Here is a 144,179-nt window from a genome sequence, read left to right on the forward strand (position 1 = left end):
ATCCAACACATCCACGCCAACATTCATGTGGTTGTAGTAGACCACAGGCTCTGGCTTTGCTTTTGGGCCGCTGATGTGTGGGCAGTACTAAGCACACACACATTTTTTTGTGCTTTTCACTGATAGACAGTGAGTGTCACACTGTTGTTTTTCAGCACCTTCGTGCTGAATATAGTGTTTTTTTTTTTCTTTAACATAGGGAGGAAGCTCTCTTCTCCTCTTGTTCATTGTGCCAACAAGACTTGTCTTCTTGGACTGCAGTTCTTCTGCAAGTTTCAGAGAGGTGAAAAAGTTGTCGGTGGTTACATTCCTTCCTTTCCGTGTAAAAGGCTCCACCAGATTCAGCAGCACACTGTCCCCCAGCCGCTGACCCGCTCTGCGCGTATCACCTTTGCCTAGATGAGGCGCACCGTTCAGCATGTACTTAGTGGTAACATCTGCTGCAAGCCACATTTTGATGCCGAACTTATCGGGCTTATTTGCCAAGTACTGCAGAAAGCTGCATCGGGCTTTGGCTGGCAGGAGTTGCTCCTCGACTGTAATGTCAGCTCCAGGTTTGTAGCAGGAGATGCTGTTTTTCACAAAACCCTCCCAGACCTCGTTTATCAGCGCGAAATTGGATATTTGGATACTCGTGCTTCTTGTCTCCTTTTTGTCAAACCGCAAGAATCGCATTATCATTTGGAAACGGTTCCTTGACATCGTTTCCTTGAAGAAGCTGAATCCCCACTCCGCGGACCAGAAGCTGGACAGTTCCATATTTTTCAGATACAAGAAGAAAAGCAAGACAAACACTAAGCGGGTCTAACGACAACATTCTGCAGCCACTTATTCCAGGGGGAGCTGGTGACACGTGAGACGACAACAATGAGCTTTAGTCAGTGATCAGGATAAAATAAAATTAACATACACCTTTAAATACCCTTTTGTTAGCCTCAGCTTTTTGTTTTGGTTTTGGCCTGGTGGGACCGGCTGTCCTGTTTTCGGTTCTTTTCTTTTGGGGTTTAGGTCCCCTTTTGATCTTAGTTTGGTGTCGGTAGCGGCTTCGACGGCCCTGTATAGGGTTGGCCCGCTGCCGCACCCGTTGTTTCTGTTTGGCCGGCTCACCAGGTCCACCTTTTTGTTTCTCCCTTTTCCTTAAATTTGGGCTAACTTTGGGCTTACTTTAGCAGGATCAAAGCTGGGGCTCGATCTTCTTTCCTCCCCCACACAGGAGAAAGTAATGCAAAATTCACAAAATGGAGCAAGTTTTCATGCATATCATATGGTTAAAGTTTTAAATTATTTATCAGATGCGACCCAAAGGTGGAGCCGATTCCACAACCCTGATTTCATCTGCGTCATTCCTCCGCCACTTAATATAGTCCCTCATTGGAGAGAAGATTATTTCATCCATGCCATTAAAGTTATGTCAGATTATTTCTTCATGGATTGTTTAACAGAGTTAAAGGTCATCTGCCTGGCCGCAGCTTAGGAGTCTGTTCTGCTCTGTTTGGTGGGAGGACAAACTCGTGTTGGAGCCCTGGTGTGGATGGAGTTTCCTCCAGCATTTCCCGCGGAGAAGTTAGCTGTAAACTGGCCACAGCCATGTGGTCCTCTGCAGCAAGGCCCTGCGTGAGGACATTTTACTCCTGGGTGCTCTCCCTTCAATTAAAACCTGTAATTAGAAAATGATCATCATTGTAATTAACTGCAATAGTTTTCTTTCAAATGTCCAAGTAGGAAAAAAAAAAAACATTGTGCTTACCACTATGTAAGATTCCTCTGATTCAGGACAGAAAGCTAAAGAGAGGAGTAGTGAGCACGACCCATGTACCCTTAGTTCTCGACGCGGCAAACCAGTGTTCAATTCTAGCCTGTGGTCCTTGCCTGCATGTCCCCCAAACCATCTTTCCTGTCAGCCTACTTGGTAAAAAATTAAAGCTACTAGTGCTACAATAACCCAGAAAAACAATATAAAAAAAAAAAAAGCTCCATCAGGGTGTGGCAGTCCAGCACCAGGTCGCGGATGTGGTGGTAGTCGGTGAGCACTTTGGTCCACCCAGGAAGCCGAACTCCATCCTTTTTAGTTGGAGACTTGTGCAGCGAACACAACTGGATGACCAATCAGACACCTCTTCACGCTCTCCACACCCGCTGTGACTCCTGTCTTCTTAGGAGCCTTAAAGCGACCGTGGCCCAGCTTGGCTTGGTGTCTGGGCTGATAATGGATTCATCTCTTGTCCCCTTCAGCAAGAGCAGTCCACAGGCGGATGATTTCTGTCACCTGCTGCTTGTCCAGGTAGAGCGCCTGACGCAGGGACACCAGGTACTCAGCCAAATCCTGCACCTTATCCCAGCCAGGATTTGCCCCCTGAAGCACTGGGGCAGAAAGTGGCGCTGCTGGCCGAAGCGGCTGTGGCCAAACTCTTTTGTTTTTTGCTGCCCACATTTGCTGCACTTGTTAAAAGCCACTTCTCTGACATACTTTCTTTTCTGGCTCCCGGTGGCCTCCTCTTCTGCCCTGCGTCGGCCTGTTCCTCTCAGTGAAGCGGGACACAGACAGCAGGGGCAGTGGGTGCAGGAGCCGCCTGTGTGGCAGGTGTTAAATGAGGAGCCAAAGGAGGAGCAGCCCTGTGATGACCTGCTGCCATCACTGTCGATCCCAGGGTTCAATAAAAGAAGCTGAGCTGGGACAGGAAGAGGAGCTGCTGGGGTGACGGGCTGCACGACTGTGGCACTAGCAGGTCGTCTGCCTGGCCGCAGCTTTAGGAGCCTGTCCTGCTCTGTTCGGCGGGAGGGCAAACTCATGCTGGAGTCCTGAGGGGGACGGCACTTCGTCCAGCTTCTCCCGCGGAGGAGGCAGCTGTGAGCTGTGGTCCTCTGCAGCAAGGCCCTGGGTGAAGACACTAATCTCCTGGCTGCTCTCCCTTCGATTAAACCTGCAGCCGGAAAATTGTCACCATAACAATTAACTGCAATACTTTTATTTCAAATGTCCAAGTAAAAAAAAACATTGTGCTTACCACTGTGTCAGAGTCCTCTGGTTGAGGACAGAAAGCTGAACAGAGGTGGCCTCCATCAGGGGGTGGCAGTCCAGCACCAGGTCGCGGATGTGGTGGTAGTCCGTGAGCACCTTGGTCCACCGAGGAAGCCGCACTCCATCCTTCTTAGTTGGGGACTTGTGCAGTGAACACAATTTAATGCACAGAGCCTCAACTAGACGACTGGTGCTGGGCCACTGAGCCGGTCCCCCTGGATGACCAATCAGGCACCTCTTCACGCTCTCCACACCCGGCGTGACGCCCGTATTCTTGGGGGCCTTAAAGCAGCCGTGTGCCAGCTTGGCTTGGTGTCTGGGCTGATAATGGATTCATCTCTTGTCCCCTTCAGGCAAAGCAGTCCACAGGCGGATGACTTCTGTGACCTGCTGTAGGGCTGGGCGATATGGATTAAAAAATAAATCTCCGATTTTATCATACCAAATCCGATTAATCGATTTTTTTTTTTTCCTCCGTTTTGTTTCATAAAAAGAAATTAGAGAAATTATTTTAAAACCTTGCTTTTTTGTCAAGCATTTCGTCAGGGAGTTGACCTGAATTCAAAGTGCAACTAAAAACAAGCTGTGAAACAAGATGGCAGCCGTGCCATTATAAACAATGAAAATATAACAAAACATTTGCTGCTAGTGGTATTACACATTGAGCTAAGAACAGGCTTCACTGCACTTGTGAACTTCAAACAAATTTAAGTAAATAAGTAAATGAAGTACCTCGTATTACGGTTAAAAAAAACTTTCTACTTAACATTTTGACAATACATTTGCCTAAACATATATTCAGCATCACATGCTGTTCTCTTCATGGAAACCCAATGAGTGTATTGGCAAAATAAAATCCAGATTTTTCAAAAATGAAATCTTAAAGAATTGTAAATTCGAATTAATCGATTTAAATCGATTTATCGCCCAGCCCTAACCTGCTGCTCGTCCAGGTAGAGCGCCTGACGCAGGAACACCAGGTACTCAGCCAAATCCTGCACCTTATCCCAGCCAGGTATGCCGTCAGGTCCGAGGCCTGCAGCCTGCAAGGAGGTATTCACATCCAGAATACCTTAAAGCATGTAAAATCTCAGCGTTAACGCAAATGCATGAGTTAATGTGGCACTGCAGCTAAAGTGTAGTCTATTCACAGGGGCCTGGTCTGCAACGATGGACCCAGTTGATGTTGCAGGACCAGAGGCTCCACTTGGCTGGACGGGGGGGCTGTAGAGGAGGAGGCAGAGGACTCTGGGTGAGGTGCTGATGTAGAGGCACTCCTGCTCCACCAGGAGCTGAATTATGATCCTCTTCCTCTGGGTCGTCCATGACAGTCAGAGGTTGACCAGACTGGCGGTACAGGTACCCCATACCAAGGAGCTCCCCTGTAAACGAACGCAGATAGAAAGCACAAAGCACGTTATTAATCAAAAATTTGAACTAAGTATTCACACAAGCGCTCCTTAATCAGCAACAGAGTATTAGTACAAGTAGAAAGTTACTTCAGAAAAATGATTCTTACTATATGACTAAATTTTCATACAAGTATCTGTACTTTCTACTCTACATTTTTTAATTCAACCAAGAGTAAACGTATTTTAAATAGTTGTTTCTGTGTTGTCCTCACTGCAGTGTAGCAACTGCCGCTATAAAACTAGCTAAACTATTTCTTATAAATGAAGACGTGAGTCGTAGTAAGCTCTAGTTGCTCTTTACTGTGGCTCTTTTCTTTTAAAGTACAAGGTAAGAGTGAAAACTGTAACAAGACAATACAAAAATTAGTGTTTAACTCTGTATAGGATGCTTTCCTTATGTAAATAAACATTTTTTTTATCCACAAATAAATCAAAGGCAATTTCATGTAAATAGTACAGATAAACTTAATAAATGTAATTATGAAATTATCAACTTACCACGTTGCCTATGACATTTAGTGATAAATTCAGGTAGTTGAACACAGAAATGTAGCAAAATGTGAATTCTGCTAATCTGAAAACTGCCCTTCAAAACAAGAGCTCCTTCAAAACAAAGGTCCATTCAGATTCATGCCTAAAAAGCAACAGTTTTATTGAAACATATTTTCATAGTGACCCGTTTATGACCAACAGTGAATCTGAGGTTGCAGTGAAACGTTTCAAATCAGAAATATCACAATAATTAGTTAAGCAGGTCAAACGGAGACTGAATGAGTCAGTGGCCTTTTCTTTTAGACTTTGTGACAATTATTCATCACCAATAAGGAAAAAAAATCTTCTGGTACTTTTACAACTAAATATTTTGCTGTACTTTTACTTTTACCGACAAACTTCAGCCTTATCAGTCCTCTTAACAGATTTTTGTGATCGTACTGAATTTTCATGCCAACTCCAACCCAAACATTGTTTAGCTGATATTCTTCTTAATAAACACACCGAGGGGACTGATAGGAGGGGCTAAGGTTCTGCTCTCACATGTTCGCCTCACTTACGTTCATCAAACTATTGCCAACTATTTAGCAACTCTTCAGACCGCTCTAGCAACTTTTTTTTATTCATAAGCAACAAGAAGTGGATCTAGGCAACAAGTAAAAGCACCGATCGTTCTGAGTTTCTCTTCAGCTAACCATCAGCCGTGAGCTCCTCCTGCTTCAAGAGCTCTGCCGTGCTGCTGCAGAGAGCGACTCGTCTGTTTCATATTGAAGTCACTAGGTTACTTATACCTGAAACTCCAATGTCTCCTCCATCATTGAAGGCTCAGTGATGGAGGAGTGACTGAAAGGCTCCCAGAGAGCAAAGTGTCCATGCTGCAGTTCTCCTCTTGCAGGTTTTTTGTAAAGCCGTGTGCCGCCGTTGCTCTGGATCCTCTCCTGCATCGATGTGACTACATGGTAGCCCTGCTGACAGTAAAATACGCCAGTGTCACATTTTATTATTATTTCAATGTCAGTAAAATCTCAGTTTACTTGTGCTTTGCTTGTCTGCATGTCCTCAGACCAGGCTGGATACTTCTATGTGCGTCCTTTGCACTCCAGATATCTGTATCACCAGAAGTTTGAGTTGTATCACCAGCTCTGGCTTCCCTGTTTTGCCGTTAACCCTGAACAAAGTCTTACGGATCCAGTCCTGCTGGAACGATGGGAGATGCTCCTTCCAGGGTCCAGGAAGCTCTGCAGGGAGCTGGAACACGGGGCCAGGAGTCCACAGCGCTGGAGGAGCAGGAGCGAGAAGACGCAATTAGATTAACTAAAGATGGTCTGAGGTTACAGCGTTTAGTGGGAAAGCATGATGTTTAGGAGAGAGGTAAAGTTATTCTGATTTTCAGCCAAGCACTGATGGATCAACTAGAAGAAGAAAGTGAGATCAGATCAGCAGCACAAATGCCAAGATTCCCTCAAACTACGTTCTGCAGACACCAAAGAGCTTTACTTGGGATTAGGATAAATATGAAATAAACAAAGCTCACGCTGGTTTATGGCCTGGTGGGACCGGCTGTCCTGTTTTCGGTTCTTTCTTTTGGGCTTTAGGTCCCCTTTTGATCTTAGTTTGGTGTCGGTAGCGGCTTTGACGGCCCTGTATAGGGTTGGCCCGCTGCCGCACCCGTTGTTTCTGTTTGGCCGGCTCACCAGGTCCATCTTTCTGTTCATACTTTGGGTTTTGTTAGGCACGGGGAGGGAAGTGTTCTTTGCTTTTGTTTTGTTTTACAAAGGAAGAAAAAGAAAAAATAAATTCAATGTTTTAACCCTACTCCTCTTTTAAATATGTTGTGACCCTTTTTGAGCCGTTACACTGTATGAAAATCTCTATAGTGCTTACAGGGTTCTGCTGGAGACAATATTTGTAAGACATTTGGTCATCATTGTCCTCTGAGCAGCAGGAGGTGGAGAAGCGGAGGTCTATGGCGCAGCGGAGGGAGGCAGACTGACCGTGGGCAGGTGTGCTGAAGACGAAGCCTTCCTCTTCAGCACGTGTGCCTTAAAAAGAGTCATGTTGGTGGTTGGTCTGGCCCTTGGTTTCAGACAGGTGATGCCAGCTTGAGCCTCCTTGCTTGGGTCCTCATGGACCTGTGCTTGAAGTCACCAAAGTCCACCATCAGACATCCAGAGTTACCGGTCCTCTGGGCCTCCTGGAGCATGGCCTGTTGTTCTGGTACACCTCCACAGCCATGTCCCTGATCTGGGAGGCGTACCTGAGCAACAGGTGCTTTCTGGCTGACAGCAGGTTGTGTTGCTCCTCTTCCCCCGTGATGCTGATGACCAGATACACAGCATGGCCGGGGGAAGTTCTCCAGCTGCCATCAGAACCTCTGGTCCTGGTGTTTCCCAAACTGGATCTTTCAGTGAGCCAGAAACTGGGCACCAGGATCCCCTCCGTTCTGCCTCAGAAAGATGGGAAATGTTGACCAATCCGTCTGTATGATTTGATTGAATTGACTTTGTAAAGTGTCTTGAGATAATATGTGAATTATTATTTTTATTAATTTTTTTGTTCCCCTCACAATAAAGTTATGCTTTACAAGATGCAACTAGAATGTGACCCAGGTTTAGCTGTTCAAAGTTTACTAGGTGCCCAGGAACGTGATTGGTCAAATGTAAGCCCACAAGGTGTGCATCGATTGGCTGGTTTGGGCTTACTTTTGCGCTTAACATGCAAGAGGTAGTAGGATCGATACCCGCGTCCTCCCATCTTAATCCTCCGTTCGTGTGACTCAAACTACTTTAGACATGAAGTTAGTCTATTTTTGATTACATGTCTGTCAGATTAAAACAAACACCAATGCTTGCCGGACCGAAGTAAATTCTGTTTTCGAGTCGAAAGGTCCGGAAAGCAATGGGATTCGTTTTAATGCGTTATAGACATGTAATTAAAAATTAAGTACGAGTCAAAAGGGAAAAACATAATTGGAGGATGCGGGCATCGATCCCGCTACCTCTCGCATGCTAAGCGAGCGCTCTACCATCTGAGCTAATCCCCCTGTTAGCATGTTTCCAAAGCCCCCATTTTTTTTTTTTTTTCCCCAAATTGTCCGAATACCGGTGAAGTTAGTTTTTGTTTGGATATGGCGTCTGCCTCCGTGTTTGACTGCGGTCAAGTGAGCCGACACTTTGCGGTCAAGCTAGCCAACGTTAGCCTTCTCGTAAAGATTAGCTGTACGCATACATCATGCATTACGGTAACAGAGGGTGGCCATGCAGGCGAAAAAGACAGGAGAAAGTGGAGGTGTATCGCTGTGACAAAACTATTCCTTTTACACACATACATACATGAACCTGAATAAATATTCCAAAATTTCACTGTATGTTTTTGAACAAAATAGTAAATGTTTTTGTGTTTTTTACATAAATGTCTACTTAACTCTAGTTGTCTTTTTATCTTGTTTTTCTCCCGACATTCATCAACAAACTTGTGGACATTAATTACCTTCATTTTGTAATGTAGGCATCTTTCTGTTCAATTTTAAATACTTTTTGGTAAAATATTCTTTAAAGCCCTTTGCTAATTTCTCAGCCTTGAGTTCATAACTACAATATGACACAAAGAGGATGGGGCCACACAAAGGCAACTTGAAAACAGTAAAATAAATAGATTGCTTTTACATTATGCTTCCCCCCAGGTTTTTTTTTTTTATTATTGAACAAGGATTTGGTCATATTTATGATTATTGTATTACTGCTTTTTGTCACCTTGTTATTTAGGAATTTATCAACAAATTTTGTCAATGGTGTTACTCTAGGTTGATTCGCTTTCCCCAGTGGAGCGGTGTATGAGAGAGGAGAGACGGTAAGTGTGCAGTATAGAATCATGCCTCTGTCCAAATTTCAAGATTCTATATGTTATAGATTGGGATGTTAATGAGTCGAAGCAGCCTTTTGGTTTCTGTCCTTTATAGAATACTGGGACTGGGAGGGAGGTTGGTAAAGGTTTAAGTTTATTAGAAAGGTACATGTACATCAGAACAGTGTGCAAGCACTGTCACAACAAAGTTTCTTTTCATTTTATAGGCTTTATTGTCCTCCCATCAATACCTGATGGCCCATTCTCTGCACAAAATGCCCTGGCCATTTTTTTGTCCAAGTCCTGCCCTGTTATCCGTCCGTCTGTTCATCTTACCCAGGGCGGAAAAGAGCCACAAAACTGTCCTGCCTTTTCTCTTCGTTTGTTTTGTTTTGTTTTTTTTTTCGCCTGCATGGTCACCCATACTGTTCTGTTTACCGTAATGCAGCATGTATGCACGAAGTGTTTTTTTCTCCCTTACAACAGAGCTAACGTCTATCGGCTCACTTAACCGCAGTGAAACATGCCTCATAAACGACTCAAAACTCACTTCACAGCGGTTTCGGACGAAAATTATCGGCAAATTTTCCACGTTTATCGGGGGATTAGCTCAGATGGTAGAGCGCTCGCTTAGCATGCGAGAGGTAGCGGGATCGATGCCCGCATCCTCCAATCATGTTTTTCCCTTTTATTATTACAATTGGAAGACACGGGTATTGATCCTGCTACCTCTTGCATGTTATGAGCAAAAGTAAGCCCAACCAGCCAATCGGTGCGCGCCTTGTGGGCTGCTTACTTTTGATCAACCACGGTCCACCTCCTGGATCCCTTATAAACTTGGAGTAAAGCATCGTTTCTGGACTAGTTTAGCAATCAGCGAGTTTAAACTTATCCTCCAGTCTTATTCATCCCTTTGCACGTTAACTTCTGGGCTCCTCTAGACAGGAAGGTACTCTACTTTGATTCATGTCTGCCAAGATTAACCAAATTGAGTAAATTCTATCTGTTTAAAATGTCTCGATGGGACTAATGTTTGTTGTAATCTGACAGAGACATTTAATCAGAAAACTGGATATCTACGTGCCGAAAAAAGGAAAAATGAGGCTGGAGGATGCGGGTATCGATCCCGCTACCTCTCGCTTGCGCTTGCGCCGAACTACGAGCAAAGTAAGCCCACTTCTAGCCAATCGCTGCGCGCCCTCAGGCGGCGCTCAGCCAATCACCTGCCCAGCTGGTGGGCTTACTTTTCGTCGCATAGCGACGCGTTCTAATGACGTCAGAGCCTCCGTCGAACCCGGACACCGAACGGAAACATGAAAAAAAAAAAAAAAAAACAGTTGTAAAAAAGGAGAATAAAACTTTCTAATGAGGTCGTAGAACGGTGTCCTATATTTCAACACAAAAAAATGTGGCATCTGCTGTTAACAGCATACAAAAGTAAATGAATAAAATATGACTTTTAGACATGTGTGCACTGTGCAGCTGTACAAATAAACTGTTTCCCATAACTGCTATTTGAAATTACTGAGAAACCAACTGTCTTGTCATATTTAATATGCAACACACAAAAACATGGCACTTCCTTCGAGCCGGAGTCGAACCAGCGACCTAAGGATTGCTATCAATACTTCCTACAGTCCTCCGCTCTACCAACTGAGCTATCGAAGGTGCCTAGTGGCCATTAATGTGACTGCATCGAAAAGGTAAATAGTGATATGTAGAAATATATTTCTAGTATAGTGTATCAACAAGTTTATTTTTTTTTATGACCTTTAAGTCTTCCTGGTCTCTTGTGATACTTGTACAAACACTACAGCAGTAACAACAAATGTAACATTTTCTATCAATCACATAACAGACCATCTTAAATGTGAATTAAAGCTTTAGAACACCATGAGGTGTTGGATTAATTATGAAGCACACACACATTCAATTTGAAGTCTTTATTATAAAGGATTTCCATCACAATTGAAGACACTGGTTGTTGCCAAATTCATCCGATCTGCTGTACAACGAACCGTCACTGAATGAACTGGACTGAAATGTTGACGAGCGTCTTCATGTTTCAGAGTAAAACTGGATGTTGGTACAGAACTGATCATGATCCCAACACAACGAGCCTGCTGAAGCCACACAGGCACAAATTAAGAATGTCAAGAGTGCATTTACACAGACTTCTCCTAAACAAGAGGTTGAGGGAGCGAGGCATTAAACAGGACAAAATAAAACATAAGGGAGAGAAAGAAAACACATATTCTGGATATAAATGTGGGCCTTTTTTGCTAGTTAATGATATTCACATAAAAAGTCCACTGGAGGAATAAATAAACCTGCAAAGGTAAGAAAAGTTCACATTTCTGTTGATGAGAGCAGAGAGAATCCATAAGATGAATGGTCCTAAATTTAACTGGATCTGCTGTGGCTCAGGTTCTTTTTTTTTTCTTGCCCCTTACCAGGTTTCCTTAGATCATATTTTTTTCTTAAATCTTTAAATAAAAATGGTGTATAAATCTACAAACCTGTATAAATTACATTTGATCTCATCAGGAGGTAAAGCAACTTGCAGTAGAAAAAGGAGAGAGAGAGAAAAAAAACTACAGCCTCCACATCCTGCAGTGACAAAAAAAAAAAAGATTGGTAGAAACATCCATTCAAACCCATTTATAAAACTTAGCAAGAAAACGAGACAGGAGTTGGTTTTCCGTCTGACGACCGTGGCTTCAGAGGAACCCTGTGCGCAGAGAGGCAGCCTCAGACGCTGTGTGAGTGTACAGCATCCGCCTGCACACACAGCGTGTTTGTATTGCATGGGTAAAATTAGTCCGGTTCTGTTATCCTGCCCGCGTCAGCAGCTCCTGAGCCCAAGTTTTGATGGCCGACGTCGTGTGTTGGAGCAGCTGCCACGTCGAGTTTGTGAAGTGCAGGGCGTGTCCCCGAAGACAGGACACCGACACCTCCCCGCTGTGAGCACAAAACGAGGGTTAATACAAATAAAAACAAAAAGGAATTGGGTGAAATCTTTAAAATAGAAATGAGACTTCCTTGTTTGATCAACTGGAGCCATTTGGACACTGCAAAAACGGAACTAAAAATAAGTAATATTTCCTTAAAATGAGTGTATCTGTCCTTGATTTGAGCAGGTAAATAAGATGATCTGCCAATGGAATAAGACTTTTGCACTTAATATAGGAACAATTCATCTCCATCATCTTATTTCAAGTGCTGTATATCTAATTCTCTTATTTTAGGGATCAAAATACTCATTCCATTGGCAGATAATATTATTTACCTGCTCAAATCTAGGACAAAAACACACATTTTAAGAACATTTTACTTATTTTAAGATCCATTTTTACAGTGGAGCAGTTGAAAAAAAACAACTCTGGCTTTTTCCTACAATAGCCATAAATTTCTTCCAAAGCTAACTTTGTTTTTAAGGATATCTTTCCATAACATTTCTGGTGTTTTGTATTATTATTATTTTGAGCTGTATGTGTGTCCCATGTCTCAACAATATACACTTTTTAAATAAAATATACATATACCATCATATACGGTTATTTGGTCTTTGTGTAACTGAAGGCATTTATTTAATGTGAAAGCTTTCAGCCAGGGAGAAAAACTTAATTTTACCCGTATAATTTCATTAATAAACCAAAAACAAGTTTCTTCTGGTGTACTTGTCTCTGTTTCTATTTGAGTCTTATAATAAACGAGTTAGATGGTTTTCCTGGTTTCCAACCTGTTCTGATTTAGTACATGTTTTGTTATCATTTACCTAATAACCATTTCACGTGCTGAAGAGCTGGATGAGCAGATCTCAGAGACGTATTTTAACACCAAATGTTAACATAATCTTTCAGCCCTGTTTTTAAAAAAAAAAAAAAATAACCACTGCAAAAAGGGAACTAAAAGTGAGAACAATTTTCTTGAAATGAGTGAGCTTGTACTTGACTTGAGCAGGTAAATCAGATACAAATAAAAACAAAAAGGAATTGGGTGAAATCTTTAAAATAGAAACAAGACTTCCTTGTCTGGTCAACTGAGCCGTTTGGAGTAACTGGAAAAAAAAACAACTCTGGCTATTTCCTACAATAGCCATAAATTTCTTCCAAAGCTAACTTTGTTTTTAAGGATATCTTTCCATAACATTTCTGATGTTTTTTTTTTTTATTTTGAGCTGTATGTGTCCCATGTCTTTTAAATAAAATATATATACCGTCATCTACGGTTATTTTGGTCTTTGTGTAACTGAAGGCATTTAATGTGAAAGCTTTCAGCCAAGGAGAAAAACATAATTTTACCCGTATAATTTCATTAATAAACCAAAAACAAGTTTCTTCTTCTTATAATAAACAAGTTAGATGGTTTTCCTGGTTTCCAACCTGTTCTAATTTAGTACATGTTTTGTTATCATTTACCTAATAACCATTTCACGTGCTGAAAAGCTGGATGAGCAGATCTCAGAGACATATTTTAACACCAAATGTTAACATAATCTTTTAGCCCTGTTTAAAAAAAATAAACACTGCAAAAAGGGAACTAAAAGTAAGTAGAAATGTCTTATAATTAGTGAGCTTGTACTTGACTTGAGCAGGTAAATCAGATGATCTGCCAATGGAAGAGTTTTGCACTTAAAATACAAACACTTCATCTTATTTCAAGTGCAGTATATCTAAAATACTCATTCCATTGGAAAATAATCTTATTTACCTGCTGAAACAAGGACAATAACTCATTTCAAGACATTTCTACTTACTTTTAGTTCCCTTTATGCAGTAAAAACCCTAGTAGCCTAAAGCAGCTGCTGCTTTGGGTACTGACTTGCAGGAATCCTGCAGGTTGGTCCACGCTCGTTGTAAAAGATCAGCCACGTATGCCAGAGCTGGCAGGACGTAGTTCTGCTGGACGTAGATGAGAAGCTCCTTTAGGTATGCCAACGCCTGGAAAACACTGTCCGGCGTGTTGGTGTTCACCTGGGAAACAAAGACAGGTCCGTCGCCGTGTCAGCTGCAGTCCCCGGTATAAAAGACTGACCCTTTAAAGTTCAATGGAGATGTTTTAAAAGTAGAAAAAAAACAAGCCGTTCACCGTCTCACCCATTCTATGACCAGCGGTGTTGTTTCTTTGACCCACAGGATAAACAGCAGGGTTTTTTCTGAGAGGACGACAGCCGCTGCTTTTAGTTTCTCTGCCCCTTGTTCAAAGACTGGACCCAACACCCGCGTACACTCTGAGTAGTAATGAGGAGCGTTTTTCTCCAGCCAGCTGCAACGAAAGCAACGCAGTTGTTATACGACTCGCAGGAGTAACCGTCTCTGGATCAGACGGGAGCCTGGAGGGGCCAAAGTTAATAACAAAGCAGCACGTGTTGGCCGTGCAGTCCCACCTGAAGCCCTGCTTGGTGTAGACGGTTATTTTGCTCCAGGCCTGCTGAGAGCCGGCGGTGACGCCCGAGCGGCGCAGATACATGGCCGTGGTGGAATCTGAAACACGGCATCGGTTAGAGCGGCACGCCTCAAGCAAAATGTGAAATAATTAAAAAGGTTTTAAAAAAAAAAGACACACCTGCGACTGAGCCGTGAGACCTGACGTCATGGGCGACGAAGCCGGCGGCAAACACGAGCAGAACCAGGAGCAGCTTGGACCAGGGGAACCCGTGGCCACGCATTTTCACCTGAAGGTTCTGGAAAAGGCAACAGCGTTTCACTTCTGGCCTTCAAGCAGGAAGGAGCAAACGATCAGCCGTGATGGCCGGACCGCTCACCTGGCACAGGCTGTTGCACTCCTGAAGGTCTTGAGATTCGTTTGTGTCCCTCATTTCGTCGTTGGTCACTCTAAAAGACTGGATTGTCTCTTCAAGGTTCTTCCGCAACTGTAGATTCAGAGGAAAATAATAAGTTCAGGAAGGTCAGCTAGCTTTATGTCCCACCGTGATACAAATCAGGAAGTCCTACCTTTGGTGGTAGAGTATTCCACGACTTCAGCAAGTGGTTCAACAGCAGACTTGAGATGAAAAGGAAAAAAAATGTATATAAATTTAAGACAACTTCTAACAGACGGACATACTCGGCTTTAGCTCGTCTCTTGAGTTTTTTTTATTCTCACCTGGACTGGGGTAAATGTTTGGTGTAGAGCTGTCTCCACACGCCAAGACTCTGCACATCCACACACAGACACTCTGTCATGCTGCTGAGGAGCTGCAAGAAAACAAGGAGAAACAGGAAGACGCGTTTCAGTCGATGAACTCAATATCTGGAGCGTTTTGCCCCTTTTTCCAGCTGAGTCCACCAAAACCGGTGAGGTTCTTATGAAAAGTGACTTAAGTTGAAAATAAAAGCATACATACATACATACATACAAGGCTCCTGCCCAGTTCCTTCAAATTCTAGATCTAGATTTACAATTTTCCCAATTCTTCTTTATATAATATTGGGTTGTGACCAGGGCTGATGAGCCGATACGATACGATTCTCGATATAGCTCAGCTTGATTTGACTCCAATATCGATATTTCTTACTTTGAAATTAATGCTCAAAGTCATTCTATCAACAAAACCAGCCAAATATAGTATTTATGTTCAATGTATTAAACACTGATATATTAACAGGAAAATAAAAGTGCATTTGGTTTAATGCATTTAACGTATCACAGAAACCAAAATGTGCCTAAACGTCTGATTTTAGGGACGAAGGCGCTTTTAAAATCCTGTCTCCCAGTCTGCATATTCGTCTTTTCCTCGCTGTGAACAGTAATGGCGCGCTGTAATATCGCCCCCTAGGGGTTGGGAGGTATATCGATATTGAAAGCCAGAATATCAATATTAAATCGTTTTTAAAAACACATCTTTGCATCGATTTTTATGCACAGCCCTAGTCGTGTCTGGATGAATTAAGATACGACTGATTGAATGACTTCAGGGACGGATGTAAAAACAAATAAACAGGGAAAAAAAAGCCTTTTCCTTACTTACCCAGACCTAGAAAAATACACAAAGTAATCAAAGTTGACATTAGCCAGAAGAATGTAACTTTTGAATAGTGTCTCCAAGAAATCTGGGAAAGATCTAACGCATCTACTTCTATACATTTCTTAATATTCCAATAAGCAGTTTATACGCCTCACCTCCCTCTTCATGTCGTCCGGGCAGTGCGGCGTGGCTCTGGACAGAAAAGATGGCAGGTACGTGTGCAACGTGCTCTCTGGCTTGGCTCCAAAGGCGAGGACTTTAAGCCGAGGATACAAACACCTCAGCTGCTCCTGCAAACTGTCGGAAAAATCAGTGTTTACTGCGATAGCGTTAACAGAAAACACTTTCACTATGTTAAATAAAACATTTAGCAACCCATCAAGTAAACGGAACAAAAGATAAACAATTATATCATGGGTTTGTTTGTTTTTTTAATAATAAATGTTGTTGCCAAATGAATGATGTGGTGGAAAATCCACTTGAGTGCCTTTAAAATTAATAAAATGAACCAGAAATTTAGCTTGTTTTAATCTGGGTCAGTATGTCATACAGACACTTATTTCTACACCATATTAAAGAAATTAGAATATTACTGAAACATTTAATTATTCCAATAACCCAACTGAGTGAAACATAATGTAGAATAATTACATGCAGACTGATGCTTTCAAGCCTTTATTCTTGATTTTCAGCTTACAGGTAATGGAAACACGTCATTTAAGGTTAGAATATTAACAGACCAACAAGAAATATTTTAACACAGAAACAAGGGCTTAATGAAAAGTAGCTTAAAGGTCGTAATTTAAAATGTACTTTTAATCTAAGAAACAATTGCATATTCTAATTTACTGAATGACTGTAGCCAACAAGTTAATCTAAAGTGGATTGAACTAATTGATCGACTAAGCATTAATTGAAAAGCAGACATTTTCTTAAATAAAACCCTAGTTTTCTTTTGTATTAAGAGGCTCTTTCTATAACATGAAGGTCTAATTATTAATATTTTTTTACAATATGCTGAATTTTAAAAGAGGCACATCATTATATTTTAAATTTATTTTGCGGCCTTGAACATATTTATGAAAAATAAGAAAACAGGAACCTAATAAATTGAATAGAATAAAATATCTAAAAACTAATAATCCCCACAAAATCTCTCATGATCAACTGAGCTTTTGGCATCACGTCTTTTTCTATCATGTTACTATTCTTGCATAATTCCCTCCACTTTTCTGTCATCAGTAGAAAATAATCCCACACCAGACTCTGTTTCGACCGCTTCACGCCGCCTCCCTATGAAATGAATGAGTTTTCCCCATGATTGTTTCTTCTCTTACAACTGTGGTCTGTGGCTACTTTAGATTGACCGGCAGCGCCCCCTGGAGGATGCCGGCCATACTACAACACTGACAGAAAGTACGTCTCTAAGCGGACGATATCAAGTTAATCGGATGGGACAAACTTTAGTCTAATTAACCATTAATTAACCATTAATCGTAAGTGGATGATTTGTTTGCGTCCCTATTTAGCATTAGCTTGTATTTACCTCGGTGACAGGGCGTTCTTAGGCATGAAGGCAAAATCAAGCAGGGGAAAGAACTCTTTGGGACCCATGATGCCAAATCCTTTTGTCAGGTTTGTGTGAAGCCTGGAAAGAGAAACAATAACAAGAAAGTCACAAAGTAGAGAGGCCACGACGCATTAGCTTACCATGTAATGGTATAGATATTTATTGATGTTTACTTTCAGTAAGAGAAACACAACAAGCGAAAGATGTGAAAAATCTACACCTCATCCACTGGACAATTAATTCATTTTTGGTTATCCTAAATAAAAACAAATAAAAAAAAGGATATTTATTTGGTAAACTTACAGGAGGAGTCTCTCTAGATAGGCGATGGCGTATGCAGACAAGGACTTTATCCCCAGCACAGGCAGCATGATTCCCAGCCACACTGCAACACACAACAAGACAACATGAGTCGGATGCTTCAGCCTTTTTGTTTCTAACTACACCAAAAAATGTATATAAATAAAAGAATATGGTGCAATTTTAAAAAACTTTTTAGAGTTAGAGTTTTGTAATGACAATATGCAGAAAACAGAAAATTAACAACACACGAGGGTTTTTGTAAACCGTCTCAGAGAAAGTCAGACGTTTCTTTCCTTGCCTTCAGAAAGGAAACATTTTCCAGATCAAGGTCATTATGCAACATTTCAAAAATGCTCATTCTTGTGTGGCAACAATCTGCAGACTCTCAGTCTCAATAATAATAAAAAAAAAATAAAAAAAAAACAGTAAAGTACTGGACCGTCACTAGATGTGTTGCTGCCTTTACTCCAGTGAACCTCAACCCAGATTTCTGAAATCACTTCTTAGGAAAGTGAGAGAAAAGCAACAGAGCTGACGACGCCTCCATTCCCCAACATGAGTCCACACAGGACACTGAAAAAGCTTACCTTTGTTCATATCGCTTGAAATTCTCTGTACTTTATCAGGTTAGCACTTTTAAATATTGAAATAGGAAAAAACTAGGATAGGACTGCAGAATTAAAAGGACATAATACATGTTTTCTCTCTCTTTTTTAACAAATAAAAATGTGGGGGGAATATATATTTAATCCCCTTGAGTGTTACAGCAGGAGTTAGTTTTAGGGACCATGTGACCCAAAGATCTAGGTCACATGGGTCAGATTGGTCACACCCGTACTCGTACTCAGTCTGGAAAAAACTGGTATTGTTACACCCATAAATAGAGCTCAAGTTAACCTAATATTTGGGTAAAAAAAAACAATAAATAACAGTGCCGCTTTAACAGACCTTCAGTAGAATGGACTCATAGAGAATCTATAAAGAGTGAGAAGGGGTGTGATTACATAAGTTTCACTTCTTCATGCCCCTTTTCAAGCTTAAATCACTTAATTATACAAACTACATATAAATAATGGTTGTATGTGTTACTTTCACTGGATTGTCTGAAATAAATTATTCATTCTACGTGATCCGTAGGTTCAGCGTCATTGTCCAGATTAAAGGGGACTTCTGCCTCGTCTCGTTTAAACACTATTCCAGTTTTTTGTTTTACTAAAGATAGTCCTGTATTTAGCTGCATCCATCATGGCCACAGTATATTGCATGCAGGTCAAAAAGCTTCATTTTGCTCTGATTTGGACCAGATCTCCTTCGTTCACTCGTCTCGCAGCATCCCCTAAACGCTGCAGACACGGCTTCCTAAGGGCTCCTTTAAACAATGTTTGATTTGTCGTACAATTAATAGTTGTCCTGTCAATTCTCCCACTTGAGCTGTGGTTCTTTGCAGCTCCTCCAGAGTTCCCATGGGCTTCTTGGTTGCCACTCCCAATTAATCTTCTCCTTGTCCATTCAGTCCGTCTAATAAATAAATAAATAAATGGTCGCCACCGTCATGGCAGCGTTGGAGCTGCGCCATCCTATATACTGAGATGTTAAAAGCTTTGTTTTAGGAGTATTTACAAATTAACTTTCTTCTTAAAGGAAATTGGTTACAAAATGATTTGCCCCAGGAAATTAGAAAATGACTTTTATTCCTTTCCATTTAACAGTTTTTCACTGCTTTATGCCGGTCTAGTGCATAGATTTCCAAATGAAAGACATGGAGGTTTGTGATTATAACATGACAAAATGGAAAAGAGGAGATCATGGGGTGTGAGTGTTTTTGCAGGGCATAAATCATGCATATTCAAACATGTTAATTTAAAAAGTTTGTGGTTTTTTTTTACCTCTTAAGCCTTGGCTGAGATCGTAGAAACCTGCTTGACCCAAAGCCCACATGATTGTCAAACACTTGACTGGACGATTCTGAACTGATCGCAATAACTCCAAATACTGGGGAGAAAGACGAGGAGGAGGGGAAATAACACAATATTTCAAGGTTATTACAAAAGATAAAATATATTACACATAAGAAAAACAAACAGCAGTGATAAATCGGGTGTCACCTCTAATAAGTTCTGGGTGGCGATTTTGGGTTTGTCCTGTAAGACTGCCTGAATGCAAACCCTGTATCCATGAAGCGGTTCCCCTGAAATCAAGAAAAAACAAACTTTTTGGGTACTTTTTGATAAAACTTATAATTAGAGTGGCTCATGTTACTCTGAGCTACCTTTATAGTTTTACTGCTATAGGCTTAGGCTACTGGAGGACATCAGGATCTAATTTTCTCACTCTATATAGTTCTACTGTTCTTCAATTATGCACTATGTGTTGTCATTTCTGCTTTAACTTTCTGTTCTCTCTCTTTTCTCTTCATAGTAGGTACACCTGGTCTGGCGTTCTGTTAACTGTGACATCATCCAGAGAAGACGGATCACCCGCTACTACCATCTAATGTAGAACAGATTACTGGATCAATGTGTGCTTCTGTGCTTTTTTGTTTCTCTTGTTGTGTCTCTGCTCTGTCTTCTGTAACCCCCAGTCGGTCGAGGCAGATGACCGTTCATACTGAGCCCGGTTCTGCTGGAGGTTTTCCTTCCCGTTAATGGGGAGTTTTTCTTTCCACTGTCGCTTCATGCTTGCTCAGTATGAGGGATTGCAGCAAAGCCATGTACAATGCAGACGACTCTCCCTGTGGCTCTACGCTTCCCTAGGAGTAAATGCTGCTTGTCGGGACTTTGATGCAATCAACTGGTTTCCTTATAGGACATTTTTGACCAATCTGTATAATCTGACCCAATCTGTATAATATGATTGATTTTGACTTTGTAAAGTGCCTTGAGATGACATGTTTCATGATTTGGCGCTATATAAATAAAATTGAATTGAATTGAATTACTTTTATACGCCTCTTACTCTATTAGCCAAATGTTTAATCAAAGCTCCTCTCCATATTTAACTGCAACAAGTCTCTGAAAGTCTTTTGGACCTGAAAAAAAAAAAATGGCCGACACGGACAGGGACAGGATGGCGAGTACTTTGGATTTACCGGGCTGTTTGTCCAGCTCCCTGAGCATCGTGGAAACGCAGTAGTCGAAGAAATCAGGCAGAACGTTGCCGCAGCGTCCGACCAGGCCTTTGATGACACCCCGCAGCTCCTTCCCTATAAGGCAGTATGGATAGTCTGGGGTAAAAAAGCAAATGAGATAAATAAATGAGTTAAATTATCAGCTCAGGTGGGAAGTACAGAGAAAGCTGGAACTTTGCCGACCAGAAGCGTAGCTGCTGAGTGTGGGCCCGTTGTCCGGCGCCGTCAGCTTCAGGTTGAGGTATCCTGCCAGGTCCTTGACCCAGACGGACGGGTTTTCTGGGAACAGGGTCTGACTCTGGGCCAGCTGCTGCTTCAGGTCCACAATATCCAGCTACAAGCAAAGATCGAGCGTTTATTCTCACTGAAACCATCCGCAGGGTGAAAAAAAAAAACATCTCAATGTCTTCAAGAGGGTGATGTAATCTTATTAGGTCTAATAAATGTGTTTAAAAGTGTTTTTAATCCTGGTAAAGTCTTAGCTCAACTGATTAAAAGCACATTTACTTACAGCTTTGACGGCTTCCTCCAGGGTTTTGTACCTTGTAGGCGGGGTCGTGCTGCTGGGCTGGGATTTTTTGGACGTTTTGTTTGATGGGGGCTTCTTGCTCTGAGGCTCCGCTGGCGGTGGGACCTGCTCCTTGTTCTGCTTCTTCCCCACCTTCTCGAAACCGTCGAACAGCGTCTCGGACATCTTGATGGGCGCTGAGGCGAACAAGAAACAAAAACCCGCCGTTATATAACCGCAGACAGAAGCAGCGGCTCTCTGAGAATCGTCTCTGTTTCTTGGAGACTTTTGTCTGATCTCACGCCGTGGAGAAAATCACTGTGACGACTGTCCTATGATCCGCCCTCCCTTCATGGTTTACGCAACAGGCTGCTGGCATCCACAAGAGATCTTATGAAACTTTCACGTCAGGATTTGTACAACAAACTTATTTCAAGGCTTCTCATGTATGACTACTAGCTCAGCAAGAGCGTGTCGTTTTGTAACGAAATGGAGACGATTGTCACGGGGGGCCAATCCATATCTGCCTTCAGGAGGTTTGGTGGAACGGAGCCGGAGCCGATTTTGGCTGATAACACGGAGTGTTTCACAGCAACGTTGCTCTGATTTGTCCTTTTAAGCTCTTATTTTCTGCAACAAATGGGAGCCTTTTGGAAATCAGATAACAATAGTAAGGGTCTGGATTCTGTAGAGCATACGCACTAAGAAGAAGACGACTGCCGTTTACAGCAAGCATCGCTAGCCTTTACTAATCACTAATATGTAATAAAAAAAAAAAGTTTTTGTCTTTGTTTTGAATATCTGTAAAAACCTCTGTTAAGCCCAAAGGGTTTTAGGAGCAATTTCTGCCTGAATTTACATACTTGATATAAATCAAGTCATTAATTATTAATTAAAGCATGAATACAAATTTTTGTTACCAGAGTAAGACAAAAAGGAATATTTTTTCAGTGGAACCACTATATTAACTGTTACTGGGAAAAAAAAAAATGTATATCTATATCGATATAGATCTATATATTAATTTAAAAAAAATCTAATTTTTTGAGCCTTGCTCTTTTTTTTCCCTCCACAATAAACTCTACAAAACACCATGAAAACCCTTTTGAAAACCTAGGACAGGCATCAGCTGAAACACGTTTGTTCCAGAAAGGTTTTAGTGCTCCAGGCGGAGCTGTGATTTTGGCATAATTTAGCCAAAATGTGTTTTCCACCTCCTAAAATGGAATCTGGTCAAACAAAAGTGCCGATTTCCATCGTAGGACGACTTCTGCAAATGAAATAGTCTTTGCTCAACACATTTATCATCAAAATGCGTGAAGCATAATCAGAACCTCGATTATGCATTGAAGTGACGCCACCGGATATAGCGTTACAAAAACTAGCTTTAAAAAAAACTTGAAAGTTTCACCGGATACCAGACGTGGGCGGTTTAATCCGGGAGATGTGTGTTTTGTGTATTGTGTCTTTTTCTGATCTTTAAAACCAATCAGGGATGTTTAAATGGATGTAAAACCATAAGCATTTGTGCAAAACAAAAATGGCTGATTATTTTGGGAACACAATAGCCGTTATTAAAGGAGGCGAAGTTTAAACTCCTGTCTCAGGTTAAAGCGTCGGCGACTGCTCACCTACACACGCGGTACAACGTCGCTTCTACCACCAATATTTACGTCGACCATTCACTGCAGGAGGGTTACAACAGATATTTTAAATGCCGTTCCTATCATTTTTATATCATACTACTTAAACTTAAATTGTAAATCAGTCTAAATGGTTACAGAGAGCTTAAAGCTTCCCAGAAAACAAACATCACTGCATCTTTTCAGCTTCAAATGTAGATGGAGTCAGCAGCTTGTTGTCAGAAATCTGCTCATCTGATCTCTCAGCGAGGCTCTAAAAAAAGATTTTCAGTGTGTGTGAGTCTATTATTTAACACAAAACAGTTTCATAACACAGCTACTGTGGGAAGAATAGCCTTTTTTCTACAGCGATTAGGTTGCGGTACGTTTTAGATTCCAGTTTGTCTTCAGTAGAAGCAGATCACCAATAAACTTAGTGGATAAAACTGTGTTATACAACCTGATTAGTTGGGAACATATAACAGGATGCAAAATAATCATTTGTAGATAAACTCTGAAAAGCAACATGATGAAATATTGTGGCACATGGTCTGAATTTAACACGTTTATCACGCGGTAAATTCACATATGTAAACATTAACAGCAGATTTGTTTTTTTTTCCTTCCTTAGAAATAATCCAGGAATAAAAAAGGCTTTTGTGCATGTTGTCTGGTCCAAAAGGCTTTTTTTTTTTTTTGCAGCTACAAAAACTAAACATTTTTGCTCAGCTTGATGTCGACTGATTATTATAAATACAGAAAAATCCCACCCCACTCAAAATCTTCTGAACAAGAGCTGAAGGCCTTTTTAACTGATTCAGCTGATTACCATGATAACCTGCTGCTGTTTAGAGTTAATTTAGGGTCGATTATTTGCCAACAGAAACACAAAAGATGCCTGAATCGCAAAACCTTAGAGCGTCCGTACTAACGGAGGACTGGTGTTGTTTACAGAACAAACGGACTTTGGACGAGATGACTCCGTGATAAAAGTGCAGCAAAAACAAATCAGAAGGTCAAGATCATATTAGTCATATCCTTAGACTGTAATATCTAGGCGCATCTGAGCTTTTTTCCCCCTTTAAATTGTTTAAGACAATAACTCAACTTTGCAAAATTGTCAATAATTAGTAAGTGTTAAGCCTTACTCTGTAACAATGTCACACTATTTAAAAATAACTTCTTTCCCAGAAGTTTATAAAACTCGTTTAATAAACCATGAACCTTTAGGACTGTTGTTTTTGCTTTTGTGGAAATGTGAAAATCCCTGAAAAGCTGCTTGGACCTCTACGTGGTTCTGCATCCTGAGTCTGGCCGATGTTGTGGCCATTTATGATAAACTTTGTGGATTGTAATTTCTACCAGGTTAGTTTTCTTCTTTGGGTAGTTAGAATATATTTAAGTTAGTTCAGAACCAAAATTTGTAATTAATTTTTATATTTGGAATTGTTTAGATTAGGTTGTCAATTGTTAGACCCTCCCAATCATTTGAATGATTAAGAACACACCGGGTGCTTGGTGCAGGGATATTGTTTGGTAAATGTCAGGTGTGTTGACAGGAGGTTTTGTAAATGTTTTTTTTGACCACTTTTAGAGCTTCAAACATCAAATTGAGATTATTTTTAGTTTTCAACTAATTTGCCACATTTTTAGTAATTTTTTGTCTCTACTTTTACAAGAAATAAATCACATCTATTTTTTTTTTTACAAAACAATCAAGTCGGAAGTGTGTGCAAATCAAACCACCTGTTACCACCCACGGCCTTTGATGTAAATTTTGGTTTTTGGAACATAAAAGGCCACGACAGCCAACTACTGAGCTTTTCAAACTAAAATACTTTCAAACTCTAAAAAACTTCCAAGAAGTTACGCAGACTTGTCAAGCGACATTTATTTTGCCTTCTAAAAGTTGCCAATATATAGGCTAAATAATCAGATTGTGTATTCTGTGGATTCTGAATCATCCAAAAAAAAAGAAAAAAAAAAAAAGATGATGTCTACTTGACAAAGAAGAAGTGACAAAGATTTCAATTTATGACGTATTGAGTGTGCGCCGAGTGTTTAAATACAGACTGTAGGAGGTCATTCCCACAGTGGGATGACAACCCAAAAAAAAAAAGAAAAAAGGAGGCTTAATTAAAATATAAACTGTGTTGACTGATTATTTGATTTTTCAAACGCAAAGTAGCGACTACTATTAGGGCTGCAACATATCAGGAAAACATTCCTAGTGCAGACTGATAATACTGATTAGGATTAACCCGCATTTTATTGACTTTTAACACATTTCAAGTGCCAAATATTTGCGCGTATTAGCATTTGGGTGGATTTTTGCTGCCCTTTAGGCTGATCAAGATCTTAGTGAAGGAAAGGGACAGCGGACATTGTGATGCTGGAGATGGAGAATGAGTGAGAAGTTGAGTTATTTGCAATTTGCCTCATCATGGCTACATTCAACAGCATTACGGCCGAATGTCTTATCCTGTGCAGCCCTAATACGGACCATGTACAGGTAAACATAAAATAAATGTTTTCATTTTATGCACCACAGTTGATCTGCAGATCCCATTAATTAAAACATATCTATATTATAGCATTATCTTTGCAGCGTATACATTTATGTACTTAGTTGTTCCAACAGGACTGCTGTGTTGTGTAAGGCGGGTTACACAAACAACATACTGCCTGATAAACTATTCATTTTTAGTGAAACATGCAAAGAATGAGACCTGTTCTTTGCTCCCAGCAGTGACAAAGGAAAAACAAGCATTAGGGAATGTCCCACTTACTGCACATTTAAAAAGCACCTTAAACAGTTTCTTAAAAGTTCTCAGTCATGCACTCACTAATTTTTTTTTTTTTTTGTAATGTCATTGTTTGAACGCGTGTCTATGTTTTTTGACTGATAGTGTATTTTGTTATCTTATGTTGTTTTTTTTTTTTATTATTGTTCCTGCCTTAGGACGACAGATGTAAATTAGCATCTATGCTATAATCTGGCTCATTTACAATCTGTACAAGAGTATACGATTGTTCATTAATGTGCACTGTCCTGATTAAATAAATAAACAAGGCATAGGTAATGATGAAAAATAGTTCCCAAATGATACAGATATGATTTACGTTTGTAAAATAATCTTACATTCAAATAAAAGTGTAATCCAATATGTTCACAAATTATTTAAACATCAATATTAGTAAAAAAAAAATATATACGTTGTTTTTTTTTTGTCTATTTTTGAGTGAAACAGGAAATCAGGATTGTATCTGTCCGTAATGACCCAGCCAGGACAGTTTGCAACAGTTGGGTCAAAATTAAAACAAACACGGTGCCGAATATTCAATGTTTAAACCTAATAATAAGACACTTTGAGGGTTAAAACGCAGAAAGGCAAGAGTTTATCCACATGTTTGGGACGTGAAGGCTCCACTGTAACAAGCTGCTAGTCGGCTAGCTGCCGAAGCTATCCGGTTAGCTTCCAACAGGGAAACTCAGCGACAGTTCAATTACTAAACAATTTGTAACTTGTACCTGTCTACAGATATGTTTAGATTATGCTTTGTAAATCTGATAAGGGGGAAAAAAATAACAACAGAACCTCATTAATGATAGGAAGGCGACGCTGGATGAAGGCTAGCCCCAACAGCTAGCTTGTCAAAACGGTTGACAGCCGTGGGACAGACTCGCTTGGCAGCTCCGCCATTTATTAGAGCAAATTCACATTTTAAATAAAATAAAAAAATCAGTTACAGAGATAACGCCTCATCGTTTATTTTATTTTATTAAATATTCTTAATAGCAAGAAGAAAAAGCCCAGAGGAACAGGAACTAGCTATGGGGACCGGGCCTTGTTCACTTACGTCTGGACGGTTGGTTGGACTCCCCCAGGGCTTTCCGTGCTCCGTTTCCCCCGCCGGACTTTCCTCCTCCCGGGTTACTTTTCCTCCCTTTCTTCACCACCTCCCACTTCCCGGCCGAGCCGTTATTAGAGGCCATGTTTCCAGTGCAGACGGGTCACGCTAGTAGTTCGGGAAGGCGCCGTGACTTTCTTGCTTTCTTTCCGTCTCCGTGCTGCTGCCGTGTGACTCTCTCGGACCGGGACTCTCCGTCAGCGGCTCTGCTCGGCGGCTCTGCCACGTCTCTTTGCCGGCCTGACGTCACTCGGTGTCGCGTGTGAACCGTTAGCTTCCCGTCCAGCGGCCAGGACGTTTAAAAAACGGTGACAAGGCACGTTAAAAAATAAATAAATAAATAAAAATTGAATTAAAACGGAAAAGGAATCTAATTTGTTTTCTAAAGGAATTTGCTGTAGGACAATTATGGAAACCAATTTCCTTCATTATGTTAAAAAAAATATTTTATAACAACTTGATACACCATCTCTCAGGACGAGAAATTAAATTATCATCAAAGTAGGTAGTAACTAGTTACTTTTACTCAGTTACATTTACTTGAGTAACTTTTTGAACCAAATGTAGGAGTAGTTTTACTGCACTGCACGTCTTACTTCAGTAAATATTATGTAGAAGTATCACTACTCTTACTTGAGTAACATGTCTGGCTACTCTATCCACTGTGAGTAACTTCACTGATTAAAGAACAAACTTGTTTTAACCAATAAATACAGAGAGACACATCTAGTTTGTATTAAGGTGAGAATCATTGTTTGTGCTCAAGCTTTGTTGTTTTAATTATATTTTCTATCTGCTGAGCTCATTGAGCCATTCACAGGTCAGGTAACCACACAGTAAACAGTAGATGTCATTGGAAGTACTTTGCACTCTCCTAACTTACTGTATATACATTAAAAGTTTTATGTTAAAAAACATTGTTTAGAAAAGTGTTTCCTCTGCCTGAATTTGTTACTTTCTAATTGTTATTGTTTATAAAAATCTTTATTAGACGTTTAAATACCAGAATTTGTACATAATTTAATATTTCTGCCTGACCAATTTAATAATTTTACATATTAAATCAGTTATATTTACTCAGTACTTCAGTAGTCTTCATACCAAATACTTTATTTTACTCTCAAGTAATTTCTTGGTGTGGAATCAGACGTTTTAATCATAAGTTAAATAATGTCATTGAATTATAAGTGTGATTGCAACTGAGGTAAGGTAGGTAGTCTTTGTAGCCAAACGTGTGAACTATAATTATATACTGTTTGAGAATCCTTGGGGAAGGGAATAAGGATTTTCCTTTTAAATTCTTGCTTGTTCTCAAATGCTCCGTGCTTGTAAACATCCCCTTTTATCAGGAGCCAGATAACAGCCCAGGAGAAAGGGAGTGCAGGGTGCAGCTGGGAGATGTCTGCAGCCGACCGTGTTTATATGGAACTAAAACAGTGACAGCTTGGAGTGACATTTAAGAGATTGGAATTGAAAAATTAGACATTGAAAAGCCAAACATTGTTAGAAAGTAAAAACCTATGATATTCTCATTTTATACTGCAGCTTTTTTTTTTCCCAATGAGAGACATTTTCAGTGTCACTGCAAATTCCTTCAGCTACGATGTCGCTTACAAGATGGCAGTATTTTGGTGTCGGGGGCGGGGCTAAATTGAAGACCGCTTCTACTCCTCATCATCTACATGCTGTCACTGGTTTAGCTCCATCTCACTACAATCATCAGCTGTATAAGCTAATGAAAGTATGTGCCACTCTGGATTACATGTAACTGTTTTCGTTTCTTTTTTTGAAAGCAAACTAACGTTTGTTTATTCTTCAGCGCGTTGCGTCATCCTCATGTGTCGTCTATCGCCCTCCCTGGTAAGTGCCAGGTCATGTTAACCTGCGTCTGTTGTCCGTCTGGCTGCTGTCTGTCGAACAGACGGTGAATGTTGGCTGCGGGTTCACGCCGATGGCTCAGCTGTAGGTCCAGAAATTCCTGGGTTCCAGTCGAAATGCATTCAAAGAACATTTAGGGCATCCACTCTGGGCCTTTATGTGAATCTTGTTAAATCAACTGAGAAATAAGTATCAGGCATGGCTGAGAAGACCATTGTATCAAGATTTTTTAACTACCTAATAACGGGCATGAGTGTATTTCAGCAGTACGTCTGTAAATGTGAGCTATGTGGTGGATAAAACAGGCCAGCGTCATGACAGACAGCCAACAGCTTTGATTTTCTTGAAACCTCAGAGCTTTATTTCATTCCAGCAGTAACTCCACATGATGCAAGTTGATCACATGGCTACCATGGTGAGAAACAGCGAGAGAGGATTCGGATGTTTTCTGCTCTCCGGCTGCTCCAGTCATTGCTCCGCCTGGTCAATAATCAGGACAAACCAGACCTTTGTTCCCTCGGCAGCCATGGTGGCGTTTTAGCGCTTTGCAACGTATGAAAACTCAAATGCGGCAACGGAGGAATAATGGTAGCAGCTAAAATGTTTAACTAAATAAACACAGTCAAACATTAGTAATTAGTAGTGTTGCTCTGCAGTGTGTGTCCAGCCTGATGCTTGCTTGATAATTAAGTTTTATAAACACTCCTTCGGCTTGCCCACTGAGGAATTCAATGCGATAAAAAAAAAAAAAAAAAAAAAACATACTTCTTTAAAACAAATCTACAAAATATAAAATTGCATCTTCCTGTTTCTTCCCGGCAGCAGCCAGTCACTGCATGTTGGCATTCTTCTTTTGGATAATTTAAGTCGGTTTGTTTCGCTACATTTAGTGCAAGACCTTTAATCTCCCCAAATCCCAACCATGTTTTTTTTCTCAGAAACTGTACAGAGCAGATTAACAAAGATAAATAAATAAACATAAATACACCATGCTGTCGCCTAACAAGCTGTCAGAACAGTTTCGTGAGACAACACGTCTGTGATTTTTTTCCTCAGGGTTGCTTTAAGCGTGTACGTGTGTGCTGCTCAGAGTCTGTGATATGTCTGTTGATCGTTCGCTTGTCGTCGTGTCATCAAAAGATTTCCATTTTGCAGGCCTTACTCCTAAAAGGCGGATCACTGTTTCTATAACCGCACCCTGAATAAAACAATCACATTTCTTGTAAAACGTTGTAGTGTTTCGTGTATAAACTAGGAAGCACCTTGTCTCCTCACACAGTCCGATTTAAAGCACTGCTGGCTCCAGTGCTGCAGCTTTAAAATCCCACTGCTGTTACCTCTGAATGTGTGACACGCTGACAGACTCACCGCCCCCCCCCCCCCCCCCCCCACTCTGAAAACGGGTTAGAACTAGTCAGTCAAGCCAAGCCAGGCTGCTGGGCCCTTGTCCAGACACATCTAGGTTAGTGTCCTTTGCAAGTCAAAGTCTGGGGAGCTAACCTGTCCAACAAAGTCGTCATGGACACATAAAGCCATGAATGAGATGGAAGAAGTCGGGGGTAAGATTTCAAAAATTAACTAACGGGGGATAAAACCAGGCAAAAAAATGACTCAATTGTCTGATTAAAGAATGACAGGTGAGAGATGGAGGTGAGAAAACGAGGAAGATTTCAGAACTCCTCCTGATCTCGTCCTCCATCAATTTCTTCGTCGTCTGGAGGTGCGAATCCTTCCTGTGAAGACAGTTTGGGTCATATTACTAAATCTGTCAATCAACGCCCTCTTTAACACTGGTTTATTGTACATCTTTGCTGTATTTCCCTTCATTGTCCAGGGTCTACAATGAAAAACTCTGATTCAAATAGTAACTCCTAGGTTTCTTTGTACAACAGCTTATATTTTCTTCCAGACCTGCCCTGTATTCAGCTTCAACTTTGACCAGCTTACCCGTCTGCTGAAAAAAGTACCCCCCATGTGTTAGTTTTCCCTACACACAGCGCTTTACAGTAAAGCCGGGCAGACACTGTACAAGTTTTTGACCTTCTCGGGCCGATACTTCAGGCGTGCGAGAATTTTTTGGATCGGGCCGAGTTTCAGCTTGATCGTGCGTCCTGCGTCGTGTCGTATACGGGGGGTAACGAGGGCCGATTCGCCTCTCATGACCACCTCCCAATCAGGAATGGGACGGTCGGTTAAAAATCCAACATGTTTGAAATTCAGTCGGCTCTCGTAAGATCGTGTGCGCGACCTGCTGCTGAAGCAGAGATACCAGCCAATTTCCCCCAACCTCACGCACTGCGCATGTGCAAACAAGGAAATTCTTCTTCGTCTTCTCAAACGAAAACATAGGAGTGGAGAGAAGCATGACGGCGGTACGTGTGACATGGAGTCAAACTACGGAGGAGAAACTCGTAGAATTGCCAAGGCAGCGCGTTTCGTTCTAGTGAGCTTCATATTTAACAGTGAGCATCGACACTTCCGCCTTTTTCTTCTTCTACTGTTGACATTTGGCTTTCGGGGAAGACGAGTCCGAGTAGCGCCATCTCTCTATGAGGCTGAGTCCGACATGTGATCCGTCAGGTCGCATCAGAGCGTCGGGCCGCACAGTAAGAACATGTATTGTGAGCGGTGAACTTTTAAACCCTGAGGTTTCGTCGTACAGTTTGAGATGTACATGAGTAAAACGATTGAGAATATCGTACAGTGTACGCCCGGCTTTAGCCAAAAGGTTCTGGTTCTGCAGGGTCAGTAACATGGCCAATGGGAAACGTTAAAAACTTATAATTCACTTTTTTTCCTTCTGAATAGAAGACTGAATAATAGATTGCTCCACAGATTTTTATTTATAAAGAAATGTTGAAAAATCAAGCATAATTTTTATTTCCCTTCAGTCCTGTGCTACTTTGTGTTGACCTGTCACATAAAATGTCACCAAAATATCTTGTAGTTCCCTGTAAATGCGTGTGTGTCTCTTACCTCTGTAGCATACAGTATGTCAATGATTTTTCTCAGAACGGGGCTGTTTTCACCGTCGTTGTCCTGACAGATGAGCTCAATGTCTCTCAGTTTCCCAAAGTAGAAGTCCCTCTCCTTCTCCAGCCCATCTATAGTCAGTTTCATATCCATTATCTGCAACCAGTTAAAGAAAAAAACAAAGCAAACTGTTGTCAAAGATAACTCGTTTCACATCAACGACACTACGGCGTGTTCAGCTGTAGACCTCCCAGCAAACTGGACCGGCCAGAGCAGGCGTACCTGCTGGTGAAGCTCCACCAGCTCTGCGTCTCCTCCGTTGCGGGTCACTGGAGTGGTTCTGCGGGCTGCTGGCGGGTTGATCTGTCTCTGTGGAACAGGGACGGCCTTCGGTGCAGTGGGAGACGTTCTCATGGAACCTAAAACACAGACGCATGTATGTTTCAGTCTGGGATATTTGGCTTTTTTTTAATGCTAATGCACCCAGCTAATGCACCCAGTTTGGTTCTGTTTACTGTTTTCTTTTAGTTCACAGAAGTCCTTGATTTCCACGGTGAGAAACTTACCACATTCAAATCCATCAACTGCTTCTCATGTCTGGTAAACTTACAAGTTAGAAGAGCTGAACTTTAACATTTTGATTAACTTTACTTTGAAGATAAATCTCAAGGCAAGGCCAAAATCCTACAAAGAGATGGAAATTGCTTCATTTTACCTAATCGGTTTAATTAAATCAGGGTAGTAAAAGCTATTTTTAAACAGTAATACCCCAGAGTCTATCGATATTTAAAATGAAAACTTCAAAAAAGGACTAAAGGCGCTGCTGTTCAAAATACTTTTTGGAAAGAAATATAGCACTCTATGCATCTAAAACTCTACTCAAAGGCCCTTTGCAAAGTTAGAATAGCATATTTTTCATCATTAATAGGGGAGAACAGGAATAATCTTACGTTTCTTTTTAGTACAGCCGCCAAACTTACTCAGAGTCAGCTCTGTTGAGCCGTCCATTCCTTCAGCAGTGACGTCTTTATGGGATCCTCGATAAATTAGCCTTAGGCTGTAGGAGGACATAATGACCACTTTCCCTCACTCTGCTACATTCTCCTACTACTCTCCAATTTTGCATTATTTGCTATTATTTCAAGATTTTACTTTATTTTCTCTTTGTTATTTGACTTCTCAGTAGCTATATCTGGCCTCCTGTTCTATTTGCCGGTGACACCGTCCTGAAATGGTGGCCAGACTTCTAAGAAAGGAGGGAATCCTTTAATTTAGCAACAAATGATGAAAATCAGATAGTAACTTCCTCCAGTGGTGTACAGTGATATTTTGTGTGGGTATGTTGTTCCCATTCACTGAACAAGCAAGTAAGTAATTGTAGACTCAAGGGTGCAACTAAACATAACTTTTTTTTTTAAATCATCCATTTCCCACCCCATCTTCCTTTGAAGGGTAATTATAAATCCTAAAGATAAATCAGCATCATCTTAAATCAGTACTTTAAAGCTTAACAAAAAAGGAAATTAGATATCTGCCACAAAACTCTTATTGGTGCATGTATAGTATTTTGTTTAATGATGAATGACTTAAAAATATTAATTCATAAAGGTCTTTTTTTTTTAATCGGATAATATGTCGCTTGGGTTTTAGATTATTATTTTTTAAATGGTAAATATTAAACAATACAGATATGTAAGTATACAGATACATCCTTATTTTTTCAATATATGACATTTTCTCACCTTAGGGATCAATATTGAGGTTTTGGAAGCTATTAGGACATTTTACGCTTATATTATCTCCCCCCCTACGTAAAAATCAGAATATATAATGTAGTTTGAACCAAAGATAATCAAACGCAGGCTCCTGTTTTCCATATTTTCTCACCACAGTTCATTTCACCCCCTGTTTGGCATTACAGCAGTGACGTACAGGACACACCAATACACATCAAGGCTGCTCACATCAAACCAGATTTAACTTCAGACCTCGGCAAACACATGCTGAATGGAGTTACCTGAGCGAGGGGCTCGTTTAGCTTTATGATGAGTGGGTACCCCTGGGTTACAGGTGGGGATGTGGATGCATTAGTTGGTCAGAGTAATTAAATGAAGCGCTGAACTGCCAACATCCCAAACACACGCGGACAAATATACACCCGTGTCGTCTCTACCTGGGTTAGGCGGGGGTGGTGTTCCTTCCTGACCCTGCCTCATCAGTAGAGGGTCGTACTCTTTCCCATCGTAGTTGGCGTCAAAAAACCTCTTAAACCACTGAAGGAACTCAAAATTGTCCTGGAACTTCCCCTTCACCAACCTCTCCACGGGGATGATCTGAGAATGTGAGAAAAGCAATAAAAAGTCAGACCTTTAGGCTTTTTATAACTGAATTAAGTAATAATAGTAAGCAGGACTGCCCTTTCTCACCTTGTCCACATTCATTCTCTTGAACGCAGCCTGTAAAACCTTAAAGTTGTGGATGTATTCGTGTTCCAGTTTGGCGTTAAACTTGACTTTTTTCATCAATATGCACCCCGGAAACAGCATGTCCATGAATTGGCAATAAGCACCACCTGGAGCAATAAAAGAAGCCATTGATGGGAGTCTCCAAATACATTTCTAATTTAGTTAGAACAGTAAAATAAAAATACGTCTGCTTACCTGAACAGAGCTGCTCAATCTTTGTGTAGGTGAGATGTAGAGAGTCGTTGACCCATGCCAGCATGTCATGACGGCTCAGGTTGTCAGCATTCATTGAAGTAGAGTAGACATTCACCGCCATCCTCCTGCTTTCCAGGCATTACCACAGACAATATATACAGTGATTAAATGAGCAATGTCAAAAGTTAAGAAAAGCTGTTCCTCGTCATCCCTGAAGAAACCTCAACAGCCCTTCAACTTTGTTGCAATTTGACAAATTACAATTACAAGCTTCATTGCATTTTTGCAGAATCCGTTACTTCTGATAAACAGAGAGTAGTGCATAATCATAAAGTAGAGGAAAAAGATACAAGCTTTTCAAAATATTTTTCAAATTAAAATAGTGCGGCATACACTTGGACTCACCCTGCTCTGAGTTATTACTGTATTTTTCGGACTATAAGGTACACTTAAAATCCCTAAATCTTCTCAAACATTGATGCTGTGCCTTATATTTGATAACCATTGTGCTTACTGACTGATTGTATGTGGTTAAATGTGCTCAAAAAGCTGTTTAAATGTGTAAGTATGACTTTGGTTAGCATTAAAGCTGCTCCACCCAATGGGTATTCGGAGCATTACGGTACACTGTGTCACTACATGATAGGACCCCTGAGCTGTCTACCAGACTGCCTGACTGTAATGTCTAAACTAGAAGTACATTAATGTAAGGCAGCCTGCGCCCAGAGTACACGCTAGCAACATTAAACCTACTAAGTTAATTCAATATAAAAGTTATGTTTGTTTTGGCTTTATGTTAAAAACAGGGCAGTGTAGTCCAGCTACTCTGTCCTCCTGACAGAGACGGAGAGCTGTGGACGTGAAGGAGTGATATTACACACTTGGGAAGAACATTTATTGTGCCTTATAATCCAGTGTGCCTTAATGTCTGAAAAATACGGTATTTTGGACCAATCCTTGGCTGCAATTACAGCTGCCTGTAAGTGGAAGTATGCCTGGAACAGCTCCTTAAACATAGATATTAACATTTTGCTCATAAACATAACTCAGATCAGATGGAAATACACACAGGAGCACTTGTCAAATTGAGTTAATTATGAAGGCAACTTCTTCCACAGGATTTAATTTAGGGGCACCAAACTATAGGAGGCTGAATAGGAATGCTGGCCACGGATTTTAGACCGTTTCTTTGTGTAAAAAAAAAACAACAAAACAAACAATAAAGCCCTCTTTAACTTTTTAGACAATTATGCACTATTTTCTGTGAATAAAACACAAAGATGTTTGCAGCTGTAACATATCTACAAAAGCAGATGATCAATTGATAAAATCATTGTTATTTAGTTTGTTCTGGAAAAAAAAACTATTCTGAGTTCAGAAACGTGGATTTATAGGACTAAGATTTAACAACATTTTGTAGGTATCCTGTAAATATATTTCACAAAAAGCAAATAATCAGAATAATCCTTAAAGCAGGGATTTAAAAATTGTATTCAAGCTCATTTAATTTGCGGCAATAACTAAATCATATCAAGCATTGCATGCCTCCGATGTCTGAAAACAAAATTAGAAGAAATTATAAGACTATAACCAGTGAATAAAATGTATTCCAATTTTCAAGTATTGTTCTTAAAAAGATGAAAATACCTGCTTGATTTAACAAGATAATAAAACATAATTCATCTCTACAAATCGCCAAGTTCACCACATTTTATAGATTTTTCTCTCTCTAAATATACAGAGTGGATGTCATAAAAAAATTGTGATTAGACACATAATCCTGTTTCAGTTTTCTACTATTTAACGCATGTTTTACTCACCTGTGCTCAGTTAAAGTTGGTGTTTATTGATTGAGAAGCAGACCGGGTTTAACCACCACAGAGAAAAGATCTGAAGACGAAAAAAACAAAAAGAAGTTGCAACTTTTTAGAGCTTTTGACAACATAGGTAGATAATATTTCATATCAATTTGTTTCGATCAGCTGGACATAGTAAAGAGCTCGGTGCATCACTGCCACAGTGTGATGGTAGGGATGTATTACAGCCATTGTGATTTAAAATCTTTCATAATAATCTAAAAAAAAAATATTAACCTTGAATGCAACTCTAGTTTATTAACTGCAACCATGTCGTTATTTTTTATAGGCTGATCTGATAAAACCTTTTATACAATAGTTCTTCACAGTTATAAATAGCTCACATTTTCCTAACCCTTAACATATTTAAATGTCCAAACAAATGTCTGTTTGTATCAAACACGATATGAAATTCACACGCAATTTTGCTCAGAATGATCTATATTTAAAATAACTTCATCAGTTTCCTCAGGCGCTCCTCAATTTTGCTCTCTATAATGCTCTAAAAACTGTTTTTAGACATTTCCGTAAAAAGATTATTTATCAACATATTTTCAAATGTATTTTCATGAACACAATTCTTTACTTTATGCGTCACTATAATTACCAGATACTTGTAAATGTTATGAAACTTTATCTTTATATGCCAGCTCTGTCAATCAAAGTTTAATGTGTTTTTGGAGAGAAAAAGTTTTTTTTAATGCAAATTGATATTTTTATGGAACGTTATCCAACCCTGGAGGTGTCAAGCAGATTCGAGAACTTGCAGCAACACTGATTCGGACCACGCTTTATTTTTTTCATTCATGTCATTTGGGTGCTATGTACTTACAAAAAGCTATTATAAAGATTGAAAAAAAAAATACACTAATATCCTTTTTTAAATTTCTTTTTGCAAACCTAATTAATATTTAAGTCCTCACCATAAATACCAGAAATTCATCAAATGTACTGAATTTTAACTCCTTAAATTAAAGTGCTAGCAATTTAATTTATTTTTAGAGAGAAAGCAGAGATTAATATTTTTCCATCCCATGTATGCAGATAGGTGGATTTACACTACATGAAGAACGTCTTCATCTAGTGGACATTTTGAAAGGATTTCAACACAAGGGAAAATAATTCACAACCTGTCAAACATCTAGCTGTGAAATTGGCATTAATTCAGTCAAGGTCATACAAAAATAAATGTATAAAACACAAAAACAAATATCCACGGACAGGTCATACTAATCTAAACCCCTCGTTTCCCTGTAACTTGTCACAGATAAACTAGTTTGCTCGTGGGCCCCTAATCTCTGCCTCGGTTAATCCCTTCAGCCCGAGTATTTAGCGTGCGCTATCACAGTTCAGCTCAAATCACCGGCACTTGTGTCCAACATGAAGCCAGCGTGGACGCATCACAGAGACGGGGACAAGTCCAGCAACACTGGGACGTTTGCTTTGAGCTGACGGGCTCCAACACCAGCAGCATACAGGAAGTGGTGCTGAACAGCCGCTTCCTGATTGCAGGACTTCACAGGTTTAATTTGGCTACAGCCAGTTTAACCGGTTTCACAGAGAACAAAGTGGCCCTTATAAAAATGATTAAAGAACTCTATAATGAGGTCCATGAGCAGCAGGTACCAGAACCGCACGTCCATTTCAGCGTATATCTTTCTGGGAACGTCTCGACCACACATAAAAAAAGTTCCCGTGCAAATAAAAATAACATTTAGGTCCATACCACACGAACAAAAGTGACGTCTCATTACTAGGGCTGGACGATATTTCAATAACGATATATATCGATCGAGAGACGTATATCAATGATAGAAAAAAAGGGTCAATAAAAAGGTCAATGGAATAAAAGTTTTCCCTCCTTTTGCATTTTAGCCATTTAGGTTAATACAACAGTCTTTACATCCTCCCAACCAATCACAACGCAGAACCAGGAACCAAGCTGCACCCCCTTCAAAGAGTTCAGAGAGCACACTTTTTTTTTTTCTTTTTAAAAACTTGCAATTTTGGTAAAAAGTTGGCTGAATAAAGGGTTGAGTTTGAATTCAGTGTTTGTGTGTTCTGTATATAAAAACAGGTTGCTAAGCCACAGCCGAAAATGGCCAGAGCTGCACTTACAATAATTAGTTTTTAATTTGTTGATAATTATCGATATCGATCAATATGATTTCTATTTTATCAATATCTTTTTTTCTATATCGTCCAGCCCTACTCATTACTACTATTATTGTTCATTTATCAGCTGAGATTACAACATTTTTTAAAAAAGCAATGATGAAAAGAACTGAAAAAGTTTACTTGCTTCGTCCAATAGCAACAAACAGCGCTCGTTCCTCAAAAATTAGACGAGTCATTTTTTTGTGTTTGAAGGTAAATAAAAATAAAAATAAATCTCTGAATTTTGACAAATCAAATACTTTGAGGGATTCACTGGAAAGTTCACCGCTATACAAGTTAAATTTTTATGGGAATAAGTCAGACACCCGTTTTTTGTTGTTTGGTTAAACTCAAACTAGCTTGTTTAAATATATGTTAACTAAAATAAATCATTCCATATAGGCTGAATCCTTTTAAACAACAGAGACAGAGCTTCGTTAGTCATCATTCATATGTGGGAATACTCTAATTAGGGTTTGCTACATAATCTCATGGACTGATTAAAAAAAAAACTGTTTAAATGCACAAAGACAGAATGTGTTTAAGTGGACAATCATTCAGTATCAATCTAAATCACCTAATAACTTTATTCAATAAAGTGACATTTCTAATATTTCAATATACATTACACTATGATTACAGCATTTGTCACTGACTGACATTCTGGGTTTTATGTAATTCTATCTGTTTTATTTTTTTAAGAGGAAATATTTCTAAAACGTTATATTGGAGGAGTTTTATAAACAAGCCAACATAATTGTCATAAGTTTGTACCGGCATCTGTTGTGGGCATTATTTGCAGTCTTTTAGGCTTTTATTTTATTTGTATCGACAAACTGCGATATAAAAAAAATCACATCTGGGAAAATATTATAGAGTCAGAGAGCTCAATAGGTTTAGAAAATAATCTCCTGAGATAATTATATAGAAAATAAAGCCACAGTTTAATTTATGTTCTTGTCACAACTACAAATATACCATCTTTAAAAACACGATACTGAAATAAACAGTCAACGGTATAAAACTCTTCCCCAAATCCAAAATCCACGACAGACCAGGCAATCCAAAAGTTATTATTCCTACATTATTTACCATTAAAAAAAATCATCAAAGAAACTGAAAATCTCCTTACAGGAGAGAAAGACTAATATGTTCCTAGTTATAAAACACAGTATTTAAGTTAAATTTATGCCAACTGGTAAAAATATCCAGTTTATTACATCGACTAAATGAATATTCGTGAACCTTATCATTTTCAGGAGAATGTCTTATATGTTGTTAGGGCCACATGATGTTTGAACCATTCAGTCTTAAAATAGCTTCCTAATTCTTATTAAAAAAAAACACACATTGGACTAAAAGAACCAAAACCATGATAGGATTTTCTTTACCATATTAGATGATTTCTGAACAACTTTCAGCTGCAAATGTGGCGTACAGCAGCCAGTTGGAAGATGATGCATCTATCAAGTCTTAGATGAGGGTTTTTTTTTCTGGATATTATTTTTACATGATCCTGAATGACATGGTTTTAAATACCGTTCATCTGTTGGTAACATCTTTAGGTACACACTGCAGACTGCAGCGTCCCAATCAGATGCAAGGAGTGAAAAATAGCGAGTAAACAAATAAATAAAACATTACACAAAAGCCAGGATCCTCGCAGCAGTTTCAAAGTTCTGCACTTTAAAGTCTATAATCACATGGACATTTGAAAGTTTTAACCTTTTTTATTTGATCTGTTATTAGCATGAAAAAAACCTAAATGCTAGTGCAATCTCCAAGACAATAATGATTCAGACTGAAGCAGTTTAACAATGATAAAACTTGTAATATGTAAACAGTTAATGCAGAAAATAAGGATAAAATAGGCAAAATTACAATTTGCAGACTTAACAGTATAAATGTCATTATACAATTTTTTAATTAATTAATAGAATTTATCCTGCAAAGTTACTTCATTTATCATGCAAAGCTACTTTATTCTGGAATCCACTGCAATTCACGGAAATTCTTAAGCTGTATGCAAATGAAATTTTGTTCTGTACGCACTCTGTGCATACAAAATGACAATAAAGTTTGTCTAAATCTAAGTCTAATAAAGATGGAGACCATGAAGGAATTAGCAGTGGTTTAAGACTATTGCACAGCACAACATACAACCTATCGTTATGAAGGCTTTCTGACAAGACAGGGATGTTTTGATTCGTTATTAGCCTGGAAATAAATTTAAATCCACAGACAACTCGCATATCATGGAGTTTAGAAAAAGATATTTAATCAGTGAATAACATGGTAAAAAAAATATAGAAAGTAATCACGATGCGCTAAATAATAAAAGAAAACGCACTTTTAGTTAGCCCAAAACATGTTACAGACAAAACAGTACAGTTTTTAAGATAATCAATGTAAAAATGCTATTTAATATCAATTATCCGCCTGACAGGGGGTCTATTGTTGAGCTTTTGTCGGTGTCAGCAGCTCCGTAGCTCCCCCTTCGCTCCTTATAAACTGTGTTATTGTTTACACCCGTAAACCCGGGGGAGTTGGCCCGCTTCTGGCTCAGCCCCGAACCCGCTGCGGTGCGGTGCGGTGCGTTGCGGTTCGGTTCGGCTGCAGAGTCGGACTCTTTCCAACGGATGACGTTCCGACCACTAAACGCACGAGACACGCAAGCTAGCTCGCGGCTAGCTGCGCCGTTAACGGGGGCGAAGGAGCCAGACGGGATGCTGTCGGGCCGTTTAAAAAAACGCGTTTATTTCACCGCGGTGTCCTCTGAGGACGACTGGTCGGTGCGGGGTTGAGACCGAAGGCGACTTTTCCCCACCTAAAGCACACCCCCCTCTGCAGGCCTTTTCGGTAATACCAACGCACATTATATTCCAATGAAAGAATCTCCTGTCTCCTGCGGGACGGGGACGAGCGTTTAACCTGGGAAATTGATCAAATTTGCGACCAAACGCGTTTCCCCTTTTCGAGTGTCGGAGCGTTTTGACTCGTAAGTAAAAAAAAAATTAACAGATTTTACTCACCGAGGCGAGCGCCGTCCTCTTTCACCGATGCGCCGTTTGTTACTGTTGGGCTTTCCGTTGCTATCCGACTGCTCCCACCTAAGCTGCTGGCCCTGCGCATGCGCGGCACGGGAGCAGCTCGGCGCTGCAGTTCCATTGAGAGTGGAATTGCTGATAGACAGGATATATAGTAGATCTGCACAGTCAGATTTATGGTGACATGGAAGTGCTTTTTCTATACACGCGTTCACACATATATAAATATAAATATATATATATATATATATATATATATATATATATATATATATATATATATATATATATATATATATATATTAGTTTTTTTTTTTTTTATGTTTTTTTAATTTCGGTTACAAATAATATGGATGCTGCACAGTGGAGCAGTGGGTAGCGCTGTTGCCATGCTACCCAGCAAGAGGGTCCTGGTTTAAGGTCCTAACCTTTGCCCTGGATCTTTCTGCGTGGAGTTTGCATGTTCTCCCTGTGCATGCGTTGGTTCTCCCTGGGTACTCTGGCTTCCTCCCACAGTCCAAAAAACATGACTGTTAGGTTAATTGGCCTCTCTAAATTTTCCTTTGGCGTGAGTGTGTGGGAAAATGGTTGTTTGTCTCTTTGTTGCCATGCGATAGACTCGCGGTCTGTCAAGGGTGTACCCCGCCTCTCACCCATTGACAGGTGAGGATAGGCACCAGCATCACTCGCCACCCCACAAGAGATAGACGTGTTAGAAAATGGATGGATGGATACATCCTAAAACCAAACAGCATCTGAGGTGTGGGTGGATTACTACAAAGCATCGGTACTTTGTGCATCTGCAGTGGCCTAATTAATGCTGAGCAATGGCGTAAGAAAAGATCAAGGATGTCCTTGTTTCTACTTGTGTTGCCAGATTCAATATCCAGCCCATTGATTATATTAATTTTTTATATCCTCGCAGAGTTGCAGGTGCCTATTTCTAGTAATCAACGGGCAAAATGTGAGACCGTCACAGGCCACGGTCAGGGAGATTGCCAATCTATCACTGGATGACAGAGAGAACAGTGGCGGCGCTTGCATGAATGTTGCCCTGGGTAAACCTCTTACCCAGGGCACCGGTTAAATAGAATCATCACAATGGTTATTTTCAGATAATGACGACTCAACATTCTGTCTCTGTCAGAATACTGTGGAAAGAGTTAAATATCAGAACTGATTTGTTTTAAGTGTGTATTGAAAAGGATATTCCCTTCTTTTATGTACTGTTCTTTTCACACACAACCCATAAAAATCCAATTTAGGTCACTTCCATATATGGTACTAATTCGGATATGTATCTTATTTTTTTTTCAAAGCATCCACGGTCTGAGCGGTCATGTCACATTTTGTCCGTCTTCCACGTCACTCTTCTGGTTCTCACCACACATCCACACAGTAGGAGCAGTTAGCGCTCCAATTAAAGACCGTTAATAGCTGTGCTGCTTGCTTCTTATCTTCGTTTTGCTATGATGTGGTCTTAATATTATCGGCTCCCATATAGTAGATTAAAAAAAATCGGCATTGAGCAGTGTGAACGTCGCCTAAGTCACCACACTTCAAAAATTTGTCTTTTCTGTAATAGAAAACTGTTTCTACTCAGGTCGTTTTGGCACTTTTTCTGGTATCTTTTAGTTTTTTCTACCTTTAACAACCTTTGTATACCTTTATGTCAGCCAATGCCTGGTCAATATACTGACAAGTTATTTTTAACATGAGCTAGACTGTAATAATAGAAACAGAATTATATGTTTTATACACAGAATAAAACTGATGCAAAGAAATAGACCAACATTTGTTTTTTTTTTCATCTTTATTCAGTTACTGTTATTCTTGTGGTAAGAAACAAGCAGCTGCTTACAGATTTAACAGGTTCACTTTCCAACACCACTCCACAAACACAACCACTGAATCACAGTGCCCGTCACAGAACACAGAAATGTCTGACAATACGATAACGGCTGTAAACAATCCTAGAAAAAAGCACCAGTTTTTATGAACCTGTGGCTTTAGATGGAGACTTCACTGTGTCTGTTTAAGTGGTTCTCTCCATGCATTGTTAACAGTGTGGCACAGGTGATTCCCATTGGCACATTAAATCTTTTCACAAAATAAAAACAATTTTTTAAAAATGTATAGGGTGACCACATATGAGAACGTGACTATGCATAAATATGATACTGGTAGGCAGGAGTGGGGCGTCGCCAGGAGGGGAGAGGGTCAGTGGTTTTCTTCAGCTTTCAGCCTGTGCAGCTCAACCTTTCTGCTATAATAACAACCTCACATTATCCTTGATTACATTATGAACTCTCAGCATGACATTTGTGACCTAATTTATATTAAATGCATAAACAAGAAGTTACAAATTGTGTCAAACCACAGAATTATGCAATAAACAAGCTGCCAGTGGTAAAAAATGTGTAAACAAATCTAGACTAATTCCTACTAGAGACATTTGAGATGTTGTAAAAACACTTGCACGTGTTAAAAAAAAAAAACCTTTGCAGGAAATATTAAGAAGGAATTGTTGTATTTCTGATCTTTATTAGAGCATGGTATGATAAACGAGGCTCCTTTGTTTATTGTTTACCCTCAGATGGCTCAAAGTAATCTCTCTGGAATGAGAAGGGACTGCATTCCCCCTCTATTCATGTGAATTACAATAAACTCCATTGTCATAATCTGGTTGACAAAAAAAAAAAAACAGTGACAACAGAAACTATTTAACCCAGAAACAAAACTATACTTCTGTTCTCTTTGTTTTCCCTTTAGATACTCTGCAAGGTCAATAGAAACCATGCGACTGATAAGAGCAATGCCAACATTTAGCTTTTGTGAAACCACAACCTGGACCAAAGTTTTAATCCCAGAAAGCTTGTGGCGTTCCAGGTGAGGCCGGGTGTTTAAAGGACATGCGCTGGTTCGGTTGGAGGCAGTGGAAGTATAAATGCAGATGGACAGAGTGTTAGAAGCAGTTGGATTTCATCACCACACAGAACTGTTTGTCCACTGGAAACAAAAACAATAACTCAGTGGAGTCGATGGAGCAGCAGGAGGCCGAGCGCAGGGGGGGGTCGTTCAATCACAAACAGGATCCACACACATCATCACGAGAAACTATAACGCTGTGGTGCCTACAGTGTCGGTCAGTGACAGGTTGGAATCCGTTTATTTTAAATGACTCTGTCACCGTAACGTTGTTCCGAACCATAAAAACTGTACTGGTTTTGATCTTTCACTGGTTAAAATGTGACAAGGCTCACAAGCACCGCCAAATTATGTTATTAAAATGAGCTAGATTTTGGAAAACACGTTTTAAGTTCCAAGAGAGCCCTTTTAATCTTATGTTATTGAGCAGTTCACACCAGTTAACCACAAATCAACTTTTTAAAAGTCACCTTTGCAAACCACTAATTAATAAATCGGTCAGACTTATATTTGAATTTGTTTTGCCCTTTTTAAACCCTGTTGTTTAAAATCAGTGCAGTTTTCCTGGTCGCTGGGAAATATAACAAAAACACAAGAGGTCGAAACGGTTTCATCTCCAGCACCACAGGTTACCAAATACCACTGGAGCGGCCGCCGGGAGGAGCCAGGATCCGAGCAGAGGACCTCTTGGGGATGTGGTCGTCAACTTGAGAACCTGAGGAAAAACGTATTTGAGTAAGACTTGGATAATTACAATAACGAATAAACTAATAAGTAAGGTTTAATAGTTTTATCAAAACACCTGACAGACTAAAGGAGGACTCGTGGAGGTCTCGGACCCCCTGGTGCACCCGAACAGGGGGTTTGTTGGGGGAGTCTCCGTCGATGGGACCCAAACCGAGCTCCTTCTTCATTGTGTTTGCAACCTTGGCCACATCACCAGAGTACGGATCCCTTTCTACTCCTTTATAGGCCTGGTTCTACAACAAGGAGTCCAAAGGTGAAGAATAATCCACATCAACATAACTTTTGGACTGAAAATTGAAGATGTTTATTAACTCGTAAATGAGACATGAGTTTGGTATGGTTGTAAATGAGTAAATAGTAGAGAAGGGCAGATATTGTCACTATTATAATGATGAAAAAACACAAGCATTCTAAAAATACTCATTCTGCGTTTAAGTCTTAAAGGCTTCTCTGTTAAAACGTTATTTTCTAGAAATGCAAGCATACGTTTAACTGTGTCAAAAGCACATTTCACTTAAAAAAAAATAAAACTATGTATTACTTTTTAATACAGCTTTGCACTACTTTGGGTTGCCCAATAACATACAATCCCGAAAAATACATTACAAATACAAAACAACAAAAAGTGAAAAAGTTCACTGCAAAAATAGACCTAAAAATAAGACATTTTTTTCTTGAAATGAAACTATTTGACCTTGATTTGAGCAGGTAAATAAGATGATTTGCCAATGGAATAAGATTTTTGCACTTAAAATAGGAACAATTGATCTCCCTCATCTTATTTCAAGTGCAGGATGTCTAATTATCTTATTTTAGGGGTAAAAATATTCACTCCATTGGCAGATCATCTTATTTACCTGCTCAAATCAAGGGCAAATGCATTCATTTCAAGAAAAGTTTACTTATTTTTAGTTCTTTTTTTGCAGTGTTTAAGGGATGTGAAGACTTTTGCCTTAGTGTACATGACCCTAGCCTCTGTTAGTCGTTCTAACTTGAAGTTGCACTCTTAAGAAGAAGAATTTAGGTTTTAGAAGAGCTAATAAGAGGATGCTAAATTGTTTTCTACAACATCTCTAGTAGCAAAATCCTAATGAACGACATATACATTTATTGTTAATTTGAAAAAAAATATTCACTAGTCTTTAACAGCATCAAATACACATATATACAATTAAGTTTTAAAACTTTTGCCCCTTAAATATTACTTAGGGTTAGTGAACTATAAAGATCAACATAATTGAAAATAAATAACATGCTACCAGGCTTCAGAAGCCAACGGTCGATAAACCAGCGCAGAGTCTGGGATAGAAGGTTTTGCATAAAAACAGAGTCAGCACATAAAGAGAGCGTCGACTCTAAATCCCCGACACAGACGGCCAGATCCGTGGAGTCAGACTCAACGTGATGTTTGCATTACGTGATGTTTGGGAACGCACCTTTTCTCTCTGGACCATCTTCTTATAGAGGTAGTCGGGGAAAGTGCGTTGCGGGTAGAACTTCCCGGATCCTTCGGCGCACATGAACACGCCGTTCTCACACACCAAACGTCCTCGGCTGATGGTGACCAGAGGCACGCCGTGACAGCGCATGCCCTCGTACAGGTTGAAGTCTCCACCCTGCACCTGGGTGCTCACGGAGATCGTCCTGAACACGAGGGGAAACGGATTTGGTTCACATCGTACTAACCTTCATGCTAAATCATGTTAAATAAATGTCTACCTTGCTGCATCAGGGTCCCAGACCACCACGTCAGCGTCGGCTCCGGGGATGATGCGTCCTTTGCGTGGGTACAGGTTGTAGATCTTCGCTGCGTTAGAGCTGGTCACAGCAACAAAACGATTCTCATCCATTTTTCCTGTAACCTGCAGACATGGTGTGACATTTTAGTATTGCAAAAAACAACAACATATTTGTCTGTTTGCTTAAAGAACACGCATCCATCTACATTTATGACTGCTTATCCACGGTCGCCAGTCCCCCACAGGACAAGACAGAAACATGAAGGACAAATAAGCATGTTAACTTTAACCTAAGAGCAATTCTGATGAGATCTGACAGTCGTGTTTTTGAAGGAAGCAGGAGTACCCAGAGAGAACCCACACATGCACAGGGAGAACATGCAAACTCCACATAGAAAGACCCCAGACCAGGATTTGTACCCAATACTGTCTTGTTGCAAGGCAACAGTGCTACCACCTGCACCACAGAGAGTTTGCTTTATTTTATTTAGCAACAGTGTTTAAACTGTCATTTCTACTACTATTACTGCTGAAAGATCAACGGCTAACGCGCTGTGAACAAACAGTTTTCTGAGAGCTTGTGTTCGTACCACGCCTCGTTCCCAAATGACACTCATCCTGTCCTGGACCCCAGCCACTCCATGAGGGATCTTAGAGAAATCTTCTTTGCCCAAAGCTCTCTGCTTGGTGCTGAACGGACGGTGCTCTGAAGCCACGACGCTCAGAGTGTCACTGGAAGCAGAACCAGCACGTTCATTTCAGTGTGATACTAAGACTGCTCATTAATGAAGTTAAAACATTTCTGATCATTAAACACAAGACACAGACTTTCCCAGCAGGCCCATGAGGTAGCTAGGTGTGTTGGGGTCCAGGCGTAACGGAGGGACGATGACATGAGCAGCGGCGTGGGCCCAGTCGTGGTGGTAATACTGGTTGCCGTTCAGTACAGCGTGAGCCACTGTGGTTTCAGCGTGGACCACCTTACCTGGACGGAAACAGCAAAGTAACCAGTTTATGGTCTTTTTTGTGACCACCACCAGATTTCTTGGATTCTTTAAACTGGGCAAATACTGACCCTGCATCTTAGCAGCAGCAATCATGTCTCCAGCCAGCATACTGGACACATTCACAAGGTAGATGGGACAGCGGGCCTAAAATCACAAAATTACACTGTTTCTATGACACATTTTCGTACTTTTCCAGACTCGTATTCACAGAGCCACTATCAGATAACGGGATGGGAAAAAGGCTTTTACCCTGTTAGCGATTGTGATGGCCCTGTGAGTGGCCTCAGACTCAAGCTGCAGTAAACAACACACAGAAAAAGTCACACACTAAGAACTTCAAACATTTACTATCAAGTCTTTATCAATAAGTGAAATAAAGAAATTAATTAGCTATGGTTAAATATCCTTTTAAAATTCAAAGGTAGTTATATGATTTACTGGTAAACACTGGATCCTTGTGTAAGGTGCATATCTCCAGTTTACATCAACAGTTTAGGTTTAAACTTACAGCACTCTACACAATCACTGTATTACATTTTGTTAGTAAGAACAGAGTTCTAAATATATATGGATATCTTCTTCTTGTGGCACAAAAGTAGCTAGAAAACTCTCTGCGGCTCATTGTCAACAACTAAATAAAACTACGTCTGCAAGACATGCTGAGGCAAGATCTTCTGATAGGTTACCTCCTCTGGTCGACTTATCTCTATTCCTTCTGGTCCAGAGATTCCCAAATCCAGAGCCTCTTTGGCACCCTAAAACCGCATAAAAACATGGCTTCAGTTCAAGTCTGCAAAGTTATTATAATTAAAAAACTATTTTTGCTAAAAATGATTTTCCATGTCGAATTTCAGTGGTTCTTAGATATATTGTTCTATTATTTATTAATTCTGCTTACAAACAAAAAAAAGGATAAATCAAATAAATTCTAAGCAGGTATTTAGCACCTCTGCCACGAGCTCTCCATTTTCAGCGTGCACACGTGCAATGGCCCCGATGTCCTTGCAGGTCTGGAGTGACTGATAAAGCTCTGAATCCCGCAGCATCATCATGTCTTTGTAGGCCATGAACATCTGGAAGGAGTTCACTCCATGCTCCCTCACCAGGCTCTCCATCTCATTGTGGACCTGTTGAAAGAAGAGGTCAGACATTTTGCAGCATGTGTATATATATATATATATATATATATATATATATATATATATATATATATATATATATTTATATAAATCAGATAGATAGATGGAATTAATTATCAGCTAGCTTGTCCTTTATCAGCCTGTAGCAGCTATTCAAGGTGAATAGCATAAAAAAAACTAACAGACATTGTTGCTGGAAAAATGGTAAGAAACGTCCTTATTTTGTCACAAAAATCAAGAACTGGCATCCAGCAAAGGAAACACACTTCACGAAGCAGCTTTAGCAAATAAAATGTGGTGTTATAAAACCCCCTTGGTCAGATAAATTTGGCATTAAACACTTTAGTGGATTTAATGAAGTGTGACACGTGCACAGAGCCAGCAGATGATCCAGTCCAGACACTGAAGCCAAAGGCTGAATAAGGCAGGTTAACTCATACAGTCTGAGTAATGTGCCCACTGAGCATGTGTATTAACCCAGTTTCTGTTTGCCTTAATCTAGGTCAATAAGCAACTTGCTCATTAATAAAAAATGGTTTCAATGCTTTACTGCTTATTTTGCAAGAATAAAAACGTGTTTCCAACTGTGGTTCCATGCTGTTTATTTATGATCCTTCTGGATCCTTGTCTTTTTGGGCTTACCTTGGGTCCCCACCAGGTCACCCCAACATGCAGCGCGTAGTCGCAGCATGCTTTGGCGTCAGCCAGAGCGCGACACTTCTCATAAGCATCCACCAGGGAGCAGTGTTGCTCGGGCAGGACCAGACCCATCACCATGGTGGTACCACCCATCAGAGCCGCCTGGGTGGGGGAGAGATAAAGAGAATGAAAGGATGGGTGAAATGGGGTATTGGAGGACAGAATAAAAAAAAACACAATTTAAAACGAGAACAATGAGTCGTCTGTAAAACACAGACTGTGTTTGTATTGAGACAATAAGCCTTCGTTTTGAGCTGATGGCTCATCATCAAATGGGGTTTCATTTAGTGACCAAACAACAAGGGACACAGAAAACATCAAGTTAAATGGAAGTAAGTCTGTGAAAATGTATTAATACACAAAGCAAGATTCCTTGGTTACATTTTGCTGTCCTATTTCTTTCTCATGTTTGACATGCCTCTCACCAAAAAAAAAAAAAGTTTTTAAAAAGGTTGTTTTCAAGCAACCAAATGTAAAAATAAAATTGGTTAAAAAGAGGAGATGGCTGAGAAATTCCCATGAACAAAAATATGTGTAAGGGAAGAGGTAGAAGATAGAAAATAGTGAGAATTACAATAAAAAAAACAAAGACATACCAGAGGAAAAAAGAGGACGTGAATAAACGTGATGTGTCTGACTTTAGTGTAACCTTTACAACAGATACGACTCAACCATGACTGTCGGATGTCCCCACCTTTTCCTCCTCTTCCTCATCTCTCCATTGAATACCTTAAATATCCTCTCATATAGTCTGGTAGGATATTGATGTATATTTAAAAGGAACAGATAGATTTGTAGCAATATCATTCATAATATTATTCTTTCTCTTGCAACATCAACTTATTCATCCTTCAGTTAAATCATTATCCTTCAAACAACCTGAACCCAGAATTCTGGCCTAAATAAAATCTGATTACATTTAATCATATCTGTGAATTACTGAGGTAGGAGCACAGATGGGGGCGGGGCCAACCTGTTTGGAGCCAATGATCCGATAACCAATGAGCTATCGGTTATCTGATTACCATGGAAACCAGTCAGAATGATCTGCAGCGTCAGCAGGGAAGAAGTCACCTTGTGTTTGTATGCAGAGTGTAGCGTCATTCATCATTGTCAGCTAATGCTAATGCTAATGCTAATGTGTGTGTGTGTGTGTGTGTGTGTGTGTGCGTGTGCGTGTGTGTGTGTGTGTGTGTGTGTGTGTGTGTGTGTGTGTGTGTGTGTGTGTAATGATGTCTGCACAAAGAGAGTGAAAGAACAACGACTGTTGGACTTGGGCTGTCTGCCTGCAGGGCCTAAATTAAAATTACCGACAGTCTCTTTCTTCGTAAAATCTCAGGCAGGAATGGAGAAAAGAAAAAGAAAACTGAAAGCAGAGAAAGAAAAGCACAAAACACAAAGAGAAATACTTGTTTTTATCTTTTGAATCTGAAGTGTGGAAGTTCAACAAACTGCACTGGAGATGCTGGACTGATGTTTATCAGGCGAGAAGAAAGCAACTGTCTGAGAGCTGAAAGGTTTATATTGGAACGTTGTCATCAAAGAAACACCTAAATTTAGACTGCTATAAATGGCAAATCTGCTGCAAAGAGAAGTCACCCTGCCATCAGTAATAAACCTGTTTGCCCGTGGTTTGTTTTTGCATAATACATTTCAATTTACCTTCTTTATTCCACTTTAACCACACCGTATCCATACACAGGTAATAGAAATCTTATCTGATCTGTAGCTGATCTGTAATCCAATCACATCTTTTTTAAAAAAGAATTGATATTTATATTTTTATGTATTTAAATTACTTAATTTCACATACTCAAAGACTTCTTATTAATCACACTGGGGTTTATTTGCTAATGGTTCATTTAAAAATGAAACATAAAAATAATATAAACTGAAAACTATAAATAATACATCACAATGGTTTTAATTTGTAATTTAAAGAAATGTATGACCTTACTATAATACCTAACAGTAGTTTTGAAACGGTACGACCACCTGAACCAGTCAGTTTCTCAGTGCCAGAAAACCATCTTATCCTGACTTAACAGAAGTCATTTTTAGTTTGCATTTCAAACATTTCAGCTGTTCTATGCTGGGTTTCTGGACTAAAGCATACTGAAATTAAGCTCCTGGGACATTGTCATCTTCCAAAATGATTGATATTGTAGTTGTTTCCATCGTAGTTTGTTCTCTGCTTGTTCGAGCAGCTGGACAACCCGCGCTGTCTCCGGACAAATGTGACGTCATTTGAGAAACGTTCTATTGAAATGTGCATTTTAGTATGTAAGTTATCAAACTGTAGAAGATAAACACAGCGGATAACGATCTAAAAGAAAAAAAAAAAAGAAAAACTGGGAATAATTTCCCAAAGCACAAGTTGGATAGCTCAGACTGTAAAGGAGAACTGAGATACCTTCTGTAAGTTTGACTCAGATAGAAGCTGTCGGTGTCATTCCCACTGCAGCCCTCTGATCCTCCTCTATCAGCACCACTCATACCTAACATTACAGCTGAACCCCTCTCCTTCATCCTTCACCTCTTCCCTTCATCTCTTCAACCTGCAGGTAAATTGAAATGATCTCTGCAGTGACAGGGATGGACGCTGTTCTGAAAATGTCAGGAAAATATTGCGTTTTAGTCAGTTTGATGGGTGTAGTATAGTAGAGACTAAGAGTGACAGCAGGTGGAGGACAGATGATGATGAGAAAATGAAAGAAATAGACCAAAAATGACCCATCAATCTAAACGTTTGTGTTTCATGGCGCAAATCAATATTTGTTTTTTATGATAACCTCAAGTAAAAATACCTCAAATAGCCTAAAACAAAAATGTATGAGCTGAACTAATTGCTGCTATTTAAATGAAAAAAAAAAGGGAAAAACTATTCCTACTGCTGCTAAAATAATAAAACATACAGATAAACAAACACCTGCTAGATTTAGAACTAGTGCCTGTTTCTCAGGGTAATAAGCCGTTCAAAGTTTACCACCTGTAGTTTTGAGAGAGAGTGATGGACAGTTTGTCTTTCTAAATGAGGGAAATATCTTGTGGCTTTGTCTCAGCAAACTGACCTATTGTATGCAGCAACAGGTGGAGGAGGGGCAGTATTGTGTTGCTCTATGCTCCATATACCTGGGAGAAACTAAAGTCACTCTGATATTTTCTGTGGCTTCTCATTAGAAGGAATTTAAATCATAGAAACGTATGATGGAAGATTTAAGCTATTTTTAAACCATTATGTTGGATTATTCGATAACCGGCCCATGCTTATTAATGTCCATATAAAATAGAGGAAAACTACTCCTACTACTACTACTACTAAGGCTGGGCGATATGGCTTACAAATAAAATCTCTGATTTTATTTTGTCCAATCAGATTAATCGATTTTCCCCCTCCTTTTTGTTTCACAAAAAAAAATTAAATAATTATTTTAAATACTTGTTTTTATGTCAGGCATTTCATCTGGGAGTTGAACTAAATTCAAGTACAACTAAATACAAGCTGTGAAACATGTCTGTAAAACAAGATGGCCGTTGTAAACAATGAAAATTTAACTAAATGTTTTCTGGTAGTTGTTTTACACAGTGAGCTAAGAACAGGCTTCACTTCACTTACGTAACTACAAAATAACTTAAGAAATAGGTAAATAAGTAAATTAAAGTGCCTTGAATTATGGTAAAAAAACCATTTCTTCTTTAAAATATTTTCATAATATATTTTCTTAAACATATTTTGCAGCATTGCTGCTTTTCTCTTCGTGTATCTTCAACAACCAATTTGTTTAAACAGCAGAATGCACCCAGAACATATTCATGATTGAAATATCATGCTGCCCAGCTTTAAAACTTTGGGATCATCAATGTGAAAATCAGCAGGGCCAAACGAAGATATTCAGGTTGTTCTCTCATGTCAGAGACTTTCCAGCTTTTTAATAATTAAAAAAGCCGGTAAGAAGCTCTTACAACCATCCAGGCATCTCAACCATGGACAAAGGTGAGCAACATGATTGTGACTGCTCAAGAAAGGATTTTTTAGGTGAATAAATTACTGAAACAATCTCTCATGACGACTTAAAACTGAAGACACAGCTTTTGTTTTTGGTATTTTAGGCATAAAAGGGCCTTCCTGAAATAAATGTACTGGGAACTTGTACTGACAAGTACAAGTTCCCAGTACAAATGATACAAACATATGATAAAAACGTGTAAAGGTCTGATAGCTGCAGCCCTAACAGATCACTTGTGTCCATGCTTCATATGCTTCTTTTTAGCACTGCGGGATTAAACGCTATTATTAAACTGTCCTCCCACTGCAGGTCAATGTGAATCCACCGAAGGGGTGAAGCACAGGAACAGTGGGGAAGCTGGAGAGGAGGAAGGAAGCAAAGAAGAAGAAGAAGGGCCAAACTGATACAAAGTGGTGGGGGGAGGGTAGAGGATGCAGAAAGAAATAGTTTTTGGGTTCGTCAAGATTTCTTTCTCCGTGGTCGCGATGGTAACAGGCTCAGCATAAAGGGGAAAAAACAACAGAACTGTGGTCATGTGTGCGCGTACTCCAAAACAGGCAGACGTTTCCACACTAGAAGCGGGGGTTAGTTGCCATGGCAGCCATGCCAGAGGGTAGGATTGTGGGGGGGGGGGGGGGACCAATCACTTTTCCTCCAATTCCTCCCAACGCACTTCAGTTAGCATTGGTTTAATGTCACATCTACAGTGAAACAAAAATGGCCACAGGAAATATGTCTTATAATCAAATTTGACTGATGTGTCAAAGATTATAATGTTACAGAGACAAATGGAAAATGTATTTTGTACTTCGCTCTATAAAGATTTTGCTCCACTTGTAACTCATCTGTTTGGAGCTTTAAAAATTAAAATTAATATTGTACAAAAATAATAGGACATAAACATATGTCTGAAAATATGGATTATCTGAGGTCTTGATGAACAAAATGAGCAATAAGTCTAGCTTCAGTGATAAAATATGCCAGACAAAATAATACAAGAGAACAAATTAACCTCCCTAACAGTAATACCACCACAGGCAACAATTACTGTGAATATCAAAGTCTTCTGATAATTAAATTATTATCTCTCCTTTGAGCCTCAGGGAACCAAAGAAAAGAACATTAGAATCAACAAGAAATGAACTACAGCACCAGTAGAAATGACAATAGACTGACCAAGAAACAGATTTTAAATGTTTAAGTTCAGATTAGGTTTTAGGCTGTGTTGAGGTAAGAGCAGGAGAGAGTAAGTAGAAGGTTTGGACATATGATGTTGAGAAAAACTATTTGTCCCCTTATAGATTTTTGTTGTTTTTTCTTTTTTTTTAAGATAAATTCCTGAATTAACTGTGATTAAATACATGTTCTGAAAAGCTGAAGTCAGTTTCACTAGCCTCACCCAGGCCTAATTATTGTAGACCTATGCAATCAAGAACTCACCTAAAAAGTATCCGTCTGACAACATGAAGTAGGGTGCGTTCACGCTGCAGGACTTGATGTTCAATTCTGATTGTTTTCTTAAATCAGACTTTTTTGGGGTGGCCGTTCATCCTATTATCAAATGCTACTGCCGTCATACTGCTGTCTGAACAGTTCAAGACCACAAAGCGACCCACATGTAGGCCTGTCATGACAAATTTTGTTGGACGATAAATTATTACGATAAACCATATTATTGTCATTTGAAGACCCTTTTCAACTAGTATAATAATGGCATAATTACGCAAGTATATCCTCTTGACCTACCGGCTCAGACAAAGTAGAGTAGTCTGTGGAGGACAATGATTTAATCTCAATCATACTGATGATCATAATCACAGTTAAACTGTGTGAGTGCGTACCTTGGTCCCGCTGTAGAAGTCGTCCTGGATGCTGGCGTTCATAAACGTGTCCTGCAAGTGCACACAGGTGTCGATTCCACCTGGTAACACCAGCTTTCCAGAAGCATCTATCACCTTAGCTCCACCTGGTATCATCAGCTCCTTTCCAACCTACCACACAACATAAAGACACAGTATGACCTGTGACCTGTGACAGTAAATGAATGGTTCTCTGGTTAAAACCTTATTGTGCTCTAATAGGTTCTACATGATATTCTAAACAGGAGCCAGAGTGAGTTATCCAGTTTGATTTTAAAGCAAATGTTCACGATAGCGGTACTGCTGTGAACTAATATCTGGATTTTCCTCAGATTGTGAATCTTAATTAGCGCGTTAATCCCCCTGGTTTTTCTTTTCTAGTGACTAATCAGCAGAAAAATATAATCTGCATTTAAACATATTTGAGATCGCTGAAATACATCGATAAAGTTGAATATGAAATATAAATTAAAATAGAAGAAATGTAGATTCGGTAGGAGTAAATTGGAGCTTTCCAGATTGCTGAGTCTTCACAATAATCACAACAGATTTCAGTAAGTGGTAAAAACCTTATTCAATTTGTATTTTAAGATGTGAATCATGACAGCACCTTGGTTGGCCTTTACAGTGAATGAGTCGCTTAAAGTTGGAGTTTGTAACAGAAAGGGAAAAAATTATGGTTTGAATTGTAACGATTATGAAATTTGGTAAGATTATGTGATTATGATTGGAAAATATGTTTGTATGTAAAGGCTTGCTCGTAAATGTGGTTACCTGTTGTATGATGCCGTTCTCGATGTAAACATCTGCTTCCTGTGTGAAGTCATCATTGACGACCTTTCCTCCCTTGATGAGGATACGCATGGAGCCCATGTTTGCAGCCATAATCCTGCAGGGAAAAAATATGGAAATTCTATATAAACATATTCTGCTGAGCAGAAATTCTTACTTCCTGTAATGCTTTTAATGAGCTTTTCCTTTTGCCAGAAAAACAAAAAAAAAAAAAAAATTGAATATCAGGGCCCGTATTCACAAAGAATCCTAAGACTAAAAGTAGCTCTTAGTGACGTCATTTTAGGAAAAATCTTAGAATTTACAGATTTCTAAAATTTTTCTAAGAATATCACCTTGTTAAGATAAAGGTTGTTCACAGAGCACCCTAAGCCTTAAGAGAACCCCTAAAGTGAACAAATGTCAGGATAGTGAGGAGGACTTTTAGCGAGCCTAAGAGTGTCTTCAGCAGGAAGATGGAGGAAACAGAGAGAGCTGATTGGTTGATCCACCATCTAAACCAGGGGTGTCAAACATACGGCCCGCGGGCCGGTTCCGGTCGTTTGGCCTAATCCAACCGCTTCATACAAGCAGGCAATTCCAGTAAAATGCTGACAGGTAAATGTGCTATAATATTAAATAGATAAAGTAAAATGACTGGCAAGTAAAAATAAATAAGCAAATCAAGGATGCGGATGCAAATAAGATACGTTCAATCTTTTTGATGCTGTGTGATGATCGACTAATTTTGCGCAATTTCATCATCACAACACATTTCTTAATCCAATCTAATCGGTCACTTTCTCTCCTTTCATTACTGGGAGCGCATTTGTGTTGTTGCTGTTTTTTCTTGTACTATCAACCAATCACAGCTCTTGAAAGACAGCGTTACACCTAGCAACGGGGTTAACCACACCTCCTCACTAAGATAAAAATGTATGTCCTCTCATTACTCAGAGTCAACCTTTGTGAATACAGGCACAGGCCTTAAAAGCAAAGTGTGAATGAGTTGAGATAACATAAAAGCTTCTTACAGACAATAATTGACTAAGGGCTCCTACAAATCCTCCATTTCAAAATGTCCCACTTTTCTAGAGTCAGATTTCCAGATATCTTTAGCAGTTGTACAAACATTATAGAAGTTTAGGTGGAAATATTTTCCTGACTGTTGACCTGACCTGAGTGTCCTTTGCCTGTTAGGCTATTCCAAAAAAACATTTTCAAATCAATCTAAAAGCAAAATATTTAGTAAAATTTGGATTTTCATATTTTAGAAACTATAAAACTGTCTGGATTGAAAAAAATATCCACCCTGAAGAAAAAAGACAACAATGCCATGGTTGTTAATTAAATATCATCACTCACAGATACTAATTTTCTGAAGAAATTAATTTCTAGATTGTTGATAAGGAGTTTGAAAAAGGAGAACTGGGCAATCAATGACTGCTTTTAGTTACAACCTACCCCTCTAAAGCCAGACAGATGATCAAAATTTAACAAGATTTTTGATGAGGAGACAAAAACATGCTAATTAATTTGTGCTAACATGCTAAATAGCATTGATTTCTGTTGTTTGAGCCCCACTCAGATTCAGTGGCCAACAGCTACTGAATTCCTAATGTTACTGTTGAGTATAATGACTTCATTATTATAAACATATTCGTCTGGTTTGGCTATCTCATTAGCTAATGTTTTAATTATTTAAAGCTATATATTTTTTTTTAAATCACAGGGTTATTTGCAGGAAACTCTAGAACTCATTTGTGCAAGTGGCCTTTGTTCTGGGAACAAACCCTAACCCAAAGTTTCAAAATATTTCAGTTTTATCAACATTGTTGTTGTGTAATTATTTTGGCTCATAAAGATTAAAAGAAAATACATATTACATTGTCTGCTTGTTCTGGTTTCTTGATCTTGGTATAAAGTGATTTAGCAAAAACCACACAACATCATTAAAAAAACCTCCAGATTAGGTTTAAAAAGCCCGTTTTAAGATAAAGCTCCAGTTTCCCATTTAGCCGCCATTAACCTGATGGATCAAACTAAGAGGATGCTCAACAACCATCTCTCTGCGTGCATTCTGCATGGATGGCTGCATGCAATGTGTTTGATAGCGGCACACAATAGTCTGCCAGTTATACAAAATCAACACAAAGGAGAAGAACAGAAAGAGAGCGGAGGAAAGAGGGTACGGAAGGGGAAGAAAGGGATCACAGTCATGAGGAGGGAAAGTTTCTAGAGCCAGAAATGTGTGCCCTAGTTTACAAAAGATATCAAATAATAACCCTTCTTGTGATTTTTGCTAGTCAGTGTCCATGTTTTCCATGTAATTTACACATATAATTCATATATTCAGTCTTATTATATGCTGCATAATGACAATAAAGGGCATTCTATTATAACTATTTGATCCAGGTCAGACTCCAATAACGCCGTTACTAGATTGGAGACAAAGAAGGGCTGATAAAGAAAAGGGTGACCACAAAAAGAAATCAGTTTACTGATAACTAAAGCGAGTAGCTGATTGTACAAAGATGTTGCCTCTGGGGTAAACATGAAGTTGGAGGGGCGTGCAGTATGGAAAGCAGAGCCCTCAGGGCCAGACAGCCTGAATAAAAGGCTGGTTGGTTTCCCTGGAGAAGTGAATTTGAGAGCTTTCAAAAGGAAAATAGGCAACCAGCACACACACAAACACGTCCCATTTCAAATAACTCCAAAGAATGCAACAGTAACAATGATTTGCAATTTCAACTCAGAGATTTCTAAAAAAAAAAAAAAAAAAAAAAAAAATTCTCCACAGCAAATGCAGTCATACACTATTAGGGACATTTTCCAAGACTTTTATGTGAGATGTTGCATCTGGTTCTCACGTTGAATTTCTCCCAGAGCACACAGACTAAGGCCCCATCCACACGGAAATGAGATTAGGCGTCTCCACAAACGTATTTGCTGTTTGGGCTGTGCGTCCACATGGATCCGGCGCTTTGGGAGACCGTTGAGGATCCTTTTTAAAAACTGGTCTTAGAGTGGATACATGTGAGCCCCAGCTTTTCTGAAACGATGACATAGCTTCGCCTCTCTCCGTACCACACCTGTGCCTCACTCTCACAAATAACAAAGATGGCGCCTTCCGGTGAGGCGTTCATGCTGAGGCAAATATTTGTTTTGTTACGGCTGTTAGCAGTTCCGTTCTTGGACTCTTCCTTTCTAATGAACCCGCTCTACACGCCGTGTCCCCCCGCCAACCCACATAAAGATCTCTTGGAACGTGGAACCTGTTTGTGTCTGATCCCCTGCTATGTTGCTGCCTGTTGTTTTTGAATGTTTCTGAGGCAGTGTCACAGCGCCACCAATGGGTCCGGCATACCTACTACAGCGTTTTCAGAGGTGCTGCGTCCTCGTGGGGACGCACATTTTTTCTTTATCGTTATGAAAATTTACTGCGTTCATCTTCGTGTGGGCCTAAGATAAAGTAGAAATGTAGCTGATTCCATAAAGAAGCAAGTTGGCTAACATAGTACCAACGTAACAAGCTCATCAAAACGTGTGTGATTCTTTATATGGGACCAGTGATGTTTTGCATTATTTTCTGCTTTCACGTCAGACTGGGATGTTCAGAAACAGATAGCCAAAGAAGAGGAGGGACAGCTTATTAATTAAAAACCATGCTAAGGACATAACAACATCATCAGACCTTGTTTATTGTGACAGTTTGATTTAATTCATTGGCTGAACATAATGGGGATACATTGAAACTAAAAGATGAAGCACATATGCAAACTAAACTGCTGTTACTTCATGTTGATTAGGTTATCTTTGCCTTCAAAACATATGTTTAAAACCCTACAAAATAGCATTAAGCAGTGTTTGACTTGAGATAAAGAGAGAGTGACTTTGAGCAAAGATAAACTGATTTTTTATTATAATTTGACTTCCATAACCTGAGAGTTGAGACTGTTGTCACCATTTTGACACATCTGTGCTGACCCACAGTCTGTGTGTGGGAATCCAAATGCTGACAAAACAGACCGCTGTCACTAGACGCTGCAGGCTCGGTGCGTTCATAAGGACTTTAAAGCCGGAGGAAATGAATGTTAACTTATATAACTGACCCTTTGGAGAATTAACACCATCCGGGTTCAAAAACACACAATCCAAGAGCAGTTTAAGGGAGAAGAGGATTAATATCAATGAGCCAAATAAAGGATTTTTTCCAATTTTCTAAGGCCAAGGTGAGAAAACGTTCTTCAGTTTTATCCTTTAAAACTGATCTTTTAAAATGTTTTTCAAAAAGCTTTAAAAAGATCCCAATATTTTTGAATAAAAAATCTGAATATTATTCAGTCTAAATTCCAAAACTCCAAAGAGCCATAAAAAAAAAACTTTGCATCACATAATGAGTAAAGTGTTTTCTGTTGCTACCTGTGACTTCCTGCTTTGAACAACCTTTTTTATAATGAAATATTGGACATTTTGTGGCCTGCATAAAACATTAGAGACAGTTCATGACTTGGTTAGACAAGTCCTAACCGACTCATACACCCAACTTATAATGATGAAACTGCATTACAGCCTTGCCGTACCGCATACAATGTACCAAAGTGTCTTTGTGCTCTAAGCATGCTGGACACACATCAGGTACATCACCATTATATCTATTAATTTGTACCGGTGTTACATACACTCACATTAACTATTTAAACTGTTTAATGTGCGCGTTAATAGATGTGGTATGAGCCAGAGTGCATTCTGACAGATCTAATGATAAATCATCCTTCCAAGCCTGTAGTCTGTCATTGGAGCTTTCAGGAACTTGGGATATAAAAGGCTGAAATTATACCTTTTTTCCAACAGTAGTTTGACAGGTTTATCTTTCACGTTGCCAGGCTAGGATTTAACAGCTAATTGTTTTGACTAATTTTTATAATATTTCTAATTTGGAGGTATCTATAAAAATGATTCTTATTTAAATGAAAAGTATCTTGCAGCTCCTGAAAGCTCATTACCACGTCTGAACCAAGTAGATAGAGATTTTGCATCATTTGTAACAATTCTTGTACCATTATGTAAAGGCATCATCTGTTTTGCCAGGTGAAAACAGTTGATTTCCCCAAATGGGACTGAATTGAGATAGATCATAGGGAGTTCTTTAACATCTCTCCATACTCTAATCATATTTTTAAGGACTGGATTTTTTTTTTTTTTCTCGGCTGTTTTTTATGTTTTTTTAAGTATGAGTGTAATTTGCGATCCTTAACCTTCCATGTCCATCCAATGTGGCGAACCTGTGAAAAAAATAAAATGTGATTGATCTAAGCTGCACCTCCCAATAATATAACATAAAGTCTGAGCATTTTAGACCCCTCCAATCATATGGCAGGTACAATAATGACAGTCAAAGCCTGAATCTTCTATTTTTCCAAATAAGTGGGAGGAGCACCATCAAGATTTGTGTGAAAAAGTCAGGAGGATGAGGCAAAGGGATATTCTGAAATACATAAAGACATGTGGGTAGTATGTTCATTTTGATTATGTTAATTCTCCTAATCATGAATAGTTAATGGGATCAATCTATCAAAAGAATCAGAAAACTATATGCGTTTTCCTATTTGGCTTCTATATGATGACGTGCCGTCGGTAGAGGAGGATTATAAACAAGAAAGTATAAACGAGCGGCTCTTTTTAAAACTTGTGTTTACAGTCGCTTATTTTAGAGCCCAAATAAGCGACTTTACGTTCAGAAACGAGCCCAAAAATATGCAACCTGCAATTCAGGGAATGTACAAGCAACTTTAGAAAAGGATAAGCCCAAAGTCGCTTATAATAAGCTGATTTGGCAACAGTGCCAAAAACCATTTCACACAATGATTGTAGCTTTTAGCTATTAGCAGTAGCTAATGCACGGAGGACATGTTTACATTATCACACTTATCATACTCCACGGCTTCTGTAGTAGTTATTACACGCTTAAAATTTGACCTAAAACAGCGCAGCCTCTTCAAAACGGCTCCTTCATTTCACCATTTGTTTGCATGTTTATTTATTTCAAATTTAACTAATTAACTTTCACAATCATACACCATAAAACATTTTAAAAATTTTAAAACGGAATTGCTTCAGTGTTAGAGATGATCTTAAGCAAGTTAGCAGGGTCTGTTTTGTTGGAAGAAGCCGGGGAGGGTGGAGTCGACTGCTTCGTAAGTCTGATAGAGATGGACTTTTAAATGTTGGAATTCATTTGTTTTATCTCTTGCAGACTCGCTGCCTGTCTAACAATTTAATCTACCTTGATAACGAGACTGAGAAGTGTACACACCTTTGATTGCATCAGTGCATGTTTTCAGTCTGTGTGTGTGTGTGTGTGTTTCATTTCTGCTGCATCATAGCTGTCATAACAAGCAGAAACACAAACTGAGAGCCACACACAGTCTAAGCCCGGCAGTATTTCCCACGCATGCTGGGACCAGCTGCATCAGAACACACACACACGGACAAATGTCTCACATTCACATAGAGACACACACTGAGTTCAGTAGAAGCCAGTCATCTTACATGCACACGGTTAGACACACCCCATCTGTCCTGCTTTCTGCATGCAGTTTTTTTTTTTTATGAGATGTTAATTAATAATGGATGAGGAGCAGAGTCACCACATCATCATGACGTCACAAACACGGGCAAATCAAACACACCAGTCAGCGCGTCCAACAAAAATCTGCATGAAATAATATTGTGCAGCATCATAAAACTGAAATCAAATAACCTCCACCAAGATAAGGCAAACATTAAATACCTTTTTTTTTTTTTTTTTACATTTATTTAAACCCTTATTACCATTTTGCTCTTGTATTAAACAACCGAGATGCTGAAGGCAGGGAAACCAACAAAGTATGGCTACTCTGCTGCTGGTAAAAGCCTTCAGGTTCAGTGAATGCTAGAGTTTGACCCATATTTCTGCTGACGTCCTCAGATGTCTCCGACGGAGGCGGTGTATGCGACATGCGGGGCGTCTGTGGGTGAGCGTTTGTGTGTCCCTGCGCGCTGTAAGTGAGAAGAAGCGAGTAGACAGCTGCTGACTCCTGCTCGGTCTGGATAGTAGTCGTCATGGGGATGGACGGCGTGCAGCGTGCACTTATGCGTGACAGTCAATATAAACGTATGCGAGCCTCTTGGGTCTGTGTGGGTGTGGGTGTTAGCAGAGGAGCTGCTCGGAACGCCTCAGCAAACGTGGGTCGGGCAAAACTGCAGCATCCTGGTGTTAAAAATAGACGTCAAAATAGGAAACAGTTATGGCTGTTTTGACAACATGGCTTAAAATAAATCTCCACTTTTATTAGACCAAGTATGGTTAATCAATTTTTTGTCCTCCATTTTGTGTCATGAAAACAAATTACAGAAAAAAAAATGTTTTAATTGTCCTTTATTTTCAATCATCTTGTCTGGGAGTGGACCAGTGTGATCACTGCTTCTAATAAAGATCTGTGGATGATTAGTCATTTCCTGTGAGTTGTACATTTAGTTAATTCAGTTTCAGGTCGTGACAGTTAAATAATTGCATGTCTTTAGGTATCAGGCTGTAACACCACCAGGAGCTCTGCTCGCATTCCTTCTTGTTTCAGAGGTGAATAAACAATGGACTCTGTATAAGTACAATTAATTTAACGTTTTTTTAGTCACACCTTTCCATAAGGTTTTGAGTGACTCTTCATCTGTACGCTGACAAAATCATAGTGTCTGATGTTAATGTTGTGTTTGTGAAAATTTGGGCATGTGCCATCCAGGGCTACATCCTAGTTTTTAGTTAAAAATCTCACCTGAGCTAGCAGCTACATCCAGTATTTTATTTTCTAAGCATTTGGAAACTTTGGTTCGCAGTCCAATGATATTTTACAAGCAAATGCTATTCATTACAAACGTTTTTATAAAAGTCCACAATGGAGGATATCGGGAAACAAGAAAAGTATGTAGATATATAAACTCTCTCCCAGTATTAAGAGTCTGACCCCCAAAAATCAAAATACAGATTAAAAGACGTTGAATGGTGATTTTAATGAGAATCTTACAGATAAGTGTCAGAGTAGGAATGTAATGATCGGTCTAGTCAACAACAAACTTTAGTGTTGAAGTCATGTACAGAAAAAGTTTTGCTATAATGCAGTCTGGCACGTTGTGAGGACAGTAGAGTATTCACTGTCCAGCAGCAAGTTAAAAGCAAACTGTGCAAAGCCTGTCCTTCCATGGCTGCACTAATGTAAAGCGGGTGCATCTAAAACATAAGCGCTACGCCGCCTGGGTGCGTCTCTGGCCTGGCACAACTCAGCGGGTTAAGGTGAGAAATTATGAATAACACGTTCTGAACTTGCCTAAATGTGCAGAGGCAGCAGAGATCAATACAACTCAGCTCTGGAGAGTTTCTTCAGAAGCAGCGACGCTTGAAACTAAAATTTAAAAACAACAAAGATTGCTAACCCTAAGTGATCACAATTTAGTTCTATTTAGACGCAATAGTAAATAAGTAAGTTCAACAAGATTGAGGTTAGGGCTAAAAGAGATGACAAGAGAGCACATGTCAGCACCACCATCACCATCAATTCACAGAAGCTCTTGCTGCTGACTGCCTGGGTGAACGAGGAAAAGGTAAATTTGTTTGTGATAGGCCAAACTGAAGCCTTTTCTACAGGATTAAAGGAAGCTGCAGCTTGCGGATTTACACCTGGTGGCTTAAGTATTTTAAAAGTGACGTTGAGGCTCCTTTACTTAGCTTTTTACGGCTGGTAGTGTAAGAAACCGTCTTTGGAAACAACTGGGACTAATGCATTAATGCTGTTACTACCAGAGGGCAAATGTCTCCCAGCTCTTTCATCCTGGAGCTCCTTTGACATTTGTCTCATCGGCAGGACTCTCCTGAGTGTAAGATGCCCCGCAGGTTATTTTACTACAGAAAATAAACAGTTCTTATCTTCATTGTGTCTTTTCATTCGACATGACAGCCTTCAGCTCTGGTGACTACGGCTCAGTGAGACTAAGGTGAATTTTGTCACAATTTTGAAAGATGTGTTTGTGTGAAGTGCTTAACAGAAAAGGAACAATAGAGGAGTGTTGATTTCAGATAAAACTTAAATCTTTTAACACCGTAGTTCATGCATAAAATACGCTCCTATTTAGAAATGGTCCAGTAGAAAACAGTGGAAATGTTTCAAAAGGTTGGATCCAGCGCTGCGACTTATGGGCTCGACACACGGGGAGCGACAAACGACAGCGCCTGGTGTCTTTCATGGCCACCGCGGTGAAGCCTTTGAAATGGCGCTGTTGGATCGCTTGTTTGCCAGAAATGTTATTGGTTAGAAAGGTGGAGGTCTTTTGATATTTTCAAAGCAGACCGTGGCCGACAAGGATGATGCGTCTCCTGACTTTGCTGGAGTTGACTGAAATCTTGCCTTCATGTCAACTCTACAAAAGAAAAAGCACAGCCGGGTTCATCCTAAACCACAGACAAGGAAACATCATGAAGAAAACCATTTTAAGGGCGCACCGCACAGCTGATCCAGATGAATGGCTGCCATGCCAAGCCCACAGGTACAAAATTTCACACACGCAAATTTCGCCGGCCGCTTTGCTGGAGGAGGGCAAGCGACTGTCGCCTCATACCACGAGTTCAATTGGAAATAGATGGAGAGGGAGCGACGTCTGGATCGGACATTGGATGATTGATCCAGTCATTTATTTTTTTATTAATATCATACACAGCAATACAGTTACGCCAATATAATCACTTCTATGTTTGCAACGGCGCATACGCAGAGCACGCACAGCAGCTAGCGGTGAGCAAACACCGAGCAACACGGAGCAAGAGAGCCAGACCGAGCCAAGTCTGCTAATTTGGAAACCTTTCAAACGTCATACGCCAACAAGTCCGACTGTAACATGCAGCGTCTGCAATGCATAAGTTGCGAGGGGGTGATACGGTCGGTAAATTCAACACCACAAACTTACATAAGCTTCTCCAAAAGCACCATGCTAAAGAACATGCAGAACCTGTTTTAGCAATGTTTATTTCAAGCCTGATAACTTCACTCACATAGCAAGGTACACGGTTTATTCATTCAACAGAGGTATCGGACGATACGCTTAGCCCAGATATCGGCATCCAAATGGATCGGAAAAAAACTGGATCGGTGCATTTCTCGTCAAGTTTGCTATCAGGAGGTCATGAACCCATCAGCAAGCAACCCAAAACAGAACAATCTCATTGCTCTTCATTTGTTTCCTGTTCTCTGCCTGACATCAAGGGCTTTATCTTGTTCACAAGTGCTTTATAAAAAAGATACTAAAATACACAGCACTGTATTTTTAAGACCATATGGCGCACCGTCAATTAAAGTGTCTATGTGTGTCTTTGTCCACATATAAGCCACACCTGATTATAAGGCACATATTCGTGTGTAATATCACTCCGTCCCTCCGGTAGGGTGACCAGACGTCCCCGATTTCCTGGGACAGTCCCTGTTTTGGATGACCTGTCCCCGGCAAAAGCTGTCCCCAGAAATGTCCCCGATTTCAGTGTATCATGATGGAGTGAAAAAGCGCAACCAGAGGTATTTACCCGGTCCTACCGCTGTCCCGTCGGTGTCGCAGTTCAGAGAAAACAAACCAAACTCCAGGCAGAGACGTCCCCAGTTTTCATTAGAGAAATCAAATCTGGTCACCTTACACCGCTCTCTCCTGAGAGGGAAAGCTATCCGTCTCTATCAGCAGGACGGAGTAGTTGGACTACACTGCCCTGATTCTAACATAAGGCCAAAATAAACGTAACTTTTATATTGAATTAACTTACTAGGTTTATTGTTGCTAGTGAGTACTCTGGATGTGGGCTGCCTTACATGAATGCACTTCTAGTTTAGACATTACAGTCAGGAAGTCTTGTAGACAGCTCAGGGGTCTGATGGGGTAGTGACACAGTGTACCATAATGCTCCGAATATCCATTGAACGGAGCGGCTACGTTGCTAACCAAAGTCGTACTTACATATTTTAATATATTTTTGAGCGCATTGTACCACATAAGATTGGTCAGTAAGCACAACGGTAATCACATACAAGGCGCACCATCAATTTTTTAGAACATTTAAGAATTTTTAGTGCGCCTTATAGTCCAAGCAATACGGTACAATGCTGTGTGACTCAAAGTGACCCAATCTCTGCTTGGCACATCCGATTTATAATCTTTGATATCAGCAACTTTACCAATAATACCACTGCAGATATTATTGTATGCATGTGCACGGCTGTGAATTCGCAGCATAAAACAGGCGTGTTTAGTTTAGATGAGCAGAATTACACGTTTATCAGAGAAGATGTGCGATATGCTCTGAATGATGATAGAGACTATCCTTCTGCTTCTAGGAATAAAAGCTGATGGCTGTAGCCAGGTGCTGATGTGATGTGTGCAAGGCTGTATGCCTTGGGCACAGTACTGATTACAGATGGTCAGCACGGATTTCACACACTAACGTTTTTATTGCAAAGCTATAAACACAAGGCGGATCTGCAAAGGAGGGATTGTTTCATGTAATCTTCCCAATAGGAGTAATAGATGTAGCACCTTAATGCATCATAACACCAAACATTCATCAAAGGTCACCATTTTCCCATTACATTCTGATTTATTTGTAAAGTATTTGTAAAACTACACGTTGAAATAAAATGCATATGCACACAGCACTGGCTAGATCATTGAATTAGCCTAATTTCTAATGTATCTATCTTATTCTTCAGCACCAAAAGCTCTATTAAACATCATCCAAGCCAAGCAATGCAGAAGATATCAGCACCCCAAACCCCAAAAATCGGTCTTTCCAGCAAAGCATGAAGACATTCACAATAACCTGCTCCAACTGTGCGCCCTGCTATACAAAAAATAAAAGTCCAGGCTGGCCTGTGTGCGTAAAGACTGAAGCACTATTTTTTTAACCATGAGTCAATAATGCTTAGCCACACAGAGAATAACCTACACAAACAAAAATAGAATTACATAACATACGCTCGCCTTTAATGTGCAAATGACACGATAAAAACACAAGAACAGTCACGTCTCACTCATATTTCTTCGCCAGCGAGCCCACACTGCAAACCCTCCATTTTTTTTAAAACCCTGGTTTAAATAAAATTAAGTTGTTCCCCAATATTAGCAAACAAATGGCTCAGTATATTCATTTTTCATCAGAAGCAAATTTAAAAAAAGAGCAACAAGAACCGTTGGCATACATCTATAATATGCAGTACCAAAAGGGAAATTAGCGGATATCGAGAAGAACCCAGCCGTTATTAACGTTAACGGCGTTTAACGTGCAATTTATTACCGTGAAAGGGGACTAAAACGCAAATAATTACCCAGTTTTATTCAGCAGGTGTCCAGCTACATTGAATACAATGTTATATCTTCGTTATTTTTTTTTCAATTATTCCGTGTTTTCCTACCGTCTATCCTTGTGGATTCCGACACCGTCCTCCTCCGCCGGAGCTCCCGTCTGTCGGTCCGACCACCAGGAGAGTGCGCAAGGACAGCTGGCACAGCGCGAGCCGCAGATGCTTCTCGGCTGACGACCGAGCGACACCCAATCAGGAGCCGTTTCGAGCGAAGCAATGGGGGAAAACGGACCAATCAGAGAGCGTTTATGCATTTAGAGGCGGGGAAGGAATCTGTCGTTGCTCGGGAGACAGGGGCGGGTCTCTGTTGCCTCTGGAGACGTGCTGCGTTCAAATGCTGTTTCAAATATGGCAGTAGCTTTACATATAAAACATTATAAGAAAAAAAAAAGAAAAGAAAAAAATATATATATGTTGTTTGAAATGTAAAACTTTATTCCTATTTTCAAAATGAAAAACAAAATCATATTTATTGCTTCATATGTTTTGTTTTCTGTCTCACTTATTGATAAACTTATGATTGAATAAGTCATACAATATTTTAGAACTCCTCATTTGTTTCCTCAGGTGATCAGAAAATCATTGATCAGTCATGCATAGTCATTACGTTGCTATTCGCTGCACTGTAATAAAACGAAAGTCTGATTTCTACAATAATCGTCAGAATATTTGAACATTTCTAAAAAACCCTGAAGGCAACATTGCTCACTCTTGTCTGACTCGCTGTGTCGGGAACACGGAAGCATTAATTAATTATCTAATTAACTAAGACTACCAAATCACATCACAGTGATTAATGACAAGTGACACACTGTCACAACAAAAAGAAGTCAAGCGCTGCTTTATCTGATCAGATCAGTTTAAACATTTGATTTGCATTCCTGGTAAAGATTTGTACTAAATCCTTAAAATGCTGCAGCATTATCTCAGTAGAAAAACACATTCACTCAGTTCAGGAAAGAAAATAGATTAAGATTTATTTTCCTAACTAAATCAACCCTAAATTTCATCAACATAAATTTAACAGAATTTTTTCCCCCCAAAATGTATCCATTAATTGTTTTGGTTGATCAAAGTTTGGGGAGATTTAAATTTATCTTCCTATTTTTTATTTTAGAGTGCATTATAAAAACCTCAACAGTGTCCCTCTTGTGTCTTTCTGCTTTGTGTTTCTCTTTAAAGGTGGTTGTGTACACAAGAAAAGTAACCCCTGCCTTTGAAGAAAGGATCTTCAGTATTCAGCCTGAACATTCAAAGAAAGATGCAATGAAAAAAAGTTATATTCTTAAATACATATTTTTCGCCTCAATGGTTAAGATTCAACATTAAAAACTCAGTGTGATTAATTTTTAAAACATTTATGCCAGTTTATTTCCCCGTTTTAAAGTATAAAACTCATTGCCAAATAGGAAATCAGAATTTCAGTCTTATTTCTACAAAATAAATAAAGCAAAAATTAATCAAACCCTGTAGATAGGATAAAACATATAGTGAACATAAGAACTAGCAGGGCATTTTTAGCTAATTTATAGGGACAAAAAAATTCTCTGGAGATTTTTTTTGCTTCAAAAAGCAGATGGAAATGCAATATTTATTGTAATAAAAAATACATGGCTATTTTCTAAGCTACTGCCAGACACCAACTCACACTAAACCTTCTTCTGTTTTAGCTGTTAGCATTACCAAAGTTATTTTAACTCGAATAGTGACAATATATAGCTCTCTTCCATTTTTCTGGCATTTAACAAGCAGGAATAGTTATGGTAATCCTAAATAATCTTAAACAGGAAACGTTTGTTTAATTTAACATAACTGTTTTTATACCGTGTAAAATATCTGGTTGTGACTACATCTTGGTTTGTTGAAAATAATACATTTAATAAATAAAAAGGAAGATCCCTATAATATACTTTTTTGTCATCATCACTGCTGCAGCTTTTAAACATTTCTCCAAGTATTGTTTATTTTATTATAATATAGTGAAAATGTTTTATATTTGACTTTAAATGTACTACAAATTAGGTGAGAACAATTCTGATTGTAAAAACCAATATTATGCCACTTTTAAGAGCTTAATCTAACTTCGACATACAATCATAACTGATATTATTTAAAACCTGCTCTTAATGACTTTCAGTTCAGCAAAGTTTCTAAAAGTCTCAATAAACATAAATCGATATATAAAGATGATAGAGAAAATTCAGAAAATGACACCTTAAATCAGCACACAGGTTGATTACACAGAATCACAAGAAACAGTTGTCGTTTTTTTTATTCACGTATCATTTCTTACATAGTTCAAGTACAAAGTTAAAATGCCTTTTTAATTAGTTCATATTCATACAAGAGTAAAATAATAATAGTTCCTTTTCAATACTACAACAAATTTAAATACAGTCATTGTAAAGACAAACTTGATTCATACTCCTAACAATATATTTTTCTTATTTTCTGATAAAATTTTAGCACCTTTTGAAACACCAACAGGTCCTCCTTTTCCTAAAAGCTCATCTTTCATTTAGTCCATGAGATGAGAGTCTGCATGCGCCGCAGCATTGTATTTGCAGGTGTTGCGTGTGTTTGATAGCGGTGTTTCTGATGTGCGTTTGTCTGCAAAGTGTATCAGTGTTTGAAACAGCGCATCACTCAGCCTAAAAGCTGTCGATAGGCGAACAGAAACATCATCACCGGGTAACCCGTCATTTAGAACGGGCGACCCGTTTCCTCATCACTTAAATCCTGCTGCGCTCTCAGACAGAAATGTGTTGAAACGTAGTTTTGACGAACCAAGAATGTGCTTTCCGGTCTTTGTTGCAAGTCAGCATGTAGAAAATGCATTTTCCCATTAAAATCCCACGATGGACGTTAAAAAAAGGTGTTTTACTACTTAGGATTTTAGATTATCCTTTATATCTGTCATCAGCATGACTTTTAATTTAACCTTAACAAATCAAGTCACAAGAAGTTGTTATTACATGGTTTATAAAGTCTGTGGTCAGAGCAGGAAAAATTATTTTAATTGATTTTCTCTACATTGAGGACACAGGGGAGAATTTATTATTATATTATATATATATATATATATATATATATATATATATATTATAATTAACTTTCTTTTTGCACATTTAGGGTAAATCAAAACAGTTTGACATAAAATTAATTTATTATTTTAGGAGGACCTTTGTTATATATATATATATATATATATATATATATATATATATATATATATATATATATATATATATATATATATATATATATATATAAAAGAATCTCACAAGGACTTGACACCCACTGTAAAATACAGCAATAACTTTAGTTTGATGTCAAGTGGCAGGATATACTGTGTTTTGTTAAAGTTACATTTTGGTGATTGGATTAAACCCTGAATCGGTGTTCTTTCATTTAAGAGAATGTTTGAAACACTGAATGTGAAAAGAATGATGTGATAGCGCTTATGTTTAAAGTAACAGATTGTTGAGATTTTTGTTCTTCTTGAGTCTAAAGAATGCAGTGTATCAAAAAATAAGAGGACGTGTTTTCAACTTGTCGTTTGTCTACTATCTCCTATGTAGTTCCAAGTCTGATTCTGATTGGACGATCAGCACCTCGTGACGCCTCCTCTCCAGGAAGCTAAAGCTCGCTGTAAGCTGCCAGCTTTCTGTTACTCAGAGATCATAATGATAAAGAGAAAGCTGCTTTTATTGTTTGTTTTGATGTAAAGTAGTCTGAGTTACCATGTATGAAAAATACAATAGTAGTATTTGTAGTATTGTAGTAGTGTAAATGCAGACAAATTGATTAATAGTATCTTTTTACCATAATTGTTGATGGAAGTAAAAACTACTTATGAAAGGTATTTAAAAAAAGTTAAATGGTTGTTAAGATTTTTAATAGTTTTGTTTTGTCCATATGTCATTGCTTAATTAGCCTATTATAAGTGTTTGGTTAATTCAACTACAGACAGAAGCTGGTTGTATTTTTCGGGATTTAAAATGGGGAATGAATGGACTCTGTAAAAAAATAAGTATGTTTCAATAAAGGCTTTTTGTTTGTTACGTTCCAGCCTTACAGACAAATTTCAGGGCCTCAGGATTCATCTTGCAACAATTTTTTTTGAATTTATCATTAGACAAGAAAGCACTTGGTTCACATATGCATTTTCTGTGCATGGTTTTGGTGTAAGATAGTTGTTGTTTTTTTTTGCTTGTTTCAACTCATTTCTGATCTGAGACTGTTGCACAGTTCATCTTTCCCATTGTTTCTCCTGGCAATCATGGTACGATAGCACAATTCACTATACTAACTGTAAAATATGCTTTCTCTAGCCTCTCTCTCCCCCCTATCTGTAGGCTGAGACTGAACGGAACTGAGCACCAACCTGGAACAGTACACACACACAATAACAGATTATCATGGTAATTATTATTATCATATTATTATTATCAATACTCCCTAATCTAACATGGAATCAGAGATTACACTGACTGACTGACATGCAGCACCTGGGTGCGGTGGTGATGGGGGGAAGAGGGGAGGGGGGGGTTCAGGTAGGGAGAATGGTTGGGGTGAGGAGCACCAAGCGACGCAGGGAAGCTGCATCACCCTGCAGCGCCGTTGGGAAGCCTGACGGTAAAACAGGCGACCGGCAAAGAGCACAGTATGCGTGTGTGCATGTGTGTGTTTCGTTTGCAAGAAGCAGAAAAGGTGGGCACCGTGTATCCAGCAGATGACAGAGTGTGTTTTTTTTTTTTTGACCCGCAAAGAGAGCACTGTAAAAAAGAGCAAAGTTTAAAAAGCACCTGAAGGTTGGTTGTATAAACGGAGAGTAAACATGATGGAGAAGATGTTTGAACCTGCTGGTTTACTGTTGACTGGAGAGGCTGTGCATGCAAAGTGTTTGAACATGTGAGTCCGCATAGACTGCATGAGCTGAGTCGGCTGGTATCTGAGAAAGGTTCAGCGGACCGGAAGGCTTCCTGGAAAGTCTGGTCGTCTGAGGACCACAAGCACCAGACTGAAAGGTTTTCTCAGAAGACAGCCCTGTGTATATAATCCACTCGTCACTACATGGACTTCTTTCATAGGATCTGTGTCGTCTAGAAACATATCTGCTTATCTATGTCTTAACATTGAGAGCGACTGATAAAAGGCAGAATAAACAACCAATAAAGGCTAACTTTTATAAGGAAGTGTGTGTTACTTATACAGGGTTATCTGTTTCAGTCGCAGGAAGTAGAAAACCAGCATAGTGTCTCGAGTAAAGGTCTGACTCTAATTTCTGTGGCTGTTGCTGCTGATGTGCAGTAACTAAAGCACAAAGTGGATCTCTGTGACCACAACTCCTGGATAACTTGAAGACTTTTTCACCAGATGAACGAAAAAAAAAAAAAAGAGCAACACTGGAGTTGAGGCACAAGAGAAGCTGCACCCGTAACAGTAGGGTACTCTAAATGCAGCTGCTAGGAAGATACTGAATCCCACAATTAGTTTAAATTAGTTTAAAATTTCTTCGAGGCAGAGCTGCTTTGCATGTAGAAAATGTTTTGCAAGATGACGTTAAACCTGATGTATTGGCTCAAGTGGAGCCAGAATTGCAGAAGTACTCGTGTGGGTGGACATGTGGATATAGAACCAGCACAGACACACATTAGTGCCGGTCGGTTAAGGTATCAGCGAATTCGGCACAATGGCTAAACTCTGCAAATTGATTTTTAAAAAAAAAGACATCCATTAACATGGGTTCTGTTGTTTTCATATTAGAGCAAAGCCAAAGGGTGAAGAACAACATTAACACAACCAACAAAACTAACAGAGCTGGTTAATTCCAAGGTTTCTCTGGATCTACGGCTAACTGGGGAACGATTTAAAACCAAAATATATTTTGCTTTGCACAAACTTTACTGCTTCAGTCTTTACTTTTATTAAGTGTTGGTTAATATGAAGATTGATGAAATGCATTTGATGGCAATGTCAAGGAAAGTTCTAGAAGATTAATGGTTGTAGGCCTGTCACGAAATGACTGACAAAGACCATTTTGATGAACTTTGTACCACAGGTTCAGATGAGTTTCTCTCCCAGATTAAGCCTCTAAAAGAGCTAAAGCTTTATTTTTTCTTTTAACATAGAAAGTACTCCTGGATCATTAGCTAACTTTTCATGGACAAAAGTAATCGAAATATCGATCAGAATAAAAATGCGTCATGTAAACAAGCTAATCGGAATTTTATGATCGGATTAAACTCAATCGGTATGAAATTGTAATCCGAATGCGTATAGTGGTTTATGCCGATTTATAATCTGATCAATTTACATATAAACGCTTGTCAGGATCAAGTTATTCTGAATGTGGCACACTGACCCGAGTGCACATGACGTAAATGTGACGTATTTCTGTGTCGGTAAGTGGTGGAAATACGTCAGAAAAGCAAAACTGTCGGGGCTCCCGATGCAACCTTTCTGTTCGAAAAAACAAAAGAGCTCAAAATTGTTGGTTACTCTGTAACGTTTTAAGCGTAATTAGAACATCGTGGAAGCCCAGGCTGGGCGTTCGGAAGACAAACAAACTCTAAAATTATTGTTTAGCAAAGACGGAAGCACTTCTGAATTTTTTTTAGGGGAATTTGATAACTGATTCTATTCTGAATAAAGCCAGGTGCGTATATACACACACATTATGATCGGATTAATTGATTGTATGCCCATATAAATGGTACAATCTGATTATTTAGTCCGAATACATTTTAACCCGATCGTGAAATTTTGTAAACATGGTTACTGCTTCTGTGTTTTTTCCCCCCAGTCTGTTGCAGAGGATCTCCGCTCACATTGAGCCTAGTTCTGCTGGACGCTTTTTGCTGTTCAAAGGAAGTCATTCCTTTCCACTGTCGCCACATGCTTCTTCACGATGAGGAACTACAGTAAAAGTCAACAACTCGATGCATCCAGTAGTCCACTACCACCACACGCCTCCTCAAAGGAAGTGATTGTTGCAAAGTCTGTGACTTGATGAAATCGGCTGGGCTTTTCTAAGATAAACAATGTTTTTCTGTTTTTACCAATTTGTATAATAAACTGATCTTAAAGGCTGTCATTTATACCTAGAATCAAATTAGACTGTATGAAATCTAACTTTAATTTGTCTATATGATTGGATTGAGTTGATTATGCATTGATGTATAGACATTTTGTTTGTCCTGCGATGACATTTGTTGTAAATTGTCACTATAATAATAAACTGAGTTGAATTGAATCTGGAGTTAGGCATCAGGGTAGCGATGGTTAGCTCAGATGTCAATATCCCCGTCAAATCAGAAGAGCTGAATGCTTTAAGGATGTGGTCACCATTGTTCCCACCCAGGAAAACACATCCTACATGATCGCTTTGCATCAAAATATTACTGGTAGTAAGATTGTACCCAAATCAAGCATTTATTCAAGCATCACGACAGTCAAGGAGAGCGGTTCAACTGCTGAGAAGAAAGCTTCGGGGCACATGAGAACGATCAGCAGGTGAGAGGAGCGTCTCCTAAAGACGATGCAGCTAATGGATTGGGTTGTGCTTGCAGAACAATCTAAGCAGCACAGCAGAGACTTCAGGATGCTAGAGTGGTGTCCAGAATGGCAGCAAGGAAGCCACTTCTCTGAAAGGAAAACAATAAGGACATACTAGGAGCGTGTAGGAGGCACCAGATGTATTTCTCAGATGAAAGTCACTTCAGGCTGCTTGGAATATCTGGAAAAATTAGTTTCTGGAGAACAAGAGTCGAATATTAGCATTGTGCCAGAGTGATGCCGCTGATGAGGCATCCTGAGACCTTTGAGTTTAGCTGTATTGTAGTTATTGCCAACAAACAGCTCCATGAGAAGCATCCTTCAGGAGCAATCAGATGATGAACAGTGTTGTTTTCAACATGATGGATAAAAGTGTCACAAAGTGTCAGCAGTGTTGGTCCAAGGGCAGGAGGTTTCCCAAATCTTCATCTCATTGAGAACCTATTCAAAGTTTCATTAGCTTATTATATTTAAAAAAAAAAAAAATCCTTAAATATTTATGAAATGTTTTCACTGAGTGTATGTAAAAACAGTGTATCATAGAAATCTCTGGAGCAACACTGAAGCAGTAAAGTTTCTGGAAAAATTAAATTTCTGTCATCGTTACACGAACATCGTTGATAAGCTGTTCACCCTCATGCTCAGCTAATTATCTGTTAAATTCCTAAACTGGATCTCAAATACCCAATCAGTCAATGCATTTCTCTCAGAGTTAGATATTCTGTTTATAATTCCTAATATTTCAGAAGTATATTACAGATCTGGAAGCATGCTTTTGTTAAAATGCGTTGTTTGAAACAAGCTTTATGGAACGCGAGATGCATTTGTTGCATGATCAGACAATGTTTTCACTTTTAAAGTTAACAGACTGTTGTTAAATAAATGTCATTGAGTTTTAGGGTTAAGAAGATCACAATTTTAGTGCAAAAGTGGAAAAAACAAACAAACATTGTTTGCTTATAATATACAGAGTGGCTTGCAAAAGTATTCACACCCCTTAAACCTTTCCACATATTGTCACATTACAACCACAAACATATATTTTATTGGTATTTTACGCTAACGACCAACACAAAGTGATATACAATTGTGAAGTGGAAAATAATTATATATGATTTTTTTTAGAGATAAAAATACAAAATAGGACATTGTGCAAAAGTATTCAGCCCTGTTGAGTCAATACTTTGTGGAACCCCTTTTTGTTGCAGTTACAGCTGAAAGTATTTTAGGGGTACGTCTCTACCAGCTTTGCACATCTAGTGACTGACATTTTTGCCCATTTTTCTTTGCAAAACAGCTCAAGCTCAGTCAGATTAGATGGAGAGCGTTTGTGAACACCGGCTTTCAAATCTTGCCACAGATTCTCAATTGGGATTAGGTCTGGACTTTGACTAGGCCATTCTATCACATTCATATATTTTGTTTTAAACCTCTCCATTGTAGCCCTGGCTTTGTTTAGGGTTGCTGCCCTGCTGGAAGGTGAACCTCCGCACCAGTCTCAAGTCTTTTGCAGACTCCAACAGGTTTTCTTCCAATATTGCCCTGTTTCTGGCTCCATCCATCTTCCCATCAACTCTGACCACGTTCCCTGTCCCTGCTGAAGAGAAAAACACCCAGAGCAGGATGCTGCCACCACCATATCTGACAGTGGGGAGTGATGTGCAGTTCTCCGCCACCGTTCTGTATTTTGGCCAAAAAGTTAAATTTACGTCTCGTCTGACCAAAGCACCTTCTTCCACATGTTTGCTGTGTCCCCAACATGGCTCCTGGCAAACTGGACTTCTTATGGATTTCTTTTAACTTCTGTCTACTCATCCATAAAGACCATGTTTGTGCAGTGCATGGCTAATAGTTGTTCTGTGGACAGATTCCCCCACCTGAGCTGTGGATCTCTGCAGTTCATCCAGAGTCACCATGGACCTCTTGGCTGCATTTCTGATCAGGGCTCTCCTTGTTGGGCCTGTAAGTCGAGCTGGACACCCTTGTCTTGGTAGGTTTACAGTTGTGCCATACTCTTTCCATTTCCAGATAATTGATTGAAAAGTGCTCCTTGAGATGTTCAAAGCTCGGGAAATCTTTTTACAGCCTAAACCTGCTTTAAACTTCTCCACAACTTTATTCCTGACCTGTTTGGTGTCTTCCTTAGACTTCATGAAGCTGTTTCATCCCCAATTTTCTCTTAACCAGATCACACACAGATTAGATTACACACAGGTGGACTCTATTCAGTCATCAGTAATCATCAGGCAACTTTTGAAGGCAATTGGTTGCACTCAGAGAAAAGGGGGCTGAACACTTTTGCACAACACACTTTTCAGTTTTTTCATTTGTTTTCATTTTATTTATGCTTCACAACTGTATACCACTTTGTGTTGGTCTTTCACACAAGATTCCAATATATATATATTTATGTTTGTGATTGTAATATGACAAAATGTGGAAATGTTTAAGGGGTATGAATACTTTTGTAAAGCCACTGTATGCCATGCTGTCATTAAAGCCAGAGCAGGCTACTTTAAAGCAAAAAAGCCCCAACAAGCCAAATGTTGAGTAGAAAATTATACACATTTTAATATTTTTTTTTTGTTGCCAAGTATACCAATGAAACTATGATTTTTCTTTTTGTACAAATTTGCTCTTGCTTGACGTGAAGTGTAGTTGGCTGGAGTCATCTTGCAGAACATTTCTTTAAAATTTAAAGTATAAGAATCCACATCTTTCTTATTTTTTGGTCTAGTAAAATTATGTAGTCCATTTTTAGAAATAAGAGAGGGTCTTGGGTCACTCTTACTTTCAAAACGCTTGCTGCGTCTAGTTTAATGAATGCAGGCGTCCAAGCATGATTTTGAGTAAAAGTTGCAGGATGTTTGTGGTTCTGTCTACAATTAAATTAAAATGAAAGCAAAAGTCATGGTTAATCAAATACAAACACCTTATCTTGCATCCTACATTTTGTTTTTTTAGGAGGTTTCTAATTAGCAAATGTAAGTTCCAAATATTTTTGTCATTCTTGAGCTGAGATCATGGGCCGCACAAAACCATTTGAAGGGCTGCAAATGGCCCTCGGGCCACACTTTGGACACCGTAGGTTCAAATTTACTCAAGACGATTATTTGTCGACTCAGAGAAGCTCTGCCTCAAAGAAATCTGATATTTTTCCAACTAAATACGTTGTAGAAACTCGTGTTGGTGTTTAAATAAGCCATATGACCTTTGCCTTCCCACTACACTAAATATGGTCCCGATGTTTACGCTTCACGTTTTTTTTGCTATGCAAAAAGGTTTAGTTTGTCTCAGGGAAACATAAACAATGCAGCGACTAAAACAACAACAACAACAAAAACAGAGACTGTTTAGCCTCTAAGAGCACCAAAACCTGTAGAAGTGTTGTGTTTAAGTGGCACCGTTCGGGCTCCATTAGCACCACGAGCATTAACTATTATGTGTTCATGTTTTTTGGATATATTTTAGTTCATTGCACTGCCAGAACTGTCACTAAGCTCTAATACAGTTGAGTGTTGAGGGCAGGAGGATTTATTGGTGTGTTTATGTACTTGGAGAGATATTAAAAAAAAACAGAAAGCTGTTTTGTTACTTTTGCGCCCCCTGGAGGTCGTAACTTCCAACTACTGCGGCACGGTAAAGCCAGAAGACATCAGTTTCAAGGTTGGACAGGAAGTTTACGTATGAGTTACAGTACAGAAACCCTGTGTGTGTGTGTGTGTGTGTTTGTGTATATAAATCAGCAGGGTAGCACCAGGGGACTAAGGTCAGCCAGTGGTCTACATTACTTGTGTGCGGTCTGTGTGTTGGTTCGTGGGTGTTTGTCCAGTCTGTGTCATTCTGCATCAGCCAACCTTTCGTGTACGAACTGTATCCTGTTTGCCGTTACCAGCATGTGTGTGTCTCTTTGTGTGTTTGTGTCTGAGAGAGAGAGAGAGAGAGAGAGAGAGACAGTTGGTTTGTAATTAATAGCAGGCAAAGTACTCCTTGAGCGGGGCGAAGAGGTGCCTGATGACGGGGACGCTCCAGGAACGACCCAGCAGCCTTTGCCTCGCCAGACGACTCATGTTGGACACGTCAGTGTAGTGGACGGGGAAACCGAACACCCTGAAACGATCAGGACATTTAGGACAGTTTAACATTTAAACAGCGGATTCATCAAAAGTTGTGACATGCTGAAACAAAACACTCTTTTAGGAGAGAGCCAATCACTTATTTTTTTTGGTTTCCTTATATAGGACATTTTTGACCAATCTGTATAATCTGACCCAATCTGTATAATATGATTGAACTTGACTTTGTAAAGTGCCTTGAGATGACATGTTTCATGATTTGGCGCTATATAAATAAAATTGAATTGAATTGAATTGAATTGAATTATTTTAAATGTTAATCATCTTATGTAGGTAAAAAAACGCCTTTAATTTCATTATTGCACGTAAACTAAGATTCAAAACCCAAAGCTAATTTAAAGATTGCCTTTTAGTTATTTTTATTGAATGAGTTTGCAGCAGCTACAGTTAAACAATCAAGCTCATGTATTTATTAGGGCAACGGTATTGTTATTTACGTATTCACGGCTCCACCACAATGGTTCCTAATAACCCAGCTTATTTCTAACTTTAGAATTAAAAGGAAAGAAAATCAAACTCTAAGTCGCACTTATTTAGAAATTGATTTCTCACAATCCAAGACTAAAAACTGGCATTTAACCTGGTAAGGTATTTTATTCAATTACACAGCTGCATCCATAATCATCTTAATAATATGGAACACACCTGGGAGGTTGAATTGGGTAAATTAGCACAACAAGACACCGACTCCAACCCAGAAAGTTCTTGTCAGAGCATTTTGGGCTAATTACACTGAAATTAGACAGTGAATGTAACGGTGCTACGTGCTAAGCTAACAGTACAATACGGATGTTTCAGAGGAACATAAAGCTGACCGAAACAGCAAAACAACATATGTATATGTGTTCAGTCTTTGTAGTTTATACGTTAATGTTTTAATTCATTTTTAAGTGGTACAGGAGCAACATATAGTTTCCACAGGCCTAAAACGCCCTCTTGTGGCTACAGACGGTAATGTTTACTACTTGGTTCATAGTCACACCTGACTATAAGTCACAGGATTAGGCAAACTTTAAAAAAAGTGCAACTCATAGTCCGAAAAATACAGTAAGCCATTTCCATATTTTTGTAAGGGATGAAGGAAAATGGGCAGGTTTATATAGAGATATTTGAGTAAAACTTTTATTAGGTAGATGCAAGGTCAAAAATTAATTTTTTGGACTATAAAGGTTGTTGTTCTCTGTTATATGTAATCAGGCCAGCAGACATCTTTGCCTTTTATTCAATGTCAAAATATTTTACATTTAGACTGTTTTTTATGGGATTTTATGACAAATATTACTTAATTTTCCAGGTTTGTTTATTTATTTATACGGTGCAGTATAATTTGGTTGGAAAAAATTAGAACACATGATTCAACAAATACAGCATAAGCAGTTAGACAAGAGTGGACCAAAACAAAAAAGAAATGTTTACATGGACAATTTACATGTTTTTTTTATGTCTGTTACCTGGTCATCTGTCTCTCCATGTGTTCTCTCTCCCTCTCTCTCTGGTCACCTACTTTCTGCTCTTTCTCTTTAACTGCTGCACCTCCTCTCTCCCCTCCGTCTCTCTCTCTCTCATCACCATGGTCATCTGTTCTGCTATCACTCTTCAATCTGATATAAAAACAGCTCAGTTCATCTTCAGATGTCTCACAAAATTATTTTTAATATTTACTTGTGCAATCCCCTCAAGGATTCACTGTCATGTTCTCTTATTATCATTTCTGGACATTCTGATATTTTACTCAAGCAGCTAAATAAATTAAAAAAGTCGCAGCAAAAACTGCATTTTTGTGTCAGTGTGGGGATAGTTCTGGAAAAAAAAATAACCTACATAGTACATATATAAAAATATAGATATAAAGGTTTATTAAGTGAAATAATTAATGTTGTTCAACTAAAAGAAACAAAAACATTTTGAATATTATTCCTGCCTATAATTTAATGATCAGAACCCCAGTTTCCAGTTTAGGAAAAGTATTCATACAAACTGATTTTACACAAAACAAATAATCGAGAAAGGCAAAAGAACAAATGTTGGTTACTTTCTCATATGAATGTGTGAAATTGTACATTATTACCTATTTAGTACCAATATCCTCTAAATCTTTCACATTTGGTTACATTACAAGCATAAATCCCAGTGCATTTTATTGCGATTTTATGTGATTGAACAACACACTGCAAAAACAGAACTAGAAATAAGTAAAATGTTCTTAAAATTTGTGTATTTGTCCTTGATATGAGCAGCTAAATAAGATGATTTGCCAATGGAATAAGATTTTTGTACTTAAAATAGGAACAACTCATCTCCATCATCTTATTTCAAGTGCAGGATGTCTGATTATCTTATTTTAGGGGTCAAAATACTCATTGCATTGGCAGATCATCGTGTTTACCTGCTCAAATCAAGGATAATGCACTAACTTTAAGAACATTTTACTTATTTTTATATCCGTTTTTGCAGTGCACAAAGTGGAGCATAATTGTAAAGTGTAAAAACTGAGCACATGGTTTTCACAAGATTTTCCAAATAAAGAAGGCAGTCAGTCATAATAGACTTTATCTTGTGGGGTACCAGAGCAGAAGTACAAATATATTTGCAAAACATCTGGAAAACCATATTAGAGTAATGCCGTAGCTTGTGACGTGTGTTGCTGTAAACACGGAGAACACCAGCGTACCTTTCCATCTCTGTGCACCAGAGGATGTCCTCCTTGTTGTCCATGTAGACGGGGAAATGCTCGTCTTTCCCCTGCTTCACAGAGTTGGAGCGTGTCGTTATCGTACGCAACTTCTCAAACTGGAATTAGCATCCAGAACCAAACACACAGAAACACAAACAGATACAGACAGACACACGCATCCTTTTTTTAATCCTACAACTGCACTCCTGCGGTACAGAAGTGAATATTCACAAAAAAAGAAAGTTATTTTTTAGACAATGGGGCAGAAAATGCAGCAACATCAGAAGAAAAAAATGCCAGAACTATAAAATGTATACTTTAGCTTCCAAGAATAAAGAAAATAACAGATAAAAATAAACTTGTCAAACACACACACAAACAGACGCACACACTCAGACAGGTAGATACCTTAGCTGTGCGGCCGTGCTCAAGGCACTCTTGTAAGTCCAGTTTGTCATTTGCCATTGGCGTCAGAGGTCTGCATCACACGAAAAGAGGGAAAAGGTGTAATGCAAATGCAAGGAGACACTTCTAAAAGATTACTTCTTTATGTTTGCAGGTGTTCATCTGCATCACCTGGACATGCCTGGCAGGTTTCCCCAGAAGTAGCGAGCGCGGTGGGCAGCAGAGACTTCCTTGGCATCGATCATCACTGGGTTACACTGAGAGGAAACAACAGATTATCTCTTACTTTAGTTCATGTAAACACAATGCTGTTGTTAAGGGATTATGAGATTACAGACCAACAACAACAGGCAGAAACATAGCAGAACTCTACATGGTCACTGATAACTCAGTTCTGTTTTAACTTTCATTTAGTAAAAAAAAGCGTTTGGGTCACGAGGTTAAAGTCACCGTGATCAGAACAACAGTGCAGCCGTTTGGACAAAGCAAAACCAAGATTTAACTAAAATTATGTGGGTGGAAGGAAGGAAGGAAGGAAGGAAGGAAGGAAGGAAGGAAGGAAGGAAGGAAGGAAGGAAGGAAGGAAGGAAGGAAGGAAGGAAGGAAGGAAGGAAGGAAGGAAGGAAGGAAGGAAGGAAGGAAGGAAGGAAGGAAGGTTGGTTGGTTGGTTGGTTGGTTGGTTGGTTGGTTGGTTGGTTGGTTGGTTAGCCGGAAGGAAGGAGGGTAGAAAAGACGGATGGATGGAAGGAAGGAAGGAAGGAAGGAAGGAAGGAAGGAAGGAAGGAAGGAAGGAAGGAAGGAAGGAAGGAAGGAAGGAAGGAAGGAAGATTGGTTGGTTAGCCGGAAGGAAGGAAGGAAGGTAGAAAGGTAGAAAGGACGGATTGATGGAAGAAAGGAAGGAAAGAAAGAAAGAAAGAAAGATGGTTGGTTGGTCTGAAGGAAGGAAGGAAGGAAGGATGGTTGTAAGGAAGGAAGGAAGGAAGGATGGATGGATGGATGGAACGTAGAAAGGATAGATTAATGGAAAGGAAGAAGGAAGAATGGATGGAAGGAAGGGAAGAAGGAAGGATGGAAGGAAGGAAGGAAGGAAAAAAGAAAGGATGGATGAATGGTTGGTTGGGTGGAAGGAAGGAAGGAAAGAAGGAAGGAAGGAAGGAAGGAAGGAAGGATGGTTGTAAGGAAGGAAGGAAGGAAGGATGGATGGATGGATGGATGGATGGAACGTAGAAAGGATAGATTAATGGAAAGGAAGAAGGAAGGATGGATGGAAGGAAGGGAAGAAGGAAGGATGGAAGGAAGGAAGGAAGGAAAAAAGAAAGGATGGATAAATGGTTGGTTGGGTGGAAGGAAGGAAGGAAGGAAGGAAGGAAGGAAGGAAGGAAGGAAGGAAGGAAGGAAGGAAGGAAGGAGGGAAAGATGATTGGTTGGGAGGAAGGAAGGAAGGAAAGAAAGAAGGAAAAAAGAAAGGAAGAAAGGAAGGAAGGAGAGTCTGATGGGGAGTAAAGCCTCATTTTCAAAACTTGAGTAAATGTTTTGAAGGAAGTTGTTTTCAGTAAATGTACAAAGTTGACAGCTTTTCAGCTCGATCTAAGTTTAAGAGAAAGAAGCAAACCAAAGCTGTAGCTACAGCAGCTCCCTGCCGTGGAAAATGTTAGAATTACTTTTAATTAATTAGTGCTCAAACCCGACGTGTCCTTAAAAGACACAAAGCCCTGTCTGCTTAACGAGTAATTTGTGCTTAACTCAACACACTGCAAAAACGGAACTAAAAATAAGTAACATTTTCTTGAAAAGAGTGTATTTGTTCTTGATTTGAGCAGGTAAATAGGATGATCTGCCAATGGAATGAGTATTTTGACCCCTAAAATAAGATAATTAGATATTCTCCCCTCTAAATAAGACGATAGAGATGACTTGTTCCTATTTTAAGTGCAAAAATCTCATTCCATTGGCAAATCATCTTATTTACCTGCTCAAATCAAGAATAAATACATTCATTTCAAGAAAATTTGATTTATTTTTAGTTTTTTTTTTGCAGTGCAGGATGTCGTACCTCTAAAAAGCGTGAGATGTCGCGTTTGTCGCTGACTCCCATAGCGACCACGTTCTCGAAGAGCCAGAAGAACGGCCGCTCGTCTCCTGGTTTGGGCCGAGCCTCGTGGAGCAGACGGTAAAACTCGAAGAACAGCCGTCCGGTGCCCTCTGCAAGAGCAGGGATGAAGTTCAGCGTTTTGTTTTATGTCCCAAAACAACCATAATTACGACACATTAGGAGAACAGATATTTTTACCGTAGAGGCCTTTCCTTGCAGGGTTGACTATGGACAGGTCGTTACAGGGGCTTCCTCCGATTACCAGGTCAAACGGCCCCCACTCGTCGATCTAAACAGGGTAACAAAGCCCCATTTAAAATCAGCACAGAGGTTTAAAAGACAGGCTGATTATTACCGTATTTTTCGGACTATAAGGCGCACCGCGATTTAACGTGTCTATGTGTGTCTATGTCCACACAGAAGCCGCACCGGATTACAAGGCGCATTAAATATTGTTCCCAAGTGTGTAATATCACTCCGCACTGCAAAAAGGGAACTAAAAGTAAGTAAGATTTTCTTGAAATTAGTGTATTTTTCCTTCATTTGAGCAGGTAAATAAGACTATTTGCCAATGGAACAGGAATTAACCTCTTAAAATAAGAACAATTTATCCCAGTCATCTTATTTCAAGTGCTGGATATCTAATTATCTTATTTTAAAATACTCATTCCATTGGCAAATTATTTAGCTACTCAAATCAAGAAAAAATATACTCACTTCAAGAAAATTACTTACTTTTAGTTCCCTTTTTTTAGTGTGCCCCGCCACGTACACAGCTCACTTCTGAGCACTGCAAAAACAGACTGAACTCAACTAAAAATAAGTTAAAATTTTCTTGAAATGAGTGAATTTGTACTTTATTTGAGTAGGTAAATAAGATAATCTGCCAATGGAATAACATTTTTGCACTTAAAATATGAAGAACTCATCTCCATCAATTTATTTCAAGTGCATTATATTTAATTATCTTATTTTAGGGGTAAAAATTACTCTTTTCATTGGCCGATAATCTTATTTACCTACTCAAATCAAGGACAAATGCACTAATTTCAAGAACATTTTGCTTTTGCGTACTCCGGGCGCAAGCTGCCTTACAGGAATGCACTTCTAGTTTAGACATTACAGTCAGGCAGTCTTGTAGACAGCTCAGGGGTCCTATCAGGTAGTGACAAACACAGACATATATACGTAGACGCGTCATAGGGCGCAGGTTCGCACGTCAACGTCACCGCCATATTGTATGTGGCAGAAAAAAGTTGAGTTCTGTTTTTGTGAACGTGGATCAGAGAAGATGCCTCATTCCTGTGCTGCAATAAATACACACACACACACATATATATATATATATATATATATATATATATATATATATATATATATATTTTTTTTTTTTTTTTATTTTTTTTTGTGTGTGTGTATGTGTAGTGAATATAAGGATCCATTTGTTAAATCTAAACATTGTGGTCTTCATTATTTCATAAAACCGTGTCACATGTGAACCTTTAGGAACAGACTTTTTGGGTGAGTATTAAAGAGGTAAAATTAATATGACAAAAAAAAACTCCTAGGTCAATAAAGTGAAAATAAACAAACAAACACAAAAGTGATAATGTTATGATAAAAACGTCATATTATGAGAATTAAGGGGGAACATTTCCAGAATAATCACAGTTTGCAGAATTATTTCACTCCTGGAGTAACAGGGCCAGGTTAGATTATTTTAATTATTTTTATTCTTAAGGAGAATAAATTCAGGAGAATGAAGCTAAAGGGATACGAAAATAAACTTGTAATATTACAAAAAAATACTACGAATACAAACTATATTCAGAGATTAAAGTCCCTCTGATACTGTTTAAGTGACTGAGTAACTGCAGATTTGCCACATTTAAGATGGCGGACGCTCTGACGCATCGCAACATAGGCAGAACCCGCCCAACGACGCGTCTACTCTTATATTATGTCTATGGTGACAAAGGGTACCGTAATGCTCCGAATATCCACTGAGCGGAGCAGCTTCGTTGCTAACCAAAGTCGCACTTACACATTTTAATATATTTTTTGAATATATTAAAATGTGTAAGTGCCAGTAAGCACAATTTTAATCATATATTAGGCGCACCATCAATTTCTGAGAAAATTTAAGGATTTTAAGCGCGTCTTATAGTCTTATACCTCTGTCTTGACGTGGCTTAATCAAACATGAAAACCCTCCACTTACATGCTTGCGGGTTACATTGCGTACGTCCCCCACATACATGATGCGTCCCTGGTGCCGAACCATGCCGACAGTGATCGAGTCCTCACAGACTTCGGATGCGACGTACTTGTCGACCTGGATGCCCAGATCTTTCAGCACCAGCAGACCTGAGCAGAACCCACAGGACAGACATAATGCTTTGACACAACTACAGAAAACAACTACAGAAAAGTGTGATCATCAGTTCAAAAGTGAGTCTTATATATATATATATATATATATATATATATATATATGGGAACTACATCCGAAAGTTTTTGCAGATTTGCTTATGTATACCTGTGGCAATGCCGTCAAATAGGGAGAGGACCCTGACTGGTTTCCTCTTCTCTGCCGCGACTGGAGGGTACAATTTGGCAGGTTCCTGTAAGAAAGTTAAAATAACAAAAATCAATAACTAAATGAAAACATGCTCTGTTTTGGTGTAAATAAAAAAAAAAATAAAGCATTGATAAGTTTTTCAAAGGGACCTGTGCTGCGCTGCTAGCAGTACACCCACCAGTGAATGTGCTCTACAGCTCCAACATCTACTGCAACTGGCATACACTGCAAAAACGGAACTAAAAATAAGTCACATTTTCTTGAATTTAGTGCATTTGTCCTTGAGTTGAGCACGCAAATAAGATGATCTGCCAATGGAACGAGTATTTTGATCCCTAAAATAAGATAATAAGATAAACTGCACTTGAAATAAGATGACGGAGATGAGTTGTTCCTATATTAAGTGCAAAAAATCTTATTTCATTGGCAAATCATCTTATTTGCCTGCTCAAATCAAGGACAAATGCACTCAGTTTAAGAAAATTCTACTTAATTTTAGTGTCGTTTTTGCAGTGTAACCTCAGATTATATCCAGAGAGGGTAATCTAAACCCGTCTGGCTGACATGCTAAATAATTTTTGGCGTCTAATGAGCACAAATCTTTCGAGTTGACCGCCTGCCGTTGGTTGCTTGACACCCCTCCTCTCTCTTGCAAACATTTCCCCACCAGCTCTCTTCACCGTGTTCAACTCCCGTGGCGGACATGGATTTTACCGAGTGAGTCACAGCGCTGTGTTTAAAGTGGAAACGGTGTGTTTGACGCCCCTGGGTCCACCAGCCTCCGGGACACAAACTACAGGAGTCTTATAATACTTGATATAGCTCAGCTTGATTTGATTTGACTCCAATATCGATATTTATTACTTTCAAATTAATGCTCAAAGTCATTGAATCACCAAAACCAAACAAATATTATGTTTATGTTCAATTTATTGAACACTGATATATTAACAGGAAAATAAAGTGCATTTGGTTCAATGCATTTAATGTATCACAGAAACCAAAAATGTGCCCAAACATCCGATTTTAGGGACAAAGGAGCTTCTAAAATCCTGTCAGCTATTCCGCAAATTTGTCTCACTTGCACTTCTTCGCTGTGAACAGTAATGGTTTGATGTAATAACGCCCCCTGGGGGTTGGGAGGTATGTTGAAATTGAAAGCCAGAATATCGATATTAAATCGTTTTTAAAAACATAGATATTAATCTTTGTATCGATTTTTATGCACAGCCCTAGTAATTGTACTGTCTAAATATGGAACTAGGGCTGGACGATAATTTAAAACAATATATCGATCGATAGACGTATATCGATGATAGAAAAAGGGTAAATAAAAAGTTTTCTTCCATTTGCATTCTAGCCTATCATGTAGGTTAATATTACAGTCATCACATCATCCCAACCAATAACAATGCAGACTCAGGAACTGAGGCCAAAGTTGTTTAGATAAAGGGTTGAGTTTGAATTCAGTGTTTGTGTGTTTTGTATATAAAAATAGGTCGCTAAGCAACAGCATAAAATGTCAGGGCTGCACTTAAAATAAATGTTCTGAATTTGTTGATAATTATCGACATCGATCAATATGATTTCTATTTTACCGATATGCTTATTTTCTGTATCGTCCAGCCCTATATGTAACAAAAATAAATTATTTTGCGCTTAAATGAAAGGTCGAGGAGCACCCTTAACGCAACGTGTTTTGACAGGAAAGTTCAGATTTTTGAACTCCAGTGAAATCTTGCTTGGCTCTAGACGCCCGTCCACTGCGCCTGTTCTGCTTCGCTCTATTTGTTCAGTTTGTGTCGTCCACATAGTTTTAAACGTGTCGTTTGCATCGCGGACCGTTAACCCGCTCCTGAAAGCGCCTTCACAAAGGGATGACATGTAAATCATTGGCTCCATTCGCCTTGTTTGCGTTCTCTGTGAACGATCCTTAAGGTAACACAGAGCAAGACTTACAAACTCCTGCTCGTGATTGTTGGCGAAGAAGTGCTGTAGTCTGATGGGCCAGTCATCCCGTCGCCGCAGTAATCCATAGGTGCTCCTGGGTCCGCACATGTAGCAGTTCCAGGGGTCCTCTTTGATCGCCGCCGCCGCTGAGCCGGCTCCAACCAGCAGGTCTACACACTCCACACAGAAACACCTACACACACAATTTATCATGAGTTATTGCCCAAGATTAAACAGCTTATTAGACTGTTCTTCAATGACTACTTGTTTTACATTTAAACATTTAAAAAAGAAAGAAAGGATTGGTGGATGAAAGGAAGGAAGGAAGGAAGGAAGGAAGGAAGGAAGGAAGGAAGGAAGGAAGGAAGGAAGCAAGGAAGCAAGCAAGGAAGCAAGGAAAAAGAGGAAGGAAGAAAAAAAGAAAGGAAGGGTGGATGGTTGGAAGGAAAGAAGGAAGGAAGGACATAAGGAAAAAATGAAGGAAGCAAGGAAGAAAAAAGGAATGAAGAAAGAAAAAAAGGAAGGAAGGATGGGTGGATGGACAGAAGGAAGGAAGCAAGCAAGGAAGCAAGCAAGGAAGGAAAGAAAAAGAGGAAGGAAGAAAAAAGAAAGGAAGGGGGGATGGTTGGAAGGAAAGAAGGAAGGAAGGACATAAGGAAAAAATGAAGGAAGCAAGGAAGAAAAAAGGAATGAAGAAAGAAAAAAAGGAAGGAAGGAAGCAAGGAAGAAAAAGGAAAGGAAAGAAGAAAGAAAAACATGGTGGTGGATTGTTGGAAAGAAGGAAAGTAGGAAGGAATGAGGGAAGGAATGGAAAAAAGAAAGGAAGGAAGGAAGGATAAATGGAAGGAAGGAAGGAAGGAAGAAGGAGGGAAGGAAGGAAGAAGGAAGGAAGAAAAAAGAAAGGAAGCAAGGAAGAAAAAAGAGGAAGGAAGAAAGAAAAAAAGAAGGAAGGGTGGATGGTTGGAAGGACGTAAAGAAGGAAGGAAGGAATGATGGAAGGAAGGGAAAAAAAGAAAGGAAGGAAGGATAAATGGCTGGAAGGATGAAAAAAGGAAGGAAGGAATGATGGATATTGGAAGGAAGGAACAAAGGAAGGAAGGAAGGATGGAAGGAAGGATGGAAGAACAAGAAAGGAAGGAAGGATGGAAGGAAGGATGGAAGAACAAGAAAGGAAGGAAGAATGGAAGAAAGGATGGTTGGAAGGAAAAAGGGAAGGAGTGAAGGAGAGAGGGATGGAACAATATTATTTTTCATACTCTGTTATCTATTATTATTATTATTATCTATATTATCTATTATCTATATTATCGGTAGGAACCCAGAATTTATCTGAAAAGCAAATTATTCAACATTCATTCAACACAGTTAAAGCTAAAGATACAAATTCTGACTTTATGCATCATCAACATACAGAGAGTGCTACAACAAGGACAGTTAGTGTAATAAATGTTGGCTAATATATTATAAACAATGTTTTATAAATTGCATTTTCAATACTAATCTCAATATTTATCTAGCTGGGCTGTCTCACTAAAATACTCAAGGTCACAGCGAGTAATGGAACCAATAATTATTTATTTATCCATTTTATTCGCATTTCATTTTTTTTTTTATTAACGTTTGTCCCTACATCACAGAAAAGTACTTCACTTACCACTTTACACACTGGTATTTCATGAATAAATGAGATTTGAACTCACTTTTTCCACTTTTTAACTGAAACTCCACAACAACCTCATAGTTGCTCCAAAGCGTTTGACTCAACGTGTTTAATAAATGTAGGAAAAATGTTAAATACTGACTGGAAATATGCTGGAGAGAAACCAGCATTTAAGCCACAGTTTATTAACTCTCTTGGCAACTTGGCTGAGAATGCCAGCAAGCGACTTTTTCAGTTTAATACTAAAATGTTGTTGTTTTTTTCCTATCAGCCCTCACCAGCAATCTTAATAAATAATGGTTGAAATTCCTACTGCAGTTTGTCACGCAGCACAGGTGAGTGAGTTCAGATTTATTTTTACATTTTTTGGGCTAAGGTTTATTCCTGTTACCTCTGTTTTCGGTCTGGAGGGTTAAAGGACAAACAAGCTTAAATCAACTGTGTACTCCACAGTCATATAAATAAATCTGTTCCCCATGAGCTGGCTGACTCAGTGCCCCATAAAAGACAGCCACAAATCAGATTTTGACGTTTCTGCATAAACTCCGTCTGTAAAAGTGAAATCCAAAACCGTGTCCTTCGCCACGAGAAGAAGCCGCTGCATGTGAGCGCAGGACCGAGGGGCGCGCCGCTCCGTCACTGACCTACAGCAGTTGTTGTTTCCACACATGAGCACTTCCCTGCCTCCACAGCAGATGGTGCAGTAGGACTGGTAGCCATCATCGTCGTACTGGTAGGCGCACTCCAGGAACGAGTTCTGTTGAGGATTCACACAGGATCAAGACAGGAGCACCGAAGTTATTAGCTAAAATCCATCCATTGCAAAAACGGAAGCAGAAATAAATAAAAAATATCTTAAAATGAGTGTATTTGTCCTTGATTTGAGCAGGAAAACAAGATGATTTGCCAATGGAATAAGATTTTGCACTTAAAATAGGAACAATTCATCTCAATCATCTTATTTCAAGTGCAGTATTTCTAATTATCTTATTGTAGGGGTCAAAATACTCATTCCATTGGCAGATAATCTTATTTACCTGCTCAAATCAAGGATAAATACATACATTTAATAACATTTTACTTATTTTTAGATCCGTTTTTGCAGTACGCCAGCCAAAGTTAGTCATCTAATAGTTTATTTGTTAATGAAAGAACCTTGTGAAGGAAAAACCTGCAGTATTTCAAACTCGTGAAGCTGAGACTCGTCTTTTTTTTTTTTTGCGTTTTTGGAATCTTTTGATATAGTTCTGGGAAACGCCTCTTTGTGCATTTTTATAACAGACAGTGTTTATCTTTTTCTATTTCTGAAGTCCATCCTCAAAGGACTACTGTTCTTAATTTACTGACTCGTGAGTCATTAAGGCAAACAAGGCATCAAATTTAAAGGGGCGAGCCAGTGCCACATTTCAAAAAATCACATGTTTATGCGCAGTGTGAGTCCTAAAAAGCTGGTCTCATCACAGCGTTGAGTGTGTACTTAGTAAAAAAAAAAAGAAGAAGAAATTAGTTACAGGCCTAAAAACGTCCAAACCTTTCCAAATTCAAATTTCTAGACATATCATGATGCCGATAGAAGGCTCTGATTCAGGTCACTGGGAATTAGGTTAGCTCTGTATCAAAATCATCTCTGTATCAAGGTTCAAACAAATTTTTTGTTACAAATTTCATACAATCCCAAAACATTTCAGGGATCTTAAAATGTGGCACCTTATAGTCCTTGATACTGTTAATACAAAAGTTCACTGGGAACTATTATCTTTATAGTCGTCAGGATTTTAATACAGAAAAATGGATGGATGGATGGATGGATGGATGGATGCGAGGTTTACACAACAGGATAGGTCATTAAGCCTAGACGTGCAAAGGTTTTTTTCATGTTGTGTAGGAACCCGGTATTGAATGTAAACTTAAATTTTTTTTAAAGCAAACTTTTCAAACTTTTTTCTTCTTTTTTTTCCCTTTTTTTCTCTCTTTTTTCTTTATTTTTTCCCTTTTTTTCTTTTTTTCCCTTTTTTAGGGGAAAAAAAGAAAAAAAAGAAGAAAAAAAAGGAAAAAAGGGGAAAAAAGGAAGAAAAAAAGGAAAAAAAAACTTTTCAATTTTTGATATTTTTATTTTCATTGTAAAATAAGGTAGCAGTTTAAATCCTTTATTTGGCATCCAAACCCAAGGACCCAGATAAAGAGCTAAAGGGCCAGTTCAATCAAATCATGTAACTCCAAAACCTAAAGTCATCCACAAGTTTAACAAAAACATAAATAAAATAAAATAAAAAAACCTGCACATTAATTTCTTTTTTTACACACTGAATGCGCAGAGGCACACTTTCCAGACTTTAAAAGGCTCAGTTATGCTTGAATACATAATTGCAACATATATATCTTTATCTTAAATCTGTAAATTAACCACAGAAATGGCGACCCTTTCAAGGGGAGGAGGTATCTTACTTTGCAGCCCTGGCACATTGCTCCCATGAAGAGAGGATGCTCCAGAGAGACGTTGAGGCTTCCACAGGAGATGCAGATATCTGAACAAACAGTGAACGCAACACAAAGGTTAAATCGTCAGTTACAATCTTTTAGGATTTTAAAGACTTTTACTGCACACAACTAAAAAAAAAACTATGCCTACAGAAAAGTATGTCTCTGAATACTAACAAAAATCTTGATTCAAGCAGCTTTAAGTGTCACTGAACACTTCTGATATCATGAAATTGAAACTGGAACTACTGGTCAGCCTGTAATAGAGTAATTATCGTATTATAATACAGTCATAATGAAGAAAGATAAAAAAAAGTCAAATATTTATTTAAAGAGGGAATAGTTAGCTAGGAACTGACAGCTTCATGAGGATTATATCAGCTGTAAATCAGGTTGTAACAGATTAACTTGAACAATACAAAAACATGAATTTATATTATAAATATATCTGCTCTGTGTATATATATATATATATATATATATATATATATATATATATATATATATATATATATATATATACACAGAGCAGCACCAAACTACTACAAAAGCTGTTTTTTTTTACCTTCTATATTCCTGGTCTTCTTTTTGATTTCATGTATGAGTCTCTCTGGAAGACACGTTATAAACATGTTGAACACACAGAGTACATAAAGAACCTGGGGGACAAATATCTGGAATTAAAGAAACAGGATTTCATATCTAGAATGAGCAACGTTGGATGAATCGTGTTTGCAGGCTTCACCTCGGGTCCCTTCGTCGATCACCTCTCTGATTTTTGCCTTCTCTGCTGTGTTCTTGCGTGGTTTCTTTGCAGGTGGAGGTGTGTATGCTGCCTCAGGTTCTGGCAACATCTCTAGGTACCCTTCCTTAAACTGATTTTGCTCCTCTGTGAGAGAAAAAAAAACATATATGTTGACCAGAATTTTAACCCCGCCCCACAAACATTTTCTAAGTTTTTAGGTAGTATCAAATGGACCAGAGGCAGTGCTTAGAGCCAGCCTTGAGGATCTGGGAAAATATTTAGAAGACAGTACATCTGCAGAAATATTAACTTGATCCTTATAGTCCCAGGCATTTAAACAACAGCGAAGACGACTGCTGCACGCTGAGTTTCTTTTAAATATTTCAAATGATTTTCAGGACTTTCTGAGTGACGGATTTGCACCTCCCAAATTACATAGCCGGGTTTTTGAGAAGGGCGTCCCGCACAGATCATCAATACCCACTGTGTTCTGTATATTGACATGGAAATTTTAATAATATGTCTCAAATTAGGTTAATACGTGGGTCAAAAGTTACGTATTTGGACTTTAAAAGTGTTTCAGATGAAGACCAGTAAAAAACGGGTTGAACGTGCATGTCATGAGCTGCAGCTGGTCACCTTCTGGAGGATCCAGTGACTGTGGACCGGTAGGCAGGAAGCCGGTCATGGCCCACTCAATCATCTGTCTGGTTTGAAGTTCTACACCTTCAGCCTCGTCACTCGCATCGCAGGCGGGAACTGGTCTCCCCGCTCGCACGCTGGCAACCTGAACGCAATCAAACACACAAAAGCTGACTTTTATTTACTTTGGCTTTTTTACCATCACCCTAATAAGACATTAAAATACTGATATTTGTTGACAAATAGATAAGAATATTGTTTCTTATGGCTCCTACAAAGAGTACAAAACTAAACAAGAAGCCCCGCATCACTTGCAAAACACACCCACTAAATTATAGATTTAGTTACCGGACTCACATGTTACCACAGAATGTGGGCAGAAGTGGAGAACACACCTCCACAGATGCAAAAATAATAACTACATTCGCCATAAATTGGTGTATCACGTTGCGTAAGATATGACCGATCATTAGGGTACACGTTTATTCAGAGTTTTTTTTTTTTTTCTCCCAGCGTATAATCATAGATGTATGAGTGCAAACAGGAAGAGAGCCCACACTTTACAGGTCAGTAAAATATGACTCACAACCACACACTCCCTAACGTTGAGCGCACAAAGTGAAGAGTGGGTTTGTCACCTGGAGAGCCTCAAAGATGGCCTTCCGGTACATGGACTGCTTGTTGTATGTTGGCTGGTGGAAAGCAGACGAGAAAGAGCTCAGGGGCATCAGCTTCTCCACACAAACCTGAGAAAACAAGTTGGAAAGAGCTTAAATTTAAATTGAGGCTTCGTCCAGCTTCAGGTAATCTTGTAAGAAATCCAAGAAAAAAAATCATATTCTAGGTCTGCAGATAAGTACTGAATAAACCCAGAAGAATTAGTCCACAAGAATTTAAGAAACTTTTTTTTTTAACAACAATTGACCTTTTTATTCTAGTTTTGACATTAAAAATACTCACAACAGAGAATTTTCCATCACCGAACCACATCACCCAGCGAGTGCCGTCTGCAGCTCGACTCCGGCCGCTCATCCACCAGGAAACGATCCGGCCGGGCCACCAAGAAAAGCCTCGCAGCTTCCCGAACACTAATGTTCCGATCCCAAAACCCCGGCCATCCTGAGCACATACACAGAGGTCAGCATGGAAAAAAAGTTACTTTTATTATTGTTATAGATAACGGTCGGCCCTTTTAACTTGCAGATTACAGTTAAGACTTTTCTTTAAAGGTGTCTAGCCACGTCATTTGACTTTTTTATTTATGTCAGTAGCTCACTCTAATGGCATACAAAGTTTTTAATGAAAGATCATCACACCCTGTTGACACATTAGTTATTATTTTTGCCGTTTTATGCTTTGTTTTTTGCTCAGTTTGTTTTTAAATACAGTCTTTTGTGTTTATTTTTAATAACAGAGGAAGTACAACAGTACGCATGAGCTGCAGGGGTTAAAACAAGGAAGCGGCTAACGGCTATTAGCATCTCTCAGCGAAACAATGCAAAAAGGTCCAAGATCCTGTGTAAACAAATGCATAAAAATGATTTTAAGAGGGAAAAGACTGGAATGTCTCTGGGAATACAGTAGAAATGTTGGTGTTCACTGAAGCGGACATTAAACCTGCCGAGGATCAGGCGTGAGTAAATGTTCTGATATGAGGCTCTTAAAGTTGCTGTAGATCGGTTTATTTAATTAATAACGATTGGTCTTCAATCACGCCGAGCTGCCGCTTTACTGCAAGGCATTTCAGAGGGTCAGGCTCGGTCCGGCATTATTTCTAATTGATTTAGAAATCAAGCAAACCGGCATTTTGATAGTTCTGCGATACTGCAGCTAGATGGCGCCACTTCTGTTGATATCTGGTTATTGCGCCTGGTACTGGGGCTAGATTTATCCACAAAAAGGACCATTGAAACATTATCAGGATGGAGGCTTGATGTATATAACATTATTCGATCATGATCAAACGGGTTTTGTTCTTTTTTTATACGCACATAATGTGATTATATACCTTTAACGTTTATATTTTGTAACATACAACCTATTTAACCATTATCTGTAAACGATAAAAACCACAAACAGTTCATACTTTTTTTGTTCATCAAGAACTTTGAAAACCAAAACTATCCACTTCTTTGTAGTGAATCCCAATAAAATACATGTACAGTATGTAGTTGTAATGTGACAACATGCATTAAGTTTCAAGATGTATGAGTTTTAGCATGGCTCTATATTTAGACTTTCTAACTTCACAAAGTTGTACAGTTACTCGTTTGGTTTAGGCTTTGCCCATACATGGATTAGCCAAAAACACACAAAAAAACAACCACAAAGAGATGCCGAAGAACATATTACTCATAAACATACTCATCACCTCCCACCTGGCCAACAGTAATGGTGACCAGAGAAGTTCTGAAAACACACTGAAGCGTGACCAAAACACTGCTGCCACGATTTTCACCCACACTAAAATCTGGCAAAAACAACTCCCACTCTCATCTACTAACTCAGGCTCGCTGTAAGACACCAGATTAACCAGAAGACTGCCTTCTTCGACAAGTCCTTTCATGCTCCCCTGCCTCAGGAAATCCCTGACCTTCGTCCCCTTTAAACCTCCTCCTGAAACCTTCCCCCCTCCAGGTTGGAGATGCTGGAATTCTTTCAGGTCCCAAAAGTTTTGGTTCCACTGGCTAATTCTGGTTACAACTATAAGTTTCAACAATTTTGCAGTAAATCAGACTGTTAATTCAATCATTGTTTGATTTCAAAATAAATGTTGTTTTATGTTGAGTCTGCAACTGCAAATTTTCTGTAGATAAAACAGAAGCTTATTTTTGCAACATGCTTTTGTTCAAACTTACTACAACCTACAGATGATCTACAGTCATGTTCAATAAATTAGAATATGCATTTGTTGGAGGCTCATTTGTCAGATTAAAATTGCCCTTTGAAAAAACAACAACAATAAATCGGTATTAAACATACTTTTCATTAAGCCCTCAATTCTGGATGAAAATTTTTACTTTTTTTATTGATCTGGTGCAATATTCTAATCTTAAATTCTTTGTTTTTATTAGCTGGAGGTGGGGGAAAAAACTAATTAACAGAACTAAAGGCTTTAAAAATAATAAATCTGTTTTAATCTACATAATGTCTCTTGTTGTGTCTCTGCTCTGGCTTCTCTAACCCCCAGTGGGTCGAGGCAGATGACCGTTCATACTGAGCCCGGTTCTGGTGGAAATTTTCCTTCTCGTTAATGGGGAGTTTTTCTTTCCACTGTCACTTCATGCATGCTCAGTATGAGGGATTGCTGCAAAGCCATCAACAATGCAGACGACTCTCCCTGTAGCTCTACGCTCTTTCAGGAGGAGTGAATGCTGCTTGGAGAGACTTGATGCAACCTGCTGGATTTCCTTAGAGAGGAAACTTTTTGACCAATCTGTATAATCTGATTGAATGTGACCTTGTAAAGTGCATTTAAATGACATGTATCATGAATTGCTGCTATAAACAAAATTGAAATTAATTAATTGAATAATGTGTTTCCCTTAGTAAACCAAGCTACTGTTAATGTAGTAAATTCATCTTACCTGATATTCAATCTCGTTGGGCATAGCCTGGTCTCCCCTAGCAACTGGATCCGGCGTCACGGCTACCGTCGGCGAGGCCGGATCTGTGTGTTGTTGTGAGGGGGGAGGGGCCGGGCTGGCTGGCTCCTCCTCTTTTTGAAAGCCGTTCTCTGATAGGTCGTCCATCATATTAATCTCCGCCTCTCTGTACGCCCGTCGCTCTGCCTGCAGAAAAAAAGAACAAAAACAGCTCCTAGAATCGTGCAAAATCTTTTTGTCATAACCAAATTTGGGCATTTTAAATTAATTTCTGATGACGACAGTAAATATGGAATACATTTTTTCGCATATAACACCAAAAGTTTACACTAAAGGGCTACTTTACAGCATGATTTTTTAAAATGTGTACTTATATTGGTATAAGGCTGGAATAAGGTTGAAACAGAAGCAATCATTTATGCATAGGGCATAGATACAGAATTAATAAACAATAATAATAAAACGTATATATTTATAATGCACTTTACATTTCAAATAAAATGTGAAAGTGCAACAATAGCAAGGGGGTTAAAAAAAGTTCCCAACGTGTATAGTAAGAACAAAAACACAATAAAACACCATGAATGCAAAAAATTAGATTAATAGCAAATATGTCCACCAAAACCAAAAAATCCATAAATGTATTTATGCAATGTTTTGTTTTGCTTTTTTCAAAAATATTAAATTCTTAACCAATGGAGTCTAAATTTGCTGTCTGAAAAACAGACATGCATAAGCCGTTGTGTTATCAGTTTGTATTTTATTTGCAGAGAATAAATACCCTGCCATCGTATGTTTACCTCATCATAGCTTCATGATTTTCCCCCATGTTGATCTAATCTAAAGTCTCTTATTTACAAAACGTCCCTGAGTTGTGCTTTTTGTGGATATCTTTCCCAGTTGATCAGATGGCTGCCCCAGACCAATGCCTTTGAGACCTGAACAGTCCTTTAATTGTTCCACCAAACAGGAAGTGAGCACAGAGAAAAACGGGCGCGGTGGCAACACAGTTCAACGGGTTCATCTCGGGAAGTGGAAGGAGGGAGGGAAGACAAAGAGTCAGTGAGTAAATGGGATTATATGATAAATCTGGATAATACAGCAGAGAGAGAAAGTGCAGCATTCTCTGTATGAGACAGAAGTTCATGAGAGGACAGGGTTTCAAGCCTGTGTGTACAAAATTTAAAAAGTCATGCAACGTTTAAAATCGAAATAAAACTGTTAAAGTGAAACTGTAGCATTTATATTGTTCTTAAACATGAACCCTAACATTACTTGCATTTTACATGTCTGTTACACCATTAAAAGAGTCATATAGTTTAGCTGTGCTAGTATTATATTCCTCTTTTGTTGCTTTAATGCTAGGTCCACCACATTAAAGTTGTGTTTGAAGACCAGACTCAGTGCTTTAGAAACCAATCCATTTGTTTTATGTGAACATCTTTGAACCCGCAAACAGGCAAATTTACATATCAGTTGCAGAATAAAGCAAGAACAGGTAAGTGTGTACAGTTAAAACAGTAGGCTGAAGATTTCAGCCTTAGTTTGCTCTGCAACAATAAAATGTTGAGCCACATGTAAATATGAAATTGGTTCTTTGTTTAATATGTTAGAGCTACAGTTTCTCTATTCTACAATGTCATGCATAATTATGCATTTTTTACTCCACGTTTTAAAATGACAACTCTGGTAATTTTATCCTTGTCTTGCAATAATAGAGAAATCCTGTTTCCTTAAAGAGCCGCGTACACACTTTGCGTGTGGGTGTTTGTTTTTCTTAGAAATCTTAATTTTATTTTACATTAACATTTTATGGTAGTGACAGTAAAAAAAACAATTCATCCAGGATGTAAATTATACATAATTTGTTGTCATCAAAAGTCCCTAAACAGAAATAAGATACGGTTAATCAGAGTTTTACATAATGTAAAGAAAGCAGCTGATCAGTGCATCCCCGACAAAAAGGTTTTGGCTTCTTGCTTTTGGTGGACAGGGATTCATTTTTTGCACTATAAATGAGCAAATACCAGTTATTGCACTCTAATGATAACATTATAGAGCAAATAACTAAACCAATATATGCTGCAGCAAATAGCTGCAGCATATATTGAATCAAAGTCATCATTGAAAGACCTGCTAGGTAGAAAACTATATTTCCAGTGTAATAAATCCACGCTCCACATATTGATGATATATTCAGCCAGCTGTATGAACTCCTAACCGCCTCTACTGCCCACACCTGATCTATGTTTTTAGTACCTGAGATATTAAAGCTCACAAAGAGTGAGGGAGAGATGTAAAATGTAAAAAAAATAAAGTATAAAAATTCTGGGTTAATCACAATCGATATAATCGTTGCAATTTTTAGCAATAAAATCACAATTGCATATCTTCCTTCTACTGTTCAGCCGTAAATTTAACAACTACAGAGATCTTTCAACGTCAACTTTTCCTTTTTTACTTTTAAGTGTAAAACAATGTGGGTGTTGTTCATCCAGATTAATGCCCACCAGAACAGAACTTTAAATATGAAATACAACTGCTAGTTTTAGTGAATTTATCATAAATTGCTTTCCATCTTAGAAAGTAGCGACAAACACCAGCAGACAAACTCTGATACAAGGACAAAATGATGACACATCTTAATGTTGAGCTCAAATAAATAAACAGAAACTGCATAAAACATAACGACTCCATATGCCACAACACTGTAAGAATCCCACTGTGGCCCAGACGTAAGATTCAATGACTCCACCCGAGGCTTTTATTGACTTAAAAAGCGTTTTCCCTTTCTCCCCTACTGAAAAGAAGCATGCGGTTTGTACTCCAGCTGAGATGGAAGTTGTAATGTAACCGTGAACGTGTGAAAGAAGCTGAAGAAACAAAAACTTTATTGCAATTCCTCTGGAGAGGAAGTAAGGCCTGTAAACTGAAAAAAAAGAGGCAAATGCGGATGGTGGAGCTGGAATGAATCGTAAAAAAAAAAAAAAAAAAAGTTTCAGGGTCACATCGTGGATCGCCTCAGTTGGACTCCGAGGTGAGGAGGTCATTCCTCCCTGCTTCTGTTGACCGTCGACCTCATAAAATCCCGCTCAGTCCTTTTGCATGGATCATCCACACAGACATTAAACATTCACGGTAAAGCATTTATCCATATGTTAGCACTGTTCTTCAGGTATACGCTGAATTTTAAGTTGCATAGTTGTTGTTTTAGAAAGATATTATAAAGATATAGACGTTGCAAAATTACAAGTGAGTCTCCAGGGTTGGAGACTCGACACTCTCCCAATGACACCTGGAAATAAAGCACCAGCCGCCCCCCACCATCCTTCACGGACAAGCCGGCATAGACCACGGATGGATGGATAATCGTGAGGTTTTAAATGATCCTTTAAACTTTAAGACATTTCTAATTAGGTCAAGTTGTCAGCATTTAAACTAGGACTTCTACTTTTCTATGCCCCGTATTTATGCTGCTGTTGGAGACCTGGGAATGACAGCACGTCTAAGTGAAACACGTTATAGCTCTATGTCTGAAAACCTTGCTAACTGCAGCAATGCTAACCACTTATTGCAATACAAGCTCAACACAATGTATTTTATGAAGGAACATGTTTGTGACTAGATATTGTATAGTAGTAGGTGTGACACTGATTTAACGAGATAAAAACTATCATAAGTGCTAATAATTCATGTATAACACCAACTTTCATTAAGGTTTATATCCATGGCAGCCGTATGGGACATTTTACCTGGAAACCTAAACCTTTTTAAGTCAGGGTTCCAACTTCAGGAGGCGTTCTTTTAGTGTTTGTGGCAAGAAAACCCAGAAAATTCAACTTCCATGTACAAACAAAATGCTACATAAGACTTCTCTTCAGCCACGGCGTAAACCACTTTCCATTTTAACAAGTGTCTCCATCACTCTATCATGAATTTCTATTTAGAGTATGTCTCTAACAGATAAGCAGGGTCAAATACAAAGTTAAAATTGGGTTACAAAACAAAAACAAAAAAATCCCTCTGTACATTTCAAAGGGTCGCTCATCATATAAAAGCAGAATATTTATGACAAAATCAAGATTTTTGTAAAGTAACATTACAACATTGGGAAAAAAGGTTTTTTAAACATCTATAGTGCGTTATTCAGCAAAAAGATTCATGGTCCTGTTGAATCGCATGAAAGCCAGAGAAGGAAACATCTTTCAGATGCTGCATTAGGAACAGATATCGTGATCACTGAGCAGAAACGGGGCTGGAAATAATTTCCCTCTGGCAGAAATGTCTCATGAACGGTGGAGGTAGAACGCCATACATCAATTCTGCACAGAAATGCAGAGGGTTATCTGAGCACAAGCTCCTCTGAGATGAACAGAAAAGACAACGGGCTCATTTTATATTGCCGGATGAATCCACATATTCAACCTGGTTGCAATCCTCTTGGTGTGAAAGAACCGCTGCTGCTGGAAATTTGGGGTAGCGAGGTGGAAACTTTTCTCAAGAGGCTTAAGGGGTCATTTTAGCCAGACAATCTGGAACCTCATTCGGCTCAAGCTACAACATCATGATCTTATTGGCATGGAGAGAGGGTGCTTAAGTGGCCTATTCGCAGCCTAGATCTCTTTCACTCGCTACATTAGGGGGACCTAAGTCTATTCCTGGAGTGCTACCACCCTGCAGCTTTTAGATGCATCTGTTGTCCAACACACCTGAATCAAATGGTTGAAATCCCTCATTAGTATGTCATTCAGCTCTGCTGACGAAAGGAAGGTACCTCTCAAGGACTGGGCTTGGGCACCCCTGCTCTGCATCGTTAAGCAGGGAATCAAACAGATTCCTCCTGCAAAAGTGCAAACAGCTACGTACAGAAATCAAATTGTGCATATGCTGTAGGACTGAGGACTATACAGGACTGTCTCAGAAAATTTGAATATTGTGATAAAGTTCTTTATCTTCTGTAATGCAATTAAAAAACATGAAATGTCATACATTCTGGAATACAAATCAACTAAAATATCGCAAGCCTTTTATTGTTTTAATATCGCTGATTATGGCTTACAGCTTAAGAAACCCAAATATCCTATCTCTAAATATTAGAATATCGTGAAAAGTATACTAGTAGGCTATTCAACTAATCACTTGAATCGTCTAATTAACTCGAAACACTGCAGGGTTTCCTGAGCCTTGAAAAACACTCAGCTTGGTTCAGTAAACTAAATCACAAGTATGGTAGTGGTTAAGAGACGACATAAGATTCTCACTGGTGTACTGACCATGGCATTACTGTCCTTGATTGGCCTGCCAATTCCCCTGACCTGAACCCCATAGAGAATTTGTGGGCTATTGTGAAGAAGAAGCTGAAAGACACCAGAGCCAACAATGCAAATGAGCTAAAGGCCGCTATTGAAGCATCCTGGGCATCCATAACACCTCAGCAATGCCACAGGCTGATTGCCTCCATGCCACGCCGCATTGATGCAGTAATCTGTGCAAAAGGATTCCCAACCAAGTACTGAGTGCATTAATGGACATTTTCAAATGTTTGATTTTGTTTTGCTGTTATAATTTTATTTTTTTACTTGGTCTGAGGAAATATTCTAATATTTTGAGATAGGATTTTTGAGTTTTCTTCAGCTGTACGCCATAATCAGCGATATTAAAACAATAAAAGGCTTGCGATATTTCAGTTGATTTGTAATGAATCCAGAATGTATGACATTTCATGTTTTTTAATTGCATTACAGAAAATAAAGAACTTTATCACAATATTCTAATTTTCTGAGACAGTCCTGTAGTAAATGCTCAATGCTCGCTTTAAGATGGAGAAATAAAAAGTGATTACAGAGATGTGAGTTACGACTTCGAACTCTGACAAACCCTTTGGACCGGTCAGTGTTTTCACTCTTAGTGCCGCCCCTTGGACCTCTGATCCCTGACCTTACGACCTAACCAATGAGCCGTCTCTTAAAGCCCATAACGTTTACAAGCATGGCTGACCCTAACCTCCAGATGAACTCAAAATTGCTCAACAAAAATACACTTGAATAAAAATATTAGAAAAGTCTCCTTACACTGCAAAAAGGGAACTAGAACTAAAAATAAGTAAAACATTTCTTGAAATGAGTGTATTTTACCTTGATTTGAGCAAGTAGATAAGACTATTTGCCAATGGAATAAGATTTTTGCACTTAAAACAGGAACAATTCATCTCTAAAATAACATAATTAGACATCCTGCACTTGAAATAATACGATGGAGATGAATTGTTCCTATTTTAAGTGCAAAAATCTTATTCCATTGGCAAATAGTCTTATTTACCTGCTCTAATCAAGGAAAATTACAATGATTTCAAGAAAATTTCACTTACTTTTAGTTCTGTTTTTGCAGTGTAAGAGTGACTACAACTTCCCTACCATTGCAGCTGCATTCATTGTCATTGCATTTCCTTGCATAATTTAAAGAGAAACTACTGGATTTGTTTTCCACTATGGTCTTTAATGATAAAAAGCTAAATGTGCCCAATGGATGTTTACAGAAATTAAGTAAATCTATAAACTAATTCCATCATTACCTTTAAATTTTGTAGCATTTGACAAATGTTAATGAATAGAAAAGATTAAATTGTGCTTCTACCATATTAAACTTGTCTTTTCTAAGACAAAAAAATATAATTGTGTATGGTGTGTGTGTTTTTGAAAATGTGTTGGTTTTTCCAAATTGTTTTAATCAATCAGAAATAAAGAAACTTTTTTTTACGGTATCTTAAGGAACTCTTTCTTACGCCATGTTAAACCTACATTGCTTTAAAACAAACTCAAAATCTTCTTTTATTCTACATAAAAAGAGTAAAACAGAAAAAAATATGTTGAAAAAGTCTGAATATGAACTGAAAAAAAAACAGCATAATCTGTAGAGTCATGCTTTTGTGACTCAGGGATGTTTTCCAATAATTTAATGCTTGACAGGGTCACACGCTGCATGAAGTCTCACATGCTGCAAGCTGTTTAGCAGTAGACTCACTCCATGCTTCTCTGCTCTCAGCCATATTTTTAAGACAAAACATTTAATCAACAAGACTATACAATCTGAAGGTTTAAGATAGATGTTTGAAGAAAGTTATTTTTTTTATAGTTACATGCTATACTGTTTTGCTCCTATTAATCATGCATGAAATGTTCAAATGCAACATCCTTAAACTTCAGACTACATTGAACAGGAAGTCTCTAAAAAAAATCTGTTAAGCAGGTGAAGAGTTGATAAAGTTGAAAATAATTTGCATACATCTCTCAGCAGCAATAAAAAGTGAGACACAGTTTAAAAACCTTCAACTGAACCTCCTTTAGCCCTCAGCCTTCAAGTAGGTTAAAGCATTTGGAAATGTGTTCTTGGAAAGAAATTAAAACACTCAATGAACACTTCTTGGGGTAAATCTGAAAACAAGAGAACTTGGCAACAAACCAGCTTGTGTCACTTCCAGTTTTGAAAAACTAAAACTTGGCTGCATATTTTTCCTGACGCTTCTGTGCATTGTCTGCAACACATCCACAACAAGAACAGGAGGGGAAAAAAAGGAGAGGCCACTTACAAGTTGGACATATTGGTTCTCCAAGTGTAACCCTTCCTCCCTGGCTCTTTTCCTCTCTGTCATTTTCTTCGTCTGTCTCCGACTCACCTCCTACTCCTTCCTTTCTGTGTGTCTCCTCGGCTACATTCGCCCTCAGTCCCTCGTTTCTCTCTGCTGATTGGCCGGCAGCGAAGTGTGTGATTTACTGCCTCCTTTCCCTGACAGATGTTAACGCAAACGACAGCAGCACACAGGCACCGAGAGGTGGTGAGGAGTTTTGTGTGTGTTAGCCTGAAGGCTTAAGGAGAGGAGGCATACATGTGCAAATTAAGGTTAGTGTTTACATCTGTGTGTGTGTGTGTGTGTGTGTGCGTGTGTGTCAGGTGTGTATGCAGACTGAAGTCAAAGGTTAGGTAAGCTTTGGAGTTGATAAGGCAGTGGGATTTGTTCAGGCAAGACCTAAAACACAAATACATTCAGCTGAAACTAGATATTTACACAGACTGCAAAATAAGACACCATTTTTTCTCCCTGTCTGTTAAATCAGACTCACCTTTTCCTGCATTATGTCAGTTAGGATAACTACTAAAATTATTTAGATTGGCTAAATCCCAGAATAATATACATACACTGAAATTAACACCCCAGATGTAAGCCTCTGTTAATTTGAATTACCTGTGAGTCAGTTTTAAGGCAACACCTAAAACAATAACACCAAACAGGATCAGCCAAGATATCAGGAAGACGATTGCGAATCTTGACAAGTCTGGCTCATCTTGTGGTATATTTCCCAGATGCCTGAGGGTAAAACGTTCATTTGTTCAAACAAGCATACGCAAATAAAAACAGCTATCCGAGACAGAGACACGTTCTGTGTCCCGACATATGAATGTTTCTGGGTGAAATGTGAATATAGACACCAGAAAAAAAGCAAAAGAGTATCATTATGGACAGTGAAACAGGACCTGTAGCAACATCGGCTGAAAGGCCACTCAGAGAGGAAGAAGCCATTACTCCAACAACAGCAGGAGCAACATTAAGGTTTGCAAATGCACTTAGAAACAAAAATCTTAATTTTTGAACACATGTCCCGTGGTCAAATTAAATTTACATTTTAAACGGACATAATACGTACTATGACCATAAAAAAAAAAAAAACACTCACAAAAAAACATACTGTAAATTTCGGACTGTAGGTCGCATTTTGTTCATAATTTGGCCGATTCTGTGACTTATAGTTACGTGCGACCTACATATATATTTAAACGGTAAATCAACATGAAAAAAGTAGTAAACATTACTGTCTACAGCCGCAAGACGGCGATCTAGGCTTGTGGAAACTATATGCTGCTCCTGTACCACTTAAAAATTAACTGAAACATTAATTTATAGACAACAATGACCCTGTTTCAGTATTCATTCACACAAGGGAACGTTGGTGCAGCTAGACCGGACCTAGAGCGCGACACAACCATGTTATTGGGCTGTCTGTGAAGCTAATAACAGCTAGCACTAGCTTAAAGGTCTGTTGTCCGGGCATTTTACAACTTCACTGATGCATGTGAGCTTTATGTTACTCTGAAACATGCGTGTTGTACTGTTAGCTTAGCACATAGCACTGTTACACTCACGGTCTAATTTGAGTGTAATTCTGACAACCTTCAGCGTAAAGTGCCGTTACACTGAAATGCGCTGACCAGAACTTTCCGGGTTGGAGGTTTGTTACGCTAATTTAATTTAATTTAATAAATTGCCTGACCAGATTAGATGTCAGTTCTTACGACTTGGATTGTGTGAAATAAATTTCTAAATAAATGCCACTTATAGACAACTTATATTCCGGAGCGACTTATATGTGTTTTTTTCCTCTTTATGACGCATTTTTTGACTGATGCGACTTATATTCCGGAGTGACTTATAGTCCGAAAAAAGCTTTATGTCATCTTAAAATAAAACAATATACAGCAAGTGTTCATACTGATAGTGTTTACTTTGTCCTTTTTGAGCCCAAAAAGAAGTTTTCACCAGGCGCGATCAGCAGATGTAAACATTGTTGTGCCATCTGCTGCCAGGAACTATCAGAAAGCAAGATGGCGACTATCGCTGCAGCTACTATAAGAGCCAATAGACCGTCCTGCAATGCCTAGCAGTAAAGTGACAGCTCTGCGTGGTTGAAAACAAACCCAATCTACAGGGCTAGGGTTACTGAACCTTTTTTTTCCCACACCTTTCACGCCGATTGTTGCTGACTCTTTCGGCGTCATTGCTTCTACTCGTTTACTCATTGTTTGCATGCATAATATCATACTTCCACTCACGTGGTCTTGTTAGGGTAAATATACACAAAAGCTCACCGTTTACAAACAAATAGACCAGAAACAAAGTGTAAAACACAGACGTAAAATAAGGAAAACCTTTGTATGCAAACAGAGTGTGCTACTGACATAGAAATTTGAGAAGTCATACTACGTCACTAGACCCCTTTAAACGTTTGGCCACAATGACCGTCCCTGATATTAGTTTTATAAAATGTTTATGGACCAAACAGAGAAAGTGTTTGTGATCAAAGCAACCTGTAGACCTGACTCGGTTCCACCAATTCACTCAGGAGGAATGGTTTTGTTCATTTCATTTATTTTTTAATAAACAGTGTTCTTAAATATCTGGTTTCAACTGTGTCCAAACACATGGAGCCAGTTTTCTTCTGTTGAAAACATGTTTGCAGATTAACTTAAGATATTGATGGGTGGATGTTAACAACCACATGTCAGCAAAAACCTGCAACAGGTTAACCTTTCTGCTAGTCACTGGTTTCACCGTCATTCTCACTTCTATCAAACACACACATACACATATATTCTTTCTAATTGGCTGTCATCTCTCACAACCTCAGCTTGTCAACACAAAACTTAACAGTTACAGCTCATTAATGATTTCCAACCCTTTTATTTATTCAATGTGCCTCTGCGTTCCTGCTTTTATTCCCTTTATTCTGGCTTCAGATGTTAAGTCTTTGTGTCATTCTGCCTTTTCAATTCCTCCATTCATTCAACAAGTACTATTCATGTGTTTGAATACTTGAGGATTACTCATATTAACATATTTGGGACTTAACTACCAGATGCTTTGCTTGAGCATTTCTCTTCAATCAAATTTGATGGTATTTTTTTTCCCTGCTTATTTTTAGCTGTAGTCAATAAATCATTCTGCAACACAAAAGAGGTTCAATCTCAAAAGTAATAAGATATTATTCTGGGTAAAACATCTCACATATGCCACAATTTAAGCTCACTTTCTGTAGATAAACCAAGAATCCCAGTTTTACTGTTTCCACAAATTAAACTATGTTTCACAGAAATCTCAAACTCATTAGTACTATGCCTTCAGTGAGTTTTGGTATTAAGAGCTGATGTGCGTTGCACCAGGCCGAGGTGCTCCCTGTGCGCATGGCCAGACTGTCTGTCATTGATAAATTACACCCTTTAGCACAAAGCCGGCTTACCCTTTCATAAGTCAACCATTACAGCAGAGTCACTACTCTGCTTGGCGGCTTTGAGGTTTAAAAGCAGTGAGCTGACCCCAACCCCCATTGCCATGTTCCAGAAAACACCCAGAGACGACCAGGAGGCATCTAAGTCTCCTTGTCAAACCGTATTGTGGGGGTGACTACAAATGAACTCTTTGAAAAACAAAAACCCCAAAACAAACAAAAATAACTCTTTGCAAAAAAATAAATAAACACATCATTAGTTGAGCAAACACTACAGCAAACGCCAATATATGACTTACATGATAGCACCAAAGGTGTTAAAGTTCACAGAAAAAATCAGAAACATCTTAATAGCAAACGAAAAAGGGTTGTCATTGCAATATTTAATAGTAATATAATTACCGCATGATTTCCTAATAGCAAGCCAAAATCTGACATTTTAACTGTAGAAGTTTTCTAAAAATCTCTCTGTTTTTATCTTACCTATCTTCTATTAGGAAAACGCGTATTCCGTGCACCGCTGCTTCTTGAATTTTGTTCACCGCTCTCGCAAAGCACTCATCAGCTCACGCGTGAGAGCTGATGATGAGTCACAGAGGGAGAACATAGCATTGACAGGAAGTCCTACATGCTCTACCTTTCTCTTTCTCTCGCTCCATCTGTCTCGTGAGCTCGCAACAGTATGCGATTTGAATACCAGCTGGTATCAATGTGACCCACTAGAGTCTGTTTTTTTTTTTCCCATATGTACATCCCACGAAGTTTGGAGAGTTGAGTTCTTTTTTTTTTTAAGCCTGCCATGCCATTCCTAAGTGTGGTAATTTCAAATAATGCTACAGGCTCTTTATGTCAGACTGATTCTAAGGGTTATGGCCTTCAAAGATGAAGAACTGGAGGACAGGGTCAAACAAGAGACAAGAGGAAACTGCTCTGACTGTGCTTTCAGTCAGAGCAGTCAGTCGCCGTCTCCATCTCTTCCTCTCACACACTCTCATATCTCTTGAGTCTCAATCTGCCTCAATGACTTTCTCTACCCCCATCATAACCACATACCCATACAGCCTCTTTCAGGAACTCTCTTTTTCCGCTGAAGCCACCAATATATACTTCCCTTCTGAAATCTATAGACATTTGCACTGCATAAAGGGAACTAAAAATAGGTCAAATCCTCTTGAAATTAGAGTAATTTTCATTGATTTGAGCTGGTAAATCAGACTATTTGCCAATGGAATAAGATTTTTACACTTAAAATGAGAACAATTCATCTCCATCATCTTATTTCAAGTGCAGGATGTCTAATTATCTTATTTTAGGGGTAGAAATTCTCATTCCATTGGCAAATAGTCTTATTTAGCTGCTCAAATTAAGGACAAATATACATATTTTAAGAAAATTGTACTTATTTTTAGTGCCCTTTTTGCAGTGCCAAACATCTCCAGGATTTCCTCTGTGAATAAAATATGTTTTGTTTTTGTGGTTCTGTGTTGCAGTTAATTTGAGATCAGTGTTTAATTGGTCTGTTTCCAATATATTTGGTAATGACTCGGGCCTGTTTGTCCTTTGAAATGCCTCGGTGTGACATTTATTGTTATTTGGCGCTACAGTATATAAATAAATCGCACTGATTTGTCCCGGATGCTCTTGCTTTCAGTTGCATGTTTACAGATACTCATTTTAGTTTTTACTGTTGAGTCATTATGTCAAGTCTGAATTTATCTCCGTCCGCCGTCATGTTGTTTAAAAAAATAAAGTGTGAATGTCTTAATATGCATGCTCATTTTATCAACTGCTGAGATAATTCATTAGGGGATAAATGCAAACCAAAAACAATATGGTGCTACAGAAACAGTAACTTGCTACTAAACCCTCTGCAGCAACAGCCTTTTGCAATAACTGGCCATGAGTCGGTTATATCACTTTTAGCCCACTTTTCATTGCAAAATTGTTTTATGTAATTCAACCACATTTTTTTTAAGGATGAACAGCTTGTTTAAGACCATGGCACACAATATCATACTTTGACTTTTCTTAGACTTTGAATAGGCAACTAGAAACCATCCATGTAGTTTTATTCGGACCAATAAGAGACGCATTCGCAAGCGTCTGGTGTACTTGAACTTAAAGTTACGCCACTGCAAAAACAGATCTAAAAATAAGTAAAATGTTCTTAAAATTTGTGTTTTTGTCCTAGATTTGAGCAGGTAAATAATATTACCTGCACTTGAAATGATAGAATAGAATAGAATAGAATAGAATAGAATAGAATAGAATAGAATAGAATAGAATTCAACTTTATTGTCATTGCACTGTCACAAGTACAAAGCAACGAAATGTGGTTTGCATCTATCCAAAAGTGCTATACAGGATATAAATATTATTTATACGTGTATGTATAAGTAAAAAGTAATAGTAGGTGACTGTAAAATGTTGTGTATAAATATAAATATGGGAGCTATATGCACAGATTATATAGAATATACAGGAATGTTAGGAAAAGGATTATATATGTATTAGCGGGTTTATAATACAAGATAAATAATGGCAGAATGATGGAGTTGAGTTGTTCCTCTCTTAAGTGCAAAAGTCTTATTCCATTGGCAGATCATCTTATTTACATGCTCAAATCAAGGACAAATTCACTCATTTAAAAAAAAAATGACTTTTTTTTAGTTCTGTTTTTGCAGTGCAAATAAATGTCAGGATACTCTCCTTAAGGAGAAAGCAGAATTCATGTTTCCACCAATTACTGCAAGTTGTCCAGATCGTGAAAAGACAAAGTAGCCTCAGACCATCACACTACAACACTTTTTTTGAAACGCCGTATTAGTTTCTTGCTTTTCCTTAAGTGACTTTATCTGAGGTAAGTGATGCCTGAAGTGCATAAAGTGTTGTTCTTTGGTGAGCTCCTGGAGGAGTTGCTATCGGTGTGACCTTAGCAGGCCTGCAACTCCTGGGAAGTTTCATCACTGCGTCCAGTTTTTCTTTCGTCTGTGGAAAACGGTTCAGGCCAATCACGTTGCAGTATTGAGGGTTAATAAAAAAATATATTTATATTAAACTGTTAACGCATATGAGGGGGGAAAAACAAACTTTTAGGGTCCTAGCTTTAGAAGATAATCTTATTTTAGTTTGTATCTGCACCATTTAACCCAGTTTCTTTAATGTCACATTGTCTAGTTGTTGAATTTTAACTTTAGTTTATTTGTCCAGATTCTTGATTGTGAAACAAGAAATCAGCTCAAGAGATTTTATTCTATTTACAGAACATTATGGGATTTTTTTTTTTACTTAAAGACTGTCTGAAATACAGCAAACTTGTAGAACAAATTATGTGTAGGCAGTCTATCTGCATCATTTATGATGTAAATCTAAGACCTGACCTTGTTGCACCACAAGAAATGAATATAGTTAAAACAGACCAGTGGGTAGAGATATTATACCTCCCCCTCTTAGAGAAACTAAGATTCAGAGCTTACAGGTGGGTGCCAGATGGCGAAGCTGCGCAAATGGTAGAAGAAACAGCTGCAGAAAGAAACATCGTGATGTTAAGGTGGTTGGAGGCGTTCCAGAGTTTCAGTTTAGGGTTTTGTGCAATTCAGTAGCTAACTACAAAAATGTATACAGAAAAAAACACAAATATATTGAGGATTCAAGTTGATTTTCTTCTTTTATTTCTTAAGTAAACATAAAGCAGAGATAGCACATAGTGAGTTAAACTATAATAACACTCATTGCAATACTTCCCAGCATGCAGTTTGTCTCTTTACTGTTGAGGGATTTCCCCTTTGCTCTACTACTCAGCAGTACAAAAAAAAAAAAAAAAAATTGCTAACGTCTGATGCAATCAAGTTGCTGTAGAAGACCAAGTATCACTTAATAACATTGTTTGAGAACTGAAATATCCCCTTAAATCAGACTGTATGTTTGCTTACACTCCTAAATATTTCAGAGACGATACACAGCACCTTGCAAAAGTATTAATACCCCATGAACTTTTTCAGGTTTTGCTTTTTATTGAGATTTTATGAAATAAAGCAAATTAAAGTAGTGCACAACTGTGAAGCCAATGGACAGTGATACATTTTTTTTAAATGTTTTTACACATAAAAAAAAAACTGGGGTGTGCAGTTTGTATTCAGCTCTGGTAGAACCGGCCTTTTCTGCAATTACACCTGCAGCTCTTTTGGGGTCTTTTTGGTGTCTCTACCAGCTTTGCATATCTAGAAACCAACATTTTCGCCTGTTCTTATTTTTTAAAACAGCTCAAGCTCAGTCAGATAGGAAGCTCAGATATTTCCAAGTCTTTCTAAGGTTATCCTAACCCATAAATAGAATGTAATCTAATCCCTTGCATTGTAGCACTTGCTGCATGTTTAGTGTTGTCCTGCTTGAAGATGAATCTCCACCTCCATTTCAAGGCTTTTGATGCATCCAATAGTTGTTTTTTCCCCCCCAGCATTAACTTTTATTAGCTCAATCATTCTTGTTATCAATTTTGATCAGTTTCACTGTCCTGCTGAGTAAAAATAAAATCCCCACAGCATCATAACACCACCACCACCACTATGTTTTACCATTGGGATGGGGAGATCATGATGATGAGTAATACAGTATACCTGAGATTAAATTAGACATTGTTGGACTCTATTTAATGAATAGGTAACGTCCAAAGGCAAATGGCTGCCTTGGTTTAAGGGGTATCAGAGTGTTTACAAAACAACTGTAAAAACTACTTCTCCTTTTTGCTTCTAAACTATGATCTGTGTTGCATTGGTCAGTCCAATAAAATCCCAGTAACACACATTGAGGTTGAATGCTGTGAACTGGCAAAATGTGAAAAGGTTCTAGTACGTTGAATACTTTTGCATGGCATTGCCCGGTATCTTCACACAGACAGGAACCCTTTTGTCTCCCACCTCCATCTTCCAGCGGCTGAGCCATTCTTCCTTCTGCCTCCTGCTGATGTAAAACGGATCCCCAGCCTGGAAAGTCACTCTGGGGACTGGCCTCCTCCGGAGCCTGCCAGTCTCAATCTGCGCGCCAACAAACAAACACCACAGCAGTCAGCCTCATTTTCACGTATATAAATAAGGCATAAGTAGAATTGTTGCAGCTACTAGCTCTCCCACCTCTCTGGGGGAGTCACAGTTTCTCTCATCTGTCTCGTCTGTAGAACGGGAGAAAGGAAATGGGCTGTTATTACAAGTTTAACGAGAAGTTTAATGAGGAGGGAAAGTTATGCTTTTCATCACTCTGTCACAGCCTCTATATTTAAAATCACACTGCCTTGAAACAAAACAGTGTTATTTGTCTGACAAGTACATGTTAAACTAAGTCATGTATATATATATATATATATATATATATATATATATATATTTATTTTTTTTATTTTTTTTTGTCAAACTAATGATGTTTTCAAGTGATAATTTCAAGAAATAAGCTAAAAGAGCAATGCAAACCAACCCAGCCCTGTGGAAAAAGTATGTGTCCCCTATAATAAGTCATATTTTTTTAGTCCACAAGCTGCAACAAGGCTCAATTGTTGCCAGACCAATTAAGAAATCACTTGAATAAAACGTGTCTGACAACAAGAAGTAGGCTAATATAGCTCAAAATGCAATACATCATGCCTTGATTCAAAGCAATTCCACAACAGATATTTCTCCAGTTTTAGCTTCCCTTTACTGGCTTCCAGTTAAATCAAGAATTTAATTAAAAATTCTTCTTCTAACGTTTAAAGCCCTTAATAATCAAGCTCCATCATATATCAGAGCTCTGATTACCCCGTATGTTCCTAACAGAGCACTTTGCTCTCAGACTGCAGGTCTGCTGGTGGTTCCTAGAGTCTCTAAAAGTAGAATGGGAGGCAGATCCTTTAGCTATCAGGCTCCTCTCCTGTGGAACCAAACTCCCAGTTTTGATCCGTGAGGCAGACACCCCGTCTACTTTTAAGACTAATCTTAAAACTTTCCTTTTTGACAAAGCTTCTAGTTAGACTGGCTTATGTTACCCTGAGCTACCTCTATAGTTATGCTGCTATAGGCTTAGGCTGCTGGAGGACATCAGGGTCTATTTTTCACTCTGCTGAGTTCTCCTACTGTTCTCCAATTTGCATTATTTGTTGTTATTTGAATTTTTAACTGTTTGTTCTGTCTGTCTTTTTTCTCTTCAAAGTAAGTACAGCTGGTCTGGCGTTCTGTTAACAGGGAGGTTTTCCTCCCTGTTAAAGGGGAGTTTTCCTCTCCACTGTCGCTTCATGCATGCTCAGTATGAGGGATTGCTGCAAAGCCATCAACGATGCAGACGACTGTCCACTGTGGCTCTACGCTCTTTCAGGAGGAGTGAATGCTCCTTATCAAGACTCAATGCAATCTGCTGGGTTTCCTTAGAGAAGAAACTTTTTTGACAATCTGTCTGGAGGATTTGATTGAATTGGACTTTGTAAAGTGCCTTGAGATGACATGTGTCTTGAATTGGTGTTTTATAAATGAAATGGAATTGAATTAAATAGATGAGAGATGGGCTGACATCAGTCTGGAAAGCCATACAAAGCCAGTTTTAATACAGGCAACCAAAATTACTCCAAGAGAATATCAATGACTCATCCAGGAGGTTACAAAGCAACCAGCATTCAACGCACCACATGATTAACTCTGCTTCAGTTAAGGTTAGTGTTCATGATTCGACAATGAGAGATCAAAAGTGGCATCCTTAGGGGATTTACAAGGTAAAAAGATATTGCTGACCTAAAATAACACAAAGGCCCATGTCCCTGTTACCAGAAAACATCGTGATTGGAAAAATATTCTTTGGGCTGACAAGACAAAAGTGAAACATTTTTAAAGGTATGCATTGTGCTACACCTGATGTAAAACTTAACATGGCACCCTAGAAACAGAACATCATGCCAACAGAAGAACACGGTGGTGGTACAGTCATATATATATATATATATATATATATATATATATATCGTGCTGTGACATGATCTTAATAGGATGTTTATACTTGAGAACCTTCCAAGATGGCCGAATTAACATTTTCTCCAAATAGGAGTGAGCTAAACTTCCTCTGCAGCAACGTAAAAGACTTATTGCAGTTGTTGTCACCAAAGGTGGCACAACCAGTTTAAAAAAAATTACCGTTTCACCTAGGCCGAGGTTGGTAACGTTAACTTTTTTCCCTTAATAAATGAGAGCATTATTTGAATCCTGCCTTTTATTTACTTATGTTATCTTTGTATGATATTGAAATTACTTTATTTACAGCAAATAAAAATGACAAATAGCAAAAACGCATGAAAACAGCATGACCATTTGAATGGTCTTGTTTCAAATAAACTTGCTTTGCCTTAAAGTGAGAAAAGACTTAGCACTTTGTCTATGCAAAAAGGTAGATAAGTTGACAGGAATACAATAAAATATACCTTTATTCCTTTCACTTTGCTCTAGTTTCCGGCGCCTTCGCTTCTTCTGCGAGGAAGGGGAAGGCTCCGGCTCCTCAGGCGGAGTTGGGGGGGCATTTGCACAGGGGTCAGAGGCAGCCATCTCCTAAGAAACAAACAGAGCAAAGTGTAGGTCAAAGAAAACGGCCACTCCCTCCTGTCTAGACAACTTAATGAGCACTACTTTTACAAAAATCATGCATGCAAACTTGTGTTGAATTTAAACAATCAAATAAACTAGAGAAAAAGCGCTACAGCGATAGCGGCACATACCAATTAGTCTAACCTCATCAGCGTAACACTGAGCAGGTATTTCCAGCAGGGCTCCCATTAACACAAACACACACAGTTTACTGGAGACGAAGGGGGTAGCACCTAAGTGTTTGCTGATAAGATAAAAAGTAATTTGCTTGGTTTTGAAAGTTAGCAAATTTCTTCAAATCTTCATGTTTTTTTTTTAAGTACATTGGAAAATGTCTGGCTGATAAACCCAGGCTACCTTAATTAGGTCTATTCATTAGCTGACCGGCATCAGTGTCACTAAACTTTCTCTATTCAAGCTCTAAAAGAACAGCGGGGTTTTTTTTTATATGTGTGCGCTACTAACAGGTTTTATGGGCGGGAAGTTAAAAGAGCAGAGGAACAGGGACGAACGTGAAGCCCAAAGGCTACAGCAACAGCAGCTCGTGCTAACAAGCCCACAAAGGCTGTAATGAACAGCTGAGGAGGCCTGTAAAAGGGAGAGCACAGGAAAGGTGACTGCAAGAGCCTCGGGAAAGACTGAACCACACCAGCACACTTTTCAATCTGACACTCGAACAGAAACAAAAAAAAAAAGCTTTGTTACAAAGATAATTTTCATTTTCAAACCCTAAATTATCCCACATAAATTCAAATTCCATGTGCATCACTGATTCAGCAATGCCTGATACTAACAGACAATATTAGGCCACTTATTTCCTGCTGTATAAGCTGTAAAAGTTAATGCAGGATCCAGTGCTAAAAGGTGGCTGGGGTTTTTATGTCTCCGGTACACCCAATTAGTTTTATTCTTCCTGACAGACAGCAAGTCAGAACTCTTGCTATGTTACGACAAACACAACGTGTTCACAATTCAAATATACCCACAACTGTACAGAAACTTAGATTAACTTGTCAGAAACAGCAACCAATAAGCTGATTTTTTAAACAAATGTTAGAAATAAACAGATATAAAATGATAATAAACGCGAAAAAGATCTTTAGCTTTCGAGTAAAACTTAAAAAACATGTCATCTAAATAAATCTAACAAGTCCAACCACTTATGTCACGTGGCTGAATGAAGTAAAGACTTGCTATGTAAAAACATAAATATGTGGTTTTAAAGATACATGTAACTTAGACTAATTAAAAAATTATGCAGGAAAACAAGCCTGGGATGAGTAAACCAGATGAGTGAAGCATCAGTGCAACCATGTGGCCTAGACATGAGCACGTGGCATTAGCATTTATGGCTTTTAGCACCAAAATCATTTTAAAGCTGCATTAAGCAATTTAAGACATCACTGTAAAAGCTACTACAGCTAACTTTTAGGCAAACAACCGACTACTTACACATTCAGCAGCAACAGAGGAATCTGGGCTCGCAGTCATCTTTTTGGCCACGTGTCGAATGTAAACTCATTTCAGCTCTGGTTTGGTCCACAAAAGTCCTGAGAAAAACGTCTGGATTTGTTTTAATTTACACGAGCTCGACGATCTTCAGCCACTTCGCATCTATGTGTCACTAAGAGCTGAACAGGAAGTGCAAAGCCAGCCTGAGAGAGAGAGAGCTGGCTGTGCACTTTTCCTTGCATGAGCAGGTGCATAAGTAGAGTTTCCTTTTTTTTTTTTTTTTTCTGAAGATAAACTAAAACTATTACCCGAATGTTGTCGGCAGAATACATTGTCTGGGAGTCATTTGATTTTAGTGGAACTACAGGAAGATATTGCTTAATGCAGCTTATAATTAAGACGGGCGGGACAGAAATAATCAAACATTCACCTCAACAGTGACTTTGGTTCATCAGATCACATATTAGAGCAGTTGTCATTGAAAAGTAATCATGATTTTACACGGTTCAAGATCTGTTTCCTTTTTCTAAGACCTCCTCAATGACCTCCACTTCCTTGCTTCAAAGGCTAAGGCTTGCCTTGATGTTGAATGACAGTGTGGAAAGTACCCAACTATTCTCCACAGCCAACAGACACTAACCTGAGCTCTGTGTACAATAAAGCATATGACCAATGGCCGGCATTAGGTTATGGTGAGGTGGGGGGGGCTGAGCGGAGAGCAGGATGCAGCAAACAATATAACAATAGTACATCGAAAATAAGGGAATAAGCAATAACACCGGCCTCAGTTGAGACATGGGTAATAAATCTGCGCCCGAGGAGTGAATTATGGGCATAGCTGCGAAAACCACAACATAAGCTGTGTAAAGAAGAGCCAAAATGTGTTCCCATCATGACTTTTACAGAAATATGTGGTCAAGAGGGTTATTTAGCACTTGAAATATAAGTAACTGCCAAAGATTAAAGGGAAACACAACAGCCACCACCAATTTTGGCTTAAAAATAACAATGTCAACAAAAAGCATTAAAATAAACGTTTAATTGCAGTAATCTCCGACCATCACTGGTGCCAAGATGGTTGATACTCCTAACAGTTACTATAAAATAAAATGTTTTTTGCTTTTTATAGATTTTCCCTTTTAGGTAGGTTTTTCATAGTCCCGAGGAATTTTAGATTACAATTCAATGATTTCCTGTTTCCTTGGGGAATAAACATGATGAGACGGGGGTTCCTCTACAAAATAGGAAAAACAAGAGTAGGTCAAGATGTCAGATGTGTTGGTCTTCTACAGTCAGGCAGTGTCTGCAAGATAATACACACTTGTCTAGGTTTAAAATGCGTAGTAGTGAAACAAACAAGGCCGGATGAGCGTCCACATTTTTCTTCCTCTTAAATGCAACGTCAAAGCTCTCTGTTACAGAACCGTGATAAAGAGGGACATCTTTGTGTCACCAAGTCTCCACAGCAACCATTACAAGCTATCTATACACCGACCGATTGTTTGGGAGGTATGGCAAAAAAAAAAAAAGGTGGTTTGTGTCTCGCAAACACAGGGTTTACACTGCAAAAAGGGAACTAAAAGTAGGTAAAATCCTCTTGAAATTAGTGTATTTTTCCTTCTTTTGAGCTGGTAAATCATTCTATCTGCCAATGGAATAAGATTTTTGTACTTAAAATAAGAACAATTCATCTCTATCATCTTATTTCAAGTGCAGGATATCTAATTATCCTATTTTAGGGCTGGAAATTCTCATTCCATTGGCAAATAGTCTTATTTAGCTGCTCAAATCAAGGAAAAATATACTAATTTTAAGAAAACTTTACTTACTTTAAGTTTCCTTTTCGCAGTGTAAACATTTGTAACTTGTTAAATGCAACTAGGACAACTAACTTGAACTGGTTGCTCTGATAAGATAGTAATGAAACTTAGCTTTTCACCAAAAAAAAAAAAAAAAAAACACTGGATCTGGTGTAAAATAAAAAAATAAAATGAATGTCCAAAATGAACCATACATAGCCAAACTGGTTAGCATGGCGGAAGACCTGTGACTCTAAGGGTCTGTTTCTTATCCAGAAAATCGGAAACATTTGTTAGCGTGCATGACATTACAAGAATATTAGAATATTTTAAATAAAAACCGGGTAGACGTAACCAGAAAGCGGGTCGTCACTGTGTTATTAAACAGGAGTACGATCCAAAAAAGGCACAAAATCCATGTTACGGATCAGGGAATGACTGTTATAAAGCTGTCCCTCTTCCTCCTTTGGGCTCTGCTGACTATAACTGTGTACATCTGCTGCCCACATATAGAATACAATAGAAATACCTTTATTGTCCCACAATGGGGAAATTCAGCAGCGATTACACACTAAATTAAGTAATACGAATAAAGAAAGCTAAGTTGTAAACCAGAAGAGAATGAACTTATCAGGAAAAAACTTGGTCACATTTACATCGTATGATGTTGTTTACTGTGCACTATCCTTTGTCAAAAATACAAACACATTCTGTGTAGCCAAAAAGACGTGGACTTAGACTTTAGACTTAGTCAGACTTTATTGTCATTCAATTGCACATTCAGAATGTACATAGGAGCAAAATTTTGTTCCAAGGCTCCGAGTAACGAACACGTGACAAAAGAGAAAAAATTGCAACTGTAAGTATTTGTCATTTGTCAGGAATGTAGCGGCAAACAGAAGAAGACACTTTATATGTACAGAAACGTTATGGCCATATGAGCAGTGCAAGTGTATGTAGCAGCAGGATGTATTGCAACAATGAACAAACCATTTGACGATGAAAATCCTTGGTTGCTTGATTCTTAGGAGCTAAAATTTAAGATTACTTAAGAAACAAAAGCTACATTAGCAAAGGCAGCAAACCCGAGTTTACAAACTATCAGCAAATAAATCCAACCTAAAGCTTAAAAAAAATACACAAAATGCAATGTAATACAACTGTTTTGCAATGAGCAAACAAAAAAAAAACTGCCACAAAGGTTTGTTCATAAAGAAAAGAATTAAAAAAAAAATATCCAAAACATATCTCGTTATAATGTTCAAATACGCTACTCCACTAATGGATGGATTGTTCCAGTTATGATAAACATCACTGTGTTCACCCATCTTACATTGATTATGGGCTGCACACTAAAAGATGGATGTAGCCACTAAGTCTGAAATATAAAAACCACTGGGGAAGTATCTTAGACCATTTACAGTCCCGACAAGAAGATGGCTTCAAAATGTTTCTAGCTTGGATAATCATATTCCCTAGAGGCAAAATAAATAAATAAAAGATACAACTTCCCTTATTTCATTTACTTTGCTGTTATTAAACACTGGTAATAGTCTTTGTACACAAGTAGGTGTAGTGTCATTTGCAAATGTACTTATTTTGATTGTTGAAAATATTTCAATCAAGCATAAAATCACAAGCGGAAGTATGTGTGACATCAGGTTTTATGTCTCATTGTCTTTATTGTTTCCCTTGATACAACCACTGGTTCAAAGTGGTTATATCAGGGGAACCAATGATTTGCAAAAACTAAGGCTGTAATATTTAAACATGGCTGTTTTGGCTAACACTTAAACCACTTTTTTGATAAAAAAAAAAAAAAAAGAAGCAAACCTCGTTTCAGAAAAAATAAGACACAACAATTTTGTTAAGTACTCAACGGACTGTTGCCTAACAATTATGTCGTTGGCTAAATAGACGAGTGAGACATGGCATCTATATATTAATTACCACAGAAATGTCCATTCTTCAGGCGTTAAATAGTTTCTGAATTTAGGAAAATGTTTCTGAGCTCCTAAATAACCACATCACAAACATTTAAACAATTTTTTGGTGCTGTTCAAACACAGGCTACGAGATCCTGTTCTTGTAAATATGAAATCTTTTCTCATAATTACAAGATCCTGGTCTCGTAATATTGATAGATATGATGATAGATATTTTTTTGCTTTGTGCTTCAATACGAGTGCAAGCATTTGAGCAAAATCACTGTGTAAAAGTTATATGTTAGCGTATTTTATACCTTTCATACTACACCCTTTCATGCGCAACAACTCACATAGTTCCAGACAAAGAGGGAGAAACAAATGCATAAAAAAGTATCTCCACTCTAAAAACTTGTAAACATATTTCTGCTTGTGCAGTTGCTAGTGTCCTTTGTGCAGCTCTGTGATTGATAGTGTTATTGCAGAGAGTGCCAGCGGAGAAGCACTGGTAAAGACGTGAAGACTTATTTGGCACGTGTTTGTTTTAGCGCCAGTCCTGTGCGTGCTACAAGTGTGTGTGTGACATGACTCACATTAATCCCGCTTGCCTTGTCAGAGATCAGACATCAAAGCATTACCAAAACCTGCCCTCTTGCACACATATTTCTTTTAAAAACACCCTCTCTCTTTCTCAGTAGTGTTCCCTCCTTCTGAGTGGCACAATTTGATCTACTAAACTGACTTTACGGTCTCGGCTGAACAGTTTGGTTGACACAACGTGAGCAAAAAAACAAAACCAAAACATAACAATAAGATAAATGTGGATGAGAGGATCCGCAAAAAGACATATCAACAACGTCACCATGAAACACATTTCACAAGTTAATGTTGGCAGCCTACCCCAAGCTTCAAAGACAGGATCATGTTGGGTAAAACCAATTTAAAACAATGGAAAATGGAGCAAGAAGCCACACATAACTTTCAGAAAATGCATGAATAATAACTCATGAGTGAGGACAGCCGTTATGGCAATTCACACTCATTTATTCATTGCTTTGGGGTCATAACATGTTATGTTTGAGGAAGAATAAAGCATTCACCTATAAATATCAAGCAGCTTTTCCCAATAAAAAAGGAAACCCAAAAACTGCTAAATTTCCACATTTAAACTAACTGCTTTCAAAAGTGGATAAATAAATTTGGTGTGTGCTAACTCATTGCTATGAAGGGGGGGTCATAAAGGGAGGACGAGAGCTTGGCTGTTTCTGTGACAGCTTAAATGCTTTGTGCTAAAAAGTAAGCTTTGATGCGAACCATAGCCAGAATACTGCAAGAATTTCTTCGGAGACACGACGGGAGCAATTACCGTATTTTTTCAGACTATAAGGCGCACTTAAAAATTCTTAAATTTTCTCATTTTCTCATGGTGCGCCTTATAATCCGGTGCACCTTAAATTTGATTACCGTTGTGCTTACTGACTGATTGTATGTGGTAAAATGCGCTCCAAAATCAGTTTAAATGTGTACAACTTTGTTTAGCCTCGAAGCCGCTCCACTCAATGGATATTCGGAGCATTACGGTACACTGTGTCACTACATGATAGGACCCCTGAGCAGTCTACAAGACTGCCTGACTATAATGTCTAAACCAGAAGTGCATTCACTGCAAAAACGGATCTAAAAATAAGTAAAATGTTCTTAAAGTTAGTGTATTTATCCTTGATTTGAGTTGGTAAAAAAGATTATCTGCCAGTGGAATGAGTATTTTGACCCCTAAAATAAGATAATTAGACATCCTGCACTTGAAATAAGATGATGAAGATGAATTGTTCCTATTTTAAGTGTAAAAATCTTATTCCATTGGCAGATCATCTCATTAACCTGCTCAAATCAAGGACAAATACACTGATTTTAAGAACATTTTACTTATTTATAGTACCGTTTTTGCAGTGTTCACGTAAGGCAGTCTGCGCCCAGAGTTCGCGCTAGCAACAATAAACCTGGTAATTTAATTTAATATAAAAGTTGCGTTTATTTTGGCCTTATGTTAGAAACTGGGCAGTGTAGTCCAACTACTCTGTCCTCCTGACAGAGATGGATAGAGAGCTGTGGACGTGAAGGAGGGATATTACACACTTGAGAAGAATATTTAATGCGCCTTATAATCCAGTGAGCCTTATTGTCCAAAAAATACGGTAGGGGGATGTTAATGTTGTTTTCTGAACACACGAGAGGATTTAGCTGACAGAGAAGCAGTTTGTGTTGTCTATTCTAGGTACTTATTTTTAAGTCATCTGGAGCAGAAGGTGAAACTCTTTTCTTTATGACCACAAATCTAACAGGAATAGGCTGAGAATGATTACTGTCCTTTGTTTCCTTTAATACTGCAATAGGTTAATCCCAGTTAGCACTGTGTAACTTTTAGCCACTAGGGGGCGCTATACCTGTAACTTCAAGGTTTAGCGCCCCTGAAAGCCACTGTCTCATAATTGAAAAGTCTCCATCCGTGTTTTGGAATCTGATAGCAGACCAGTTTGGACCAGCAGATTGCGAAGTTACGGAGTTAGTTGTAAAGAAAAGGCCACATTCACCCGTCTTGATTAAATCCTACACAAGCAGGGTTCTTGCCAGCGCATTTCAGAGTAACAAGTAAATTTTTTCAGGAGGGCATACTTTTTCATTTCAATAAAATCCCAAAATATAAAAAAAGGGGGAAAAAAGAAAGAAAGACAGAAAGGAATAGCTTAGTCAGTGTTGCCAGATTGTTCAGGTTTCCATCCAACTGAGTTTCTATTGAACACATTGAGCTGTATAAATAGCTTATGGGCAGGTTGTAAAAATTTCAGAAGCTTTCACAACATTTGGAAGGATTTTACAACAATTAAAAGCTAAATATACATCAAAATAGGTGTCATTGTGTAACAGAAAACTAAAAACTTCCACATTTTAATAAAATGTCGTCTCTTTGCACTCATTTTATTAGTTAATTTGTTTTAAAATGTGTAGAATCTATCGAACCTGATATCATTAATGGATAACAGTCTCTGATTAGTCAAGTGCCACTATTAAATAGTATTGGTCAAAGTTATAAACTCAGGTGAGGTTGAGTTCTACTGATCAAATAAAAAAATGTTTCATGGCTGTGTGTAAAAGAGGAACGTTAGATGAATCTATACTCCATGAGAGAAAGGAATTTTACATTAAGGTAGATTCACAATTCATGTTGGGAGGCTATTGATAAAAATGTTTCCGGTTGATAAAGCATGATCTTGTGTATTATTTGGTTACCTGATTGCATGTTTTGTGGGAAGCTTGTACGTGTGACTTTTTTTTTCTTTGCTTCAGTGCAGTTTTGTGCAAATGGCATGTTCCTTATTATGTGTTGGATAGTCCTACGTTTGAACGTGCATCGGCGAAGTTATAACAACGCCCCAGATTCATGTAGCGTGATACTTTATAACAACAAAAAGAAATGTAAGTACAGCATCTATTTGTTCCGTCAACTGCAGAATGCTTTTCTGTTTTCTTCTTCCCCCCCGACTGTCTGCTCTGCAGTGGCAGCGTTTCTAAATCACACAAGGACAAACAGGTCCCCCGTCCCCGCAGTGCTTAACGCAGACTTTCACACAAGTGACCTGTGTGTGTGAAAGACCCCTGCAACACGCCCCAACCTGCCTCTAGTTCTGGATGCTGTTTCAAGGATAAACACAAAGCGGTTTTAAACTTTTTTTCACTTTCCACTCTCATCTCAGTTGCCTTTTAAAGAGCTCCGTGTGTCTCTGGATTGATTTTCTCCCACAGAGATTGAGCCATTTCATGTTATTCACGTAATCCTGCTTGTACTGCACACTACAACACAGGGTTGTATAAAACCACACACAACTATGCAACTTCTGAACAGTTAAGGGGCTAAAAAAAAAATCTATGAATGCTGTCTTTGTTAACGCTCGTTAAGTTTTTTGGTCATTTTTAGTACATTTTATTTTTTTGATTTTATTGTTAGTCATTTGGGTTAGATTAATTTAAGATATAAAATTGCTGAATGGATATCCATAACATATGTTAAAGCTATAGCTGGTAATCCTGTTCAGAAACACTTTTTGTTATACTGGGTAAAATAGTCCTTCCATCCTGAAAGTAGTCTATACATTATGTATTCACAAAAAGGAGGTTAATAAATCATTCTCTGTAGGAGCTGCAGGCCTGTAAAAACTATAACCAATCTCTGCCGTTCGGTCTGAAGGGCTGGATTTGTCAGTTTTGTTCCTGCTCTCGCCCGGGGGTATCATCTTACCTATTGGTTGTCCCACATGCCAATCATTCTGACGCGCTCACGTAACACCAGTGCGTTCTCTTTCCTTCTGAGTTTCCGCTTGCTGGCTGAGCATGCGCACTTCTAATGTTTATGTATCTGGTTAGCTTAGCGGCTAGTATAGCAGCTAGGATAGCGGTTAGCTTAACGGTTAGCCGTTTATTGTAGCTCTGCTGCTCCCACCGTATACTTCGAACACGGCTGAGAGTCGCAAGAAGCGAACCGCGTCCATGTTTATGAGAAAAAGAGGAAGGCCTCAGTAGAAAAAAAGTAGTGGATTTGGGCGATTTTTTTTCACACGTTCCCCCTGAAGAGCGGAAGAGCAGGGTATTACGGTCTTGTGCATGTGTGGGGAAACTTCCTGTAAATTTTTTTCTCATTATTTTTATTATTCCTTGTTTCCACCCAGTGGGACTGGCACCTTATTATGGTCAGGGGGTTTGTGTGCCTCAGTGACTCTAAGAGCTATACCAGCAGGAGTGTTGGCTTGTGATGGGACACCCAAACTGGGGAGGTTTTAGGGTAGAGGCCTAACTAAAGTGCAATCCATCTCTTGGATATTGGACTCAGGTTACTCTATTTCCATTAAGAAAACACAAATCACCAGCTACATAAATTTGCATAACGTGATCACATATTGACGCCCCCTTAACATCTCTGCCTGCCCCCTCATAACTGTGTGCCTAGAACCGGCCCTGTATGTGTTTGAAGCCTAATTGACAAAACCTGCTACACATTTATTTCAAAACGCTGTTTTTTTTCTTTAAGCCTAAATATCGCTAAACATTTAATGATCCTGCCAGCTTTTTAAACAGTCTGTTCTCATCTGAAGTGCCACGTTCCGCTTGACTTGAAAATTTATGACATGACAGCTACCCAAGATGCGTTGAACTTCAGTTTCAGTGCGTGAGTGGAAAATGTGGGGGTTGGAGCCTTGCTGATGACTGAGAGCGATGAGGCCACGGGGTTATCATTACATGTGCAGAAAGAGTTTACACACTGCATGCAACTGCAAAAACCGTTAATGGACATGGGGATTCCCCCCTTCTTAGATAAACTGATGGTAGAAGCGCAAAAGAAAAAAAAAATTAACTCAAAGAAGCCAAAAAAAAAAAAAAAAAGGAGAAAAGCAACCCACATAATCCCCTGTGAGGAGATTGTATCTGTCAAACACAATTAACGAAGCCTGAAAGTGTGAGCCTGGATTCCTGTGCATGCTGCTTTTTTTATGAGAAACGTGGTGAGCTTATTTTGAGCAGTTAAAAACCAATCATGCTTGTTTAACATTTTTGCACATGAGACAAAGGATGTTAAACAATTAGAAACTAATCAATCGTTCTGCTGTAGTTTATGGTGGAATACGCGGACCACGTTTTGCAGGACTCACAGGAAGCAGCTGCTTGCGTTTCCTGCTGGGCCGGCCGACTCTCCGCTTGTTGTGGGGGCTCGCTGGCGTCCCCTCCTCTGGACTGTCCTGGTCTGCTCCGTCTTCGCCCTGGGCACACACACGCAAAGAGCCTACATCAAACACTGAGAAGTGACTTTATATGGATTTATAACTGCTGTCTTCAGAGAGGCCGGATTAAAACAACAAGACTTCAATGTCAAAACGCTCTCCGGGGAAAGCGACTTGCAAAACAGAATAAATAAAGCATGAATGGTGTAAAATCTGCATTTTATGAGTTTTCTTCACCTGAAAAGTAGAGTAATTTAAGCATGTTTAAATAGAGTAAATAAAGAAAACAATAAAGTAAAAAGTAGTGAATTATATATGTGGAGACTGGAAATCCATGTGTGTTTAGGATGAAAAGCACACTGTTTATGGTGAAATGGGTCCACTAGAGACTTCACTTTCCATGTGTTAATATACCCTGCAGAGGATAGTGAGGGGGGCTGAAAATGTAATTAGTGTCCCTACCCTCTTTTTCTGACCCTGAACATTTTCAGAGACTCCTCACACTTTTATCTGCGAACGTCTTGAACTGCTGCCATCAGCCAAACGGCTCCGCAAGATCAAAAGGGGAACCACCAGACTGCCGCGCGGCTTGTTTTAGCTGTTACAAAATGAAACGCTGTTGTAGTGCACATAAACACACCAAGCGTAATCCATTTTATTTATAAAGAACGTTTACTGAACAATTGGTTGAACCAAAAAAACGCTGTACGAGTACTGAAACAGATCACACCAAGGCAACTATTAATAAAATATAACGAAGGCTGAATAAAACGTATCAAAAAGATTGTAGGAAAATAGAAAGGGAAACAAAACAAAAAAAAATCATAATCCACTGAAAATAAGTGTTTTTTAACTGAGACCTAAAAAAGAAAGAGGAAAAAAACTATCAAATATTTCATGGGAACTTGTTCCATATATTTGGAGCCATGACTGAAAAGATTCAATCTTTGCTTTGACCTAATTCTTGGTACAAAGATAGAAGCAGGAACGTAAGACTGAAGCAAGTCAGAGAGGTACTGAGGAGCAAGACCATTAACGCCTTTAAATGCCAAGAGAAGGATTTTACAATCAATTCATTGGTACACTGAGGACAGGTGAGGTATGCCCTTATTTGGCTGTACCTATTAAAAGACGAGCAGCACCACCACATTTGACTTTTCATCTGCTTTAGCCGTCTTTCTACAGGCCACTTCAAAATGTTCTCACTGAACTAAGTCTAGCAAAACCAAACACTTTTTTCCACAGAGGTCAATCTCCGCCGTGTGACCGTTTTAATTACCTTGACAGCTCTTATCCTCAAAAAGCTTTCTGCGTGCATGCCGCTCTGAAATGTCTACACACCTCCTTTAAAATAGCAGGTTTGGTGATATCAAAACAGAGGCCATGATAAATAATTTCAACTGTTTTTTACAAATATAATGTGAAATGTCTCCTCCTAGATATGGAGGTTGTGGGGAAAAAAGTTAAAAGATTCAAAAACTTGAATTGCATAAGTGTAAATATTGTAAAACTTTATTGAGGCACCTTGGAAATGTCAGCATTCAGTCCTCTTGTGCTCACACCTGCCATCAGTTATGAAAAATCTGATTAATATAGAGTACATTTAGGTTTTTGTGACTTTTACACATTTGGATCCTAATTTGGAAAAATGAGGGAAAACAGTTACATTAAGAAAACGGGCCATTTCTTCAAAATTATTGACAAGATGATATAAAAAGTGGGGAGACAACAGCAACACTGCAAGAGCTGGAATTCTACATATGTCTAGGCTAAGAAAAAAGATTGAGCCTCTTACTCCAGAGAAAACATCCAGGCTGGTTAAAATCTCACAAAACTTTGCGAGGACATGAAGCTCCAAAAGGCAAGTTTGACACAAAAGCAAGGGCAGGCTGATGGTGAAACATGGTGCTCTGTGGTTGCTTTCTAAATGCCAGTCAGTGTCAACCTCAGTTTTTAAAAAGCTGAAGATAAAGATGTGTTGTTGTTTTTTTTTTCCAGCATCACAGTGGGTCCAAGCATACAGGAAAAATGCATTTCCACTCCGCGATCTACGACTGACCAAACAAACATACTCCTTCCAGTTCTATCCACTGCGGTTCTGGTGCTAAAAGTTGAAAATTCCCCACACTGATCTCGGATTAAGACAGAGACCAAGTCAAAATTAGGAGGAAAACCCCATTTTTTTTATCAATTTTAGATCATTATTATGGTAAATGGTAAATGGCTTGTACTTGTATAGCGCTTTAACTAGTCTTGACGACCTCCAAAGCGCTTTACACTACAGTTTTAGTCATTCACCCATTCACACCCTGACGGTGGTGAGCTATGTTAGTAGCTACAGCTGCCCTGGGGCAGACTGACAGAGGCGAGGCTGCCATGCACCGGCGCCACCGGGCCCTTTGACCACCGCCAGCAGGCAATGCGGGTGAAGTGTCTTGCCGAAGGACACAAAGACAGAGACAGTTAGTGCAGGGGATCGAACCGGCAACCTGCCAATTGCAAGACAAACTCCCTGATAAACCATACTGTGCCACGTCTGTAATGGTAGTTTGTAAAGTAAAATTGGCGTTAGTATCTATGTTATCATCTTTGTTGCGTGTTTTTATAGTTTAATGAAATTAATAGATAGAAATAGATAGATTGCTTCATAAATTCAACACTTGATTTTATTAATTTACTCATACCCGTTTATCTTTCTTATAAGCAAAGTATTCTCTCAAACAAATCCTAGAGCTGTAAAGTATAGAGAAGTCTCCTACCTTATTTCATTTGTCATAGAGATTTCTCAACGGGAAGCAAAATATTTCAATTTGATCATAATTACAGAATACAGTCAAACTGAGTTTAATATTCAAATTGGTTAAAAGGTTTTCCATCTGAGTCAACTCATCAGATTGCATCGAGCCGCTGACTTGCAGCATGCAGCAACAGTGCACATGGGTTTGATTGCATTGTGTCGTCGACTTTGCACCAATCCCTCATGCATGTAGCGACAGTGGAGAGGAAAACTTGACGGACCAGAAAATCAAGAACTTTGCTTTTTGGCTCAGCTCTTTCTTCACAACAACAGACCGAAGCAGCAATCCATCCTACTATCATTTGTGAACAAGACACCAAGATACCTAAACTCCATCGCTTGAGGCAGAGACTGACCTCCATCACATAGGAGACAGTCCTCCTTGATGTTAAGATTGTGTGGTTTATTGAAATTATGTAACATGGCACTAATCTGTTTAGGATTAGCAATAACTGTACAGTATTTTTTCTTATGTTGTGAATACACCATTATTGTACAAGTTCCTTATTTCTTATTTTAGGTTAATATATGTTTACCTTTGTGTGTGAATCTGCACGCTAACATTTACTGCTGGCAAACCTGAATTTCCCCACTGAGGGACAATAAAGGATGTGTCTATTCTATTCTATCCATGAAAATCACTATAATGCATTGATATGACAATAAATTGACTCGGTTCTGTTTATTTTGATTTAAACTGATAGGAAGCCTTTTGTTTGACTTGTTAAAAATACAGCTAAAGTTGGTAACAGAGCCCAACCGCTTGTTTAATGACAAATACTAATAAAATTGATATATTTAGATATGGTTCTTAAGATCTGTGATCAACTGGTGGAAATCCTGACAGCATGCTTACTTTTGGCCCGCACTGATGCCAAATACCATCAGCGACAATGTTTTGAAAGGAGTCTGATTTCAGAGTTCTTAGCAGCTGAGTAACATGAGTTACTAAACTTGATTTGACAAAATCCAAAATAAATAAACTCTATTTTGAAAATACTGTCTTTAGCTTGGAATGATTTTTACACGCTCTTTCCAGTGAATCCAAGGGATAATACAAAAAAGGTGTGACCCGATCATGTTGTATGTTCTGGCACTGTAACAACAAGCAAAAAAACAACAACAACAAAGAAAAAAAACAATATCAGATTAGAAACTTAAAGACTCAGCCATATTTAATTGAAAATAGATGGAAAAAAGTTTAACTATTTGCTTAGAAATGTCTAAATGAAACAAAACAAAGGTCACTGAGCAGAATGAACGATTACTTAGGTTCTAAATGTTTGTTCAAAAGTTGGAAAATTAAAAGAAAACTTTCTCTGGTATGGCAATTCAGTTGAAAGGACATGCCCTGATGATGAAGCTGCGTGCCACAGCTAACTCTTTGTAAAGCAGCATGAAATAGAAGAAGCTGTGCTACCAATTTATAGTAGTTGACCTTTGCCAGGATACAGAGTCACTGGACTGAATTATCCTAATTAGTATTAAATATTAACTATAAATGGTATTTTCAACCATTAGCCCCCTCCGTGATGTTTTCTTTGATGCTTATTTAATATTAGAAATGAAATATGTCCACATTTACTATCAAAGCCACAAGAGACTTCTTCTCTAGGGATGTAAAACTGGTTTCCTTCAAGAAACATTGATTTTAGTGCAACCCTTACCCAAACAAAATACTGAGAATCCAACCAAAATCCAATTAGGTCCACATGTTCTATTTTTTACATCAGCTCGGGGCACTTGGACTGGCTGCAGAGCAGGAGTGTGAGCAGCGACTTTACTAGACCCAAGAGAACATGTGAGAGAGCCAAATAAAACAAGCAGCACCTGCTGCACCTTAACACAAGCAGTCAAAACTTTAATGAAGCGCTGTCATGCTGCAGACTCTGTGGGCCAAACAGAGAGTGTTTTTAGACCAGGAGGAGTTTGGATCCTGCGGTGGTTTTCATTACAGGATTTTCATACATATTTGACAGCTTGTTATATGCATCTCTGCCTCAGGCAGAGAGAGACTAAGTAAAAAGACCAGAGAAAAACATTAGCTAAGTTTACAGATGAAGTAGATCAGGTAGCCCTAAATGTGAGAAATAGGAGCAGATTTAGCGAAAAAAAAATTAAGTTGGACTAACTGCCTGAAAAATATCAAAGCTAAAAATGATTGCCATTATTTCAACAATTAAGGGGCAGATATCATTTTTACTAAAGGTTTGTCTAAACTTAGGTTAAATTTGAATACTATTTTAATTCATATATGGGAAACTGTTGTTCACTAAACTTTTTTACTTTAATTTAAAACATTTTTCATATTATCACTTATCCATCTTTCTATAACCAGGAAGTCCGGTTGAGAGTAAAATCTCTTGTACACAGGAGACCTGGCCAAAGTAGCAGCCATCAAAAGAACAATAAACAATGCAATCATTCACACAATAAAAATTGGATAGAATGTGAAAAAAAGTAGACAAAAACTTCAAGTTACAAGTGAATGTCTTTTTTTTTTTAATTATCTTTTTTTTTCAACAAGGGTTTAGGTATTTGTTGCTCTAAGAATCTGCCATAACCTGTGGGCTCCAAAAAACAGTCGAGCATAGGAAGCAAGTTTCTAATTAGGCTCCATTAACTAAGCTGCAAAGAAACTCTATGTTGTTGTATAATTCTGGTGCATTTTACTGCAGATATTTCATCAAAACCTTTGAGCAACCGGTCAATTTGTGGAAAAGAGGGTATCATAGTCCCCTTAAATGTATCTCATCCTTTGCAGCGAGACCTACCCTATGGTGACAATCGTGTGGTTGCTAAGGTGCAGAAACTGCTTAGCAACTGTCTGCAGCAGGGTCGCGTTGCTGACTAAACAATGTGATGTCACTTTGCTTGCGATCAGCTTAGCAACGGGCAAAAAAAAAAAATCAAGTAATGGCTTTATGCCTGGCTGCCTGGTGTGCTGTGCATATGCCTGTGTCACGATGCACACTCACTGGCACATTTACACACATTTTAACAATATGCACTCTAACACTACAATATTGGGCTAAAAATGGGATCAAATTAAAGCAAATGTGGTCTAATACAAGCATACAGATGACACCCAGCAACTCTAGCTCCCTAAAAAGTACACCAACACAGTCAAAAGCCTACAATGACCATTCTGGCAGTATAGCTTTGGTCTATTTTTGTCTCCCGACAGGTTATTTTAGGCAGTTTCTAGGCAACCAGACTGCAAACCAGAGGAAGCAGAGGAGGATCCCATCAGCAGCAGACAGCCTGTCCTCTTTCCTTTATCCCCACTCTTTTCTTTCCTGTGGCCTTGTTCCCTACATCTCCATTCTCATCTGCCTACTCTCGCAGTGTTTTACTATGAATCTGCTGTTACAGTTCATAACTGCCTAACAAATTGAACAAAGTAACAGAATTGAGACACACTAACATTTAAAAAAAGATATTCCAGGTCCAATTATCCGATCAGGGTCCTAATCATGGCCTTTTTTATTTAATCATTATTGGAGGTCCAGGTATACTCAACTCCCATTACCAGTTGCTGGTTTTCTGTCTGGGATCATATTATTTGTACCCTAAGCAACCCATAAGACCACTTTTTATTTTCATTAGAATGAGGATAACATTATGTTGTTAATCTAACAAATACGAGTTCTTACTGAAATGTTTTTAAACCTTTACAATAATGTTCAAAGTGAAAGATTCTCAGTTTTGTTTAAAAAAACATTGCAAAAACAAACAAAGAAAAAAGTTTCTTCCAAATTTAGCCTGGGTGAATTTTGTTATTCTGTGTTTTGCCCTCAGACTAAATGGAATACAGGCCATGTTATCAACAGGGCCTATCAAAATAGAGGCTCCATCTGAATATGTCTATCGGGTAAGGAGCCTTTAGCCAAAATGGAAGTATGTCAACAGTCGCAATGATATTCTGTCTAAATAGTGTAGTCAATAAGGAAGGAGGTATGACAAGGAGCCTGTATGATTCCTCTCGCAGCTAATTTAGTATAGGAACGTTGCAATGTCCCTTACCGGCACTAAGGAGCTATAAGAAATCCCACATTCCTTTGAATGAAATATAAGCACAGCCCACCTCAATGAAATGAATGGAAATGACTGAAGAGCAGAGAACACACACTTTTTAGTTCATTTTTGAAAGGCTGCAGGCCCGGATTTGACTAGCATCATCCATGTGCGTTAAAGGCTGTCCGAAATCAGCACAGCAGTCCGAAGCTTCTTTCCACCCCATGATAGAGTTCTTACTGTTGACCAGCAGTAAGAATTCTCCCCTGTGCCGGGGTTAGATATCAGTATCTATATCTGATACAGTTGATCACAATATTCTCCCAGAAAGACTTGAACGTACTGTATGTATTAAGGGAAAAGCATTAGGCTAGTTTAAATCTTATCTGTCTGACAGATTCCAGTTTGTTCATGTTAATAAATCTTCTTCAAACTCCGGGGTCACTTGTGGAGTACCAGGGTTTTGTCCTTGGGCCAGTTGTTGTTACTACTGTGACTTTAAATTTCCTGCTTGTAAATAATTCTGACAAGACAGAAGTTGTAATCTTTGGACCAAAGCCAAAAAAAAAAAATTACTTCTTAATCAATCACTTAATCTTGATGCCATTAAATTGGCTTATGATAATAAAGTAAAAAAAAAAATCTTGGTGTTATTTTCTACCAAAACATGTCATTTCAATTCCATATTAAACAGGTTTCCATGGTCTCCTTTTTCACCTCCGGAATATCGCCAAAATTATAAATAGTCTGTCAAGGGGTGATGCTGAAAAACTAGTCCATGCATTTGTTACTTCAAGGCTGGACTATTGTAATTCTTTACTATCAGGGAGTCCACAAAATGCAATTCAAAGCCTTCAGCTGATCCAAAACGCTGCAGCAAGAGTTCTGATGAAAATTAAAGAGGGATCATATTTCTTCAATTTTAGCTTCTCTTCATTGGCTTCCTGTTAAATCAAGACTAGAATTTAAAAATCTTCTTCTAACATATAAAGCCCTTAATAATCAAGCTCCATCATATATCAGAGCTCTGATTACCCCGTATGTTCCTAACAGAGCACTTCGCTCTCAGACTGCAGGTCTGCTGGTGGTTCCTAGAGTCTCTAAAAGTAGAATGGGAGGCAGATCCCTTAGCTATCAGGCTCCTCTCCTGTGGAACCAACTCCCAGTTTTGGTCCGTGAGGCAGACACCCTGTCTACTTTTAAGACTAGGCTTAAAACTTTCCTTTTTGATAAAACCTATAGTTAGAGTGACATAGGTTATCCTAAGCTATCTCTGTAGTTATGCTGCTATAGGCTCCTGAAGGACATAGTGATCTATTCTCTCACTCTGCTGAGTTTTTCTACTATTCTCAAATTTTGCATTCTTTGTTATTTCAACTTCTAACTTTATGTTCTCTGTCATTTTTCTCTTCATAGTTGGTACACCTGGTCTAGCGTTCTGTTAGTTGTGACATCATCCAGGGGAGGCAGATCATCTGCCATTACCATATAACTCAGAAATGATTCCTGGATCAACGTGTGCTTCTGTGCTTTCTGTGTCTCTGCTCTGTCTTCTCTAAGCCCCAGTGGGTCGAGGCAGATGAGCGTTCACACTGAGCCTGGTTCTGGTTCTGCTGGAGGTTCTCATCCCTGTTAAAGGGGAGTTTTCCTCTCCACTGTCACTTCATGCATGCTCAGTATGAGGATTGCTGCAAAGCCATCAACAATGCAGACGACTGTCCACTGTGGCTCTACACTCTTTCAGGAGGAGTGAATGCTGCTTGTCAAGACTTGATGTAATCTACTGGGTTTCCTAAGAGAGGAAACTTTTTGACTAATCTGTCTGTATGATTTGATTGAATTTGACTTTTTAAAGTGCCTTGAGATGACATGTGTTATGAGTTGATGCTATAATAAATAAAACTGAATTGACTCAAATTAAGTTAAAGGAAAACGTATATAAGGAAGTATGGTTATTAAAGTTTCCTTACATTTGACATAAGTTTCACAGGTAGATTTTCCTAAAACATGAAACTGTCAAGCAGTTTACCATTGATCTTAATGTTTTGCATGATTTGTAAATGTTCCAGTTGCATGACAACATTAAATTTGGCATTTGTTGACTTTATTTTATCCTCTTTGAAAGCTACAGCACCTGAACTGAATGATCTCCTGAAGTTCTGGGCAGAATGGGACAATTTACCTGCATGTCTCTCTGTGGAAATTGTCCTAAGCTGCCATTTGTTATGAAACTTTGCGAATCCCAGCGAGGAACACAAATTTTTTAAACGTGATGTTTTAGCCTGTATTTCCTCTACCCAGACTGGTTTTGGTCTGCTGTGAATGACCAACCTGACTGTTGAATATAAGGTATGTTGTTGAAATAGATTTTTATTTTCATTTTCCAATACTCTTTCATCACAGTTCCTAAAAAGATGGGATAATATAGAGCTTAACACTTGTGATATGCTCAAAGGACATTTTTCTATAAAAGTTTGGTTAAATTCAGTTATTGAAAGCTGGAATATTCAGTTTAAAAATTGGTTTTATGAAATATTATATAATGCACACAGGAGTTTTGAAATGTTTGACTTGTTTGAAAACAAAAAACTCTAAGTAAGAACTTTTTGCATATTCATGCAATTTAATATATTTAAAGTCCAATCAAAGATTTACAGCTGTATCCTAAAAAGTTTCCCAAGTAAAGTTAGGTTAAATCAAAACAGAAAATTTAGAACATTTGATATCTGAAATCAAACTCTGGACATGCTTTAAACAAACAAGTTGTTTTCCATAATTAAACCCCATCTACATAGCTAACATCTAAAGAAGGCTGCTAACAACTTTCATAGGTAATCTGAAAGTTACCTTCAAAACGCGCTTTTATGTGACCGCACTATTACACTGCAGTTTTTCCCATAGGTTGAGAATTTTCTTTTGATGGTAGGCAGTACAGAGTGGCTTTGAACGGTACAGCGTAGCATGGTGCTTGATGAGCAGGTTCAGAATTATTATGAACTCTAATTATTACAGAAATCCTCAATGTCAACATAAATTAGAAATAATGTAGTTGTTTACATTTTTTTTATAAAGAAATGATCTTCAGATATTCACTTGAAAACTATTCACGTTTGTAGTTTCTGCCTGAGGAATTATTCTTTCGTTGCTTTGAAAAAAACACGTAAGTCCTGCATGTATGGAAAGACTTTAGGGGCAACGTCCATTGATCAGTTTTGATCCTGATCATTGCAGAGAAGTCTCGTTCACAATTTACACTTGACACAGGGATGACTAGTGCAGCAGCAGCCAGTTGACTTAGGCAAGGGTAATCGTCTCCCCACTTCTCAAACCCACTGGCCAGCTGTTCCTTAATTGAAAAGAGTTAACACAAAACAAAAATAAAAAAATGCAGTCATGGAATTCCAGAGAAATCAATTTTTAGACGTTGAATTTAAATGCTGAAGCTTATACCCTGAATTTGTGACAGTGAAATGAGTGAGTTGAAATTAAGGGCACTGAAAATATTGCATTTGAATTTAAAAAGATAGAGTTTTTTAAACACTAATAAATATGAATTGAAAATGTGATCACTATGAAATAATCATGTGAATAGTTAGCTTGAAGTGAAAATAACAAATACATTTTTTAACAACATATTTTCTCAGTATTTAGTAGAATTTCTTTTTAATCTCAGCGCAATCAAAATCTGCAGGGTCCGAAGCGAGAGACAAGCGCCGAGTCCCGATAATCAACCACATACCGGAACCAACAACCCAACTCCAAACACAGACCCTAACCCTGTGGTCCTGCAGGAGAGCTCAGACAACCAGGGACTGAACCCACAAACAAAAACAAAAAAAAAAAAACATGACCACTCCTCCCTGAAACAACTCCATTTAGCCAGCCCACCCGATCCAGACAGACAGAATCAGCACCAAGAATCGTCTCGAGCGGGGGCTGGGACAAGGAGCTGGAGACAGACAACCAGCGCTGTACACCCCCACCACAGAAGAAAAAGAAGCATTTATATTACACCCACCCCAACTCACAGACCACATAAGACAATAGACACCCAGGCTGAGTTCACCCCAATAACATATAGTTAAATACTCATATTTTCAAAATCCCTGTCAATTTTTAACATTTTTTAACAAAGCGCCACTTACCACCAGGCTTAGCAAGTTTTCTGAGGGAAACCCTGAAAGCTTATGAGTCTTTTTATGCCACGTGTATGTAAACACCTGATTCCAACTGTATCAAATAATCTAGCACTTACAAGCTCCATAAATTATTGAATTAGTAACATTTAAAACAATCTTTCTTACGTCAGATCTAGATTTTCAGTCCCAGAAAGAATCGGTCCATCGGTCATGCTTATTTTGGAAAGCTTTAAGGTCCTCAATAAGTTTACAGAACCCCGAAGGTATGGAAAGCCCAACACTTTTGGGTTTTACACAATCAAAAATCCATTTTACTGTGGCCCAAACACTGCATGCCCTCAATCACCAGAATTCATTCCTCCCAAACAACTTAAATCCACTCGTGCATTTAGAAAATGTCTGTTAACTTTAAGCTTTCAAGAGTAATGACAAGCAATCATCATGAAGGAGGTTTTGATGTATACTTTAAGCCCGTTTAAGTACTTTGCCTTGGTAATATATATATCACACGTCAGGCTTTTGAAGCATATTTCAGCCTTAAGCGTTTGGAGATAAAGAACGTTTTTCCACATGATCAGTTACACATAATTGCTACACCCAGGGCAAATCTTCTGACAGCCATCAAAGCCTTTTTAGCAGTTTGTGAAATGTAAAACTGTTAGTGCTGGCAGCCAAAAGGAAAAGAAATAGCTAGGATAAACTATAGGTTTATGCTTTTCTTGGATTAATGAATTAACTGGAGTTAATCACTGAATAAAATGTTTAAACAAGTGCAAGCATTAATATCTTCAGATTGCTCAAAACTACAGCACAGGAATACTTTAGCCCTACTTTACACCCATTTTTGTAAAATCCTTCAAAAGAAAGAAAATTACCTTTTTGCTATAGCCACCATCCGAATCGGAGCTCCTGCCATGTGGATCTGAGTATAGATTGCATGAAATTTCCACAGCGCTATCTCCTGGTCTTCCACTCTGTCTTCAAACGGCTTCCCCTGGTTTCTCTCTGGGCTTCTCTTGAGCCTTTGTCAGAGATCTCAGGATGTTTAAAAGAAACAGCTCTATAAGGGAAACTTTGCTTTGGCTCTTGGCCAGCGCGCGAACGTGGAAGTAAGCGAGAGAGACGGGTCTTTATGCGGCTGTTGTATAGAATGAACTTCAAACTTTTCCCTGATTTACGAGGACCGCCCAGATGTTTGGGGGGTGCAAATGAAAGGAGCCATTTTTCACCTGTCGGACTGCGTGCTAACATTTGCGTGCTCGCTCATTTGTGTGTTTGTAAAAAAAAAGAAGAAAAAAAAAAGAAGTTAAAGCGCCTCATGTCCCCGCATGTAGCAGGGGATGTGGAAAGCCAAACGGTCTGCAGAGAATGTAAATAAATAACTTAGAGTTTAATTATTACAAGGTCTCGCTTGCCTGCCGGGCTCCTTGTGTGTCTTGGCTGAAACAAGTCCTTAACTGTGAGCAATGAAGCCGAGTAGTGGTGTTAATGACAGGTGTAGTAAGAGAGGCGGTGGGTGTAATATTAACCGAAGCTGCAAAAATAACAGCAGCGGTCCTGCATCACTGTGTGTAAATAAAGAAGCATTTAAAGTATCGGTATGGAAAGGAGAAGATGCAATATTATCATCAGGTTGTATGTATAAAAAAATAAGATTTGAGGTTTGAAATGAGTCTTTACAACATTGTTTATTGATGTTGAATGTGTGAATTTTAAGCTAAAGTACCCATTTGCAAAAAGTGTATGCAGCCCGTAGCAAAAGTATTTATACACCTTAAACTTTTGCCCATTTTATCATAAAGAAACACAATATTTACTGTAACTATTTAGGATTTCATGTGATAAAGCAACACAAAATAGAAACTCATAATGAAGTGGAAGGAAAATGATAAACTCCTTCCCAGTATATTTTTAGATATTTAATCTCTGTAAATATATTCAGCCCCCCATTTACAGCTGCAGATCTTTTGGGGTAAATGTCTAGCAGTTTTGCATATCTAGATTACAACCTGTTAGCCCATTCTGCTTTATAAAATAGCTCAAGTTTGGTCCTGCTGGATGGATAGCATCTTTGAACATCAATTTCCTTCTTATGCTACGGATTGAAAATTGGATTTAGGTCTTTGGGCCATTCTAATAGATGAATGTCCTAAAAAGATACACGTTTGCTTCAGTCACAGGCAATGTTCCTCGTAATTTTTCATGTGTCGGAGCATTCACTGAACCTCTGTGAGCAACGTCACATGTGCACGCAGGCTACACCAGTATACGCCTGTCCAAAATCTGAGATTATAACAAGTTAAACAGCTTACTAAAATAGTCAAATTACAGCAAAAAATTATTTTAGATTACTTAGTTTAGATACAACTGATTAAACCTGATTACATGAAAAAGATACAATAATTTAAAAAAATGAGTTTTAGCACTGTCAGTCTGCTCCAGGGCAGCTGTGTTTACAATGTAGCTCACCACCATAAGGGTGTGAATGGCTGACTTTGGGGTCGTCATACTTGATAAAGCGCTGTACAAGTACAAGCCATTTATATATGTTGCTACAGTCCTCGGGCATGCGCTCATAAAATAACAAACGTATAAACAGAGCTGCTTTTCAAAAACTGAGGTAGAACAACAAGGCTGGTCAGAAATGTGCGCTTACTGCAAAGGACTCCAACAGCGATCCCTAAACAAATGGCAGGTGTAGCGCTCAAAAAAACAACTAAATTGGTTTAGAAAACGGCATTTACGATCTCAGAAACACAAACAGATGACATGCAGCAGGAGTAACAAAGACGCACAGCGCCACCTGCCCAATTAGACTTAGACAAACTTTATTGTCATTATGTACAAAAATGACAATAAAGTTTGCATACAGCTTGAGAATTTCAGTGAATTGCAGTGGATTTCAGAATAAAGTAACTTTGCAGGATAGTTTCAGGATAAAGTGCAGCAGTGATTTCACAGTACAGCAATTGAAATGTAAACAATGCAGGACAAATGTGATACAGAGTCCAGTTTTAGCTTCAGCAGTTCAACAAGTAGAAAGTAGAAAGGCAAAAGTAGAAAGGCATCTGCCCCACCCGTCAATCAGTGATGCGCTCTGATCAGCACCTGACGCACAGAGTGGGACGACTTCTCACCAGAATTGCAAAACGGTACAAAATAACTTGGTTTATTGCTTTTGCAGCACTAACTGGTTTTCTTGACCTGTATTTGAATTACATTCACCCTCCCTGTAACTCTGGATCACTTTTCTCTCACAGCTACAGGCAAGGCAAGGCAAGTTTATTTATAAAACACTTTTCAGTAAAGTCAATTCAAAGTGCTATAGCTATAGGACGGTACTGCTAACACCATGTTTCACACGGGGATGGTGTGTTTAGGGCAGGTGTCAGCAACCTGCAGAGACATTTTTGCCCTCGGTCCAGCTAAACAAATTTTGTTCAGAGCCACAAAAGTTACACATCTCTTTGAAAACAATCTTTTTATAGTATACTATAGGAAATTTGTTAACATTTTTTTAAATTAAAGATCAACCGTTTTTATTATTTAAACCAACAGTATTTTTATGTTTAGGTTTAATACATTTTGTTCAACTGGACATTTGATTTTTATAGCAAATGGAATCAAAATGATGAAAAAGCAACCTATTGACAAAAAGATACTTCATTTATTTATAGTAAAATATTCTACACACCATTAGTTTCTTTCTTTCTGGAAATGATATGCATATATTGAAGAACTAAATGCACCTTAAACTAGCAATTTTAAATTACCTTTACATTTAGAAACATTGACCATTTTTTCCCCCCTCGCATTTTTGGTTTTAAGTTTTTAAGAGCCAGAGCTTTGGATCTCTGCAGCTCCTCCAGAGTCACCGTGGGTTCCTTTGCTGGTTCTCTAGTTTATGCCATCCTTGTCCAGCCTGATGTTTTTAGGCAGATACCCATGTTCTACCTCAAACTTTGCTTGGGTTTTGTGATGCTGTGCGCTTATACTGAAATTAAATTTATACTGAAATTAAATTACAATCAGACTGACTATTTACTAATTACCTTGACACCTTAAGGCAATTGGTTGTTGTGAATTTTATTTAGAGGTGTCAGAGTCAAAGGGAGCTGAATGCTAGCCGGACGGCATCATATTTCCTTCCACTTCACAATTATGTGACAGCTGATATTCTTCTATCATAAGGATAAGTGATAAAGATATAAAGTTTTATCGCAGTATTTTAAGGTATTAATTGTGATAACAATAATAGAGACTCATTTACACCTTCTCTGGAGTTTTTTGTGACATGACTCCTTGTCACTGCACTGAGCCCCACATTAAAAAACATGCACGTTTTTAAATATGTTTCTTTAAAACATGAGTTACACAGAGCGTGATTTTTCTATTACTAAACTGCACATAGTAGCTGAATTTAACAGTATTTTTGAACTTA

At 38.7% G+C, this 144,179-nt stretch overlaps 4 protein-coding genes and 3 non-coding genes across 17 annotated transcripts in view; 1 reads left to right on the forward strand and 6 right to left on the reverse strand.

The window, feature by feature from the left end:
* Positions 1 to 7,893: 7,893 nt before the first annotated feature.
* On the reverse strand, positions 7,894 to 7,966 carry trnaa-agc. The gene has a single exon. It is a non-coding gene; the product is annotated as a tRNA-Ala (tRNA).
* Positions 7,967 to 9,365: 1,399 nt separating this feature from the next.
* Positions 9,366 to 9,438, forward strand: trnaa-agc. The gene has a single exon. It is a non-coding gene; the product is annotated as a tRNA-Ala (tRNA).
* A 908-nt stretch (positions 9,439 to 10,346) lies between these two features.
* trnay-gua lies at positions 10,347 to 10,434 on the reverse strand. Its single transcript is given in 2 exon segments — positions 10,347 to 10,382; positions 10,398 to 10,434. It is a non-coding gene; the product is annotated as a tRNA-Tyr (tRNA).
* A 260-nt stretch (positions 10,435 to 10,694) lies between these two features.
* tmem214 (transmembrane protein 214) lies at positions 10,695 to 27,006 on the reverse strand. The gene is made up of 17 exons (XM_012880860.3): positions 26,728 to 27,006; positions 21,248 to 21,441; positions 20,920 to 21,070; positions 20,698 to 20,832; positions 19,715 to 19,797; positions 19,496 to 19,601; positions 17,610 to 17,691; positions 17,283 to 17,384; positions 15,892 to 16,033; positions 14,875 to 14,966; positions 14,724 to 14,772; positions 14,534 to 14,641; positions 14,335 to 14,452; positions 14,156 to 14,252; positions 13,866 to 14,034; positions 13,591 to 13,742; positions 10,695 to 11,727 (listed from the first exon to the last, which is right to left on the reverse strand). The coding sequence occupies exons 1-17, from the start codon at positions 26,861 to 26,863 to the stop codon at positions 11,598 to 11,600; spliced, it is 2,046 nt and encodes a 681-aa protein (XP_012736314.2). The 5' UTR covers positions 26,864 to 27,006; the 3' UTR covers positions 10,695 to 11,597.
* Positions 27,007 to 28,994: 1,988 nt separating this feature from the next.
* Positions 28,995 to 41,444, reverse strand: LOC105938925 (microtubule-associated protein RP/EB family member 3). Of its 4 annotated transcripts, none has more exons than XM_021307716.2 (9): positions 41,335 to 41,444; positions 36,110 to 36,179; positions 34,290 to 34,414; positions 34,056 to 34,201; positions 33,803 to 33,962; positions 33,647 to 33,688; positions 31,912 to 32,048; positions 31,633 to 31,785; positions 28,995 to 30,389 (listed from the first exon to the last, which is right to left on the reverse strand). In XM_021307716.2, exons 3-9 carry the CDS (start codon positions 34,408 to 34,410, stop codon positions 30,327 to 30,329), a joined length of 822 nt encoding a protein of 273 aa, XP_021163391.1. In that variant the 5' UTR covers positions 34,411 to 34,414; positions 36,110 to 36,179; positions 41,335 to 41,444; the 3' UTR covers positions 28,995 to 30,326. The 4 variants fall into 4 exon arrangements, with proteins under 4 accessions (XP_021163391.1, XP_021163392.1, XP_021163393.1 ...); XM_021307717.2 differs by having other exon boundaries at positions 34,290 to 34,417; XM_021307718.2 differs by having other exon boundaries at positions 34,290 to 34,421.
* A 1,703-nt stretch (positions 41,445 to 43,147) lies between these two features.
* On the reverse strand, positions 43,148 to 68,939 carry LOC118556538 (dihydropyrimidinase-related protein 5-like). Its single transcript, XM_036147205.1, has 14 exons — positions 68,722 to 68,939; positions 56,249 to 56,363; positions 55,457 to 55,606; positions 49,552 to 49,710; positions 48,718 to 48,897; positions 48,457 to 48,525; positions 48,020 to 48,064; positions 47,839 to 47,914; positions 47,592 to 47,748; positions 47,354 to 47,495; positions 46,744 to 46,886; positions 46,461 to 46,668; positions 45,080 to 45,257; positions 43,148 to 44,992 (listed from the first exon to the last, which is right to left on the reverse strand). Exons 1-14 carry the CDS (start codon positions 68,922 to 68,924, stop codon positions 44,907 to 44,909), a joined length of 1,911 nt encoding a protein of 636 aa, XP_036003098.1. The 5' UTR covers positions 68,925 to 68,939; the 3' UTR covers positions 43,148 to 44,906.
* Positions 68,940 to 79,492: 10,553 nt separating this feature from the next.
* LOC105938903 (DNA (cytosine-5)-methyltransferase 3A) overlaps positions 79,493 to 144,179 on the reverse strand; it is a 72,099-nt gene continuing 7,412 nt past the window's right edge. For 2 of the 8 annotated variants that reach the window (XM_036147206.1, XM_036147207.1), the window contains exons 3-24: positions 128,717 to 128,824; positions 117,682 to 117,805; positions 115,382 to 115,419; positions 115,169 to 115,285; positions 99,181 to 99,384; positions 96,554 to 96,712; positions 96,232 to 96,339; positions 95,591 to 95,738; positions 94,952 to 95,095; positions 94,772 to 94,816; positions 94,174 to 94,253; positions 92,373 to 92,485; positions 90,078 to 90,261; positions 88,077 to 88,161; positions 87,759 to 87,904; positions 85,736 to 85,826; positions 85,499 to 85,647; positions 83,617 to 83,702; positions 83,449 to 83,518; positions 83,038 to 83,156; positions 81,818 to 81,967; positions 79,493 to 80,340 (exon numbers count right to left, since the gene is read on the reverse strand). In XM_036147206.1, the coding sequence (XP_036003099.1) occupies positions 80,199 to 80,340; positions 81,818 to 81,967; positions 83,038 to 83,156; positions 83,449 to 83,518; positions 83,617 to 83,702; positions 85,499 to 85,647; positions 85,736 to 85,826; positions 87,759 to 87,904; positions 88,077 to 88,161; positions 90,078 to 90,261; positions 92,373 to 92,485; positions 94,174 to 94,253; positions 94,772 to 94,816; positions 94,952 to 95,095; positions 95,591 to 95,738; positions 96,232 to 96,339; positions 96,554 to 96,712; positions 99,181 to 99,384; positions 115,169 to 115,285; positions 115,382 to 115,419; positions 117,682 to 117,805; positions 128,717 to 128,824 (2,610 nt within the window). In that variant the 3' untranslated portion in view covers positions 79,493 to 80,198. Of the gene's footprint in view, positions 80,341 to 81,817; positions 81,968 to 83,037; positions 83,157 to 83,448; positions 83,519 to 83,616; positions 83,703 to 85,498; positions 85,648 to 85,735; positions 85,827 to 87,758; positions 87,905 to 88,076; positions 88,162 to 90,077; positions 90,262 to 92,372; positions 92,486 to 94,173; positions 94,254 to 94,771; positions 94,817 to 94,951; positions 95,096 to 95,590; positions 95,739 to 96,231; positions 96,340 to 96,553; positions 96,713 to 99,180; positions 99,385 to 106,783; positions 106,891 to 115,168; positions 115,286 to 115,381; positions 115,420 to 117,681; positions 117,806 to 119,293; positions 119,447 to 128,716; positions 128,825 to 144,179 lie in introns of those variants that run through there. The other 6 variants (XM_036147208.1, XM_036147209.1, XM_036147211.1 and 3 more) reach the window with 6 other exon arrangements.

Source organism: Fundulus heteroclitus, chromosome 15 (assembly GCF_011125445.2).
Source record: "Fundulus heteroclitus isolate FHET01 chromosome 15, MU-UCD_Fhet_4.1, whole genome shotgun sequence".
Classification (NCBI taxonomy): Eukaryota; Metazoa; Chordata; class Actinopteri; order Cyprinodontiformes; family Fundulidae; genus Fundulus; species Fundulus heteroclitus.

Coding starts and splice junctions, on each gene's coding strand:
- tmem214 (XM_012880860.3), bottom strand. CDS start 26,863: ATGGCCTCTAATAACGGCTCGGCCGGGAAGTGGGAGGTGGTGAAGAAA. Junction 17,385..17,609: donor TATCTAGAGAGACTCCTCCT/GTAAGTTTACCA, acceptor TTCTCTTTCCAG/GCTTCACACAAACCTGACAA. Junction 14,642..14,723: donor GGAATACTCTACCACCAAAG/GTAGGACTTCCT, acceptor CTGAATCTACAG/TTGCGGAAGAACCTTGAAGA.
- LOC105938925 (XM_021307716.2), bottom strand. CDS start 34,410: ATGGCGGTGAATGTCTACTCTACTTCAATGAATGCTGACAACCTGAGC. Junction 34,202..34,289: donor GATTGAGCAGCTCTGTTCAG/GTAAGCAGACGT, acceptor TTATTGCTCCAG/GTGGTGCTTATTGCCAATTC. Junction 32,049..33,646: donor TAAACGAGCCCCTCGCTCAG/GTAACTCCATTC, acceptor TCTGTGTTTTAG/GTTCCATGAGAACGTCTCCC.
- LOC118556538 (XM_036147205.1), bottom strand. CDS start 68,924: ATGCATAAACGCTCTCTGATTGGTCCGTTTTCCCCCATTGCTTCGCTC. Junction 49,711..55,456: donor ACTTCTACAGCGGGACCAAG/GTACGCACTCAC, acceptor TCCCCCACCCAG/GCGGCTCTGATGGGTGGTAC. Junction 44,993..45,079: donor GTCCTCCTTTAGTCTGTCAG/GTGTTTTGATAA, acceptor GTTTTTCCTCAG/GTTCTCAAGTTGACGACCAC.